At 55.1% G+C, this 130,580-nt stretch overlaps 4 protein-coding genes across 4 annotated transcripts; 3 read left to right on the forward strand and 1 right to left on the reverse strand.

Moving 5' to 3' along the window:
- The first annotated feature begins 27,386 nt into the window (after nt 1–27,386).
- Nucleotides 27,387–49,127, forward strand: TTC34 (tetratricopeptide repeat domain 34). Its single transcript, XM_052653559.1, has 8 exons — nt 27,387–28,167; nt 35,222–36,056; nt 37,425–37,650; nt 38,772–38,976; nt 39,641–39,807; nt 44,447–44,717; nt 45,499–45,713; nt 48,600–49,127. Exons 1-8 carry the CDS (start codon nt 27,387–27,389, stop codon nt 49,125–49,127), a joined length of 3,228 nt encoding a protein of 1,075 aa, XP_052509519.1.
- An 8,223-nt stretch (nt 49,128–57,350) lies between these two features.
- Nucleotides 57,351–92,726, forward strand: MMEL1 (membrane metalloendopeptidase like 1). The gene is made up of 23 exons (XM_052654072.1): nt 57,351–57,504; nt 73,622–73,699; nt 74,407–74,466; nt 75,737–75,898; nt 76,072–76,152; nt 77,973–78,068; nt 78,449–78,567; nt 79,048–79,113; nt 80,402–80,536; nt 80,610–80,699; nt 86,408–86,544; nt 86,904–86,997; nt 88,251–88,379; nt 88,822–88,920; nt 89,361–89,444; nt 89,845–89,948; nt 90,231–90,289; nt 90,503–90,622; nt 91,095–91,228; nt 91,327–91,392; nt 91,955–92,050; nt 92,478–92,554; nt 92,627–92,726. The coding sequence occupies exons 1-23, from the start codon at nt 57,351–57,353 to the stop codon at nt 92,724–92,726; spliced, it is 2,340 nt and encodes a 779-aa protein (XP_052510032.1).
- Nucleotides 92,727–94,052: 1,326 nt separating this feature from the next.
- PRXL2B (peroxiredoxin like 2B) lies at nt 94,053–97,169 on the reverse strand. The gene is made up of 7 exons (XM_052653948.1): nt 97,024–97,169; nt 96,620–96,824; nt 95,866–95,917; nt 95,259–95,322; nt 95,103–95,178; nt 94,691–94,809; nt 94,053–94,199 (listed from the first exon to the last, which is right to left on the reverse strand). The coding sequence occupies exons 1-7, from the start codon at nt 97,084–97,086 to the stop codon at nt 94,173–94,175; spliced, it is 606 nt and encodes a 201-aa protein (XP_052509908.1). The 5' UTR covers nt 97,087–97,169; the 3' UTR covers nt 94,053–94,172.
- A 30,593-nt stretch (nt 97,170–127,762) lies between these two features.
- Nucleotides 127,763–128,588, forward strand: HES5 (hes family bHLH transcription factor 5). Its single transcript, XM_052654223.1, has 3 exons — nt 127,763–127,816; nt 127,908–128,073; nt 128,311–128,588. Exons 1-3 carry the CDS (start codon nt 127,763–127,765, stop codon nt 128,586–128,588), a joined length of 498 nt encoding a protein of 165 aa, XP_052510183.1.
- The last annotated feature ends 1,992 nt before the right edge of the window (nt 128,589–130,580 follow it).

A 130,580-nucleotide genomic window follows, 5' to 3' on the forward strand; every position in this document is an offset into this window, starting at 1 on the left:
AGCCCACCACACACAATCCTGGCTCCTGGCCTGGGGCTCAGATGCAGTGGGAGCCCCTCACCCCAGGAAGTGGGTCCAAGCTTCCTCTCCCAGCATTCCTCAGGGCAGCATCCACACGGGTCTCCTGTTCCCTGGGCCCAAGGGGACCCTTTGTAGGCAGAATGAACCACGGTGACTCCAGAGGGTCCTGACTCGAGACCTGGAGGAGGCTCAGCCGGGGCTCAGGGGAAGCAGGTGCTCCTGGGGGCAGCCCTACACACAAGGCTGTCCCACCCACCGGCTCCCAGCATCTGCATCCCCCGTGGTCAGGATGCTCCACCTGCATTTAGTCCTCCCATGAGGACAGTACTTTATACTGTGCTCACCTGACGAGAAGAGCCGACTGATTGGAAGAGTCTAAAGCTGGGAAAGACTGAGGGTGGCAAGAGAAGGGGGCAACAGAGGATGAGATGGTTGGATGGCAACACTGACTTAATGGACATGAGTTTGAGCAAACTCCCGGGGATGGCGAAGGACAGGGAAGCCTGCAGCGCTGCAGTCCGTGGGGTCACAGAGTCAGACCCGACTGAGCAACTGAACAACAATTAGAACAGAAGGACCAAACACCCCAGAACATTGAAAGAAGGGGGACAGTCAGGTGCAGCCCTGGCACCCAGAGATGAGCCCAGTTCCAGCATTTTCTGGCACAATCATGATGATGGCGTCCCATGCGGTCAGCTCAACAATGGCCCCCAAAGACACGCACGTCCTCAGAACCTGCAGTGTCAGCTCACCTGGTGTATGTCAGGGTTTTCTAGGAAAACTGGGCCAAAAGGATATGCACATGAAAAGAATTTATTACAGGGAATTTGCCCACTCGATGATGACGAAAATCCCAAGGTCAGCAAGCTGGAGACCCAGGAGAGCAATGTGTTAGTGCAGTGTCTGGTCAAAGGTCATCAGGAACAGGAGCTCCCTCCCCCCAGGGGAGGGTCAGCCTTTGGTTCTCTCCAGGGCTCAGCTGACTGACCGGGGCCACCCAAGTTATGGAGGGCAACCTGCTGCACCCCATCTGCCACCTAAAATCCTAATCTCACCCAGACACATACTCACAGACACCCCAGATTCATGTTTGACCCAATGTCTGGGCACCCCGTGGCCCAGCCAGGCACATAAAATCAACCTTCACCCTGGCAACAGGATTTGACAGATGAGATGAAGTTAAGGACCTTGAGATGATGGGGGGGTGTGGTCATCCTGGATTAATTAGATGGGCTGAATGTGGTCACTGGGGTCCTTATGAGAGAGGGGCAGGAGGGTGAGAGTCGGAGGGGGTGAGGGTAAGAGTCAGAGGGGGACGCAGGAGGGTGAGAGCATTTTCTTGGGCTCCAAAATCAACTGCAGTTGGTGACTGCAGCCATGAAATTAAAAGACACTTGCTCCTTGGAAGAAAAGCTATGACAAACCTAGACAGCATATTAAAAAGCAGAGACTTTATTTTGCTAACAAAGGTCCATCTAATCAAAGCTATGGTTTTTCCAGTAGTCATGTATGGATGTGAGAGTTGAACCATGAAGAAAGCTGAGCACAGAAGAATTCATTCTTTTGAACTGTGATGTTGAAGAAGACTCTTGAGAGTCCCTTGGACTGCAAGATCAAACCAGTCCATTCTAAGGGAAATCAGTCCTGAATATTCATTGGAGGGACTGATGCTGAAGCTGAAACTCCAATACTTAGGCCACCTGATGTGAAGAACTGACTCATTGGAAAAGACCCTGATGCTGGGAAAGATTGAAGGCAGGAGGAGAAGGGGACGACAGAGGATGAGATGGTTGAATGGCATCACTGGATGGACATGAGTTTGAGTAAGCTCTGGGTGTTGGTGACGGACAGGGAAGCCTGGCGTGCTGCAGTCCGTGGGGTCACAAAGAGTCAGACACAACTGAGTAACTGAACTGAATGTGGTCACTGGGGTCCTTATGAGAGGGAGGCAGGAGGATGAGAGTTGAAAGGGAGGGGTGAGGGTGGAAGCAGAGACTGGGAGATGCTAAGCTTCCGGGTTTCAAGGTGCAGGATGGGGCCACAAGCCAAGGAGTGCAGATGCCTCTAGAAGCTGGACATGTGGGGAAGCAGACATCTCCCTGGAGTCCCAGGAGGGACCCAAGTTCATCCACACCTATAGGATCTGACCACCAATATTCTAAGATAATAAGCATGTGCTGTTTTAAAACACTGGGTTCATGGTAATTGGTTACAGCAGCTACAGGCAAGTAATACACACATCCTGATTTTTTTTCCTCTTAGTATGACTCATTTTGTTGTTGTTCAATCACTAAATTGTTTCCGACTCTTTGCAACCCCACAGACTGAAGCACACCAGTTCCCTCTGTCTTTCACTATCTCCTGGAGTTTGCTCAAATTCATGTCCATTGAGTCAGTAATTGTATCTAACCATCTCATCCTCTGCTTCCCACTTCTCCTTTTGCCTTCAATCTTTCTCGGCAACAGGGTCTTTTCCAATGAATCAGCTCTTCCCACCAGGTGGTCAAAGTATTGGAGCTTCAAATTCAGCATGTCCTTCCAATAAATATTCAGGACTGATTTCCTTTAAGATTGACTGATTTGATCTCCTTGCTGTCCAAGGAACTCTGAAGAGTCTTCTCCAACACAATTCACAAGCATCAATTATTTGGCACTTAGCCTTCTTTACGGTCCAACACTCAGATCCGTACATGACTACTGGACAAACCACAGCTTTGACTATATGGACCTTTTTCAGCCAAGTGATGTCTCTGCTTTTTAAAAAGAATTTCATGTTATGATTATGTAGCAATTCTTTAGCCATTCCTTCAGTGTTGGCCGTTTTGGGGGGCCTCACAACCCTTTGAGGGACATCCAGGTTCTCAGTGACCCCCCCCTCAAGCTTTCCCACGTTACTACCTTTGCATGCATTCCCAGCAGTGGGATCTCTGGGTCCAAATGTTTCTCTGTGATGATTTCCAAAAGTTCCAGCCCCACCCCATCAGCTCTGGACTGGGGAGGGATACTCATTTCTGCTCATTCCAGGGCGCCCCAGCCAACTTTGAAGGACAAGTTGCTCCCATCTCGGCTTACTTCGGTGGAGGCTGTTGCTGCCCCCGGCTGGAGGTAGGTCCCATGCCCGTGTCACCCAGGTCTCAGAGCCCGCCGGTCACCTGGGCTCTTCTATGCTAATGGTACCAGCCTCGCAGCAGACAGGCTGGGTGCCCTCCCCCCAGTCTGAGGGGCACCCCTAGGCTTCTGTCCACCCAGTCTCAGCCAGGACGGGTGGCTGCTCTCAGACCAGGAGGTGCAGGCCACAGTGAGTGAGCCCCCCTCCACCACACTCCAGGTATGTTGGACCAACACTGGCTCTCATGGAACTGAGACTCTGAGATCAGAACAAGATGGAGCAGAAAAGCCATCTCTGTGGATGCTAAAGGTCAGAACCCCTCTCTCATCCCTGGACCACCCCCCATGGTTAGAACCTAGAAGGGGCTGCCAACTCGGTTTTCAGTCTGAGACCCCATAAGAACTGCAGACTGTGCAGCCCTGAGCAAGCCCCTGGCCCACCTGCCTCAGTCTCCCTGCCCGCGCTGTGGAGCAGCGTGGGGTGGCCCAGACGCCTCTCTATGCACCGTCCACCAGAATTAGCTCTGCAGGGCCAAGCCTGGATGCTCGAAAGGCAGGCCAGCCGGGAGGGCATGGGGCCAGCAGCCCCTCATCCTTGCCCCTCCCACCCCATTCATGGTGACATCTCAGAGACCAGGTCCAAGGCCCCAAGCTCCCAGTCCCTGCAGAAGGCAGCACCCCACCCCACCCCCACCCCCACCTTTGCGTGTCCATGTCCAAGGCGGGCTCCCCACTCAGCCTCCCGCACACCCCAGGCGGACTCCGCTGGGAGGACCAAGCTGTGTGTGGAGCGCGGGCGCCCTCTGCTGGTACATGTGTGCAATGACCATGCGAGGGAATCCGGCCGCCGCTTTGACGCGGACAGGCCTTGTACCAAGGGGTTCAGAAGGCTGATCCCTTAGGCTGACCAGAGCTGCAGACGCAGCCCCTTTAGGCTCAACGCTGACCACAGTGGGCAGAGCCAGCATCTTCCAAGTGCTCACCATGAGCAGGGCAGCACTGAGCTGTCCCGGGGAGAGGTTCCCGGGGAGGGGTTGTGTTCTCCCTGACCCCCACCCTCACAACCTAGAGGGGGCGTCGTTAGACTATTGTATCGGTAAGGAAACCAAGTACACGGGGACACACAGCGATCCGAGATGAGGCTTGCCCAGGCGAGCAGGGGCCCTCTCTCCAGAGGCCACTGCCACCCACCCCCCAACAGCGTGGGAGAACCTCACAGGCGTCTGGGTCGTCAATCATCCTCCACCCACTACCCAGGTGGAGACACAGGCGTGAGGCCCCCAGTCACCTGCTGGCTGGATCGGTAACTCCTCTCTGCCATGTCGTGGCTGGAGGTGCTGGTCTGGGGCACTTGAGGAGGAGGAGGGGAGTGGGGACAGGGAGCAGGGGCTGGGGTGGACCCTGGCAGGTGGGCCCCAGACGCCACCCTCCCACCCCTGAGATGCCATCCCCAGCAGCTGTGGGCAGGGCCAAAAGCCCAGGTGGGGCAGGACAGGCAAGGAAGAGGCACCGGCTGCAGGCCCACGGGTCGCCTCACAGCCTCCTTTCTGCCTTTTGCTGGACCTCCCCCAGAACCCCCTCTCCAGCCCTGCAACAGCTCAGTCAACCCCCGTTCTGCATGCCTCCCCAAGCCCTCACCGATGTGGGCTCTGCGATCAAGGCCCTGACCCCACCAGCCAGTGTCCAGCACCGCCCCACCACCAGAGGCACCCGGAGGCCCAGAACCCCTTCCCGGGTGCCCCGGCCTGGTGCCAGTACTGAGCCAGGCTCAGAGGTTTCAGGTCCCAATCCCCACCACGTGCCCCAGACACCACCATCCCCCGGACACCAGGTCCAGCGGGCGGCCAGCAGGACCCGCCATCCCAGGCAAACGAAGAGCTTCTTTCATCACGTCCTGGGCGACTCCCTCAACTCTGGAGAGAGGAGCCGGTGGTCTTGGCAAAAATAAACAGCAGGCCTACTGTTTATCTGTCCTGACGGGGAAAGCTGGGCCGTTTCTGTCCGATGCACCATCGCTGCTGGCAGGGCTGCAGCAGAACACGGCCGCGGCCCCAGCCAGGCTGCACCTCCGAGGCTGACCCCACCCCACCCTCCCAGAGGCCCAGGTCCTTGGGGGTGTGAGGTCACCACACCTGCAGGCCTTCTGACACCCCGGCCCCCAGCCTCCCAGCCTTCTGACCTCCACCATAACCCTTTGTTCCCCGAACCCCACTCACCAGACCTCCAACCCCCAGACCCATAGCCCCTTGTTCCCAGGACCCACCTCCAGCCGGGCTCCCTGGTCCCGAGGCCCCAGACCCTGTCCTAGCACTCCAGCCTTGCCTACACGCATGGGTGGGGACCAGGGCAGACACCTCACTTTCACCCCAGAAACCCTCCACATGGAGATCTTCATGAGCCTCTAGGCTCTTGTGAGTTCAGGGTCATGGCTACAAGCATAGGTGTGAGCTCCTACTCAGCCTGAGGTGTCTCTGCACACACCTGTGCACTCTCACAGGTACAATGGGCACACACAATGGGCACACACTTGGGAACACACGTACTCACACACAGCACGCACACATTCACACACACTGGATACATTCACCTGTGTGCACACACATATCTAGGTCCACACCCAAATGCACACCTCTACACATGTGTGCATGCGCCCACCTGAGTGGATATACACAGGTGTACTGAATGCAGCACACACGCACACCTGCACACTTGCACATACTCACATGCACAGCCTATGCACACATACACAAATACAGCCCCACATACTCACCTGCAGACACACATATGCTGATTCACACACATGTACACACATACGTACAGAGTCTGCATTGCCGGTGCTCTGAGAAGCTCAGGGCATCCAGGTGAGGAGGAAGAAGGGCAGAGGAAGTGTAGGGAGGAGGTCCTAGGTCTCTGCAGTGCCCATTAAGGGGGTCTTGAGGACACCGCTTGCAGCAGCAAGGCCTCCAGTCAGCTCCCAAGGGCCTGTCAGAACAGAGGGCCCCACGTGCAGCCCCAGCTCTGAGTTAGGAAAGGCCTGGAGGCTTCTGCAACACTGCAGGGTGGGGACCCCCAGAAGAGATGGGTGATGCACCCCCACCTGCCCAGACAAGCTCAAGAGAGGGTTTTGTTTGAGAACAAAAAGAACTCAGACTCTGGTGCACCGCAGGGTTATGGAGTCAAGGTCAGAGCTGCCACAGCAGCCGAGAGCCTGTGGACTTAGAGGGGAGGCTGGGCCTCATCCCTGGGGACGTGGAAAGGCACTGATGGGGCTTCTCAGGGGAGCAACAGCTGCAGGCTTGGACCAGGCAAGGCACCCCTGCTCTCTAGGACCCTGTATCTTGGTATCCCATAATACCATGAGACATTTAAGACCCAAGACGCTAGAAGATGTGCCAGTATACTGCCATGATTTCAGTCTTCCTGAAAATTCCACACTTCACCTTTCACATCATGAGATCTGAGTCAATGATTCAAATGCTGGGTTTATGAAATCTGCACAGAGCTTCTCAGAAGTCTAGATGGACTTCCCATGGGAGCTACAGTTCACAGCCAAATGGCCATGGAAAGTGTGTACAAGAGGAATTCCAGCCCCAGCCCCAGCAAGGTGAAGTTTGTACCGGGTGGCAGAGGGATCAATAAGTTTATAGTCTCGTGAGGAACTCCATCCAGAACGCACAAGACCCAGGGAACAAACAGAAAACTAAATGACCATGATGGCTTGTTACCAGCACACCAAGAACAGTCCCTTAAAAACAGAAAGTGCCATATGATGCAGGGAACTCAAAGCTGGTGCTCTGTGATAAACTAGAGGGGTGGGATGAGGATGAGATGGGAAGCCAGTTTAGGAGGTAGGAGAACAATGTTATGTATACCTGTGACCGATTCATGTTGGTGTATGGCAGAAAACATCACAATATTGTAATTATCCTCTAATTAAAAATAAAATAAATTTTTTTAAAAAACAGAGAGTGTCTCAGAGTCCACAGAACTCGGCCTTTTCCTCTGCCCCCAATACCTCATTAGCAAGCCTGTGTTGCAAGCATCTCTCAAGGGTGGAGTTCCGCCTCCACCCTGTGGATCCAGGCTGAGCGACGCAGCAGTACACTAGTCCAAAGCAGCCTGGGAAAACTGTTCTTTCTCTCTGCCTCTCTCCTCACCCTGCTTCTCTCCAAAAATAGCTCAGACTGGCCTGTGGGAGAGGCTGAGGTGTCCAGTTTATAGCCAGTCAATCCCTGAGCACGGGGTCGGGGGAGCCAGCCCGGCCTGCAGGGTCCTTACCTGACCCACTGCAACGGAAGAGACATGAACGATAGCCAGCACTTGTTACTTTAAGCCCTGAGTATTGATGTGGTTTGTTATGCAGCTGCAGCTAACTGATAACAGGTGGGTTCCCTTGAAGAAGGGTCAGAAACAGATATTTGGAGAAATAGGAGCCTCTTCATCGTTTTCTAAAGTGTTGAGACACAGAAAGACCTTTTGTCCAGCTGTTCTTACATGCTGCTGCTGCTGCTGCTGCTAAGTCGCTTCAGTCGTGTCCGACTCTGTGTGACCCCATAGATGGCAACCCACCAGGCTCCCCCGTCCCTGGGATTCCCCAGGCAAGAACACTGGAGTGGGTTGCCATTTCCTTCTCCAATGCATGAAAGTGAAAAGTGAAAGTGAAGTCGCTCAGTTGCGTACGACTCTTAGCGACCCCATGGACTACAGCCCACCAAGCTCCTCCATCCATGGGATTTTCCAGGCAAGAGTTCTTACATGACATTAACTTTTTTTTATCAGATAATTTGTTTTAATCCCCACCCACCTCCACTCCACACCACAGCCATCCAGCCAAGAGGTCTCATACTTAGAAAGTTAAAATCCAGCTGTTTCTTAAGATTTGAGTCACACAGAAAGTGAAGTCTCTCAGTCGTGTCCGACTATTTGCGACCCCAGGGACTGTAGCCTACCAGGCTCCTCTGCCCATGGGATTTTCCAGGCAATAGTACTGGAGAAGATTGCCATTTCCTTCTCCAGGGGATCTTCCCAGACCAGGGATTGAACCCGGGTCTCCCACATTGTAGACAGACACTTTACCGTCTACTATTCTGTACCTTACTTTAAAATTGCAACCATAACTTTTTAAGATTTGTTTGTCACTTTTGGCCACATTGGGTCTCAAATGCTGCATGCAGGCTTCTGGCAGTTGCGGCAGGCAGGGCTGCTGTTCGTCATGGTGCTCAGGCTTCTCGTTGCGTTGGCTTCTTTGGTTCTAGGGCACAGGCTCTAGGGCACACAGACTTTGGTAGTTGTGGTGCACGGGTAAGTTGCTCCGAGCACAGGCTCTGGGGCACACAGACTTTGGTAGTTGTGGTGCACGGGTAAGTTGCTCCGAGGCTGTGAGATCTTCCCAGATCAGGAATCAGACCCATGTCCTGTGTGTTGGCAGTGGATTCTTAACCATTAGACCATCAGGGAAGAGCCCACTACCATAATTTTTAAAGGAGGGATAGTTATTAAATTTCTGTAAACATTTGAAACATTGATAAGGGAGTGCTCAGCCAGGAGATCAAACCAGATCAAACCAATCAATTTAGCCTTGAAAGGAAATCAAGCCTAAATATTCATTAGAAGGACTGATGCTGAAGCTGAAGCTTCAATACTTTGGCCACTTGATGCAAAGAGCTGACTCACTGGAAAAGACCCTGATCCTGGGAAAGACTGAGGGCAGGAGGAGAAAGGGCAACAGAGAATGAGATGTTTGGATGGCATCACTGACTCGACGAGTTTGAACAGACTCCGGGAAATAGTGATGAATAGGGAAGACTGGCATGCGGCAGTCCATGGGGGTGCAAAGAGGCAGACACAACTTAGAGACTGAACAACAAACAGTGAAGGGAGTAAATTGCATTTCTTCTTGAAATACGTCTACATTCAGATGAAACAAACCTCCTTCAATTATTTGTTAAATAACCCATATATGTTCAACCTGGATTTAGAAAAGGAAGAGAAACCAGAGATCAAATTGCCAATATCCATTGGATTATCGAAAAAGCAAGAGAATTCCAGAAAAACATCTACTTATGACTTTATTGACTATACCAAAGCCTTTGACTGTGTGGATCACAAGCTGTGACAAATTCTTCAAGAGATGGGAATACCAGACCACCTTACCTGCCTCCTGAGAAATCTGTATGCAGGTCAAGAAGCAACGGTTAGAACTGGACATGGAACAACAGACTGGTTCCAAATAGGAAAAGGAGTACGTCAAGACTGTATATTGTCACCCTGCTTATTTAATTTATATGCAGAGTGCATCATCCAAAATGCCGGGCTGGATGAAGCACAAGCTGGAATCAAGATTGCCAGGAGAAATATCAATAACCTCAGATACGCAGATGACACCACCCTTATGGGAGAAAGCAAAGAAGAAAAACCCTGATGAAAGTGAAAGAGGAGTAGAAAACGTCGGCTTAAAACTCAACATTCAGAAAACTAAGATCATGGCATCTGGTCCCATCACTCCCTGGGAAATAGATGGGGAAACAATGGAAACAGTGACAGACCTTATTTTCTTGGGCTCCAAAATCACTGCAGTTGGTGACTGCAGCCATGAAATTAAAAGACGCTTGCTCCTTGGGAGAAAAGCTATGACCAATGTGGACAGCATATTAAAAAGCAGAGACATACTTTGCCAACAAAGGTCCGTCTAGTCAGAGCTATGGTTTTTCCAGTAGTCATGTACGGATGTGAGAATTGGACTGTAAAGAAAGCTGAGTGCTGAAGAATTGATGCTTTTGACCTGTGGTATTGGAGAAGACTCTTGAGTGTCGCTTGGACTACAAGCGAATCCAACCAGTCAATCCTAAAGGAAATCAGTCCTGAATATTCATTGGAAGGACTGATGCTGAAGCAGAAACTCCAATATTTTGGCCACCTGATGGGAAGAAGTGACTCATTGGAAAAGACCCTGATGCTGGCAAAGATTGAAGGCGGGAGGAGAAGGGGACGACAGAGGATGAGATGGTTGAATGGCATCACTGACTGGATGGACATGAGTTTAAGCAAGCCCTGGGGGTTGGTGATGGACAGGGAAGCCTGGTGTGCTGCAGTCCGTGGGGTCACGAAGAGTCGGACACAACTGAGCGACTGAACTGAACTGAACTGAGCCCATATAATCCCAATAAATTAAACTGATGAATATAGAAAAATCTTCAAATTAAAATAGCCTCTTCAAATTAAAATACTGTTCACACTTAGTGAAGTTGGCCTATGTCATTTAACTTAAAATTACAAACCTGAATCAATTATTTATAGCTTTAATGTAGAAGCACAAGGCTAGTCTGTTGGGTAATTGAATATCCCAGATTCTCCTAAATATTGCAAGTATTTAGGAGTAATTATTTCTAAATTTAACGATAAACTACTGTGAGTAGTTTGTCTGTACTGTCGGCTCCTTGCTGGATTCCTGCTCTCCAAGGGATCAGGGATGGTTACTCACCAGGGAACCATGACTTGCCCACTCCCAAGTGACCTTCCTCATGATCCGAGTGGCTGAGCTTTTTATAGACGCCCCATGGCAGGCTCCAGTCCTAAAAAGGGTTGGAATCACAGACCAGGCCCACGGGTTTAAATCCAGTCATCACTCACCACCCTTGGCGAAGCCAGCCACTCCTGCTCAGCCCAGGACTGACTGTGCTCCTGGAATCCAGTAGGTCAAGACCAGCAGAGCCCAGCAGGGCTGGGGTCAACCAAGCCCTCGAGTGATACACCCGAGAAAGAAACAGCTGTTGTGAGCCACTGAGATGCTGGGCTGGGCTGCTCCTGAAGCCAGAACACCAGTGCACCTTCGCTGCCCCTCTGGGGACATAGAAGCACCTTCTGAGCTGGAGCAATGGACCCTGGACACTGTCACGTCATCCCTCACAGACCCTGGATGCCATTGTCACGCCCTTCAGCCGTGTCACAGCCTCTCACCCAGCCCTTGCCCCTGGAGCAGGACCCCAGCTCCCACGGGAAATAAAACCGTTCTGGATTCTGCCACCTCCCTTGGCTTCAGGCCCTGCTGACATAGCTACAGCCAACGTCTCCATATAATCATGTCATCGCTGGGCACAGGCACTCCTGGCTGCACTAAGCTTCGCAGGCACCGCGGGCTTTTATACAAACTGAAGGTTGGTGGCTTCCCTGTGCCAAGCAAGTCTATCAACACCCTTTTTCCAACAGCGTTAGCTCGCGTGGTGTCTCTGAGTCACATTTTGGGAATTCTTAAAACACTTCAAACTTTTTCATTATTATTATATTTGTTGTGTGATCTTTGATGTTACTATTGCAATCGCTTAGTATTTTTCAGCAATAAAATATTTTTTGGTTAAGGTACATGTTGTTTTTTTAGACATAATGCTATTGTGCATTTAATAGGTGACAGTGTGATATAAACATAAATTTTATACATACTAGGAAACCAAAACCTTCACGTGACTTGCTTTATTGCAACAGCTGCTCTATTGCCAGGTCTGGAACCACACTCACAATATCCCAAGGTGCCTATTGCCCAGTCTCTAAGTTGTGTTTGAGCCTCTGTGACCCCATGGACTATAGCACGCCCGACTTCTCCGCCTTACACCATCTCCCGGAGTTTGCTCAAACGCACATCCATTGAGTCAGTGATGCCATCCAACCATCTCATCCTCTGCCACCCCCTTTTTCTTCGGCCTTCAGTCTTTCCCAGCATCAGGGTCTTTTCCCATGAGTCGGCGCTTCTCATCAAGTATTGGAGCTTCAGCCTCAGCATCAGTCCTTCCAATGAATATTCAGAGTTGATTTCCTTTAGGATTGACGGATTTGACCTCCTTGCAGTCCAAGGGACTCTCAAGACTCTTCTCCAGTACCACATTTCAAAAGCAGCAATTCTTCTGTGCCTGAAGTCAGTTCCAAACTCACCCTTTGCAGCATCTCCCAGGTGGGCTTGGCAGCATGTCAGTAAGTCCTGTAGGTCAGGGAGATGGTTCTAATTAAAGGTACCTGTAAGAGGCTTTGTTCCAGAGTGCCTTTTGGGGACATACCAAACAGTTAGCCTATTAAAGGTTCTGAGAATTCTTGCAGTGAGAAAGCACGTCTAATTGTATTTGAGCCTGTATTCACGGTGTTCCATTGTTTTCATGTAACCCCTGTTGATGACTGCTCGTTTGTTCACAATTATCTGCTCCCCCTCCTTTCCCATGCCCTCCCATGGGCAGAGCTTGTCCATCCTCCTGACTTGGGTACTTCACTGAGGGAGGTGGAGCACACGTGCAGTCAGCCTGCAGTGCCCACAGAATGTGACCAAGAAATAAGCCGCTGTTGTGAGTGTCTGAGATGCTGGGAGTGTCCGTGCTGCAGCCTGAGCTGACAGATGCAGAAAGCGTAACCTGACTGATGGCCGTGGCAGCAGCTCAGCACTGGCTCTGGCGGAGGGAAAGCTCGTGGGAGGCTGCAGAGCTGTGACCACGCCACAGCGTAGACACGCGACGTCTAAAACATATGCCAGGGACAACCGGGGGGAGGTCTGTTCCCAGCGCGCATGGGGCCCCGGGGAAGAGGCTCAGAAGCAGATCTTTGGCACTGAGTTGTCCTTGACCAGCTACATCTGATCAAAAGCACCACAAGAAGGTCTGTTCACAGGAGGGGGAAAGGGGCATCCAGAAATTCTGGGGTCAAAGATGCAACTCCTCTCAGAGAAAAGCAAAAGATTTCAGATGAAGACCCAGCCTGGGAACAAAGACCAGGTCAGGGAACAGGGTTCCCACTGTCTGTAAAGACCAGTGATGGGATGGAGATGCTCTTAGCAGAAACCATGGTGAAGAGGACACATCTGGAGAAGACCATTGTTATTGTTCAGTCCCTGAGTCGTGTCCGACTCTTTGTGACCCCATGGACTGCAGCACGCCAGACTTCCCTGGGGAAGACTGAGCTGGGCTCAACTCTGCTCAACCTGACCTTCTCTTTCCAGGTCCCAGGCTGAGATGTAGCCTCCATCTGGGCGATGATCTTGTGTGCAGTGTGGTGTGCAAGATAATGACCTCCCAAACACACCCACCTCTTGATGCCTGGAATCTACGTAGAGTGACCTTATAGGAACTTTGCCGATGGGACGCAGGTTATCCTGGATTATACAAGTGAGTCCAGGGTCATCATGAGGGTCTCCAGGGACCAGGAGGGTCCGAGTCAAAGGGAACAAATGACAGTGGAGCAGCATCCAGGGAGGAGAAGATGCTGGGCTGCTGATGGTGAGGATAGAGGAGGGGCCACAAGTTGAGGGATGTGAGTGCCTCTAGAAGCTGGAAGAGGCAAGAAACAGATGCTGCTTGGAGATTCCAGGAGGAGCTGCCCTGCCCACACCTTGATTTTGGCCCATTTGGGACCCCTGACCTCCAGAACTATAAGAGAAGAAATTTTGATTGGGCTGTTGTGGTTTCCCTGGAGGAGGAAATGGCAACCCACTCCAGTATTCTTGCCTAGAGAATCCATGGACAGAGGAGCCTGGAGGGCTACTGTCCAAGAGTTCCCAAAGAGTCAGACACGACTGAAGCAACTTAGCACAGTCACTAAGTCATGTCCTACTCTCTGCAGCCCCACAGTCTGTAGACTGCTAGGTTCATCTGTCCATGGGATTCTCCAGGCAAGAATACTGGAGTGGGTTGCCATTTCCTTCTCCAGAGGATCTTCCCTACCCAGGGATCGAACCTGCATCTCCTGCACTGGCAGGTGGATTCTTTACCACTGAGTTGGGTTATGTGCCTGCCAATGCAATAAAAGACAAGAGTTCGATCCCTGGGTCAGGAAGAAACCCTGAAGGAGGGCACGGCAACTCACTCCAGTATTCTCATCTGGAGAGTCCCATGGACAGCGGAACCTGGCAGTCTATAGTCCACGGGTTCGTAAAGAGTCAGACACAACTGAAGTGACTTAGCATTTAACCCAGCTGAATCATGCCACCATATTTGTGACAATGTTTTTGTAGAAACCGACAGAAGGGGAAAGGGATTGATGGCTTACAGGTGAATGGTGTTGGATTCGTGGTCTCAGAAGGAGAAAATTTCACTTCAGGACCAAAGACTGCTTCAGTCACTCAGCTTCATGTTGCAAACGTTTTATTAAAGTGGAAAGGGACAGAGAAAATTTCTGACATAGACACCAGAAGGGGGCAGAGAGTGCCCCCCTCGCCGTCTTATCAAGGCCTTATATACTTTTTCAATTGGTTACTAACAATAGAAAGGTCTTACCAGACCCACTCCCCCAACATACATTTGAAGATAACAGGATTAGTCAGAAGATTCTTTAAAAAAAGAAACAGGTCCTCGAGCAAGATATATTGTTGTTATATAATCATTAGTACAGAGCTTAAGGAAAAACATACCCTTGAGCAAGATGTATTGCTTTGTTGTGCAGTTGGTTAGCTCTGGGCTCAAAGGAAGTTAGCCGTAGAAGAAATAGATTGTTGCCATAACAACTCAGAGCTTAAGAAAAAAACGTTCTTATGTGACTAAGATGAAGAATGTAGGAAAAAAAAGGTTTGTCCCTTTCTCCTCCTTGAGGACCCCTGACTCCGTATCAACCTACCTAAGAATTAACTCTCTCAGGATGAGGGGCAGAGCACATCCTGTTTCAGCGCCTCCTGATGGAGCCACAAGGTATGTGTGCTCACATGCCATTTTCCAAAGTTTGTCATGTGGCCACATGTGATGTCTCTGGGGAAGAAAGCTACTCCCTCACTGGGAAGCAGATGTGGTGGGAGGGAGCAAGCAGTAGTGGGGAAAGACCACCACCTATCACAACACCGGGTCACAAACATCTGCTTCCCTGATGCCTGCAAATGCCCCACAAGGTCCCTTCAATCCTGGCCTCCGGCTTCAAATCCCAGACCTCGTGGAGGGACTGTGTCTGGACCAGGGCTCCCCTGGCCTGAAGATCTCCCATGAAACAGATCAGTTCAGTTCAGTTCAGTCGCTCAGTCGTGTCCGACTCTTTGTGATCCCATGAATCACAGCATGCCAGGCCTCCCTGTCCATCACCAACTCCCGGAGTTCACCCAAACTCATGTCCATCGAGTCAGTGACGACATCCAGGCATCTCATCCTCTGTCGTCCCCTTCTCCTCCTGCCCCCAATCCCTCCCAGCATCAGGGTATTTTCCAATGAGTCAACTCTTCACATGAGGTAGCCAAAGTATTGGAGTTTCAGCCTCAGCATCAGTCCTTCCAATGGACACCCAGGACTGATCTCCTTTAGGATGGACTGGTTGGATCTCCTTGCAGTCCAAGGGACCCTCAAGAGTCTTCTGCGACACCACAGTTCAAAAGCATCAATTCTTCAGCACTCAGCTTTCTTCACAGTCCAACTCTTACATCCATACATGACCACTGGAAAAACCATAGCCTTGACTAGACGGACCTTTGCTGGCAAAGTAATGTCTCTGCTTTTTAATATGCTATCTAGGTTGGTCATAACTTTCCTTCCAAGGAGTAACCATCTTTTAATTTCATGGCTGCAGTCATGATTTGCAGTGATTTTGGGGCCCAAGAAAATAAGGTCTGTCACTGTTCCCATTGTTTCCCCATCTATTTCCCATGAAGTGATAGGACCAGATGCCATGATCTTAGTTTTCTGAATGTTGAGCTTTAAGCCAACTTTTTCACTCTCCTCTTTCATTTTCATCAAGAGGCTCTTTAGTTCTTCTTCACTTTCTGCCATAAGGGTGGTGTCATCTGCATATCTGAGGTTATTGATATTTCTCCTGGCAATCTTGATTCCAGCTTGTGCTTCTTTCAGCCCAGCATTTATCATGATGCACTCTGCATATAAGTTAGATAAGCAGGGTGACAATATACAGTCTTGACGTACTCCTTTTCCTATTTGGAACCAGTCTGTTGTTCCATGTCCAGTTCTAACTGTTGCTTCCTGACCTGCATATAGGTTTCTCAAGAGGCAGGTCAGGTGGTCTGTATTCCCATCTCTTTCAGAATTTTCCATAGTTTATTGTGATCCACACAGTCAAAGGCTTTGGCATAGTCAATAAAGCAGAAAGCAGTGATCTTCAAACCTGACCCAGTGCAGCTGCCAAGCCTGAGCCCCATGGTCCAGGCTCCTGCTTCCACCCCACAGAGACCCTCTTGTTTTTATTGTCTTCCCAGGTCCATCTAGTCAAAGCTATGGTTTTTCCAGTAGTCATGCATGGATATGAGAGTTGGAACATAAAGAAGGTTGAGTGCGGAAAAATTCATGCTTTTAAGCTGTGGTGTGGAGAAGACTCTTGAGATTCCCTTGGATTGCAAGGAGATCAAACCAGTCAATCCTAAAGGAAATCAGTCCTGAATATTCATTGGAAGGACGGATGCTGAAGCTGAAGCTCCAATCCTTTGGCCACCTGATGAGAAGAACTTACTCACTGGAAAAGACCTTGATGCTAGGAAAGATTGAGGGCAGGAGGAGAAGCGGCTGGCAGAGGATGAGATGGTTGGATGGCATCACCGACTCAATGGACATGAGTTTGAGCAAGCTCCAGAATATAGTGAAGGACAGAGAAGCCTGGCCGGCTGCAGTCCATAGGGTCCCAAAGAGTCTGACACAATTGAACAACAACAGATCACATCTGCAAGACCTCAGGGAAGGCCACCTCTATGGTGGCCAAAGCGCCCTCTGTATTCGTTCCCTGCCTGGAGAGCGGGGCCCCTTGACACCCTGCAGACCAAGAGGCTCATCAAGGGCAGCAAATGGAGGCCCCAAGTGCTGGGGGCAACAGTGTCCCCACACCCCACCCCACCAACTGCTGAGTGCCTTTTATGTACTAGGAGTGGTGCCGGGGGTCCCCTCTCCAGAGGACCAGCCCCTCTTTGGTGAGGCTGGGGGAGCCCACAGGGCACCAAGAGGGGAGCTGAAGCTTCTCATTCTGGGAGCCGACATGGCCCTGCTTCCCAGCTCTGGAGTTTCCACCAGCATCGAGGCCCAGAGCTAGGACAGCGGCAGCGGCAGCAGCAGAGCCCCAGCTGCACCTACAGGGATGGTCCGGAGCCTCCCCCATCACTGGTTCCCTGATGGAAGAAGCTTCTTGTCAACCCTGGCCCCCATCCCCATTCAAATCTACAGCACGTCTGTTCCCTGGTGGCTTAAACGGGACTTGACTTTCTCACAGTCTGGAGCCTGGGAGTCTAAGCGAGACCCAGGTGTTTGCACGGCTGGTTCCCGTGGAGGCTGTGAGGAAGAATCTTGCCCAAGCCTCTCCCCAGCTTCCAAGGCTTCTGGCAACCCTCAGCGTTCTGTTCTATGGCTTGGAGATGCATCACCCTGATTCTGCTCCTCCATGTTCACGCGATGCCCCCCATGTGTGTCTAGGTCCAAATTTACCCCTTTTTACAAGGACAGTCCTATGGGATTGGGGCCCACCCTAACAACCTCCTTTTCACTCAGTTACCTCCAACAAGATCTTATCTACAAATACAGTCAGATGCTGAGGTGGGGAGGAGGGTGAGTATGACGCCAGAACATTTTTTAGGAGGACGTGACTCCACCATTACACTCAGTGAACAGTTCTCCTTAACGACTCTCTCGTTCCCCCCACCCACCCCTTTGTTCTGGTTGCTGTAGAGAACAGCACTTCTTGGGGGGGTGTCCTAACATCCTCGCTGCCCAGAACCTCCCTGTCAGGACCACACGAATGAGTCCCAGCATCTTCACCTCACACGCTCCAAGGAAACGCCCAACAGCCTCTGACAGCATGGACTCTGAAGCTGCAGAACACCCACATGGGCAGCCAGCCCCATCCACATGCCCAGCCCAGCACTTGCAGGGTCCAAGCCCACATGGTCCACCATCCTGTACACTGTCCAGCCCTGCAATTCCTTCCACATCCCTCTGGGGCAGTGCTGAGCCCACCCCAGACAAGAGGGAGGAGCCCCAGGAGAGAGGGGTGTCCAGCAGGTATGGCCTCAGCTGAGATCTCTTGAGATCTCCGGTGGCAGAGGAGGGGCCTGTGCTCCTCTGCAGAGTGGGGGCCTGCTTCTGCTGCCAGGAGGACCAGGGGCCTCAGGTCAAGAGCCTCCAGCACACCCACAGCATGTCCCCAGCCCAGGTCTCTGGGCTATCTGGACCCATCTGTTCCTCTGCTATCAGGACCTTCCCTGTCAAAGGAAACCCTCGAAGGCCAAGCACCCAGCCATCTTGCAGCCCTGCTGCCCATCATTAGGCTGCTTTCAGCAGAGCCTGCCCACAGCTTCCAGGGGACTGGGCAAGAAGGCGTCCCTCCCCTCCCACAGTCCTGCCATCTGTCAGCCCCCCAAGCCCACTGTCTTCTCTCCCTGAGGCTTTCAGCACAGGACAGGGAGGCCGTCAGCCACATCCCTCACCAACACTGTTATACTCGCTCAGGTCGTGGTCACGGTTACTGCACGCCCAGCATCTTGCCTTCCACTGCACCTGGACCCCAGGTGAAAGCCTTAGCCACAGCAAGGGGCTGCAGTCTGGTGGTATCACCGCCCTACTCCCCAGCGAGCCCCAGACCAATAAAGGGTCAGTTCTAACACCCCCTCATGAGGGTCTGCAGTCCAGGACCACCTTGGTCTGGGCCCCAAAGAAAAAGCAGCCTAATAGTGAGGCTCTGCAGCTGTTACCTCACCTGGGAGCAGTGGTGAGGGCAGTGGGGTGGGCGGTCACCAGGCCAGGCCCCCGTGTACCTCACCCATGAGACCCCATGGACTGCAGCAGGCCAGGCTTTCCTGTCTTTCACCATCTCCTGAAGCTTGCTCAAACTCATGTCCATTGAGTTGGTGAGATGGCCATCTCAGCTCCCCTGACCCTGGGAGTGTCCATTTCCACAGACTCTGGGCACCACTCTGCAGGAGGACCTCCAGTACCAGGAGGGGTCAGAGCCCACACCTGTGTGGCTGGGGAAAGAGCAGGTGTGGCCAGAGGGTCTGCACAGAACATGGGAGCATCTGAAGCAGCAGGTGCAGAACCCAGAGGCTGGGGCCAGAGTGACCCCCCGATAGGGTCATCGCTGACAGGGCCACACAGAAAGCTGCATCGCCGCTAGTCAGCCCCAGACAGTGCTCAGGTGATGCCCGGGCAGGCAGCGTTAGGTGGCTTGGCAGTAAAGAATTTGCTGGCCAATATGGGAGACATGGCTTCAGTCCCTGGGTCAGGAAGATCCCCTGTAGAAGGGCATGGCAACCCACTCCAGTATTCTTGCCTGGAGAATCCCCACGGACAGAGGCGACCAGAGGGCTACAGTCTAGGGGGTCGCAAAGTACAGAACACGACTGAGCAACTAAACAAGAAGAAAAAGAAGAGGAGGGAAAGCCAGTCACTTCCAGAGTTGCAATCTGGCATGGGGAAAATCCTCTGAATCAGTGAAAGGTGGTTCTAAGCCAACAAGAAACATCAGCCACGTGACCAGAGTCAGAATTCACGCAAAGAAACTCGTGGTTTTCTTACAGGCAAACAACCACCTGAAGCTACAGTGGAAGAGAACACTGGTAAAATGCAACAGGAAAAGATTAAGTAGCTGAGGGTGATTCAGAAATACGCAAGGTCGAGATGAAATTGGCCAGGCTTTCTGAACTAATCAATACAACTAATAAAAATCCCCTAACTCAAAGAATCCGCCTGCAATGCAGGAGACCTGTGTTCAATCCCTGGGTTGGGAATATCCCCCGGAGAAAGGAAAGGCTACCCACTCCAGTATTCTAGCCTGGAGAATTCCTTGGACTGTATAGTCCATGGGGTCGCAAAGAACCAGACGCAACTGAGCAACTTTCACTCACTGTACAGCACAGGGAACTATCTTTAATATCTTGTGATAGCCTACAATGGAAAAGAATCTGGAAAAGAACAGATACATATATGTGTATAACGGAATCACTTTGCTGTACACCCGAAACTAACACAACATTGTAAATCAGCTCTACTCCAATACAAAAAAATCTCAGTCCCCCTAAAATGCCATGCAAGTTTTTACTGGAACCAATCTAAAGATTTTTTTAATGTGGACCATTTTTAAAGTCCTTACTGAATTTGTTAAATATTGCTCCTATTTTATGCTTTGATTTTTTGGCTGCAAGGCATGTGGGACCTTATCTCCCTGACCAGGAATCAAACCTGCACCCGCCCTTGCCCCTGGACCACTGGACCAATAGGGAAATCCCGGAACCAATCAGATTTTAAAGTCCACCTGGAAAGGAAAACATGGAAGAATGCCCAAATCTCGCCTACTCCGTGGTCTTTTGAACTAACGATGGTTTACATACTTTTTAATGGCTGGAAAATATTTTTAAAAATAAGTAATAATTTGTGACTCAGGGAAATAATGAGATTTGGTGTCAGTGTCCAGTTTTACCAGCACAGCCCATCCACCAGGTGTTGGCTGTCTGTGGCCACCTCTGTGCCCCAGTGGCAGGGTCAAGTTGTTGGATGGAAACTTCACCCATGAAGCATAAACTCCTTGCTATTGAGGCCATACCTGCTCAGGACTAACATTCAGTCATTTTTGACCCCAGCTCCCCAGAATTCCCTGAGTCTTGCCACGTGCCAGGCTGTACCAGGGGCTAGGAAGACAGGGGTCCAGGGGAACCTCCCTGACCTGGTGAGCTGAACTTTCAGCTAGTGAGATAGACAGCACAATGCATGACTGGCTAGGTTCTGGATAGGGCAGCGGGCAGTCTCTCTGAAGATGAGAATCTTAGCAGATTCCTAACAGAATGGCACAAGCAAGCCAACCCAGCATCTGGAGGGTGGGGACTTTGGGAGACAAGAGAGGCGGGTGCAAAGGTCCTGAGGCAGGAACCCCCCTTGGAGAGTGGCACAGTCAGAGAGGTGACCCAGGGCTCTCCGGACACCACAGCTACCCGCTCACAGGGCTATTCTGTGGGGGAGGGGGCATAAGGCACCAGAAGCAGAACAGAACAGAGCAGAGTGGGACCCACAACCGGACCTGGTGCTGGCCAAGGAGATGCAGGTCCCTGCAGGAGCTGGTGCAAACCTGGAGAATATGGACTCTCCTCTTGACCAGATCCCAGACAGGCAGCCTCCTGGAGCCCCATCCTCCACTTGGCCTCGTCCTTGGGCCCTGCCTTCACCTTGTCACACCCAGGGGGAGCTGGAAAGCTCTGCTGAGTCAGTTAGGGGAGAACCATGCCCTACCAGTCTCGGAAGCAGATCACCATCCCTACCTGATCAATCCTCTCCCCACCATCCTGATCACCCTGGTCCGCCTTCAGCAAGAGCCCCCTCCCCTTGACGGCTGCCCTAATTTCCATCCACTCACACCCTAGTCCTGCTCCTGGGCTGTAACCCCCTCGTCCTGTTACAGGAGCCTGACTCCTCTCCCCGGCTGCAGCAGCCCAGATTGAAGGTTTCCTTACTGTTTGTCAGAGGGATATTTTCTCTAATGGTGACCCCCACCCTGGTCACACCTGACCCCGCCAGATCCCTGGCTCTTCCTGTCCATCCTGAGAGCATAACCAAGAAGGAGGGAGCCGTGCCCTGGACAGGGCTGGTGGCCAGCCGGGGACTCTGGGCACCCCCCTCCAACGAGCTGCAATGCATCCAGTGTGGTACCGTGGTGCCTACTCCAAGAGGGCACCCCCTCCCCCTAGGAGGGCAGCTCAGCCCGACTCCATTAATCTAACGCTCACTCGCATGTCAAAGTGCACGGCAATTTCTTGTAAAAATGATCTGGCTGCTAATTAGGCTGTTTATAACTTGTTTCCCTGGTCGCTAATGATAATTAACATGCAAATTAGCTCGGGGAGGGGAGGCTCTGGGGCCCCTAGTTCATTACCACGTTAATTACTGTTTGCATACTTAAGCATCGCAGATATAAATGGCGGCATTTAGTGTAATGGGCAAGCTGATAATTATACCAACGACATTTTGAAAAGTCATTTCACTGTGTTATTTTTCTGTGTGATTAATGATTCCGTGCCTGGTTGATAAACTTGGTTAGTTGAAACCAATGCCGGCTCTGTGCACAAACCAGCCAACGGACTCGGCCCATCAATCTCCCCCATTCCCTGATGGCTAAAAGCTTTGGACAAAGGCAAAAGGCAAAGGATAAAGTCGGGTGGCTTTGGAGAAGAGCGAACTTCCCAAACTTCTTGCTTTTCTGGAGCTGGTTCCTCAGAATCTGCTCTCACAGCCACAGCTGGTATCTGGTTAAGGTGCCGAATTTGGGGAGCTCTGTGACATGAGGCCAGCTGCCTCTCTGGGAGCCGGGCCTGGCCTTGCTCCTTCCTTCCTTCCTCCCCTCCCACCTGTCAGGTAGGTACCTGCTGGGCTGTGGCAACCCTGCCCTCGCTGGAGCCAACATTCCAACAACAAAATCCAATAACAGACAAGTGGACAGTGCCGGGCAGTGAAGCAGGCAAGGGAACAGAGGGGAACAGGGAGTCACTTCAGATGAAGTGAGTCAGAGAAGAAAGTGAGGGGAGTGCAAAGGCCCTGGGGCAGGAACAGACTTATAGAGAGGGAGAGAGGGGAGGCGGGGCGGGGGTTGGGGGAGGGCAGGCAGGCACAACAAGGGGATCAGCATGGCTTGGCTGAATGACCAGGGTACTGGGCAGGGCAGGTCCCATGGGCAGGAGGTGTGAGTTTAGGGGAGCCCCAGAAGTCTCCCTGATAAAAAAGGGGCCCCATCCCCAAAAGCCTAGGACCTCGACATCGCACACCTGCTCCTTCCTAATAAACACAAGCTTCACCCACTCTACTGCCTGGAAGGCAGAGGTGGCCTTGGCAAGTCACAGCCACTGTAATTGAGATTAAGAGACAGGTGGGCAATGGATAAGGGGATGCGCCTCCCCCACTGCATTATTGATGAAGAATGATGCACGGGACAGGTGTGGCCCCTGTGCCGGTCTGAGGGCTGCCAGGCCTTCGGGAAGCTCAGGACGAGGCCAGTGGAGGGAGGGGTTCAGGCCGGTGGGTCTCCCCCTTCCCCAGGCTCCGGTCTCCAGACTCCAGAGGAGTGCTCTGCCTAGAGTTCCTGCCCACGGGTGGCAGGGATGAGAAGCTGAAATTTCATCTGGTGACAACCAGACTCTTACTTACCCTGGTCCCCAGGATCCTGCTGGTGTTCCCCACTGTGTTCCCCACCAGTGCACTGCTGTACTTGGCTGCTACTCCACAGGTAAGCCTCTCGGGGCTGATGGAGGGGCTATACAGAGGGGTGGTGCCCTGAACCTTGGCAGCTAGGGGGCTCTGGGTGGCTCACACACCCTGGGAGACCACCCTGGGGAGTCCAGGATGCTGGGGACCACTGAGCCCAGAGAGATAACTAGAGCTGCTTCTAGGGAGAGAGGCAGTCACCCCAAGAACCCACAGTCACTTTTGGGGGCGTGGGGAGTAGTCACAGGCTGTTGCTAAGAGCTGCACTTTCTATCTGAGGTTGGCAGAGCCCCCAGGAGCCTGCCTTCCTAGCTGGTGCCTGGGGAGGAAGGGGCAGGTGTGAGGGAGTCAGTAGGCTAGGGGTTCCCAGGGTAGCTCCCAGGGAGACAGGTGGGGGATGCCTGGCCCCTCCTCCCTAATGGCCAGGGGAGCACAAAACCAGCTTGCCTCCCGGGTTGTGTCAAGGCCCCCGCTTGGAGGCCCAGTGGTGGAGGCAGCCCACAGGCTTCAGGAGGCCCAGGCATGGAGGCCCAGTCTCCCTGACGGCAGAGGAGGAGCGGCCTCCAACCTGCTGTCCTCCGGGGGCCACAGGGGGGTCTGCAGGCAGGGCCACAGTAGGAGCAGGACATACCCGGCACCGCCTCATGATTTCTGGGCCCAGCGCTGGGATCAGGCCTGACCTTGGACAGGCAGGTGTACAGGCAGGGAATGGACCAGCACCTGCTTCAGTGGAGCTGATGGGAAACCAATGACCCCCGCCCGGCCCAGTTCCTCTTAGAGGAACCCCAGGGGAGGGACACCTGAAAATTCAGATTGAGCTCTGGTTGGGCCCAGGGAGCTGGTCCCCAGGCAAACAACCCCACTGCTCTGAGTCTTCCTACTAGAAGGGCCCAGAGCACTCATCACACCCCACCTCACACGAGGTAGAAGTCACACAAATACAAGGTCAGTTGCAAAGCCATCACCACCCAACCACTTTCACCAACTCCTTCTGTTTCCAACTTCTCTGCCGTGCCCCTGCTCACACCAAAGATGGTTCTGGAAATGAGGGCTCAGCACTCTCTCTAGCTGGTGGCCTTCATCCCAGTCAGTGGTATGACGAGGATGTACCCAGAAAAGCAACCACATGCTAACACTGGGACTGAGACGGCATCGCCCGAGTCCCTCGGGGCAGCTGTCTCATGGCCATCTTGGGGAGCACAGGGAGTTCTGTGGGGGACTGGGCAGCACCCCTAAACCCGCTCAGGTCTGACCACATCCTCTGGGGCAGCTGGTGGACAGAGCCCGAGTCCTGTGGTGGGCAGTGATGATGCTGGGGGTTGCGGGCCCAGGGTTGACACCTGCTCTGTTCCTGGCTTTGTGGGGCATCCGCCCAAGAGTGTTCAGTTGGAGCCTCAGCACTTTCATCACAATGACACCCCACGCACCCCCTAAACCTGCGGAAGAGTCATACACTCCCCACAAAGATGTGGCCTGGCCTGTCAGGGTTTTGAGGGCCACAGTGGTGCGAAGGACAAGTGCTCAGAATCACCTCCAGTTGGACACCAGTCAGAAACAGTGAGAACCCGCTGATGCAGACAAGAAATGCCTTCCTTTTGAATTCAGTGGTCACACTGGCACCTAAAGCAACACGTTTCTGCATACAGGACAACTGCTCCAGGTTCTGCATCCCAAAGGTGCCCTGAGGTTACCTGTATCCAGATGCACTGCCCCCAGGTGGGGGCCACCGTCACAGCTTCCGGCCCACCGAGATCACTGGGCTCATCTGGCCAGCGCCCAAGGGCCTGCAGGCACCACGCGCCAGGGCAGAGGCTTGGGGGACCCTTCGGGCTAATGTGATGGCGGATGTCAGGCAGCACTGCGCCTCCACGCCCCAGGCCCTTCCCACAGCCCTGCGACAGCCCCGCTCCATTACTGGCTCGCCTAATTAGGGTAGTAAAATGAAAGTAATCAAAGTCACAGGAAATCTCTCCATAAGCTGTCACTGCTGGGTCCCCACTCGCTCATTTGGGTGCCGTGCCTTTGTGAATGTCAAGGAGCTGAAGAGCAGGCCAGGAGCCGGACAGGCGGGCCACGCCATGCTGACCACAGCTGCCTGACCCTTGCAGACCTAGAGCCCAGACCCTTCCCTGGGAGACCCTTATCAGGCTGTGGGGAGGGGGGCCACTCCCCAGGGACCAGGACCCTGGGGAGGACATCCCTGCCCCACAGCACCCAGTGCCCGAGCGGTCACTCCATCTGGTCTCCTGAGCCCCACAAGGACAGGGATGAGCATGGCATCAGGGAACCTTGGCATGTTGAGTTAGGAGGGGCCCTCACCCTAAACAGGACCACCCCTCCAGGGAGGTGCAACTCATCCACCTCCCCAGGGGCCCCACCAGGGCAGGGTTCAGCATCTCAGACCCCAGGGCAACAGCCTCAGTCCAGCTCTGCCCTGCCCACCTCTGCTGCCTCCTCCCACCCGTCCCCCTCCCTACTGGGAGGGGGTCAACTCCTAAAATATCAGCCGATGCTACTGGCCTTCCTCCACCACAGTCCAGGTGATCCTGGACCAGCAGGGCATGTCACAGTCCCTTAGGGCCACCTTCCAGGCCTCATCTCAAGGAGGGGACAGGCCCTCTGCTGGGACGGGGTGTGGTGGGGAGGGGTGTGGTGGGAAGCGGGGTCTGGTCTGTTTGCTCAGCAGAGAGTGGACTATAGGGAGGGAGACCCACAGGAGCCCAGGTGAACAGGTGACCTGGGGGCCGCTTTCCTCGAAGCACCCTGCAGGAGGGGCATGGACGGTAGAAAGGGGCACTGAAGCAGCAAGGCAGAGTTCTGGGGGTGGCAGGGGCCCCCAGGCTCACCCACCTCCGCGGAGCTCCTTCCCCACCTGTGAGGGGATGGGTCTGGAGGTGCGCCCTAGACTGCGGGCAGCTCCTCCCCAGGGTCCAGAGATCCCCTACCGTAGCCCAGCCTCGTCTGGCGGGGTGGCTAGGGGCCACAGAGGGCGGGGTCCGGGACGGGGGCGCGCCGGACCGCTGGGGGCGCGGCTGAGCCGCCGGACCGCCGGGTTGTTGACGGTCTCCAGGGAAACGGACCCGCCCTCTCGACCCCGGGCGCCTCTGAGAGCCCTCTGAGAGCCCTCCGAGAGCCCAAATCCGCGGACACTCCGCCGGAGCCGCGTCCACAGCCCCTGCTCCTGGCCGCCCCCAAATCTGGGTGGCGAGCCTTTTCCTTCCCCGCGCACCCGGCACAGCCTCGGAGCACAGGCGAGTGTGAACGGGTGTGCACGTTGGGAGCCACCTGCGTGTGTGCTGTGTGTGTGCATATGCATGTGAGTGCCTGCGTGTGTGCACACGGGTGTGTGTCTGTGTCTCGGTGTGTGTCACAGAGCAAACATTAGGTAGGGGGCTTGTTTGCAGGCACTTGGGAACCAGGAGAGAAATCCCCAGCCAGAGAGCCATTCTTCGGGTGGGAAGGTCTGGTGGCAGAGAGAGGCCTTCTGCAGGACTGGTCCTGGAACTGACCTCAAGAACTGCCCCCCTCACCAGTGTGGCTCCCCACTCCACCCAAGAGCTGGCCAAGTGCCCCTCACCACCCCAGCCCTAACTGCACCACCCCCTCCCCCCACCTTGCCCAGGTGTGGGAGGTGGGCAGGGCTGTGGTCCTGAGGCTGGGAGGTCAGTGGAAACTCAGAGCCCTGAGAAGGCGTAGGGATGCCCGTGTGACCCAGATTGGCGCTGGGAGGGCCCATCTTCCTGAAAGGCTCTGTGCTAGGAGGGGCAGGAGTTGGAGTGAGGGCCAGAGGTCCCTGACCCCTCAGGTTGCCCGATTCCTCCCCATGTGGATACTCAGAAGTCAGATGTCCTTTGAGTGTTGATCACTGAGTGGGCAAACAGCGACTGGGGGCCTGGCCTGGGAGATGTGCCCCAGCCCAGCGGAGACGCCTGCGGCAGGCACCCCAGTCACCCCTTGGTGGCTGAATTCACCTTGTCTTCATTCGGGGGCTCCACCCTGACCCTGAGGTCTCAGTGGGAAGAGGCAGGGGGCAGCCCTGAAGCAGGACGGGGGTGCCGTAGGCCATGTGGGCCACCTATGCGCTAACCATACTCCCCCTCCAGGTGCTGTGAGGATGGATATGGGCCCACCGGAGGTGCGGGCGTGATGTCGGCCCAGGAGCTCGTGGCCTGCCTCTGCCGAGAGGGTGACCAGCACCTGGCCCTGGGGGAGACCCCGCTGGCCACCGCCTTCTATCTGGCTGCCTTCAGCTGCCACGCTCCCTCGGCCCTGCGGAGCATCCGAGCCTCCCTGCCCGAGACCCGGGGGTCATCTGTGGTGGCCACCCTAGAGGCCTGGTGCCGAGGTGACAGCCAGATCCCAGCCATCCACTGGGACGGCATGGCGGTGGTCTCCCTGACAGGGACCCTAGCCTGTGCCTTCCTGGCTACCCTCTGCCCCGACCACCCCATCGCGGCCCTGCACTCCCTGGCTGGCCTGTTGGCACACGGGCACCATGAGGAAGTGGTGCGGCGCTGTGGGGTCCTGCTGGACGCCCACTCCCAGCAGAGCCTGGAGTTGCGGCTGACCCGCGCCCTGGCCTGGGTCCTGTCCAGAACACAGGTGCACACCGGGGTGGCTGACTACCTCCAGGCCTTCGTGGAGAGTGCTGATCGGACCGTGGCCTTCATTCACACGCATCAGCAGCCCTACCTCCCTGCTCTGGTCAGAGCCCTCCAGGACTACATCTCAGAGCATCAGGAGGCTGGGGACAGTGCCAGCCAACAGGTGACCAACTGCCAGGGACTCCTTGTAGCCCTGGACCCTGGGGGCATCTGGAGCATCACCCTGTCGCCTGAAGCCCTGCTCCAGCATGGCAGGTATGAGGACTGCCGGGCAGCCTGCAGCCGGGCCCTGGAGGCCGCCCCAACGGGTTGCAGACTCCAAGGTAGGCATGCCCTCCACACCCACCAAGGACGAGGTCAAAAGTTGCTCCTGCTGTCGCTTCACTGCATGGTTAAGTCTTGCTTATGGTGGGGGTTGTGCTGGCGTTGGGGACACCACAATGACAAAACGGACAGGCCCCTGACCTTACAGAGCACCAAGAAAGAAAATCTGTGCTTTGAGAAAGCACTGTGCGACTGCGCACGGTGCTGTTTTAGCCTGCTGGTCAGGGAAGGCTTCTTGGAGGAGGCATCATTTGAGCTGAGACTGAAGGATTGGCAGCAGAAGCAGGATGTGAGAAAAAACTTGGGGTGTCCATGCCACTGAATGGATCCAGCATGGCTGGCAGGGAGTGGTGGGTGGGGGCAGAGGGCAACAGAAAGCTCTAAAGGCAGTAGCCATGGCTAAGCCTTCTGGCTGAGGACTTTGGATTTTCTCCTCAGAGCAGCAAGAAGTCAGGGAGATGTTAAACTGGAGTGAGGTGCTCTGAGTTGCATTTTTCAAGTCTCTGTCTGCTGTGCACAGAACATGCCCTGGGGGCCAGACTGAGAAGAGAAACTGCCAGAGGCTGGATGCGGTCCAGGTCTGAGTCATCACTGAGACAGAAATGATAAGACTGGCCGGATGTAGTGATGGGGTGGGGGGGGGGGGTGGGAGGCGGTGCACAGGGAAGGATCTTTAAGAGTTCACCTTCAGCAGCTGGATGGCAGAGGACAGAGAAGAGCGGACAGGAAAGGGGGCCTCAAGGGATGGAGACACCCCCAGTTTGAGATGCTACTCCTGCCCGGAAGTAGTGAGGCCATGGTTGGGAGCACCCGGGAGCCACACACCAGCCTGCCACCCCACTCCCAACTCCCTGCCACCCGCTGGCCTCCCTGTGCACATGTGGGGGTGGTGGTCATACCCACTTCTAAAGGTTACTGGGCAGATTCAGTGAAACTGTGTATCAAACCCTGAAAATGGTGTCACCACTAAGTGCTCTCCAATCACCCACTAAGTTCTTCCAAAATGTTCCTTGAGTCCATCAATTGGATGTGTAGTTAGGCAGCTGGACACATGAGCCTTGAGATCCCGAGGTCATGGTCTCAAGGTGTTTGGGGATCATCCACACTAGGAAGAGATTGATGGTCATGGTCCAGATCGGGAGAGCCCCCAGGACAGAGTGGGGCAGCTGGACACCTAGAGGCAGGGGCCAGGAGCTGCCGCTCAGTGAGCGGACCCATTGTGCAGGTGTGAGAAGCATTTGTGCATGGCACTGCACAGCACCACTGGAAGCTGGCTGCAGGCATAGCCACTCTGCCGATGGGGCCAGCAAGGGCACACGGAGCGTTCAAAGAGGCTGGAATGTGGCCCTCCCGTGCTCCTAACTAGCCACCACACTGCTCCCCACAAAAGAGGACCCAGCAAACGGGACAGGAGGACAAGAAGAAGGAGGGAACTCAGGAGCCCGCAGGGTGATGACATAAGATGAGATAAAGAGCTGCCTCTGCCAAATCCATGCACAGGGGGCGGGGCATGTCTGTCCAGTGTGCCTTCGAGGCTCCTGGTGATGCCAAGGTGAGACGGGAACCAGACAGAACTGAAAAGTGAGCAGATTTCTTTCTAGGAATATGCCAGAGCAGACACCCTGCAGTCCTCCTACTATCAACAGTCACAACAGAATCCTGAGTAGGAGGCCCTTGGCGCCCAAAGCACAAACACACAGTGGCCTGTGAGCTGGGGTGGGTCAGCAGTTCCTGGGATGAGGGGCAAGTCTTTCACTTTAATGGCCAGTAGAGCCCCTGCAGGTGCCTCAGTGGGCACCTGAGGCATTGCCTCTTCTGCAATGCAGAAGATTCAGGTTCAATCCCTGGGTCAGGAAGATCCCCTGGAAGAGTGCATGGCAACCCACTCCAGTATTCTTGACTGGAGCATTCCATGGACCGAGGAGCCTGGCAGGCTATAGTCCATGGAGTCACAAAGAGTTGAACAGAGTGAGCGACTAAACAAAGAGGGGTTCAGAGGAACCTCTAATTTATAGCCAGTTGGTCAGAAGAACCAGTGACAACCTGGATGTATTGGTGTTCCCTGGTGGCTCAATCAGTAAAGAATCCGCCTGCAGTGCAGAGATCTGGGTTCAATCCCTGAGTTGGGAAGACCCCCTGAAGAAGGAAATGACAACCCACTGCAGTATTCTTGCCTGGAAAATCCGATGGACAGAGGAGCCTGGCAGGCTACAGTCTACTGGGTTGCAAACATTTGGACATGACTAAAGCAACTGAGCACAAAAAAACAGAGCCCCTACAGAAATCCACAACCTCCAATGGAGGCCGCAGCCTCAAAGAACATGTTCTAGAAAAACTCTGCTCCCCACCCCCTAGAGATGGCAGGAAGCTGTCTGTCCTGCCTGGTCTCTGACATGGACAGGAGAACCTTCCCTAAATCACCACCTTAATTAGCCCAAAATCACTTCTGTCACTGGGAGCCACCTTATCACACCCGCACAACCACGGCTTACTATGTAAATGAATACATTTTGCTATAACAGACTTTTTACAAATGTAGATTCCTATAACAAATGCATTCTATTCTCAAGGCTACTTATCCAAAGTCCCTGGAAACATTGAACAAAGTCTTCCATATTTGGGAATATCTTCAGTCCTTTTTAGTGGGTGGAGTTACAGGGAATAGTAGTGCTGGAGAAGACTCTTGAGAGTCCCTTGGACTGCAAGGAGATCAAACCAGTCAATCCTAAAGGAAATCAATCCGGAGTATTCATTGGAAGGACTGATACTGAAGCTGAAGCTCCAATACTATGGCCACCTGATATGAAGAGCCAACTCATTGGAAAAGACCCTAATGCTGGGAAAGATTGAGGGCAGGAGGAGACAGGGGCAACAGAGGATGAGATGGCTGGATGGCATCACCAATTCAATGGACATGAATCTGAGCAAACTCTGGGAGAGAGTGAAGGACAGGAGAGCCTGGCGTGCTACAGTCCATGGGGGTCACAAAGAGTTGGACAAGGCTTAGCAACTGAACAACAGCAACAATACAGACACTCAATGCATGAGGACAAGACACAGAGCAAGAGTCACGTCTCCCAGGGGTCGCAGTTCCCTGGCTGCTTATCTTTGGAAAGTCCCCGGCAGCCGTCTCCTGTTTGTTCAAGATTCCTCATTAAGAACTACTGGGGTAGGTGAGAGACATAGCCATGGTTCACCCAGCATGGAAACAGAGCTGGCTTGGCCTTGAGATTAGCTGGGACCAGCAGAAAACAGTGGAAGTGATGCTGTGTCATTCTGGAAGCGAGGCTCCATCTCCATCCTCCTGGAACCTCCCCAGTGCCATGCATGGAAGGTAACTAGCGAATCACGAAGGCACACACCAGGAGGGAGGCTCAGCCCATGGCCAACACCAAAACCCCAGACATGTGAGTGAGGCCACCTTACACCTGCCTGCCCAGTCAAGCCACCAGATGGCTTCAGCTGCAGAAGTGACCCCCAACAAGACCAACAGAACTGCCAGTTCAGCCCAAATTGAAGAAGAATCATGGCAAATAGAAAACAGTTGTTGCTTTAAGTCACTAGGTTTTGTGGCAATTTGTTACACAGCAACAGTAACAACTGCATACTGAGTCTTAGCATTGGTTTTTGATGCATCCTTTAACCAAAACTGACTTAAATAATACAGGACTTACAGGGTTATGTTTCCATAATAATATAATTTACAACATTCATTAATGGAAGAAAAAAGAAATTAGGGAATAAATTAGGGGAAAGTATTGTATAATATTTAACATCTCCAAAATTTAAACAACCAGGAATAGAAGAAAACTTACTTAATTGGAAAAGATAAAATCTATCAAAGCCTACCAAAATATCATACTTAATGGTGATATTTTGGAACCAAGAATGTGGTGCCTGCCCACTTCCCCATTTATATATCACTGCACTAGAGATGCTAACCAATCCAATAAGGGGAAATAATAAGTCTAGAAAGAAGGAGATAAAGCAACCATTATTTCAGACAATATGATTAGCTATGTAGAAAACCCAATAGAAACAACAAAAATGTATTAGATATAGGAGTAGAATTTAACAGGAGATACAAAAAGTATTTATATTTACAGACACCAACAATGAATAGGAGCTTAATGGTTTTAAAGTACACCTTTTACTGTAGCATAAGAAAATAATTTATTTCAATGAGTCATATGACTTTATGGAGAACACTGTAAAAATTTATTAAAAGAGAATAAATAATGCCTCTGTAAGTAGAGAGATAGCCAATGTCTACTGATAGAAATATTTGATAAGATAGAAGAAGAGCAAAGGGCCAATAATAGACAAGACAAAGAAGAAGGAGTAAGAGCAGAAAGAGAAGGGGAACGGGGAGGGGAGAAGATGGAGAAGAAGACAGTGGTATAGGATTTTCTCTACCAGTTAATACAAAGCTATACGGCTGCAGTCCTGGGGTTGCGAAGAGTCGGACATGACTGAGTGACTTCACTTTCACTTTTCACTTTCATGCATTGGAGAAGGAAATGGCAACCCACTCCAGTGGTCTTGCTTGGAGAATCCCAGGGACAGGGGAGCCTGGTGGGCTGCCGTCTATGGGGTCGCACAGAGTTGGACACAACTGAAGTGACTTAGCAGCAGCATACTAATCAATACAGAAAGATATTGGCTTAAGAAATAGATGAACTAATAAAACAAATTAGAGAGGCCAGAAACAGACCTATAATTATCTGGAACTTACTCTATGAGAGTGAGCGTTGCAAAGCTACAGGGGAAAAAAAGAGGACCATGATTCAATGCATAGTACTGATTCTCTACCTCAAATCATGCAAAAAAAAAGTAAATTCCAGGTGAATTATGTTAACAGCTAAGCTTTACATTTTCTAAAAGAAAATATGAGAGACTATCTTAAGGTTCTGTGTACAGCTAGGCTTCTTAAGATGCAAAAGTAATGGAAACAATAAAGGAAAATTTGATACATTTGATTGAATTGAAATTTTTAAATTTCTATTTTGCCCATAATTGTAGAAAATGAGAGGACAATCCACAACAGAGAGAAAATATTTGCAAAATATTCAGTGGATAAAAGATGAGTACCCAGAGTATTTGCAGAATTCCTACATATCCATAAGAAAGAAAAAATCCAGTACAAGAACTGGCAAATGCATTTCCCAAAAGAGAAAACACAGATGGCTAATAAACATGTGGAAAATATTCAACATCATAGTAATGATACAAATGCAAATTAAAACAATGAGATACCACTTTCTCTACCCACCAGATTGGCAGGAAAGTATTTTTAAATAAATGAGCCTCACCAGCAATCAGGAAAATGAAAATTAAAAAAACAGTGGTAACATTATAGCATGTTATATCCCCTCACCACCAGATTGTCAAAATTTTTTAATCTAACAATAAAAGATTCTGGATTTCAATAATGCTGAACTGGCTGGACTAAACTGTGTGTCCCACAGATAATTATAAAATTGGGGCAAAATATAAAATGAAAATATTTGGCAGTTCAACAGTGACCAAATGCAGGCAGAAACCAGAGACTGACCCTAAAATATGAAGACTAGAGAGGGTGAGATTTGTAGTCTTGCAGCTTTTCAACTCCTCAATCCACGTAGGACAGAAAGTTGCCATTTTACTCATTTGAGATGTCATATAACAGAAACTAGGGATGAAAAAAGCAGTTGCAAAGTTAGAGGGGAAATCCTAAAAAGGAGAGAGCCACATTCAGGAAGGAAAAGAGATAAGACCCCCAAATCCATGTATTGCTGTTTCTCATTGTTCAGCCACTAAGTCATGACCCCATGGACTACAGCACACCAGGCTTCCCTGTCCATCACCAACTCCAAGAACCTGCTCAAACTCATGTCCATCCAGTCAGTGATGCCATCCAACCACCTCATCCTCTGTCATCCCCTTCTCTTGCCTTCAATCTTTCCCAGCATTAGGGTCTTTTCCAACGAGTCAGCTCTTCCCATCAGGTGGTCAAAGTATTGGAGTTTCAGCTTCAGCATTAGTCCTTCCAATGAATATTTAGGGTTGATTTCCTTTAAGAATGACTGGTTTGGTCTTTTTGCAAGGAGATTAAATCTGTATATTAAATCCACTTAAATCCTTGGCTGTCCACTGACCTGCACACACAAGAGAGACTGGGTGGCCTGAAAAAGTAACAGCTGGAAGCTGCAAGAACTAAATGGGATTTTCAGCTGCTGCCCACTTGAGAAGACAGAATTTGGAGTTTGATCCTAGCCAGTTTCAGTTCACTTACTCAGTCATGTCTGACTCTTCATGACCCCGTGGACCACAGCATGCCAGTCCTCCCTGTTCATCACCAACTCCCAGAATCTACTCAAACTCATCTCCCATTGAGTCAGTGATGCCATCCAACTGTCTCATCCTCTGTCATCCCCTTCTCCTCCTGCCTTCAATCTTTCCCAGCATCAGGGTCTTTTCAAATGAGTCAGCTCTTCGCATCAGGTAGCCAAAGTATTGGAGTTTCAGCTTCAACATCAGTCCTTCCAATGAACACTCATTGCCTGCTAAAACAAAATTCAATTCTCTTCAAAGAAACATAACTGAACCCAGAGTCTCTACAAAAGATCAACCAGATGTCTAGGGTACAATTTTTAAAATTACTAAACATGCAAAGAAACAAAAATAAAAGGTGAGCCACAGTCAGGAGATAAAGAAGTCAACAGAAATTGACCCCGGGGTTCCCTGGTGGCTCAGTGGTAAAGAACCCACCTGCCAATGCAGGAGACACAGGTTCAGTCCCTGAACCAGGAAGATCCCACATGCCTCAGAGCAACTAAGCCTGTGTGCCACAACTATTGAGGCTGTGTTCTAGAGGCCAGGAACCGTCTGAGGGGCTCCCAGCCTCCTGACAGCCCTCATCCTCTTCATGAGGTGTCCTTGGCCACTGAGAGACTCCAGGGACTTGGCATGAGATGCTTCAGAGGGTCCTCCACTGGAGGGTTGGAGTCTACAGGCGGCTCCCCTGGAGGACATGGCCCAGCAGACAGACCAATGCCTCTATTCTCTCCCCAGGTGAGCGTCTGGCCACCCTGTTGGTCACTCGCGCTGCAGCGACCTTTTTCCTAGACAGCGGGGCCCAAGACCTGCTTCGGGACCTGCACCGGGCCTTCCGCGAGAGCCCCTCGGGCGCTCGGAGGCAGTTCGAGGCCGTGCTCTCCGCCGGGGACCGGGAGCGCTTGCATGCCCAAGTGCAGGAGGCTGCGGACCTGGGCTTCTCCCACTTTCAGGAGACCGTGCGGAGTCGCCCCGAGCTCCGCGAGGACTCTGGCCGTGAGCTGCTGGTCCCGGTGACCCGCGCGCTCCGGGTCCTGTGTCGAGTCGCCCCGCCCGGGGCGCGCCCGGCGCTGGGCGCCCGACTGGCTGAGTGCCTGCTGCTGGCAGGGGACACGGCGGGCGCCCGCGCGCTGTGCGAGCGCTTGCTGCGGCCCTCGCGCACCGGGGACCGTGCCGGGGACCGCGCGCCCCTGATGGCGCTGCGCGGCTTCTGCGCGCTACACTCTGGCGACTCAGGGAGCGCCCAGGAGGACTTCCAGGCAGTGGTGGAGCTGGGACCGCCGCACCTGAGCGGCTGCGTGCGCGCCCTGTGCGGCCGCGGACTGCTGCGAGTGCTGGCGGGCAACGCCTTCCTGGGGGCACTGGACTACGTTACCGCCTGCCGCCTAGGCCCCGAGGAAACTCTGCTTGTCACCAAGACCTACGTGCCCTGGAACCAACGAGGGCTGCTGCTGACCGTGCTGCGCGAAGAGGGCCGCAAGATGCTGCAGGGGAGGCCAGAGCCAGGACCCAAGAGCTGGCGGGGCCGCCGGACTAAGGCCGCGGAGACAGACAGCCGCGCTGTGCAGGAAGGGTAAACACTAGTCCCGCACACACACCTGGGGCTGCTGCTTCATTCCGGTCTGCTCCAAGGTAGTCAGGGTGTGTGCAGTACTAATTTGGCAGGGAGTTGCTGGGTGATTTCCCTAAGGCACTGGTGGGGGTTTAGTCCTGGGGCACAGATCTTGGACCCTTGGTCCCAAAGTGCAGATATATTATGCACTTAGAAAATTAGAAACTCAAAAATGGAAATGAAAAAGAACAGAACTTAGCCAGCATCCCACTGTTTGCATTCCCTTGTTTCTCTTTGTCCATATAAAATAGACTTCACAAAACTGAATTTGTGCTCAATATGCAAATATAATCCACGTTTTTACTCATTACTGAGCCTGTGGATCATGAACATTTCTTCTGCTGCTACTTACCTTTCTCAGACAGCCTGGTAGCTCATCCTGTGAACATCCCATCAGGGCTTCGGGTATTCCCAGCTCCTCTGCTCTTAGTTATAATGCTACCCAGGTAACATCCAGTCTTGGACTAGTCTGCCCTAAAGATTCAACAGAAGCTGAGCTCTGGGGTCAGAGGGCACAGCTCCCTGTGAGGCCGTTGACCTTGGAGCTGTCCACCTGCCAATCAGGCCACAACTCCAGCCCTGACACTCCTTCTGCAAATTTTTTCGGCAGCCCAGTAGGTAAACCTGCAGATGTTTTGATTGGCATTTCTCTGGTTGCTGGGAGGTGGTGAAAAGGTGTTTTAGCAAAACTAACAACACTGAGCTGGGGGCCCTGGTATGTTTGATGTCAGCATCCTCATCCCTACACCACACACACACACAAACACACACACACACACACACACTGGCTTCCTCAGCCCCAGTTCCTTCATTTGCATCTCTTTGATTTGCTGGTGAGGAGGAATTTTCTTGTAGGAGATTTGGAGCCCATTATATCTGTCTCTTGGGAACTGTCAATTCCAGGCTCCAGCTGTGCCCCAGTAGGAGCTCAAGCTCATTCCCAAGAGGGCCCCGGGGTCATTCCAAGTGCAGCCTGTGTGTTATCTAGCTCTGTGGACCACACACCTGAGCCCTGCAAGGCCAACACTGTTAACCTGTTTTTGCAGAAAAGAAAACTAGGGCAAAGTGGGCTGGGGGTCAGCATACAGCCTGACTTCCTCATCTGTGAAATGCCTGCCCCATAGGCCGGGAGAGGGTCAGAAAGGGCAGCTCCAGGCTCTGCAGCCAGTGAGCAGGCACCCTCCAACAGAAACCTGGTCTCTGAGATGCAGCAGGAAGGGAGCTGCCTGGACAAGGTGCAGGAAGTAGGATTTGCCTGCAGCCCACCTCCTGGGCAGATGAACAGGGTGTAGGGAAGGGTCAGCTCTCCCCCAGCTGCTCTCTTCACAGGGATGCGCGCGGCGTGCACCAGCTGGCCACACTCCTGATGGAACTGGACACAGAGGATGAGGTTTCGCGCCTCCTGGCAGCTGACGCCCTGTATCGCCTGGGCCGCCTGGATGACGCCCACAAGGCCCTCCTGGCAGCCCTCTCCCGGAGGCCTCAGGCGGCCCCTGTGCTGGTGCGGCTGGCCCTGCTGCAGCTCCGGAGGGGATTCTCCTACGATGCCAACCAGGCGAGAGGGCCCCAGCAGGCCACAGTAGGGCAGCTCGACACAGGGCACAGTGCTGTGGAGGGCAGCAGGCCCCCACTGACCCCTCGTTCAACATCCTGCACCTAGACTTGTCCCAGCCCCACCTGGTCCCAGGCACAGCTTGTCTCAGCCCCAGTTCTGCCACCTCCAGCAGGTCCTCACCTCTCTGACCCCTCAGTCTCCCCAGCTGTACCCTGGCCTTTCAGGTTCTCACGAGAATTAGCTGCAGCAGGCACCCCAGGGCCCAGCCGACCTCCAGCATCCAGTAGTGCTCTGCATTTGCTTTTGTTGTTACGAAGAAAAAGCCACAAGCTGAGTGTCAGCGGAGCTTAGTCCCAAATCTCCCAAGTGAACTAGGCTTGCTGGTGACCCTGTCCCAGGGTGGAGGAGCCCCCAGACTCTCCAGCCCTGCTCTCCTCCCTCAGAGACCACTCTGCTCCCAGGAGCAGTGTGACTTCGCCTCCCTCAGGTCCTGTGAGGGCAGAAGATCATGTATGCAGGGAAGAGATGTCAGACTTTGGGGCAGGGCTGTGGAACCTGTCAGCCTCCTTCTTCCACTCTGGCCTGTTTTGGGCTCTGGTCGCCCTGAGTTGGGCCGTAAGGGTGGGAGGGAAGGATGCTCTGGGTCCTGCCTGTCCTGCTCTGGGACCGGCGTCCACACATGTGCAGGGGGCAGGGGCAGCATCCGGTGGGTCTCTGTGAAGTTATGTCCCGCCCCCTCCCTACTCACTCCGCACAGAGCAGGGACAGGTCCCAGGGTCCCTCCTGGTGCCTTCTGAAGGACTCCCTGGGCCTCTGTCACTTTATTAGCTTGAAAGCCCTCTTTTCCTGAACTTCTCAGACCTGCCTCGCGCAGGTCCGTAAGACCAGATCTCTGCCTACCGGTAATGGAGGAGGAGATGCGGCTCAAGAAGGCTAAGACCACCACCACCACCCCAGCCCAAAGTCCCTCCCCCAAGAGCCACGCCCCCATGAGCCACGCCTTCGCCTGCCACGCCTCTGCAGGCCGCTTCCCTGAGCCACTCTCCTGCGCGGAGGATGGGGATGGAGCTGTCTGGGCGGGCCTCAGACAGGACCCAATGGTGACACCCCTTCCCTTGCAGCTGGTGAAGAAGGTGGTCCAGTCCGGGGACACGGCCTGCCTCCAGTCCACCCTGGCCGTCTTCTGTCACGAGGACCGGCAGCTGCTCTGGGGCCACTGCCATGCGAGGGCCCTGGCCATCCTGCGGGCACGACCGGGAGGGGCCGAGGGCGTGGCCCACACCAGGGAGGCCATTGCCTACCTCTCTCTGGCCATCTTTGCCTCAGGTAAGAGCCTGCCCCCCTCCTCCCACCTCCATTCTGCCAGATACCTGGGGATAAGGGGAGCCTGTGCCATGTGGAGAAGGGGTGTTGTCAGGCACCAGCGGTCTGAGCACATTCTTGGTTCACAGGTGTTTCATGACCCCTGGTCACCTTCATGCTAAGGCCTAGAAGAGGGCCCAGCCAGCTGGGGCCTGAGCTGGGACCCTCCCCTGTATCCTGGGCTCCATACCACACATTCAGGCCCTGAGGGTAGGGGGACCAGGCTGGCACTTTCACGCCTGCAGCCATTCCATGACCAGCTGCTCGGATCCTTCCCCTCTTGTACCTCCCCTCATCTCATCTCAGATGCAGCTGCAGTGCCCCCTCTTCTAGGAAGCCCCCTCTGACTGTCCACCAACTCTCCCAGACACCACTCATCTGGGTTGGGCTCCCAGAGCCAGGCTGTGTTCCACAGCCAGGGCCCCCAGCCCAATCCAGACTGCTCCCCAGAGTGTCTTGGTGCCCAGCAGTCTGTGAGCTCCCCAGGTGACCCCAGAGCTGGTGCACCCCTTCCCCCAACCCTTTGGGCACCAGGGTGGGTGCAGAAACTGCTGGGTGAGGGCAGACATGCTGAACCTGGCTGTGCCCGGCAGAGGTCACATCCTGATGCCATGCCCCCTTCCTTCAGGAAATCAGGCCACTGAGTCCCTGCTTGCCCGAGCCCGCTGTTACGGCTTCCTGGGCCAGAAGAAGACGGCCATGTTCGACTTCACTTCCGTGCTGAGGACTGAGCCGGGGAACGCACAGGCACTGTGTGGCCGGGCACTCCTGCACCTGGCCTTGGATGAGCAGAAGGTACCAGCCCCATGCTCCCCACTTGGGGCAGGGCAGATGGTGGTGCTCAGGAGAGGTACTGCGCTCCTTCTCAGCCCCCCAGGAGAGAGGACGCAGGGCCAGGCATCGAGTGCGACACATGCATCCAAACCCCGCCCACTCTGGGGCTCACGGAGCCTCACCATCACATCCCTGGTTTCAGGTAGCCTTTCGCTCTCATCTGAAGAGTCCCTGTGCTCCCAGTATCCATCAGTGTGGATAGATATGCAAAGCCTCGGGCTTACTGGGGGACCCCACCTTAGAGTAAAGAGACCTTGGCTGCCTCTTGGGTGCCACCCTAAGCTGTCTATACAGGACCTGTGGTTTTGGGTGGTGGGCATGCAGGGGCAGAGGTGGGAGGTAGTCCACTGCCAGGCCCAGGATAGGTACTTTCCACAAAGAAGATGTGTTCAGAGGCAGCCACAGCCAAACAGCCCTGGATAAGGGCGCTTTGCAGCCAAGTGCGATGTCATGGGTGAGAAACGGAAACCAACTGTCTGCTCTGATGCTTCTCTGGGTCAAAGTACAGCCCAGAGGTAACCAGCCTGCCAGGTTTCTGAATTCCTTAAGGACTGGGGTCCCAGAAGACAAGGAAAAGTGATCCATCCAAGATACCACTGGAATGAAAGCATCTGCAGACGGTGCTTCTGCCTGCCAGGGTATCGCGTTTCCCCTGAGGCCACTGGCACCTGGTGTCTGTTCCAGCCTGGGCACGCACATGTGGTTGGGAACCCAGCCCTCTGCAGGCCCCTTCCTGTGCTGGGAAAGCACCTGGGTTCTCAGAGACGGGATTCAGCCAGGAGGAACCCCACCCCTGGGTGCTCCCGACATGCCAGCAGTTCCTCTGAGAGGTGCCTCAGAAACAGTTCTAAGCAGAGGCTACCCCACCTTGTGCCCCCCGAACTTCCTCCTCCTGGAGATGGGCTGAGGCCAAATGCCCACAAGCCCTCCAGCCTTTCACTAAGAGAGAAGCTCTGAGTCATCCTGCGAGGGTCCAGAATCCAGAACCCTTCTCCCCCACCTCTAACTTTCTGAGCAAATCCTGAAACATCTCTGAGCTTTGTTTCAACATCAGTAAAATGGGGGCGGGGGGGTGCTTGTTCAAGGTCATCAGATCCTCAGCCTTGAGGTGGAAGTGCTTATTCAAGGCTGTCAGATACTCAGCCTGGTGCATGTGAGTGTGCTCAGCCATGTCCGACTCTTTGAGACCCTATGGACTGTAGTCTGCCATGTTCCTCTGTTCATGGAATTTTCCAAGCAAGAATACTGGAGTGAGTTGCCATATCCTACTCTAGGGGACTTTCGTGACCCAGGGGTCAAATCCACATCTCTTGTCTCTCCTGCATTGGCAGGTAGATTCCTTACAACTGTGCCCCCTGGGAAGCCCCATTCAGCCTGGTGCCTGGTCCTCAGTGAGGGCTCCATGGGTGGTAGCCGGAATTCCCATGAGCCAGCACAGAATTGGACTTTTTCCTTGCAAAGGTAACCAGCCAGTAGGTTTACCACTGGCCATCACCAGGGTCAGGTAGGATCCAGGTCACGGTCTAGGGAGGGTTAGAGAGGACCATACTTTCATCCAGCCATCTAAGGACTCTGTCTCTCTAAGACCTTGTCCCCCACACACTTGCTCCAGGAGAACCCTGTTCCTGAACTTTAAAAGCGTGTGTCTAGAAGAGGTAATAGATACTGGGCTTTTGAAAACAAAACACCTAGATAAAATACATGACAACTGTCTTCAGGCCCTGGACAACAGACAGTGAAGACCTGCCATCCCTGAGAGAAGGAAAACCATAAAAGGGGAACCCAGGGGAGCCCCACAATAACCTGACTTTCTGCCTGGGGAGCCTTTCCTGTTACTCGCCAGGAGGTGGGGCAGTCGGCTTGCTGAGCTGAGGAGGCAGAGCCTGGGATTCCTGGCTGGTGCAGTAGCTGAAATTTGCAACGAAGGGCAATGGAGAAACAGGGGCTATGCAGAGGGGAGAAGTCTTCATGGGATTTCAGGTGGGTTCTTGTCTGAGCTGATCTGCACATGCAGGGGCCCCACAGAGCTCACAGGTGGCAGGAGATGTTGGAATCCTGACCCCACCAGAGGAGAGACTTTTCTGAATACCTTAGGCACTCAGCTGAGACCATGTCCTAAGTAAAGATCATGTTTTTAGTCACTTCAGTCATGGCCGACTCTTGTGACCCAATGAACTATGGCCCGCCAGGCTCCTCTGTCCATGGGATTTCCCAGGTGAGAATACTGGAGTGTGTAGCCATTTCCTTCTTCATGGTAGCTTCCCAACCCAGGGATCGAATCAATGTCTCCTGCTTGACAGGCAGATTTTTTTTACCACTGAGCCACAAGGGAGGCCAAGTCAAGGTGATATTTTAGGACTAAGTTCAAAACTGAAATGGATCTGCCCTCACAAGGAACAAAACCAAATCTAACAGAACCAAAATGAGCCACCAGAATAAAACACAACCTCCTTTATGAGACGGTGACATAGTCCAGACTCTACTATGTATATCCACAACTTCCAGCCCAAAATCAAAAAGCTGCTGAACACACAGAGAACCAGGAAATGTGACCAATAATCAGAAAACTAAGTACTCAATAGAAACAGAACTTGAGATAGTGCAAATGTTGAAATTAATAGCTGCTGCTGCTGCTAAGTCGCTTCAGTCGTGTCCGACTCTGTGTGACCCCATAGACGGCAGCCCAGCAGGCTCCCCCATCCCTGGGATTCTCCAGGCATGAACACTGGAGTGGGTTGCCATTGCCTTCTCCTGAAATTAATAGATAAGGGTGTTAAAACAGGGATTATAAACATGTGAAGAACATCAAGGAAAACTTTTCATAATGAGTAAACAGATGAAAAATCATAGCAGAGAAACAGAAACTATAAAGAACAATCAAGTGGAAATTCTGGAGCTGAAATGTGTATCCAAAATTTTTAATTTACCAGATGGGCTTAACAGCTGGTTGGAAACTGCCAAAGAAAAGGTTAGTAAAATTAAGGATGGACCAGTAGAAATTATCCAGTCTGAAGAACAGAGTGGGGGAAACTATTTTCTTCTTAATGAAGGGAGCTTCAGTGACCTCTGGGATGATACCAAGCTGTCCAACATATGTATAACTATAGTCCCAGAGGAGAAACAATGGGACAAATATATGTACATGTATTTATATTAATACATGTATATGTTGTTGTAAAAGTATTTGAAGAAATAATGCCCAAAAATTTTACAAGAAGCTTAACAAATTCCAAGATGATAAACACAAAGAGAACCACACTTGGGCACACCTTGATCAAATTTCTGAAAATAAAAGATAAACAGAACATATTCAAGGCAGCCAGAGAGAAAAAGAAATATTACATATAGTAGAACAACGGTAACAGTCCAACTCAATAGACATGACCTTGAGCAAACTCCAGGATGTAGTGAAGGACAGGGAAGTCTGGTGTGCTGCAGTCCATGGGGTTGCAGAGTCGGAGATAACTGAGCAACAGAGGAGCAGTATGAGCAATGACTGACTTTTCATAGAAACGATGGAAGCCAGAAGACAATGGGATGGCATTTCTAGAGACACATTTTGTACCTATGGGCTTCCCAGGTGGCTCAGTGGCCAATGCAGGAAATGCAGGAAACGCGGGTTCAGACCCTGGGTGGAGAAGATCCCCTGGAGGAAGAAATGGCAGGCCACTCCAGTATTCTTGCCTGAAAAACCCCATGGACAGAGCAGCCTGGCTGGTGACACAGTCCATAGGGTCAAAAGAATCGGACATGACTGAGCAACTGAGCGAGCGACTTTGTAACCTATAGGACAACAGCTAGAAAACGTTAGAGAGAGGCAGGGTTTCTTGTTTTGTTGTGTTGTGTTTTTGTTTTGGCCACAGCGCAGCTTGCAGGATCGTAGTTCCTGACCAGAGATCAAACCTGTGCCCCCTGAAGTAGAATGTAGAGTCCTAACCACAGGGCAGTCAGGGAATTCCCAAGAAGGGGCAGAGTTGAAGTGGTTAAAGGAGAAACTAACATAAAATAATAAACCTTTTCCATTAACCTAAAAGGTAGAAAAGGAGGCGAAAAGACAGCAAAGTACAAAGGAGAGGACAAGTAGAAAGCCAACAGGAGGATGGACCGGAGGAGGGTGGTTTCATGGCTCCTGACTCTTGGCCAGGTCAGAGGTCAGATGCAATGACTCACCAGGGTCAAGGCTCTCCTAGAGGCCCCAGCCTCCCTGGACCTCATGTGCTTCCACAGCACCATCAGGGCCTCCAGACTCCTCTTCCCCTCCTCACCTCTGAGCTACAGTCTCAGCCCCTGGTCTCTGGCCCTTCTGCTGCCAGCCCAAGCCCCACTCTGTGCCATAGTGGGTTCTTGATCAGCATGGCCCTTCTGGGGCTCCAGACCATCACCCCTGTCCAGAACTCTGATACCATTGCTATAACTTCGCCACACGCTGCCTTGACAGCTCACCCTACAGGCCCTCCTGTTGACTGACCCCCACCCCATGGTGAAAGGGCAGGGACCAGGCCATCTGCCCGTTCTGGTGTCCCCAACACTAGGGCACTGAGAGGAACACAACAAATATAGGATGACTTCTGCCACCCACCCTGCCCTCCTCCCCTTGCAGGAGGCTGTGGACGACATCCTCTCCGCTCTGAGGCTCAGCCCAAGAACTGCAGTTCCCGAGATCCGCTCTCTGAAGCCAGAGGCCCAGGCCCTCATCACCCAGAGCCTCTCCTCCCGCTGCCGGACCCTTCTGAGTCAGCTTCCGGACACAGGGGCCCGCCTCAGTGACAAGGACGCCCAGAACCTCCTGGCTGCGGGGAAGGCACTGATTCAAATTGATGCCAGGCAGCCCCTCTGGCACATGCTCCTGGCAGATGCGCTCGCTGCAGTGGGTATGTGTCTGCCCAGACACGGGACGTGAGCATCGTCCCTACTTCTCCCATCCTGGACTCTTTTCTGTAAAATGGGAGAAAGAGACCCCTTGGCGGACTCAGTAGCATCTAAGGTACCTCCCACCCCGAGTCTCAGAACCTGTGACCTGTTCCCATGTGGGGCCCCTGTGCAACTTTGTCTACCGGGAGATGCGATGAAGCCGTGATGTGGGGTTTTGTGAAAGGCTCAGATGCTTAGGCCTCCTCTTTAACTCATGCATTTATTCAGATGTTTACAGACTGCCCTGTTCTGGGTGAGACTGTCTTAGGCCCACATGTACCAAAACATCAGTCTTTACTGCAAAATCCTGCACTAAATTGAACAGGAAGCTCTCTCTGAAACCTGCATTTCCCGGGCATGTCATCACTTCCAAGCCTGTGAGGTACCCCCACCAAGGCCTTTGGGGACCCCAGAGGCTGCTCTGATCCCATGCAGCCCTACTCAGGAGAGAAAGCAGTCCTTGCAGTGACCATGGTGAGGGAACTCCAAGTCCTGCTGCTCCACCTGGAGGTCATAGAGTTTAATGACACCCCCTTGGTGGGGGGCTCAGTCATCAGGTGAAAGGTGTCACTTTGCCCCTCTGTTCCCTGCTCCTTCCTTCTGGGACTAAGGCCTTCCATTTACCAGCCACTCCCAGAGCCAACGTTGAACAAGAAATGCTATAGTGAGCTTCCAAGTGTCCCCCCGCCCCCCACCACCACCCCAGCCCCACCGTGACTGTCCTTCCCCAATCCCTGGCAGGCAGCTTTGAGGAGGCCGGTGCCCATCTGCAAAAAGTCCTGCACCTCACCCCTCCATCAGAGGCAGCTCGCGCCCGGCGTGGGCTGCTCTGGCTCAAGAAGGGGGATGTGGTGGCCGCTGCACAGGACCTGCAGTGCCTTGCAGAGACGGATGCCCAGGACCTCGGCTTCCTGCTGTGTCTCCTGGAGGCTTCAGAGCGGCAGAGCCTCACCCAGGTGGGCAACAGCACCCCTCGGAGTCCCCAGCCCAGCCCCTCTCCAGCACCTGAGGTGTGAGACCCCCAGGCCCAGGGCCCTGGGCAGCACTGCAAGCCCCCTGTACTTGATCAGGAGAAGGCACCTAGGTCTGGCCAGCTCAAGCCCTGACACCCCCAGTGTGTCTCCTTTGTGTGAAACATATAAGCTGACTCGGGGTTGAGAAGAGGGAGGGGACGGCATCTTCAGAGCCAGATTGAGGCAGGTAGGAACACTTGGCCCTCATTGGAACACTGCCTCAACCCCCTGGTCAGGCCAGGTGAGGGATGTCCGTCCAGAGAGCAAGCAGGTGAACCTTTAGTGAACCAAAAGGGGCCCTGAAGGGATGTTGGGCTGGGGCTGTTTGGGTAGGGGATTTTTCCTTCAGCTGCTCATTTGACGAGAAGGTAAGAGCACATTCCATCAGGCCCTGGGTGGAGCCACTGCCAGCACCATGGCCCTCGCATCCCAGGGATGTACCACTGTGTTGGGGGTTGGCGGGGGGGTGGGGGGTGGGGTGGGGGTTCACTTCAGAGGGTGAAAGTGTAGGAAGACCATGAGACAGGGCAGTGGGGTTACGAGGCAGCTCTGGAGGTGAGATTGCCATGGCAATACAGAGGCCAAGGCAAAAGACTGGAGGCAGGAAAGAATTGGGAGTGTTCAAGAATCAGGTGATCAAAATGCAGCTAGTGCAGAGTGCAGGGGAAGGGGCATGAGGAGAGGCTCAGGGTGGGGACAGAGGGAAAGGCCCCTCCCGTCACCTGCAGAGGCAGAAGCAGCCAGGCAGGTACAGGAGGCGGACTAGGGGAATGCAGACAGCAGAATGGATTTCCCTGCAGTGGCTGGATTTAACCTTATTTTTATTTTTTTGAGGAAGCAGGGGACGGGGTGGGCACTGAAGAGACCAGTAGGCGGTAGAAGCCAAGAGCATCAGCAGACCAGTCAAGAGCCCCTGCACGATCCGGGGCAAGAATTTCACCTCTTTATGCTTCCACAGGCTCTGTCACTCCAGGTCCATCAGTAAAACAGAACCACACAAGGGGTTTCAACGAGCGGTTAGTATGGAAGTTGGCTGGATGGGCATTAGGAACAGAAAGAGCTAAGGGAGCCATGGGCAATGTAGGGGGGTGGCCCTTGTAGGGCTGAGCAGACCAAAACTGATACTGAAAGTCATTCAGTCGTGTCTTTGCTCTCTTTGCGACCCCATGGACTGAATTCTCCAGGCCAGAATACTAGAGTGGGTAGCCTTTCCCTTCTCCAGAGGATCTTACCAATCCAGGGATCGAACCCAGGTCTCTCGCATTGCAGGCAGATTCTTTACCAGTTGAGCTACAAGGGAAGTCAAAGAATATATCAAGGAAGCCCTGAGCCGACCAAGGAGAGTGTTATCAGGACCGAGAACCGGAGTGGCGGCTGCGAAGCCCAGAGATCTCAGAGGCGGGTCCTGGGCTAGAGTCTCAGAGCCCAGAGGAAGAGGAGGAGGGCTGTGAGCTAGGAGAAGGGAGCTAGGTTGAGGTCTCGGAGTTCACAAGGCAGGGCTGAGCAAAGGTGTGTCTTTGAGTTCTTAGAAGGGCTGGGCAGGGAGATGAACGCTGGGCCTGGCCGCCTGGAGACGGGTTTCGCCGCTGCGAGAATTCGTGAAACGCTGGGCCGTTGCTGGGCGACGCGGGCCAATCCGGAAGTAAGACGGAAGTAGTGGCGCCCCGTTTCCGGCGGTACTACGCCTGCGCGGTTGGTGGCGCCTTGTCACTTTCCACCCTTATTTCGCAGACCCGTAGGTGAAGCAAGAAGAGGTGGAATACTTGCCCTAGGCCTCGCGAGGGTTTGACTCTTGCTGATGCTCTTGACCTCCCCGGTAGAGAGGGCGCTGCACTAAGTCGCAGATCCTCTGTGGCACGGCTGGGAAGACAAGACCACGCGCTCACCTGCTGGGTGCACTGTGCTTTCCTGGGGACAGGCGGGGGTCGGGGGTTGTTGGTATCACCTGGCTGCATGGGAGAGGGAGGGACAGCGGGAGAGGCAGTGTCTGGTTTGTTCCCCATCAGGCCTTGGGGAGCCACTGGGGGTTATTGAGAGCAGGAGGAGCCAAAGGAGGCAAGCAGATTTATCCGGGGCAATTGGCGAGGGGAGATAAGGCATTTTGGCAGGTTTGAAGAGTGGGCTTCTGCCACACTCAGAAAAGGAAAGTGAGCCTGGGGGGTAGAGGGGTGGCATTGGCCCTTGGAGCTGCTCCACCCAGACGGGGGCGGCCGGGGCCTCCGTCCAGCAGTCCCCAGGGAAAGAGTGCTAGGATGGACAGCGCCCTCTGACCTCTGGCCCTGCCCTGCTGCATCCATGAGGCAGAGGGTGAGTCCACCACAACCTTCCTGGACACACCAGGGGCACCTGGAGAGTGTCTCCCTGGCCTTGACTCTGGCTCTCTAGGCCTGCGGAAGCGGCTAGTTGGTTAGTGAAGTGAGAAGAGCTCTAGCACAGAGCAGACCCTGCCTTTCTGATCTGGGGTCCAGGAGGGGGCTCCAGGAACAGGCTGGGCAGAAGGGCATTCGCTGTTGTCCTGGGGCTGGGCAGCCATGTAGAGCAGGGGGGAGGCTGGCCGAGGCCCCATCAGAGGGGGAGGAGCAGAGGGAAGAGAGGAGGTCACCCAGGTAAGAGGAGCTGGGACCGCAGGTGGGACAGTAGGGCTGTGAGAAGCAGGAGGACACCCAAGCAGGGTGAAGGGATTGCAAGGGGGTGGTCACTGCCCTGTGCCTCCATACACTACCCCCCAGAAGAAGCAGACAGCATCTTCACGGGGGAGCGAGCAGCAGCTGGCTGTGCAGGGCTCAGAGGGGATGGCCTGACCTCCCTCCCTCCATCCCCTCTGTGCAGGCCGCAGTCCAGGAAGCTGACACCCTCCTGAACTTGGGACAGCCCCGCCAGGCGCTGGGCTACTGCTCACTGGCCATCCTGGCGGGCGGCAGCAGCACCTGTCACCTGCGCCGTCGGGCCACTTGTCTGGCCGAGCTGCGGGAGTTTAGCCGGGCACTTGGGGACCTAGACCACGTGCTCCAAGAGGGCTCGAGGGACAGCGACCTCCAGACACAAGTGGAGGACTTTTGCTCCCGGGGCCGCCTGCTGCTGGGTCTAGGGGATGAGGCTGCGGCTGCGGGGGCCTTCGCCCAGGCCCTCCATCTGGCACCCACCCAGGCCCAGAGCAGCCTGGGGGAGCGGCCAGGCCGGGCTCCAGCCACCCACATACTCTTGTGCCAGGCTCGGTGTTGCCTGGTTGAGCAACGCTACAGCGAGGCCTGGACGGCGGCTGAGGCCGGCCTCCTGTTGGACCCAGAGCACAGCGGCCTGAAGAGGCTGAAGGCGAGAATCCGGAGGGAGGCGTCCTCTGGCTGCCGGCTCCACTGACCAGCACTCCCCAGACCCAGCTGTGGGGCCACCCTGTCATCATCATTCTTCGTCCAGCCCCTGGGGAGGTTGCTTGAGGAGGTACTCCCCAACCTTCTCCCTCTTCCTAGTCCTGGGTGGGTTGCCAGATGGCCAGCCTTGGGAAGCAGAGGAGAGAGCTTGCCACCTGCCTGGAGCAACCATCTTAGGAAGTTCAGAGCCTCTTTCCTGAATAGCGACCTGGTCCTCAAAGCTGGGGCCCTCTTGGCCCACACCTAGGGCTTGGGCCTCAGAGAGAAGTCCTGTTCCTTATCCCTGGCTTGGGACCTGCAGGTCAAGTGGGGTTCAGGCTGGCCCCTCATAGACCTGGGGAGATGGTGCCAGCCCAGGAAACCCTTCTCCATATGTGGAGCAGCCCTTGACCCTGGCTTGACCTCTGGCCAGGCATCCTGCAGGGCCTGGAGCCCCTCAAGAGCAAAATCTCTCAAACTGGGCCCAAAACCTATGCTTTCATCAAGGTTGTTCTCCAGGGAAGCCAGCACCTTGGGAGGATGATATGGCCTCCCTTCCCTGCCAAGCAGAGACACCTGCCCCAAGGGGCCCCCGATGAGCAGAGCAGCCAAGTGTCTACTTGGCATCTGATCTCCTGTCAGATGTAAAGGTGCTTCCTACATAATTAAACTTACCCATCCCCACCACCGTTGGCTTGGAAAACTTCTGGAGGGAGTGGAGAAGTCCAGCCCTGGTCCCATTGCTGTAGGTTTCAAAGAAGCCAGGTCCGAGTCGTGCAGTTTTTCTCTCCTGTTCATGAACACAACTGCTGGACAGGCCATCGAGTAAAGCAAGGGACAGAAGGTGCATTTGCTCTCCTCCCCCCAAGACGTCCTGCCCTCATCTGTCCACTCAAGGCCAGAGGTCATCACAGTGAGCTTCCAGATGCCTGACTCACCACAGCTTTCCAGGAGCTGATGATCTTTGAAGAGCCCCCAACCAGTCTCCCACCCCCAGCTCCTCACTGCTGAGCTGGCAGAGAACCCTCTGCAAGTCCTCCCCACCCACTTCCACATGGCCTGGGGGTCGTTACCACATCTGCAGGTCCATGTGAGGCCATATCCCAGCCTCCTGCCATGGCACCCAAGTGGACAAGAACTCACAGGCCCTAGATGGCCTCCATTATAGCAGAATGATCAGGTGGTTTCAATATAAATCAGATTGTCCCCCTGAGAACACAGGCTGCACCTTGTTTTCTCAAAATCTGAGATTACCAAGAAATATTTATGATGTGGTACAGAGACCATTACTTACTCTAAAGACAATAAAGCTGTAAATTGATGTTTTAAAATTCCCTGCAGGTGAAACACCTCTTGGATCCAAAAAGAAATCAAAACTGGAATTGCAGAATATTGGAAAAATAGTAAAAAAAAAAAAAAAAAATCCAGGGAAGCCCTTATGGGTTGCAGTGCCCAGAGGAAAGTTCACGCCCTGAGTGCATAACTAGCCAATCAAAATGAAGTGCATCCTAAACGTGAGAAGTTTAAAAAGGACAGTGAAATAGAGGAAATTAACAGGCAGGGATGAATAACAGGAAACAGAAGTTAATGAATTAGGAATAGAAAAGGGAAAGAACTCAAAAATCCAAAATACAGTTCTTCGAAAATCAAACAGATGAACCAGTAGCTGACTTAATCTGGAAAGACAGGAAAGGCACAAAGCCATAAAACTTTTAGAAGTAAAAACAACACACAGGAAACTTAAAGAATCATAAGACATCACTTTTCTCAACTTTGTGCAAATAAATTTGAAGACCTGGATAAAAGGTGTTAGTTCCTAGGAAAATATTATTTAACTGAACTGACTCCAGAGTAGATGTAACAATTGCACAGGACAATTATCGTGGAGGGAAAAAGAAGGTGGTTAGGGAGCTTCCCCCAAAACAGCTCCAGTTCCAGATGGTGTCGGGGAGATCTGCCAGCCTTTAAAGAACAGTCAGCTCGTAATTGCTTTAAACTCCTTCGCAGCCAAGAAAAAGAAGAAAAGCTTCCAAGTTATTTTTTTCTGTTGAAGGATAGTTGATTTACAATACTGTGTTAGTTTCTGGGGCTCAGCAAAGAGATTCCGTTACACGTATATATGTATATATCTATATTCTTTTTTTTCTATCCTTTTCCATTATAGTTTATTACAAAATACCAAATATAGTTCCCTTCCAAGTTTTTTTTTTTAGAAAGCATAGTCTCAACCAAATGAAAGCCACAAACCCATTTCATGTACAAATTATCAGTTCAGAAACACTAAATGAAGTGCCAACAAACCTGAATTCAACAAAATGTTTGACAGCAAGGTACATGGAAATGCAAGGGTTTTTCAAAATCAGGAAATGTGTCTGTATAGTTAACCACAGAAATACTTAAAGTAAGTTCTGTGGCCCTACTGGAGGCTGTATCAGAGGCATGGGTCACGAATGATAAGTCCTCTCCAACGTGTCACCTCCCTGTGCCCTTGGGTTCCTTCCTCTACATTACACAGGAGAGTTCTGGCATCTCAGCTTCATCAGCCCACCAGGCTCCTCTGTCCCGTGGATGTCCCAGGCAAGAATCCTGGAATTATTGCCATGTCCTTGCCATTTCCTCCTCCAGGCAATCATCCCAACCCATGCCTCCTGCATCTCCTGCTTTGGCGGCGGATTCTCCACCGCTGAACCCCCGGGGAGCACATGGCCAACACACAAATTTAGAGTCTCTGCCTGGTGCACCTATGTGAATGGTGCCAACCCAGCTTGAGCTGTGCTCCCTTCACTGTGGTCTGACACCCCTGACCCATCCCCGCATAATCCCCAGGATTCTTGGCATCGATTAATTATGTCTTGAAATTGTTCGGATCTATTACTGTAAGTTGTTTTATTCTGGGTTGGACCCTGTACTCTCCCCTACCCTGAGCATGCAGAGATTGGACCAGTGGGTCTGGGGGCTAACTATGGACATCTAGTAGAATGAGCAGCCTCTTTCTAAGTATCTGGTCCACAGGAGGTTCTCGCAGGGTTTCTAGTGAAAGGGGCTTGTCTCCTTGGACATGGGAGGGGCTCAGAGGCCCCAGGGGTTCGAGGTTCTCAGCCCCATCTAAGGCCAACCAGACATCCCATTCCTAGTTTCGGGGTCCCAGTCCTTCCCAATCAGTGCTTGAACTTTCTCCTAAGAAACTCGGGGAGGCTGTGAAAATCCCAGCACTGACTGTACTACTCACAGGAGCAGATGTTGTGTCTGTCTTTCAGCCTTGTCAGCCCCGTGCTTGTGAGACAGAAGGGCCTCTCAGGGCTGTGGTGGAGCTGAGCCCAGACCTGAGCTCCTGTCGTCTCCATGTGTGTGTGCAGGACACCAGGGGCCTTGGGGCCGCTCATCCATAGTAGCACGCAGCCCTTGCTCCCTGGGCCCAGATTCAGCCATCACTTCACAGCCGAGCACGGTGGTAGCTTGGTCACTCCTAAAGCTGCTGCCACGAGTCACATCTCCCAGGCGCTCAGTCCCACGGTCAGGCCCAAGGATACAAGCAGGCTGGTTCCCAAACTCCATGTTTGGGGGTGCCTCCTGGGGCCATTCCTAGTGGCCAATTCATGAGTTATTAGGGTCCACTTAGGAGACAGAAACCACACGAGTGATTTAAATAGCGAGAATTTAAAGAACAGCTAGTTATGAGGGTCTTAATTGTTAATTTGGTCGCTAACTTGAGTCTGGCACACCAGGCTTCCCTGTCCTCCACTATTCCCAGAGTTTGCTCAAACTCATGTCCATTGAGTCAGTAATGCTGTCTAATCATCTCATCCTCTGCCTCCCCTTTCTCCTTTAGCCTTCAGTTTCCTAGCATCAGGGATACAGGAGTAAAATAACTAGGGATCACAAAAGTAGCAGCCTGAATTCCAAGACAGATGACTGGCCGCTCCGCATGGGCCGTCAGCCACCACACGCGCCCTTCAGCTCCTCTGCACCTGCCCCTCACCCCCACCCCCGCCAGGTGTTTCCCAACGACACAGTTGTGCCAGGCACCACACATCTGTCCTCTTGTCTGACTCCAAGACAAATCATATAAAGAAGGGGTCTGATGTTCCAGCTGTTGGGGCTGGGGGCGGGGCTTGGTGATAGGAGACCTGGGGCAGAGTCAGACCGCCCCGTCCCTTCCTCCTGTCTAGGATGCCTGGCACTTGACTCCAGGAGGCAGGGAGCAGGACAGTGTGCAGGGCTCTCCCAGAGGCCCAGCTCTCAGCTCAGCTCTCCAACTGCCTCGAAATACTTAACCTCTTCCAGCCAGCCTGTCTTCTCCAAGCAGGGCACCTCCTGCCTGCCTGGAGCATGGGTGGGCAGACCCAAGGAAGGTCTGTTTCCCGTTGGGCTGAGGCTCAGAGACATGCCTGCTTCGGGGAGGATAGGATCTGCCCCAAACCACCTGGCCCAAGGGCATGGGCAGGGAAGGACTGGACCCAGCCGTAAAGGGCAGGTGTCTGCAGGGTCTGAGGGCAGCCCCAGAGTGAGGCTACTCCCTGTAGACCTGCCCTGGTCCCAGGACTGGGGAAGGGAGGGGTGCCCCACTCCCTGCCCTCATGAGGGCGCTGGCTCCTTGGACCCCAGAGCTGAGGTTGGGCTCAGACCTCCACCTCCCACATCCACTGCCCAAGAGATGGGGAGGGGTGGACAGGGAGCCCACACTGGCCCTGGAGCTCATCTAGGAGAAAGGACTAAAGTCCACTTTGGGGGGGCTGTGTTCAAGGCAGCTAGGTCACAGCCCATCCAGGGACTTGGCTGGGGGTCTGCAGGTCCTTGGCCTGTGGGCCCCCGTTTTTCCAGATTCTCTTGGAGGGCACCCAGTACCACTATGCTGGATTCCCCCAGAACCTGCTGGCCTCAGTGCAGTGCCCACCAGGAGGCAAGGCCAGGCCCCAGGCCCCTTGCTCATGTAGTTTTTTTCTTTGATAGAGCTACAGACAGGGAGGACCCTGAACGGGACAGTGTGAGTGGGAAAGTGCAGCTGAGCTCAGAGACCAGACAGTCCCTGCATCCAGGTGGCCTTGTGTCAGGGAGGGGGAACCTCTGGCTGGACAACACAGAGCCTGGGTCCCCAGAGCCAGCACACTCTGGGAAGGAATCTGTAGCCAGTAGGCTGGACCCTGACCCAGCCCTGGCTCCCGGGAAGGGCAGCTCCAGTTTCTCAGTCCCCTGACCTTGGCCTTGTCCCCATTCAGACCAGCAGCCTGGGTAGCTCCTTGCTCAGGCTGGGTCTCTAGGCCTTTGGTTGGGGGTCTGCCAGGACAACCAGGGGGCTGAGGCGAGCCCTGCTTGGGGGCTAGGACAGGTTTCTGGAATCTGAGCCCCTAAAGCATGGCCCTCCCCGCAGTGCAGGGGCCAACCTAAGAGACCACTGGAACGTGGACTGGAACGTTCCAGCAGGACCCAGGGTGGGTCTTCTGGTGAGGGGATGGAGTGAGCAGTTGTTTACCCCAGATCCCTGGCTCTGTGGCCTGGCCCCAGCCTTGGACTCTTACAGAGTCCCAGGAGCCCAAGGGGATCCTTCCATCTGTGAGATTCTGAAATGGAAGCAGAACCATGCTGGTGACCAAGTCAGGCCTGGAGAAGGGACATCTGGGTTCTGACTGGGGCCTCCTTTACCCAGAGGCCCCGACTCTGGCCCCATCATGGGCCAGGGGTGCCTAACCAACACTGAAGCACTGGGGTGCCCCTGCCAACCCCAGAGGCCCTCTCCTGTTCCCCCAGTCAGGGCCACCTGCCTTCTGGGGGCCAGTGTCTCTGAGTGGGGACCCTCCCTGGTGGCCCCACCCCCACCCCATCATGATGAGCAGGGATGCCTGCTCCCCTCACAGCCCGGCAAGACCCCCAGAACCCAGCACCCTCACTAGACCCTTCCTGGAGACAAAAGAGAAAGGAACCCCGTGACCAGGGTGGTTCTTGGTTCCAACCTCTCCACCAAGGTGAGTAGGGTAAGGAGAAGAGCCTGGCCTTCCTTCCCAGGAGCCCTGTGGCCCCTTTGAACCCAGGGGACAGCAAGGATGGATGAAAGGCAGGAGGTGGGACCCTCAGCCTCAAGGGACTTCGCTCACTCAGCAGGAAGCCTAGAGCCCCCAGAGCAGCTCTTGGCCCCTCCCCCACACCAAACCCAGATGGAACTTGCCCACTGTGAGCAGGAGGGGGTCCACCTCCAGAGAATCCATGCTCGCATCACAAAGGAGGCCAGAAGCCTGGAGCCACTGTCTCCCACCCCTGGGCGCCCTCCTGACTCAGCCTTCTGAGACATGTCTGTGGTGGCCGCTCTGAGTGACCCAAAGGTGAGCTGAGCGAGGGGCCTACCTGCCAGGCCAGCTTTCCTGGGCAGTGCAGCCAGGAGAGCACCCTCCAAGCACCACCCCATTGCCCAGGCCCCAGACAAGCAGCCCAGCACAGCCCCTCAACTCCTGTAAGGACCCCTGTCTGCCCAGCTGGCCACAGAGGCCTGAAGATGCCATGACCGTGTCTCCAGGGAGGTGGGGTCCCCAGCTTCTCCCCCTGTCGGTACCTGGCTTTGTCCTCAGTCCTCAGTGAGAGTTTTTACTGTATGCCTACCTTTGTTATGCGGAGTCCCCTGGAGTCAGCAGGACACAGTGAAGTGGACTAACTGAGTGATGAGGAAATTCATTAGATCTGATCAGAGAAGATGCTGGCAAAACCAGGGCCACAGGGGCTAAGTTGGGCTCAGATCAGTCAGCCTGACTCATCCTTTCGTTCATTTTTTCAAGTCAGTGGATGCCTCCACAGTCATGGGCACCCACCTAGGTCCTGAGGACCAGGTAGAAGGAGCCCTGTGACCCCCACACTGACACCGCCAATGGGGAGGTGGACAATGGGAATAGAAATAAGGACTGTAGAGGCTGAACCACAGATGAGGTGGTGAAGCAGTTCAGGTCTGGGCGTGGGCCAGACCGGTGGAAGCCTGGCTAAGGGGACCGCAAACAAGGACTTCCAGAAGGGGAGGGGCGCAGAGAGAAGTGATGGAAGCCTGGCTGCTCCTCCCTGGTTGGGTTGTATGGCAGTGATGTCAGAGGGCTGAGAGACCCACCCCCCACCCCTCACCCCTCAGTGAGTCTGGATACGTGTCGGCATTGAGAACAGCCAACCCAGTCATGGGCAACCTCGGGCCACGCTTACCTGCCAGCAGGCGGGACTGGGTCTGTCCTCTATGCTGGTGTAGACTGGGCCCCAGCCCCGACATCAGGAGTATGAGCTTATGTGAGGACTGAAGCTGGGAGGGCAGCCCACTCTCCCCAGGGACCCAGGCACCTTTCTCGGTCAGGGCCCTGAGTGCCAGCAACAGAGGCGTGCACATGAGCACACACACACATACACCCAGGAGCATGCGCACATGTGTACATGCACATGTGCATGTTCACACGCTCATCCCATGCAGTCACACACACGTGTGTGCATCCACACGTACGCTCACATGCACAGGGGACTCATGCAGCCCTCTGTGAACTGTCCTCACTGACCCGGGCAGTGCACCCTCTCGTGCCCACAGCTGCAGCCCCGGGTGTCCTCCATGCTGCTCAGAGCCTGGCCGTCACCACCTGGCCGGCTGGAGAAGGCGTCCCCTCTGTAGTGACAGGGTGGGGGGACAACTGAAGCTGCCCTGCCGTGTCCTGTCTTGGCTTGCCTGGCCACCACAGTCACCCTCGCCTCCCCCTAGACCCCTTGGGCTCCAGGCAGGAACAGTGAGCAGGGAGCCCAGTGGCCCAAGCCACCTCCCAGAGGGTGTCCCTGATGCAGGGGGCGCACAGCTCCAGGACATCCCCGCAAATCGGGACAAGAGCCCCAGGCAGGATCCGCTGCAGGAGACCCTTGACATCTTGGGAGCTGGGTCTCCTGGGTCCTGCGTGCCCACCCCAAGCTGTGAGCTGAGCGACCCCAGACCAATCTCTGCCCTAAAGCAGACTTTGAGAGGCCAACCTCAAAAAGGGACTGCCAACGGGCCAGGGCCGGGCCTGCCCCACCCCCGGAGTCCGGCACTCACACTTGCTGGGAAAGGGAGGAGAGCCCTCAGGCACAGGACCTGGGATGGAGAAAAGGGCCGAGCACCCTCCAGCCTCGGGCAGGGCCTCCCTAGCGCCACACCCAGCCCCCGCTGCCCTGACGCCCCACCCCGGGTGGACGCCGCCCCTGCCTTGGCCTTGGGGCTCCTCCGCTGTGCGGTTTCCCCGTCTAGAGACTTGCGATGGGCAAGCCCGAGAGCCCAGTGGGGATGGTGGAGATCGCCGGCCGCTCGGGGCAGAAGCACCGAGGCTTCCTGGAGGCGGGGCTGCTGCTGCTGCTGCTCCTGGTGACCGGCGCCCTGGTCACCCTGGGCCTCCTCTACGCCGACAGCAGAGGTGAGTGGGGGCGCCCCCTTCCCCCGGACGGGCCACCGGCACCCTGCTCACCGCGCTTATCCGCACCCGACCTCCGGAAGGTCTGCGCGCCCGCCCACTCGGAGGAGCCCGGCTGGCGAGCAGGGCAGGCGGGGTCTGCGCGGGGCACCGGGGGCGGCCCGGCTGTGCTATAGCCTGGTGATGAGGGGCACTGACCTGTGGGGACCAGGGACCCTTCTGGAAGGCTCTGCCCAGGCGCGGGCTGGCACCAGGCTGGTTCTGACTCGGTGGGCCTCTGCCGGACTCCAGAGAAGCTGTAGACCCTGTCCCCAGCCCTATCTGGGGGCCCCCTCCCCTCGGCTGCCGCACAGAGCGCTGCAGTTCCCGGCCGGCCCAGCAGCAGGAGCCCGCGCTCCAGCACTCGCGGCGCAGCATCCTCCGGCCGCCGCGCTCACCTGCCGCCTCCCTGGCTGCCGCCCGCAGGGACCTCGCTGGGATCCTCCTCCCCGGCCGCTGACGGCCCGGGTTCCCCGGACTCATGGCATCTCAGGCTCTGCTTTTCAAACCTTGGTGGGGAGGGTGGGAGCAGGCTGGGGTCCTAGGGAAGTGGGGGAGCGAGAGCGCCCTGCTGGAACACCCCCACTGACAGAGCCCAAACTGTCCCCTCCTGGGGTCACGAGGCATGGGAAACAAGGGGAGGCGCTCACGTGTCTACACCTGGGCACCAGGTAGCCCAGGTCAAACCCTGGGGTGTGAACTGTCCTCACTGGAGCACCTTGCTGCCCCAAGGGGCATGTGCAATGGGTGGACACCAACTGGGAGGTGCTCTAGGTTCCTCCTGCAGGCGGGTGGGTGGGCAGCAGGCTCAGGACTCGGGAGGATCTGCAGGAAAAGACACCCTCTCCACCCACACCCCAGCACCCTCAACAATAGGCCAGTGGCAGTCTTTGTACTAGAATGTTCCTTCACCGACTGGAGCCACCTGCACTGCTATGGGACCACCCAGACATTGCTGGCCAGCACTGTTTCTCTGAACCAGGAGTGGGCGCCACCCCCAGATGTAGTGGGCATTCCCCCTCCCCCCAGGGCTGCTCCTGCCTGACCAGGTGCCCGGCTGCACCCTGCCAGCCACTTCGGTCTCTGGCCACCCTGGGTCTTCTCTCAGGGTAGATGGGCACTACATGACAGAGCTCTCAGTTCACAGCTCTCAGCTCTCTGTTCACAGCTACTGGGCTGCAGAAACCCAGCTGAGGGGCTTCCTGGGGACTGGGCTGACCCCACCCCATCCCAGTCCTCATCTAGGCAGTACTGAGAAGTGTGAGCCCACCCTGACTGCAACAGCCTTCCCTTCTCCTCCTGGTTCCCTAAATACAGGTGGGGTCTCTGCCAGGGCTCCTGTGTCCTCCCCTACCCCCACAAATGACCCATAGCCAGTCTCTGCCTCAGGTCCTGATAGAGCCTGTGGAAGGGTTTATATGCTGTGTTATTGCTTATTCTTAAGTACTTTCTCATCCACTTTTTTTTTTTCTTTTCATTGATTCATGAATTACTTGGAAATCTCTCTTTTAAATTTCTAGATGGATGGAGATTTTTTTCTTAGTTGCCTTTTGTAATTGGACTCTAACTTAATTGAATTGTCATCAGAAACCATGGTTTACGTGATACTGGTTCATTGGTATTTGCTGAGACTTGCTTTACGGCCAATACAAGGTCAGTTTTATAAATAATCCACGTGTGATTCGGAATACATCCAATCACAGTTAGGTGAAAGTGGAGACACAGATGAGGCTTAGTACATCTATTAGGTCAATCAAATCTATATATTTGTTTCTTTCCATTTTCTTGATCTTTTAATTATTGAAAGATGTGTGTACTAAAACTTAGCCCTAGAGAACTTTCCACTCTCCTTGTAGTTATGTCAAGTATTAAATTGCCTGTTTTAAGACCCTCTGTGCTGTGTGCTATGTAACATCAGCCATGTCCAACTCTGTGCAACCCCATGGACTTTAGCCCACCAGGCTCCTCTGTCCATGGGATTCTCCAGGCAAGAACACCAGAGTGGATTGCCATTCCCTTCTTCAGGGGATCTTCCCAACCCAGGGATTGAACGCAAGTCTCTTCCATCTCCTGCACTGGCAGACTACATTAAGGAAATTCCCTGACAGTCCTGTGGTTAGGACTCCATGCTTTCAGCACCAAGGGCATGGCCAAACAAAAGCTACATTATTATATGGATGCAAATTTAGAATCAGTGTATCTTCACTCAGTGTAATGGTGTGAGTGAAAGTCACTCAGTCGTGTCAGACTCTTTGCCACCCCATGGACTATACAGTCCATGGAATTCTCTAGGCCAGAATACTGGAGTGGGAAGCCTTTGCCTTCTCCAGGAGATCTTCCCAACCCAGGGATCGAACCCAGGTCTCCCACATTGCAGGCAGATTCTTTAACAGCTGAGCCACAAGCGAAGTCTGTATAATGGTGTAGTGCCCCTTTATGTCTTAATGTGCCTTTTGCCTTAATATGTTTTGTTTTCAATTCTGTCTCATCTGATCTGAGTTAGCATTTGCTCTCTATTTCCTCCATTCTTTTTCTTTGAAATTTTCTCTCTTTAGCTCTACATGTGTGTCTTTTGGAACCGTGTATTTTGTGTGGATTTTGGTCTCTGTCTTCTGCCTGGAGGATTTTGTCTCCGTCTATTCACACAAAAACATGTTTTTTTCTGTTGTGTTCTTCTGTGCTTTGATGCCTTTTTTCTCTTTTCTCACCTTTTGGATTGGGCTATTATTTTTCACTCCATTTTACCTCAACTAGCTTGCAAGTTTTATATTTCTAATCCTTTTAAAGGTTATCTCAGATTTTTTCATTTTAATATGTTTTTCAAAAGTTATAGATAAGGCTCTTTCATAAAAGCAACTTTTTAAAATAAAATTTGCAGTAGCAAATACAGTCCCAGGCCTATACTCCTGCCCATCCTGGAATTATGCTCCTCAGAAGTTGTCATATTCATTGTCTAGTGCAGAGGTTAGATACCTCTGGCCCATTGCTTGTTTTCCTAAATAAAGTTTTATTGGAACACAGCTGTGTCCATTCACTTGGATATTGCCTGTGGATGTTTTCATGCTACAAGAGCTAAATCGAGTAGGTGAGACAGAGTCTGTATGTGACTCACAAAGGCTAAAATATTTATCCGGCCTTTTACAGAAAAATACTGCCAACCCCTGGACTGGAACGTCTAAACTTCATCTCTGGACTCTTCTCTCTTTATTGTCATTGCTAGATCACAGAGAGGCACTATAAGGTTGTGGTTAATACCCAGGCTCCAAAGTCTGACAGGCTTGTGGGCTTGCCAGCCTCCCCAAATCCCAGCTATGTGACCTTGGAGGGTTTTCATCACACCTTTGTGCTTCAGTTTCTTTATCTGTAAAATGGAACATAACATAGTTAGAGGCTTACTTGAGGGTTCAATGATTTAATACTTCAAAAACACTTGGAAAAATGTCTATCATGATATTATGATCAAATTTTGTAACAGAATGTTAGATTTGTCATTGATCCTCTATCAGTATTGTTATTGACATCCCAAATGGGAGGCAGATTTGGCTCCTTAAGCCACCCAAGCTTCTGCTGTCCCAGTATAGCTACATCATTGCCTTTGATAAATCCATACTCATCACTACATAGTTCTACTGAGTGAGTATTTTTCATAGCTGAGCTATGAAGACTAGCTGGATTATATTTCCTTTCCTTGTTATTTTTGGTTTTCTTATTAATAGCAATCTTTGTTTAAGAACTCTCATTTTTCTCTTGCTTCTTCCACCCTCCTCAGACTGCATACATGTCTGTAGGATGGTGTGATATTATCCCACAGTATTTGGATGCCCAGTTCAGATTTTGTTCATTCTTTTACTCTCTGTGATACAGTTTGAAGAGTTTGACCCTAATTAATCTCCAGGTTCACTGGCTCTTTCCTCAGCTGTATCTAGACTGATCAGCCAGTTAAAGAAATTCTAAGTTCATCTCTAATAACATGCTTTTTATTTCTGATGTTTCCCATTTTCCACTTTTTTATAGCTTCCATCCCTTTGCTGAAATGTCTTATCTGTTCATGAATATTATCCACCTATTCCATTAGATCCTTCAACATATTAATCATAATTATTCTGAAGTCTTCTTCTGATCATGCCAGTATCTGAGCTATCTCTGAGTCTAGTTTTATTGATTAATTTATCTCATGGCAGTGGATTGCTTTTTCTTCCCTGTGTGTATGTGTGTGTCTCTGTGTGTCACACATTTTTACTGAATGCTGAACATCTAAAGAAAGAGCAGAGACTGGAGTAAACAGTACTTGTACCCAGCAATAAGCACACCTGTTCTGCCAGTCTGTGTGAGTGGTTGAATCCATCTAGTCAGGAGTCAGCTGATTTGGGGTTTTGTTTTCACTCTGTCACCCTCGGTGCCCTGCAGACTTCACCTTTCTCCAGCTGTGAGTGATGACTACCTGTGCTTAGAGAAGGAACCTCCGGGCCCACTTCGCTCCTGCTCCAGCCTCAGCAATCAGCAGTCCCTAGATGTGTGTGACGCAGAGGGGTTCTCTCCATGCCTCTGTCCCTCCACAGGTGGGAGGTTGCCCTTGCTCTTTAGTGCTTGGCTTATGCTGGCAGGGGGTGGGGGGAGCTCTGGTGTCCTGGCCCAGGCTCAGTCTTGGAGTGGAGCTGTCACAGCATCCCTGCCCTAACCCCCATGTCCATCAGGCTTTGCCGTATCCCTGAGTCCCCTCCCCCTTACCTAGTAGCAGCAGACCTCAGCTAAGATCCTGGGCCCACAGGGCTCTCCTTTGCCTCTTCCATGAGCAGAGGATTTTTACATCAGACTCTCCTCCAGACCAGTAGATTTTCACCTGGTCCCTGGGGGGTGAAAATGTTTACTGCCCTTCCCCCAAGTGGCGTAAAGTTCTTGCTTCCCACAAGAGGAGAATCCAGGCAAGCATGAGACACCAAGTGCAGGCCCCACGGCAGAAGCAGATAATCTCCTACATGCCTGTGCCGCTGAGGGGAACTCTCTCTGGCCTTCTGAGAACTGCCCCAATCTTTCTCATCAACACCTAGTAAGGGTCCATGGAAATAGCTGGTGAACGAGTGCAAAATCCTCATGTGTGGAAGCTTGGCTAACTCACACTTGGCCTTCAAGAATTCACTAAGGGGCTTCCTTGGTGGATCGGTGGTAGAGAATCTGCCTGCCAATGCAAGAGATACGGGTTTAATCCCTGATCCAGGAAGATCCCACATGCCACAGAGCAACTAAGTTCGTGTGCCACAACTATTGAGCCCGTACTCTAGAGCCTGGGAAACGCAACTACCGAGCCCACGTGCCACAGCTACCGAAGCCTAGAGCCAGTGCTCGGCAACAAGAGAAGCCACTGCAATGAGAAGGTAGTGCACCTCAACAAAGACTAGCTCCCACTCCCTACAAGTAGAGAAAGCCCATGCGCAGCAACAAAGACCCAGCACAGCCAAAAATAAATAGTTTTAAAAAGAACATTTCAGACCTTTAAAAAAAAAAAGAATTCATTAAAACATTAGCTGACTTCTTCTTACTTTGTCACTTGTATGGTGACCACCTCTTACTCCTCCTGGGGACTGTCAAAGCAATAACAGCCCCATCTCTGCCGGGTGGGGCTTGTCACTCTGTTTTCTGGGTCCTCTTCTAACCTCAGGTCCTAGAGGGTCTCCAGAAAAGTATTGATTTCTGTAGACTATCTGGATTTTTCCTGTTGTTGCAAAGGGAATGATGTTCTACTGTGGCATTTGATGTCATAAGCAGAAAGCTAAACTAATATACCTTAACTCTTATGTGCATATTTGACTTACTCAGTTAGTCAATATCTTCACGTTTCTCCCAAACAACACAAGCATTTAGAATAGCTTTACTCTTCTTGTCCTCCACCCTGATTACATATTGTTGTGGATAAGTCCGTGGTTTCCACCTCATTTTTTATTTACTGCACACAGGCAACATTCTCTAATACTGTCAGTTTAGTTTAGATTTTCCATGTCCTTACCAGTTTCTTTGCTCATCACTCTTCCTACTTCCCCAGCAGCCCTTATGAAGTAGTTTTCCTTCTTTCTGAAGTACATGCTTCAGAGCATGTGGAGCCTCCTGCTCACAGTGTGTCCACAGACAGTGTGTCACCTGGGGAGTTGTTAGAAATTCAGAAACTCAGGGTCCACCCTAGGCCTACTCAATGAGGACCTGCACCTAATCCCCAGGGGATCCTCTGCACTTAAATTTGGGGAGTGCTGATTAGGATGTCGTTTGTTGAACTTGCTTGATAATCAGAGGAACCTGGGGCAGTTGTCTGCCCAGGAACCTCTGGCCCCATCTCAATCTGCTTGTTGTTGTTCAGTCACTAAGTTATGTCCAACTCTTTGTGACGCCATGGGCTGCAGCACACCAGGCCTCCCTGTCCTTCACCATCTTCCAGAGCTTGCTCAAACCCATGTCCATTGAGTCAGGGATGCCATCCAACCATCTTGTCCTCTTGCCTTCTCGTCATCCCTGTTTCCTCTTGCCTTCACTCTTTCCCAGCATCAGGGTTTTTTTTCCAACGAGTGGGCTTTTCAGATCAGGTGGCCGGAGTATTGGAGCTTCAGCTTTAGCATCAGTCCTTCCAATGAATAGTTGGGACTGATTTCCTTTAAGATTGACTGGTTTTATCTCCTTGCAGTCCAATGGACTCTCGAGAGTCTTCTACAACACCATAATTCAAAAGCATCAATTCTTTGGCACTCAGCCTTCTTTATGGTCCAACTCTCATGTCCATACCTAACTATTCGAAAAACCATAGCTTTGACTAGATAGACTGTCGGCAAAACAATGTCTCTGTTTTTAATACACTGTCTAGTTTTCTTATAGCTTTCCTTCTAAAGAGCAAGCATCTTTTAATTTCATGGCTGTACTCACTGTCCACAATGATTTTGGAGCCCAAGAAGATAAAATCTGCCACGGTTTCCACTTTTTCCCCTTCTATTTGCCATGAAGTAATGGGATGGGTTGCCATTATCTTAGTTTTTTTAATGCTGAGTTTTAAGCCAGCTTTTTCACTTCCTCTTTCACCTTCATCAAGAGGCTCTTTAGTTCTTCTTCATGTTCTACCATTAGGGTGGTGTCCTCTGCATATGTAAGGTTGTTGATATTTCTCCCAACAATCTTGATTCCAGCTTGTGACTCATCCAGCCCTGCATTTTGTATGATGTACTCTGCATTGAAGATAAATAAGTAGGGTGACAATATACTGCCTTGTCGTACTCTTTTCTCAATTTTGAACCACTCACTTGTTCCATGTCTAGTCCTAACTGTTACTGCTTGGGCCACCATAACAAAATACCATAGTTGGGGTGACTTCAACAACAGAAATCTGTTTCCCCAAGTTCTGGAGTCTAAGAGTCCAAGGTTGGGGTACTGGCCAATTTAATTCCTGGTGAGGACACTTCGTGGCTTGTGGACAGACACCTTCTCACTATGCCCTCATGTGGCAGAGAGGGTCAGTTCTGGGGTGTCTTCCTCTTCTTATAAGATACCAGCCCCGCTGGATCAGGACCCCACCATATGCCTCATTTAACCTTCATGACCTCCTGACTGCCATCACCAGAGCAGTCACACTGGGGGTTAAGGCTTCAACACATTAATAGGGAGTGGGGAGGGGGAGACAAACATTTAGTCCGTAACAGGCCTCCATCTGGGCAAAACCAAGAAATGTTATAAGGTAAGACCTCTGAAACTGTACTATGTATAACCAGCATGTTAGGCCTTTCTTGTGATCAAGCGGATTTGGGAAGCACAGCTTTGAAATACTCTTTTCAATTGCAAACCTTGGTTTTATTTATTTGAAAATCACTTTATTTGGTACTCATCCTTCAGTAATGATTTAACTGGTTTAAAAATCTGGACTTAGTTATAGACTCACTATTCTGAATGTTTACCTTTACTGTCTCTGACTTCCACTGCCACTGTTATGAGTTGTCCTTCTTGTCAGATGAACTTTTTCCCCACTGAACTGTTTTCCCCCTGGTATCCTGCATTTTTACCACGAGGCGCCTAACTATGGGCCCTCTTTATTTATTCTGTTTTGGGTCTGTTGTGATTCTTGAATCTGAACATTAATAACATTTATTAATGTTGGAAACTTGTTGCTACTGTCTTTTTAATATTGTGGCTTCGCAGGTGGCACTAGAGGTAAACAACCCGCCTGCCAATGCAAGAGACATACGAGACATGTTCGATTCCTGAGTAGGGAGGATCCCCTGGAGAAGGCCATGGCAACCCACTCCAGTATTCTTGCCTGGAGAATTCCATGGACAGAGGAGCCTGGTGGGCCACAGTCCATGGGCTTACAAAGAGTCAGATGTGACTGAAATGACTTGGCACAAGTGCACACACATGCTCCCATGTAATCGTTTTTCTCCTTCTTAAATTCTGATTATGTATGCACTCAATTTTTCTCACTCTACCTTCCATATATCTTTTAGAGGAAAAATTTCCATCTCTTTGATTTTGCCCCACATTGTGGGGAAACCCTTTAGAACTACATTCAAATTCACTAAATCTCTCTTCAGTTCTGTTGTATCTTCCACTTGACCCATCCATTTTGGATTTTTTAAAATTCAGTTTCAACAATTACATTTTTTATTTCTATAATTTCCAAGGGGGATTTTTTTCCAAATTGATTTTTTTCCTTTTTTAAAAAAATATTTCAAACATACTTGAGTTATTTCTACATCAGCTAGCTACTGCTGCCTAACAAATTGCCCCCCTACTCAGGGGCTTAAGACAACAATTATTTATCACAACACACATTCATCAGTGGGCTGGGGGCAGCTCACCTAATGTGGGTCAGGCTCAGCTGGGGCAGCTCTGTACAATGAACTTCATCCTCCTATAAGGACAAGCACATCCTTCTCCATGGAGAAATTCATGGAGACAAGTAGGAGCACACTTAGGGCCTAGCCTCACAACTGGAACGCATCGTTACCAAAGCTACAGAGGCAAACCAGCACTGAAGAGAGGGAGGACATGTTTTCTGCCTCCTCAGGAGTAGCAACTACTAAGGCATAGCGGCAGAGAGATGTCAAGGTCTGGGGCCCGTGATGCCAGCCTCCACACGTTCTAGATCAGATAATGCCAAAATATGAATCCTTGGGGTTCTAGTCCTGCTGTTAGCTGTTTCTCACTCATAGAAGCTGGTCTTTTCATAAACCTAAGCGCATGTTCAAATTGGCTTTGTCTATGAGAATCCTTTGTTACTTGAGCTAAGTTTTCCTCCAGAGAATATTGTGTGTTTATCTCCATCAGGCACCTGGAGACACTACCAGCCTAAAATTAATTTCTCAGCTTGAGGTTTCCTTGACCACAGGATCATGTAGACTCATGCTCCATACCTGCATGACAATCAGCCTGGGATTATACATTCTCCAGCGAGGACAGTTGTTTTCCACCCAGTAAAGTTCTTCTTTGCCCTCTTTTGTTAGATATAGAGACAGAAACAGGAAGGGCAGAGAGACAGAAAGAGGTAACAAACTATTCACATCAAGGCCAACCTTTAGGAGAACAGATCATTCAAAGGAAAAGTTAGTTATTTTCTAATGTAGAGAGTCTGTATGAAAATAATTATTCAAGCATATATAAAAAAGAACAAAGAATGGACACATGTCAATCTGGTATAAGGAAGGGTACTTCTTTCTGGAATCATCGGGGAAATATCCCTTTTGAGGGTCTGTTTGCTTGTGTCCATTGATCCTATTTTAGATTTAGAGGAAGACTTCATCCCTCTTCAGCTTTTGTGTCAAACCCTTGCTGATTTGCTTTTTCTCTTGCTCAGAAGAACAAATTTTGAATGAGAATATGGAGTCTGGATGGCCAAACTTGCCCACTCACTAGTGACTGGCCATAGGTGCATGACTTCGCAAGCCGGCTGGTTTTCTCATCAGAAAAGTGGAGGTGGTGACACAAATGAGGCCATGTAAGCACTGCAGATGGTGACTGCAGCCATGAAATTAAAAGAGGCTTACTCCTTGGAAGAAAAGTTATGACCAACCTAGATAGCATATTCAAAGCAGAGACATTACTTTGCTGACTAACGTCTGTCTAGCCAAGGCTATGGTTTTTCCTGTGGTCATGTATGGATGTGAGAGTTGGACTGTGAAGAAGGCTGAGCACCGAAGAATTGATGCTTTTGAACTGTGGTGTTGGAGAAGACTCTTGAGAGTCCTTTAGACTGCAAGGAGATCCAACCAGTCCATCCTGAAGGAGATCAGCCCTGGGATTTCTTTGGAAGGAATGATGCTAAAGCTGAAACTCCAGTACTTTGGCCACCTCATGTGAAGAGTTGACTCATGGGAAAAGACTCTGATGCTAGGAGGGATTGGGGTCAGGAGGAAAAGGGGACGACAGAGGATAAGATGGCTGGATGGCATCACGGACTCGATGGACGTGAGTCTGAGTGAACTCCGGGAGTTGGTGATGGACAGGGAGGCCTGGCGTGCTGCGATTCATGGGGTCGCAAAGAGTCGGACACGACTGAGCGACTGAACTGAACTGAACTGAAGTTAAACGTGATGTGCACAAACACAGTGGTCTTGCCTTATTCCATTTCAAAAATGTTCCTCAATATCCCACTGCATCCTCAGGCAATTCTTGAGCTGTAGCATCAAATGAACTTGCCCAAGGAATGTTCCCCACTCAGAAAGTTACAGCAGCCTGTGCTGGGAACGCAGTGGAGGAAGTGAGAGGGGGACGCAGCATGGAGAAGAAGTGAACTTACCTCCACAGTGCTCGTCATAGGTTCTGGTTTTGTCTGACTAGACAGGCAGCAGGTCAGACAGATGCACTGTTTGGGTCCCCATGATGCTTCATTCACCCCATTTACACTATGCTTTCCTTTCTGGTCATGGTCATTCCTTCCCACATTCCCATTCCTTCCTGTGGTTACCTGTTCTTCCTGTGGGAATCCTTTCTTTAGTATTGGGTAGGCCAAAAAGTTCATTTGTGAGATGCTACAGAATGCCCAAATGAACTTTTTGGCCAACCCAATGTTTGTTGTAGTGAGTGCATCTGTAATGGAGACAAATCCTCTCCATTTTTACCTGTGATATCTTCATTTCATTTTCACTTGTTAACTAAATTTTTGCTGAATATAGAATTCTAAGTTGATAGTTTGTTTTCTTCATGCATCCATTCAAGGGTTCATTCCATCATCTCCTGACCAACATTATTTGTGATGAGAAGCCAGCCATTAATCTTATTGTCACTGTCATTTAGTTGCTAAGTTGTGTCCAACTCTTTGGGACCCTAGGGACTATAGCCCGCCAGGCTCTTCCGATCATGGGATTTCCCAGACAAGAATACTGGAGCAGGTTGCCATTTCCTTCTCCCGGGAATCTACCCAACCCAGGGACTGAACCCATATCTCCTGCATTGGCAGGCAGAGTCTTTACCAGTGAGCCACCAGGGAAGTCCCACTCTATTTGTAGCTCCCCTGAATTGAAGTCTTTTTCTCCTCTGGCTGCTTTTACAAATGTCTCTCTCTCTCCCTCTCTGTAGTTCTTAGTAATTTGATGTTAATACTGCTACATGCAGTTTCTTTGTATTTGTCCTACTTGAGATATATTGCAGTTTTGGGATCTGTAGGCTAATGTCTTTCATTTTATCTATAAACATTTGTATATGTATCTGTCTGTGTATGTAAGCTAAACATAAATTTATTTTGATGTCCCTACCTCTAATCCATGACCACATGGATCGTTCTGCCCCCTCTCCTTGTTTATCTGTAACTCCTCTTGCAGCATTGATGCACCTGGCCTTCTGTTATTTACTTGCCTACTTATTCAATTCCAACATACTCATATCACGGTTTCAGAATTGCTAGTGTGTATTCCCATGAGGGAGAACTTTATCAACTAGAGGGCAGTGCTACACACAGCTCTTTTGCCTTCAGTCTTGTGGAATCTACTCATTTCGAAGGTGAGTGAGCTCAGCATGTTGTGCGTCCACCCCTTTCAGTGAGGTTACTGCATGCACTGTGATATATTTAAATTCTCATGCTGCACTTCATCCTGGGGTCTCCTGACCTTCTAAATGGTCTTTTTAAAATTTATATGCATCAGTGTTTATGCTCTCTGGTATAAAGTTCTGTGGTTTTTTGCAAGTGTTTAATATGTCATATCCACCATTACAGTATTAGAAAGAATAGTTTCACTGCCCTAAATTTCCCTGTGCTTCACCTCTCCTGAATCCACCAGCACCACCTCTACTTCATACCTTCCACCAAATCCCTGGCAATCATTGTTTACTTTAGCTATAGCTTTGTTTTCCTGGAATATCATATAATTGGAATCAATGTATGTAGCTTTTTCAATCTGGCTTCTTTCACTTAGCAATATACAACTTAAGATTCATTCACATCTTTTTGTGACTTGATCGCTTTTTCCTTTTTATTGCTGAATGATAATTCCATTCAATAAATGTAATGCAGTTTATTCATTATCCTATTGAAGGACATCAGGGTTGCTTCTAGTTTTTTTGAAGTTATAGATAAAGCTGCTGTAGATATTCACATTTAGGTTTTTGCATAGACATAAGTTTTGAAGTCAGTTGTGTAGCCACCTAGGAGTGGAGTTGCTGGTCATGTTGTAAGACTGGTTTTGCAAGAAACTGGCAAACTGTCTTCTAAGACAACAGTTCCAACTGTAGCATTTTTCATCCCTACCAGCAATGAGTGAGAGTTCCCAGTGCTCTCTAGCCTTACTAGCAGTTGATATCATCAGTTGCTTATTTTGCCCATTCAAATAGGTCTGTTATGCTACCTCACTGTTGTTTCAATGTACATTCCCTAATGAAAAATGATGCTAAGCATCTTTCCATATGTTTACTTTTCAACTGCATATTTTCTTTGGTTAGGTGTCTTCATATCTTTTATGTTCTCTTACTTTTGAGTTTTAAAAGTTCTTTGTAACTTTTGGATACCAGTGTTTCATCAAATACGTGTTTGCAAATATTTTCTCTCAGTTTGTGGCTCATATTTTCATTCTTAGCAAGACTTTCACAGAGCAAAATTTTTCACTTTAATTCTCAAGTCTCAGTTTAACTCTTTTTTAAGTCTCACTTGTCAAGTATTTTCTTTCCTGGATCATGCTATTTGTGTCCTATTTTAAAGGTCACCAAACCAAGGTCTTGTAGATTTTCTCCTGTCTACTTCAAGAAATGTTAAAACTGTGTGTATTATATTTATCTCTATAGTTCATTTTGAGTTAATTTTTGTGTAAGATATAAGGCCTGTGTCTAATTTTTTGGTTTGTTTTTGTATTTGAATGTCCAGTTGTTCATTTTGAAACATTTATTGAATGGCTATACTTTCTCCATTGAATTGCCTTTGTGCCTCTGTCAAATATCAGTAGACTATATTTGTGTGGGTTCATTTCTGGATCCTCTATTTTGTTGCATTGATCTTTATACCAGAGAGTGTATACTATGCAGGGTTTTTTCCAGTGATTTGGCTCTTCACATCAGGTCGCCAAAGTATTGGAGCTTCAGCTTCAGCATCAGTCCTTCCAATGAACATTCAGGTTGGATTTCCTTTAGGATTGACTGGTTTGATCTCCTTGCAGTCCAAGGGACTCCCAAGAGTCTTCTCCAACACCACAGTTCAAAAGCATCAATTCTTCAGTGCTCAGCTTTCTTTATAGTCCAAATCTCACATCCATGCATGACTACTGGAAAAACCATAGCTTTGATTATATGAACCTTTGTCAGCAAAGAAATGTCTCTGCTTTCTAATATGCTGTCTAGGTTTGTCATAGCTTTTCTTCCAAGGAGCAAGCATCTTTTAATTTCATGGCTGCAGTCACCATCTGCAGTGATTTTGGAGCCCAAGAAAATAAAATGTGTCAGTGTTTCCAGTTTTTCCCTATCTATTTGCCATGAAGTGATGGGACTGGATGCCATGATCTTCGATTTTTGAATGCTGAGTTTTAAGCCAGCTTTTCACTCTCCTCTTTCACCCTCATCAAGAGGCTCTTTATTCCTCTTCACTTTCTGCCATTAGAGTGATATCATCTGCATATCTGAGGTTGTTGATATTTCTCCCAGCAATGTTTATTCCAGCTTGTGATTCATCCAGCCTGGCATTTTGCATGATGTACTCTGCATAGAAGTTAAATAAGTTAAATAACTTTTATCTGTTATATAACTGATATGTGTTCACCAACAAATCCACTTTGGGCTTTTGTTTATTTTCTTGGTTATGGGTCACATTTGCCTGCTTTCTCATGGGGGAGGATTTCTCCCAGCTTTCCTACCCTGGCCCTGCCTTCATCTGCATCACTGCAGTGCATCAGGGGAGGCCCCAGAGAAAGAAAGAGAGCCTTGTATGACGGGGGCTCCTTGGAATCCAGTATCCCTCCCACCAGCCCAAGGGCAGGTGCAGTGCAGGCGTGCATGTTTAGCCACTCAGTCATGTCCAGCTCTCTGGGACCCCATGGGCTGTAGCCCACCAGGCTCCTCTCTCCATGAGATTTTTCAGGCAAGAATACTGGAGTGGGTTGCCATTTCCTTCTCCCGAAGATCTTCCTGACCCAGGGATCAAAACTGCATCTCTTGTGTTTCCTGCTTTGCAGGCGGATTCTTTACCCAGCAGGTGCAAAGGGCTTGTTACAAATCCTTCCACTCTGTAGGAGGCATGCTCCTCCTCCTGCCCCTCCCCTTCCCCCTCCTCCTGCCCCAGGCACAGGTGAAACAGCCACAGGTCCCTCTGGTCCTGGGAGGCAGGCCTTGGCTGTTTGTGGAATTCATTTGGGTTTCTTTATGTCTTCAGCTCTCTGCTGCTTTCTAAAATTCTCATGTCACTTCTCCAGCTTGCTGTCCTTATTCATGTGGGAGCCACAATCTGTGCCCTAATCAGAAGCAAAGGCCTCTTCCTCCCTGTCCTCCCTGCCACCCCAAACTCACCGCTGTCTCTTTGGCCAGAGCGCAGATAGCTAGTCCACTCTTCCACAAAGGCATGGCCATTGTCTGGAAGCCCTGTGGGTTTTTGTAACTGGCACATACCCATGGGGCAGACAGATGTCGCACCCACTCAGCACTGCATTTCTATTTCCGATCTGTGCGACTGTCCTCCTCATCTCCAAAGCTCAGATTTGCTTTTACAGTTTACCTCAGTCTACGTATCACTTTTCTCCTGTTTCTACTGAACCGGGGGTCCCTAAGGGCAGGGCCTGTGTGGGCCTTAAATCTGATTCTCCAGGGTCCAGCACCAGGGCTGGTTGATAATATTAACACAAGTTGGACTCACGGACGAAGAAACAGATGGCGGGGAAACTCCTCTCCCCAGCCCTATCCCAGACCACAGCCCCCAGGGGACACCAGCATGTCCAGGGCCTCCTGCACCCCCCCCCCCCCAGTTGTAGTGCTCACAGCCTTAACCTGGACAAGGCCCTCCGTGTGTCTGCCTGGTGGCGAAGGTGGCCAGGGCTGGTGGGCACTCTCCCTGGACCTGATCAACCCCCTCCTGCCACTGACCCGTCCTCACAACCCCTTCAGGCCGATGCTGACCAAGCAGTGGCCCCTCCCACGCAGTAGACAAATGATGGAGGGCAGCTTTGTGCTCTCAGCTGCCAGGAAAAGTGGCGGGGCTGGAGCTGAGGGTGTGGAGAATGGGTCGGGAGGTTACCCCCACCAGAGGACATCCTTTCACCTTCAAGGAGTGCATTGTCCCTGCCTTAGCAGACCCCAGAAGCTGGCTACCCTGACCTGGGTGAGGCCCATGATCCCCCGGTCAAGGAGGATGTCAGAAGGTACTTCGTTAGGGGAAGAGGTCCTGCCTCAGGACCCCTGTGGGTCCAGCAGTGGGAGGGGGGCCAGGCAGGCAGGCCCGGAGAGAGACTGGCAAGCCAGGGAAGCCCCGCCCCCTCCACTCAGAGTTGAGTTCTGCTGGGGCCCCTGTCTTGGTTGACTGGTGACCTGCCCCCATTACAGGGGGCAGGGGCCACCACCCCATGCACGATTCGGCCCCCCACTGCCGCAAGAGAATGTCTGTGCTGCCCCAGACAGGCCTTACCACCCCAGAGCTGAGTGCTGTGTTTCTCCCCAGGGAAGCGGCTGCCACTCTTTTCTAGCCGGCTTTGCTTCTCCAAGGAAGAGAAGAACACTGTAAAACGAGCACCCCGAGGTAGCCCCGCCTCCCCTCTCAACACGGGGAGGGGGCTAGGAATCTGCACCCCCATGGGCCAGGCCACCAGCAAGGGCCGGGGAGCCTATAGCCAGGCCGGGTTCCACTGCAAGCTGGAGTGTGCAGCAGGAGGGTGGTCCTGCCCAGGACACAGTGTCCGGGAGGTGGGGGGAGGCAGTGGCAGGGATGCAGTCGTGAGGACCTACTAGATGCAGGATGTTTCCCCAAGCCTGGGGACCGGCAGGAGTCATACTGCAGCCCTGCTGGGAGCTGCTCCACGGACATGGCCGGATGGTGGGGGTTGAGAGTAGGGAGAGAGTAGGGGCGTACAGTGACAGGGCAGCACAAGCAGGCTGCCTGGAGGAGGTGACAGCTCATGGGTGAGAGACGGCTGGGCCCACGGGGTGGAAGGCACCACGGCTGGCTTCAGCCCTCAGAGGTGGCTCAGAGGGTGTAAAGGGGCTCCAGCGTCACTACAGGGGTCAAGCCAGAGTAAGCTTACCCTCACTTAAGGCCCAGGCCTGGGCAACCCGGGGAGGATGCCCTCAGGGCCCAGGCTGGGCCACATGGGGGTGGGATGACTTTGAAGCTTGACCCTGCGCACTGCAGCCGTCCCCACCCCATGGGTGCCCCACCCACCCCTGCCTGCCCTACTGGCACCTGACCATCCTTGGCCTGCACTCACACTCGTCGCTCCTTACCTGCAGAGATCAAAACCTCCAAGGACAAGGCCGAGACCTGCACCACCCCTGGCTGTGTGATGGCAGGTAAGCCCGCCTCCCTGCCAAGCGTTGCCCCAGGTAGGAGGGTAGCAGTGATGGTGGTGCAGGCACTGCCCAAGGCCAGGAGGAGCCACACACACATTTATACACATACACACCCATACATAAACACATATACATATATGCACATACCTACACATATACACATACACCCATATACACACACACACACACACACACACACACACACGGCACTGGGCTGGTGGGCAGACCCGGCTGTGAACACAGGCAGGGACTCCTCTGCAGGTGTCTCACCCCTTGTGCCGCCCAGGAAGCCGCTCCCTGCCCGCTGAGGCCCTTGTGACCACAGCAAAGCTAGCACAGGGACCCCACATGCTCTTTTTCGCATTTACAGAAAGAAGAACACACAAACACACACTCTCAAGTTTTCTCCCAGGAATTCATCTTAAAATTGTGTGCCATGTGCAGCTATTTGCAGATCAAACACAGTGAAAATGGTGCAAAGAAACACTAGTGTAAAACCTCAGCAATGTGATTCTTCCGCCCACATTGGGGCCATGAGGAGACCCCTGTAGTGCTGCCTCCTGTGAGGTCCCAGACACGTAAATTAGAAGGTGAGGGAGGGTCCTGGGTGGGGTTCCAGCCTGGCCAGCCCGGCTGAAAGCATCCGACCACTGTCCCTGCCACTTGGGGTTCTGGGGACAAAAACAGCCCTCCAGCAGGAAATGAAGCCCCGTGGTGGATGACAGCGACCATCCCCCACGGACACAGTGACCCATTTCAGGGCTCTGGGGCAGGGCCAGCGTCGAGCACTTGCTGCAAGCCAGGTGGGCTCAGACAACCAGCATCGCAGATTTGCAGATGTGGAAGGGGAGGATCAGAGCAGTCACAGGGGTCCAAGGTTGTGTGGCTGATAACTGGAGTCCCTAGAGCTGGGGGCTTCCCTGGTGGCTCAGACGGTAAAGAATCCACCTGCAATGCAGGAGACTTGGGTTCAATTCCTGGGTTGGGAAGGTCCCCTGGAGAAGGAAATAGCAACCCACTCCAGTGTTCTTGTCTGGAGAATCCCATGGACAGAGGAGCCTGGGGGCTACAGTCCATGGGATCGCAAAGAGTCAGACATGACTGAGCAACTAACACACACTAGAGCTGGAGCCCCTGCTTACAACAGCCCTGAGGTCCCAGGGTGACTGACGCTGCCGAGGGCCCTTGGCTGTGACTGAATATCTAACTGCCCATCGGGCCATCCACACTGGGTCTCCCCTTTCCATCCACACCCCCTGGGGACGAACAGCTGCCAGGATCCTCCAGAACATGGACCCGTCCATGGAGCCGTGTGACGACTTCTACCAGTACGCATGCGGGGGCTGGCTGCGGCGCCACGTGATCCCTGAGACCAACTCGCGCTATAGCGTCTTTGACATCCTTCGGGACGAGCTGGAGATCATCCTCAAAGGTGAGCACAGCTTCCACCACGGGGAGCAGAGGGATGGCCAGCAGAGCCCTCCTCACCCAGCGGGCTGGGGAGAGGGAGTCCCTTGAGATGAAGCCTCACCCTGGGCTGGGACTTGGACCCTTCCCTGCCACCAGCAGTCACCTGAGGCCTCTGTTCGGCTTCTCTGCCCGCAGCGGTGCTGGAGAACTCCACCACCAAAGACCGGCCAGCCGTGCAGAAGGCCAAGGTGCTCTACCGCTCCTGCATGAATGAAAGTGAGTGGCCAATGGGGCCGCCCTGCCAGGACCCTGTTCTAGGACCCCATGGCCCTCAGCAGAGCAAGGGACAGGGCACCACTTCAAACTCACCTAGGGGGACCGTGTGCCCACCACCCCCCCACCCCACCTGACCATAGGGTCCAAGCTTCCTGTGAGCATGGGCTGACTGCCAGCTACCCAGAACCAGCTCACACCCTGTCCCTTATGGGCGACATGTTCAGGCTGGAGGGAGATAGTGAAGGATGCATGTATGCATAGATGCGAATGTATGTCTATTGTGTGTGTGCTTGTGTATATATGCGTGTGTAGGAATGTGTGTGTATACGTTTGAATGTGTATTGGTGTATGTATGTCTGTATTTATGCATTTGTGTGTATGTGTGTATACATATACATGTGGATATGCGTATTAAGTTTTTGTGTGTGTCTGTGTATATGTATGCGTGTGTCTATACATATGCATATGTATGTCTTTGTGTGTATAGGCATATGTGTTTGTGTGTATGTCTTTGTATGCTTGTGTGTATACGTGTATGTGTCTTTGTGTGTGTGTGTATGTATATGTATATGTGTCTGTGTGTCTGTGTGATTTGTGTGAGTATGTGTATGCCTGTGTGTATGTTGGGGGTATGTTGGGGGATTTCTCGGGGAGCTGGTCCCTATTAAGAGGATTCAAACACTTGGGCCCCTCCAGCCATCTTCCCTTGGCCACCTGCCTTGGGGCTTTCAAGCCTAGCCCATGCTTTTGGCTGCTCTGGGGACAGTTCTTCGGTGCCAAGGTTCAAAGCTGGCTGTTTCCCCAGGTTCTCTGGAAGGAAAGGCTTGTTCCTGGTGTACTTGAGAGCAGGACTTGTGGGGACCCCAGCATCATCTGGGTGTCTCTGTGGAGTCTCTGGCTGGTGCACTCTCCCCTCCCCATGGAAACAAGAGGTCACCTGATCTGGTCTGGCCGGCACCTGCCAGGTGAAGGCGGTGTCCTCGGTTCCCACATGTATAGAGTTTCTGACCTGAGAGACCAAATATTCAAAAGGACAATGCCAGACTGAGTATAAAAGTACAGGTGTGACCCATGGCCTGCAGCCTGGTGGCCAGTCCCTCACCTATGGGAACCAGCCCAGGAAGCCAGTGACTCTTGTCACAACCGACCCGAGACTGCCAGGACTCCCTCAGTTTTGAACCTGCCTCAGCTTGGGACCCAAGAAAGCAAGCCCAGTGTGCCCTCACCAGCCATGTGGGATACCATACTTCTCACTCCCCCAGGCCCTGGCCCCCCTCCCCCTGGACCGCTCCCCCACCAGCCGGCTCTCGAGCCGATCCAGATCAAGTGGCTGGCCAGTCCCTCCCCACCCGGAGCCTCTGCCTACTCCACAGGCCTCTCTGTTCCCACCCACACTGATTCTGGACCCAGGTTCTCCCAAGCTTCCTGAACCACCACACTGGGAGGTTGTGTGTCAAGCTCTGCCAGCAGTTCAGCCACCCGATGCTGGGATTGGAGGGTTCGAGGGCTTCCCCACCATCGAGTTGGTCCCCCACCCTTGCCCAGAGTGCTGCCTGGGCCTCCTGAATCCCGCCTGCTGCAGGTCACAGCCCCCAATACCCTCGTCCTGGTGGCACCTGGGCTTTCATCAACCCTGGGCCCCTCCCCGCCTGTGTCCCGTCTCTGCTCTTTCCAGGGCCCCACATGTCCCACTCTGCAGAATCTGTGTAGGGAGGGTCGGACATAGCGCTGGGCGTCAGCATACCTGGGTGTGCAGCAGGTGTCACACACATACACACACCCCTCGGGCATCGGGTGAGTGACCATTCCTCCCCTTTCAGGTGAGATAGAGAAGCGAGACTCACAGCCCCTGCTGAATATCCTGGAGGTGGTGGGAGGCTGGCCAGTGGCCATGGACAAGTGGAACAAGAGCGTAGGTAAGGCAGGGCAGGTGGCCCTGGGCCTGGGGCTCCTTGGAGCCGAGGCCTTCTAGGCCCGAGCTGGAGAGTGTGCAGCAGCTGCTAGTGGGCTCTGGGTAGCCGGTCCCCTCCAGCTCGACAGAGCGGCATCCCTCCCAGAGCCCTAAGGAGAGACCCAGGGCTCCGGCTCTCAGGGCAGGCTCTGCTTCCCGCACTGTTGTTCCCTGTGGACAATGTGGGGAAGGGCGACCCCAAGCCCCCCTCCAAGGCCCACTGGTGTGCTTGCTGCCATAAGCCAGGGTCCCCTACACCCCCAAGTTCTGGGATTCCCCATCAGATGAGGGGCTGGGCTAGACCCCAAGGCCGGCAGGTCTCCAGCATGAGGCGCTGACCCTCAGGCCCCCAGTGGGAGCTGGAACAGCAGCTGGCCGTGATGAACGCACAGTTCAACCGGCGGGTGCTCATCGACCTCTTCATCTGGAACGACGACCAGAACTCCAGCCGGCACATCATCTACGTACGAGCCAGGGGGCCGGGGAGGCGGGGCTCCACAGGGCCGGGTGGGCCTGGTGTGCTCCGGGGCCCTGCTCTCATCCACACCTGCAGTACAGGGGACCAGTGCTGACCATCTGGGTTTCTGGGACCCAGGTCCTGACCAGGAGTAAGCCCATGTGCTGAGCTGGTCTTTGGGACACTCTGTCCAGGCCTTTGGCACCAGCTCAGAAAGTCTGACTTCAGAGAGCTACCATTGGTCACAGCTAGAAGGCCACAGAGGACCCGTGTGGAATGTGCCCTCACTTTGGGGGGCGGGAGAGGGTGCCCAAGGCCCTGCAGGTGGGCCTCCCCTCAGCCCACCCGCAGTCCAGCCCAGGGCAGGAGTTGGGGCTGGTGCCTGCATGCACTCCACATGGAGCTCAGGTTCTGCCGGGCACAGTCTAGGGGAGGGGCGAAGCTGGGGACCTAGCTCCGTGCCCAGGTTCCCACGCTCTGTCTGCAGATAGACCAACCCACCCTGGGCATGCCATCCCGAGAGTACTACTTCAAGGAGGGCAACAACCAGAAGGTGAGTCAAGGACTGCCTGATGCTGGATCAGCCCCATACCCCCGGCACTTTCCTGCCTGCCCCCTCTGCTCCACGTGCCCCCTGCATGTCACTTGAGGGCCCCCTGAGGCCCAGCTCCCTGTGTGTCTGCCCCACCCTTGTCCCACAGCTAGCCTTTGTGGGCACCTGTGTGGCTCAGTCCCAGTGCTGAGGGCTGGACATGCAGACGTGGACCCCTGCCTTTGTCGCTGTTGCAGGGGTGCCCCTGGGCCCCTGGAGCCAGGCTTGGCAATCAGCTTAGCCCTGCAGCCCCGAGGGGCACACCCTGTCCGCCCCCTTGCCAGGGCAGAACTAGAGTCCATGCGGCCAGCTCAGGACCTGTAGAGATCTGAACACAGCCACCAGCTAGGCCCTAAGTCTGCTCCCTGAGCTGTCCTGCTTGTGCATGCAGGAGAGAAATGGGGAACCAAATAGTGGTAAGGCAGAGCCAGCGAGGGGAAGAGGGGGAAGCTGGAGAGGAAAGACTGGGAGTGGGCTGGGAAGGCAGGAGGTGACATGACCCACAACCCAGAAGCAATATGGTGGGCCTCCCGAAAGAAGCAGACTGTGAGCTAGGCTGTGAAGGATGGGACCAGCCAAGAGAAAGGACAAGGGTGACCAAAAGCAGGACCTGTGGAGGGGCCGTGGGGTGGGAGATCAGACCAAGGAACAGAGCAGCAGGGGCTGGAGCATGTGGATGGGCTCACACCTGGCAGCCAGGGAGCAGAGCCCACCAACACTAGTCTGTGGGCACTAGCCCAGCCTGACACCAAGCAACGGGGAGGAGGAGGCCTCTGTGGTTCCCGCCCACAAATGATGGGCCACAAAGAAGGTGGGTCCAAGACGGGCACACATCCTCAGGACTGATTCCCAGTGCCCAGCTGAGGCCAGCCCCCTGAGCCCTGGGCCATTTCCAGCACCTACTGTGTGCCCTGCACTTCACATGTGGCCGTGCGGTCCTCTGGATTAGGTCTCAGGCCCTGGTCACGCACAGGAGGGATGGAGCGGGAAGCCCAGCCCTGAGTGCCTGGTGCGGGTCACACAGGCGCCATCCACACAGAGCTCGCAGCCACCCACCCAGGCTTGGTGGGGAGCATGAGCCCCAGCGCTGAGGGCCCTGTTCTGGGAGGCATAAGCTGTCTGGAACGCCTGTCCGGGTGAGTACCTGAGGGCTGCTCTCTGTCATATGCCCACCGCACCCCCACAGAGAGCACCGTGGGGGCCAAGGCGGCCGAGGCCACCAGACTTTGTCCTGCGTCCTTTGGCCCAGGTACGGGAAGCCTACCTGCAGTTCATGGTGTCAGTGGCCACGATGCTGCGGGAGGACCTGAACCTCCCCGAGAATAGCGGCCTGGTTCAGGAAGACATGGCCCAGGTGCTGGAGCTGGAGACGCAGCTGGCCAACGTGAGGCCGCGCCCCAGGTGGGCGGTGCAGGGGGGGGCCACACCGGCCCCCGTGACCACCTGCCCTGCCGCAGGCCACGGTACCCCAGGAGGAGCGCCACGACGTCACCGCCCTGTACCACAGGATGGACCTGGAGCAGCTCCAGAACAGCTTCGGTCTGAAGGTGAGCCCCGCCCCCGCCCACCCGCCTCTCCTCTTAGCCTCGATACACCCCCCGAGAGGGGCCAAGGGACCCCCCACATACACCCCCCAAGAAGGGCCATACATCCCCACGAGAGGAGCTGTGGGACCCCTAGATACACCCAACACAGATACTTCCACACCAGGACAGTCTAAACCTCAAGACACCCCCCGAGAGGGGCCATGGGACCCCCACATACACCCCCTTGAGAGGGGCCGTGGGACCCCAAGATACACCCCCTCGAGAGGGGCTGTGGGACCCCTAGATACACCCAACAGGGATACTTCCACACCAGGACAGTCTAAACCTCAAGACACCCCCGAGAGGGGCCATGGGACCCCCCACATACACCCCCCTCGAGAGGGGCCATGGGACCCCTAGATACACCCCTGCCGAGAGGGGCCGTGGGACCGGTCACTCAACAGGGACACCTTCACACCAGGACAACAGACATCAGCAGGTGTCTGTCTGCGGATGGGGGTGCTACCCTCCCATGAGGTGGCTGCTACAACGTCCCCAGTTTTCTGAGTGGGAAACAGCCTGATAGGGGTTATGGACTCACCTGGCTGAGTCGGGCAGACCCCCACCTGGGGCTTTCTGTCCCCAGGCCCAGCTCGGGACCCCCACTGTGGCCAGACCCTCCAATCCTACCCTCCCCACTGGCCAAGCTTCATGCTCAGCGCCAGAGGCTGGGGAGAGGCAGCCCAGCCTAGGAAGAGAGGAGATTGGCTTTGGGCCCTTCCCCACCCTCCACCCACCCACAGCCTGCTCTGACCACCCTGAGCAGTCAGAGGGGCCTCCCCCAGTGGGAGGAGGGACAAGAAGGCCGTTCTAGCCATTGCCAACTAAAGGCGGCAACCGAGGCCCAAGTCAGAGGGAGGAGGGTACAGCTGGGGACAGAACCAAGTCAGCAAGAGGAAGGCAGAGGCAGAAAGCTCCTTCCTCTGACCAGAAACCTGAGTGTCTGGGGCCACAGAACATGAGGGGACTCAGGGAACAAGAGAGGAGGTCTTGGGGAACAAGACAGGACTCAGGAGAGGCCCCACCCGGGGCTCTGAACCTGGTGCTCCGGAAGGCCCCATGGCGCCTAATCCTACTCTTCCTTCCCAGCTCTCACCCATGGCCCACTGTGACACCCCTCACCCGCAACCCACTCCCCAGCGGGCACTTTCAGGGCACTAGCTCCATCCATGAACGAAGAAGGCAGCCCCTGCCTGGAGCTCAGGTCAGGAAAAAGACAGGTGGCCTGCAGAGTATGTCAGAGGGCCAGCAAGGGGGGGACAGAGGTACAGTGTGTGCTGAGGTCCTGAGGCCAGGGCTGCGGGATGTCTGGGGGCAAGTGGAGGCCAAGGGGGAAGGGTGGACCGTGTCAGGCCTCTGGGGCTGCTCTGAAGGCTCCAGCTGTGATGGGACAGGACTTGGCTCACAGAGAAGAGGACCTGGCTGCTGAGGGCACAGGGAGGGGAGCCGAGGGCCAGAAGCAGAGACGGGTCAGGACGCTGATGCACAACCCAGAGAGGCGGCAGCCTGGGACCAGCGGCAGCGGAAGTGCCAAGAGACCTGGCTTGTGGGTTAATTTGGAAGCGAGATGGGCAGGACTTACAAATGGACTCAACATGGGAAGTGAGAGGAACAGAACTCAAGATGGCCAGAAGCTGCCCAGGAGACGGCCCCAGAAGAGCAGGGGGCATGTCCAGGAACCCAGAGCTCAGAATGTCTGGATGATAATGGGTTTCTAAAGCTTAGAACTGTCACGTGTGAGCACATCCACACAGCCCCCGTCCTGCCCTTCCCCTGAAGCAGCGCCACCCTCCTCGCACCACACACTCGCCCTGGCTGCCTTGTTCCACATTCCCTGGGCGAGTCAACCTCTCACCTCACCGGGGCAGCAGTGACCTCCCATTCATCCTGATTGCTGTACAATCGACCCTAAGAACACACAACAGTTTGTGCATCTTCTCTACTCTTGCTGCACCTCTGGGTCAGTTCCAGTTCTGGACTTTTCTGAGCGATGTTGCTGCACTCGTTCTCTTGCCCGTTTTTTAGCACACACACGCAAGCATCTCTGTCAGGCAACCACCCAGGGGTGCAGTAGCCAGGTTGTAGGACACAGGTCTTTCCAAAGCCATCATACCCATTTACACTCCCCAACAAGAGTGAAACGCTCCCTCTGGTGCTTGGGTGTGCCCATTCCTTCCGTCTTAGCCCGTCCAGGGATGTGCTGCGGAATTCTGTCTGAGTTGGATTTGATGTTCCCTGAACTACTCTACAACATCTGGCCAGCGATGACCCCCTTTTCCTAAGTGTCTGTTCAAGTCTCTTCCCACCTCTGCCTTCTTCTTGCTGGTTTTTAGTTCTTTATAGACACTGGATGTGATCCCCGGGTCAGTTTCTGTGTATCAAATGTCCTCTCCAATGGACAGCCTGATACGTTACTCTCATACTGGTTCTTTTTTATTAAGGAGGTTTAAAACAGTCCAGTTTATCAGTTTATCAAAGTTGGATAGATACTGTCTCTATGTCTCACGTTCTTTGCATTCTGCTTAAGAAATCTTTGCCTGTCCAGGTCCTTTAGGTCAAAGTCTACCTTGAGGTGATTTAATTTACTTATTTATTTCTTTTTGGTTATTCTGGGTCTTTGTTGCTTTGAGCAGGCTTTCTCCAGTTGCAGGGAGTGGGGGCTGCTCTTCATTGCATTGCATGGGCTTCTCATTGCAGTGGCTTCTCCTGCTGCAAAGCACAGGCTCTAGGCTCACAGGCTTCAGTAGTTGCAGCACAGGAGTTTAGTAGTTGCAGTGCATGGGCTTAGTTGCTCCACATTGTGTGAATCTTAGACCAGGGATCGAACCCATGTCCCCTGCACTGGCAGGATTCTTATCCACCGCACCACCAAGGAAGTCCTGATTTTTTATATAGAGTGAGAAGGAATTGTTTCATTTCCTCCCTGTGGCCATCCAGACGATCTAGCACGGTTTACTGAAAAGACTCCACCATCAGCCACTGCGCTGTGTGCCGCCTTTGTTAAAGACTGAGTGTCCTTGTGTGCCTCTGCGTGCATGTCTGTGTCTGTGTGTTTGTGCCTGCATGTGTTATCTCTGAACTCTCTTCTGTTCCATTGGTCTCTGTTTATTCACACGCCAGCACCCATTGCCTTTGTTGCGACAGCTTTGTGATAAGTTCTGATGTCTACCAACTCTGTTCTTCCAGATCAAATTGATTATTCTAGAACTTTTACATTTCTTACAAAATTCAGAGTCAGCTAGCCAATTAGACACACACACACACAAAGCTGTGGAGATTTTGATAGGGATTGCTTCCAATCTAAGTGTCAATTTGGGAGAAGATCAACATCTTTACAATCTTCTGATCCATGAGCCTTCCATATATATTTATTTCTATATACTTATGTTTTTTCTTGTTTCCCTCAGTAAGTTTTACAGTTTTCTATGTCAAAGCCTTGCATATCTTAAAATAGATTTATTCCTAGGTTTTTTAAATATCATTGCCAATGGTACCATTCTGTAATATATCTTGCTTGTTCCTGGTATATATTAATAAAAATACTTTGTATATAGCAAATTTTACTCAAAGCATGTAGTAGTTCCAACAGTTTATCCTTTCATATTTTATATACACAGAGTCATGTCCTTTATGAAAAATGTGTTTTTTCCTTTTCAAACCTTACTGATTTTATTTTTTTCTTATCTTATTGAACTGACTAGGACTTCTAGCATAATGCTAAAATCATGACAGTAGATATCTTGTTTCCTTCCTGATCTCAGAAGAAAAGCTTGCAACGTTTTGCAAGCTTTCTTAAGCTTTCACTTAATTTTGTTTGCTGTAGAGTGGGGTTTTATTTGTTGTCACTGTTCCTGTTGTATTCGTTGTTCAGTCACTCAGTCATGTCCAACTCTTTGCAACACCATTGACTGAAGCACGCCAGACTTCCTGTCCTTCACCGTCTTCCAGAGCTTGCTCAAACTCATGTCCATTGAGTCAGTGATGCCATTCAACCATCTCATCCTCTGTCATCCCCTTCTCCTCCTGCCTTTAACCTTTCCCAGGATCAGGCTCTTTTCTAATGAGTTAGTTCTTCGAATTAGATGGCCAAAGTATTGGAGCTTCAGCTTCAGCATCAGTCCTTCCAATGAATATTCAGAATTTATTTCCTTTAGGATTGACTGCTTTGAGCTCCTTGCACTCTAAGGGACTCTCAAGAGTCTTCTCCAACACCACGGTTCAAAAGCATTAATTCTTTGGCACTCAGCATTCTTTAGCGTGTTGTATAGATCATTTCATTAGATTATGGAACTTATCTCCTATTCCTAATTTTCTCAGAGTGTTTATCATGAATAGATAGTCCATTTTTAAACAACTTTTCTGCCTCTACTGAAATTACCATGTGATCTTTCTTCTGTATTCAGTTATCATAGAAATTAACATTGATTTGATTTTTAAATGTTACACCACACTTGTATTCCTTGAGTAAATCTAATTTGGCTGTGTTGCATTATAATTTTATACTGGTATGGATGAATTCTAATTGCATTTTTACGATTTTTTTTGATGTTTTGATGTGAACCATTTTTTAAAGTCTTTATTGAACACGCTACAATATTGCTTCTGTTATATGCTTTGATTCCTTGGCCGGGAAGCATGTGGGATCTTCGCTCCCCAACCAGGGTTTGAATCCACACCCCCTGCTTCCGAAGGCAAAGTCTCAACCACTGGACTGCCTGGCAGGTCCCTGGCCTATTGCTTTCTTTTCTTGTAATATCTTTATTTGATATTAAGATTATTCTTCATCTCATAAATCAAGTTGAAACAGCTTTTTCTTTTTCCCTTCTCTGAAAAGTTTGTGTAAAATTGACAGTATGTCTTCCATAAATGTCAGTATCCACCAGAAAAGCCAGATAAGTCTGGAAAATTCTATGTGAAAATATTTTAATTAAATATCCAGTTTACTACCTTTGTATGTCTTTGGGCTTCCTAGGTGACTCAATGGTAAAGAATCCGTCTGCCAATGTAGGAGACGCCAGAGACATGGGTTCAATCCCTGGTTTGGGAATATCCCCTGGGATAGGAAATGGCAACCCACTCCAGTATTCTTGTCTGGAAAATTTCATCGACAGAGGAGCCTGGCAGACTATAGTCCATGGGCTACAAATAGTCAGGCGCAACTGAGCACACACACATCCAGATTATTACACATAAAACTTTTTCTATTTCTCCTTTTGTCTTTGCTAAGCGCGTTTTTCCAGGAATTCTTCCGTTGTACTTGAGTTTTCAAATATATGGCATAATCTCTTCTCACCACGTTTAGGCTTGCAATAATGTCATCCACCTTTTTCCTGATTCTGATTAATTGCACCTTCTCCCTGAAAACATGAACATGTTAGTCAGTTGTGTCTGACTCTTTGCAACCCCAAGGACTGTAGCTCTTCTGTCCATGGAATTCTCCAGGCAAGAATACTGGAATGGGTTGCCATTCCCTTCTTCAGGGAATCTTCCTGACCCAGGGATCAAACCCAGGTCTCCCTCATTGCAGGCAGATTCTTTACCATCTGAACCACCAGGAAACCCACCTTCTCCACCAGAATATTCTCTGGTAGGGGTGGGTTTCTTGGATGCCTAAGAAATGTGTCTACCTTTCCACCTCCCCTTCTTTCTCCCCATCCCTCTGTCCCCAGGGATTTAACTGGACTCTCTTCATACAATCCGTGCTATCCTCTGTCAAAATCGATCTGCTGCCTAACGAAGAAGTGGTGGTCTATGGCATCCCCTACCTCCAGAATCTTGAAGGCATCATCGATGTCTACTCACCCAGGTAGGGCCAAGGAAGGCCCCAAGAGGCCTCAGCGTCTTCCCCCCTCCCCACTCTCTCCTCCTCCCTAACAGCTCCTCCTCTCAGGAAGGGACCCAATAAAGCATCACTCTGAGGCATGAGCGACATGATGGGGGTAAATGCTCGTGGCCAGTGGAACTTTACCTTAGAGATGCAAACCCCTCCTTGAGGCATCCAGGGGCAGGCAGGATGTATGTGGGGGTCGTCTTGGATGTTTCCTCAGCCACCCTGAACTCTCTGCTTGGTGTGGAGCCTGCTGTCCAAGGGCCGGAAACCTCATCCTCTTCCTGGGCAAGCACCACCCACCTGTTCCATCTGCTTCCCTGTGCCTCCTACCCTAGGACCATGCAGAACTACCTGATTTGGCGCCTGGTGCTGGACCGCATCAGCAGCCTGAGCCAGCGGTTTAAGGAAGCGCGTGCAAGCTACCGCAAGGTGAGTGACACCCCACCCCCGTGGCTCTCCCCGTATGCCAAACCTGGCCTGCCACTTGTCCCTTTATGACACTGACCACCTGCCATGGGCCAAGCACCAAGGTCCATCCTGGGGTCAGAGCCACGATTGAGGCTGACGAGGCACTGGTCCTCTTGGGCCAGCTGAACAAACCTTGATCTGCTCTTTAAAACCAGCAAGTAAGATGCAAAGGGAGGGGATAAAGGCAGGGAGGGCCCCTCCATTAGACAGTAGAGACCTTCAGGCAAGATGACCCAGGCATGAAAAGACCACAGCCAGATTCCCCAGGAGCAGAAACCGCCAGGGCAGAGGTCTTGGGGCAGCAACCCCAGGCTCACACGGGGGAAGGAGGGAGATGAGGTGGGGGACCGGCAATTGTGGGCCAGAGTAGCTCTCAGGTTCCACAGGCACTGAGAGCCCCGGGGGTGTTAAGAGTGGTAGCCAGGTTGGGGCAGCCAAGCTGGAGACACTAGCAGCCAAGCTGGGGAAGAGAGTGGAGCCTGAAGCTCAGTGGAGAAAGGCTGAGTCAGAGTGCTTTGGGGTCAGGAGACCCCACAGCCCTGAAGTGTGGGGCCAGATGCGGGGCCAGAGCTCCAGGCTTGCTGGGACTCGGGTTCGGAAATCTGACGGGGGAAACATTTCCATCTTGTGCTCTGTGTCCCCAAGGACAGCAAACATTCTCACCGCCACTTTGGAGATTGGAAAAGTATAGTCAGGCAGTTCCCTGGTGGCTTAGATGGTAAAGAATTTGCCTGCAATGCAGGATACCCAGGTTCTGTCCCTGGATCAGGAAGATTCCTCTGGAGAATAGCAACCCACTCCAGTATTCTTGCCAGGAGAATCTCATGGACAGAGGAGCCTGGTGGGCTATGCCCTGTGTCCCCAAGGACCACAAGCATTCTCATCATCACTTTGGAGATGGGAAAACAGAGCCCCAGGCAGCTGGCGGCTAGACAAGACCCCCAAGGTCAACGCCACCCTGTGCTTTGGGTGGGGCTGGACTCCTGGAGAGCAAATAGTCAGGCCAGGGACAGGGGACAAGGAGGGCCCCCGGCCTCCATAGGCCGGCCTGTGCCGGGAGCCCCACCCTCCAAGCCACACACCCTGTCTTCCCACCCCTGGGGGTCAGGATTCAAAGGGAGTGTCTGAGTTTCCCCATCGGTCCCTGGGCACCCTGGGGCCGAGGCCAGGGGAGTAGGTGTTGGTAAAGATGATTATGACGTGAATCATGCCAGGCACTCTATGGCACGACGGTGGAGGAGGTTCGCTGGCGGGAGTGTGTCAGCTATGTCAACAGCAACATGGAGAGCGCCGTGGGCTCACTCTATGTCAAGGAGGCCTTCCCCGGTGACAGCAAGCACGTGGTGGGTGCTCCACGACCCGCCCTGAGCCTGGTGCAGCCTCCCTGCAGGGACCTCCTGGCCCCTGGTCAGGGGGTCCTGCTTGTCCAGCAGCACCTATGCATACTGGAGAGCACGTGTTTGCCCCAGTGCCCTGTCACACATAGGGATTAGGGGAAGTTATGCCCCCCATAGGACCATCAGCCCCACCCCCAGCCCTGCTGGCCTGCCTGGGAGTGGGGACAAGTTGTACAAGGCATGAGTCCAGGGCCCGGCAAGCCATAGGCCCACCCCAGACAAAGTGCAGCCATGGGGACCCTGCCCAGGAGGTCGGAAGGTCCACCCTGGACCAAGTACCCAGGGGGTTGGATCCCACCCCAAAACCCCTCCACATTCGGAGGTACCAGCCCCCTGCAGAGACCCAGTGCTGGCCCCCCCCAGGCACCAGGGCCATGCACTCCTGCAGGTCAAAGAGCTCATTGACAAGGTGCGGGCAGTGTTCGTGGACACTCTGGATGAGCTGAGTTGGATGGACGAGTCATCCAAGAAGAAGGCCCAGGAGAAGGTGGGAAGGAGGCCAGGGAAGGGCGGCCCCAGTGTGAGGGCCATGGGGTGACCATCACCACACCCACTTCACAGAGAGGGCAATGAGTGGGGGGGCAGGGCTCGCTCAGGAGGGGGCTTTGGACAGAGATGAGGAACCCCCAGCAAGGGTGGGGCGGGGGGGCAGCCACAGCTGCAAGGAGCAGGGGTTCCTCTGGGCCTGTGTGACAGAAGGCAGTGTGGCAGCTCGGCCCTACCCCCACCCCAGACCTCGGCTGGCAGCTGGATGAAGGTCAGTGGTGAAGGTCGGTCTCCAGTCAAGCCCTTCCACGTTCTGTCCCCATTAGCCTCCCCCCAGCCTGCAAGGAAAGCCAAGTCCCTTAGCCCCTGACCCAAATGGTGGGGACAGAACCAGGATGCCCACAGCAGGGTGGGCACGGATTGGCCCCCTCTCCTCCCCAGGCCATGAACATCCGGGAGCAGATTGGGTACCCTGACTACATCCTGGAGGAGGGGAACAAACATCTGGATGAGGAGTATTCCAATGTGCGTATTTCAGTGGGGCCCCCCGGTCCACCCCCAGGCCAGGGGCCCTCGAGAGCCCCACCTGTCCCCTCACCCAGCCCAACCTGCCCCTGAACGAGCCCAGGGGACCTTCGGCCCTCAACTCCCAGGGGTGGACCCCTCATCTGGCCATGTGCCAGGACTCCAGCATCACCTTCCGTTACCAGTGGGGAAACTGAGGCCAGGAGAGTCTCGGATCTTGCCCAGTAAACACAGAGCCAAGGTTGGCCCTTAGTCCACCTGCACCCAGAGCCTGTGAGCCACATGCAGGACTGCCTGGCGAGTCCTGAGGCCAGTCTGCAGCCGTCCTTGACCTCCCTTCCCCGCCAGCCTCTCAAGGACCCCGCACACATGTCCAGAAATGACCACCTCTCTCCTATAGCTGAACTTCTCAGAGCACCTGTACTTTGAGAATGGACTGCAGAATCTGAAGGCTGGAGCCCAGCGGAGCCTCAAGAAGCTTAGGGAGAAGGTGGACCAGAACCTGTGAGTAGGGATGGTGTGGGGTGGGGGATGGGCCAGGCACCAGGCCAGCTAGGGAGGGCAGTGGTCTGACTCCAAGCCCCTTGTGCCTGCCCTGTTTGTGGGGCTCCAGGAAGAAACCAGGTGTTCATACTGGCCCAGACCCAGCCCTGGCCGTTGGCAGTGCTGGACCCATGACGTGACCACTGTGCACGCGTCAGAGTGGGCTTTGGTCAGCCAAGCAGAGGGGCCTGGAGTTAAGGCCCAGGAGAACTGGGCTCTGAACGATGCACCTGTCTTCCACAGCTGGATCATCGGGGCTGCCGTGGTGAATGCCTTCTACTCTCCAAACCGAAACCAGATTGGTACGTTCCCTCTCCACCTTGCTCCTCTAGTCCTGCCCTCCCACCTTCTAAGCCTTGGTTTTTCACCTCTGTAAAATGGGGGGGGGGGGGGGGTCATAACCTCTACCTCCCCAGCTGTGGGGTTTAATGGCAAGACCCCTCAACGTGCCCGCCCAGGCTCTGTGTGCTCACCTAAAGCTTACTCTATCTCCCCCCAACCCCCACCCCCCCCAGTGTTCCCCGCCGGAATCCTCCAGCCCCCTTTTTTCAGCAAGGAGCAGCCTCAAGCCTTGAACTTCGGGGGCATCGGGATGGTGATCGGGCACGAGATCACCCACGGCTTTGACGACAATGGTGGGGGGCTGCCCGGGGTGCCGAGCTGCACCTCCAGTCACACACACTCCTCCCACCACTGCCTGGGGGACCCCCCCACTTGCTTCCAGGGGCCTCAAGCTGCTACCCAGGGAGGCTGGCCTTCCCCTAGGGCTGGCCCACCCAGATCTTCTGAGGGCAGCCCCGGGCCCCCAGGATCCATGCGCTCCCTCCCCTGGGGTTTGGAAAGTTTGGACATCACAGCAAGGGTCACTAGTCCCAGGGTCACTAGTCACTAGTCTCCTGAGAGAGACCCCAGGCCCTGACCTTGGGGGTGGCGTGGACGCCACTGAAGCCTTCTGTCCCCCAGGGCCTGAGCAGCCCTGACCCGGGACCCATTCTCTGCTCACGTGAGCTCCAGACACAGGGATTCCAGGAGGGCGCGGGGGCGAGGCTGGTGCTGGGCAGGCTGGGGATCACGGGTAGCCTACCCCTCCCCTAACCTCCCTGTCAGGCCGGAACTTTGACAAGAACGGGAACATGCTGGACTGGTGGAGCAACTTCTCCGCCCAGCACTTCAGGGAGCAGTCAGAGTGCATGGTCTACCAGTATGGCAACTACTCCTGGGACCTGGCTGATGACCAGAACGTGAGCGGCCACCCCTGGACCGTGCCGCAGCCCTGGCCTGGGGGAGGGCGGAGGTGGACAGCCCAGGCGCTCCCCCCGATCCTGTCTCCCGCCTGTAGGTGAATGGCTTCAGTACACTCGGGGAAAACATTGCCGACAATGGAGGGGTGCGGCAGGCATACAAGGTGGGTCCAAGTAGGGCCCCCCGGAGGAAGTGGGAGAAGGCAGTGGTCAGGCCCAGGCAGATACAGGCCTCTCAGTGTGGCAGGGATTGTCCCCTGTCCAAGCCCAAGTGTATCCTGGGACCCTTCTTCATCTGATGGGGAGGCAGTAGAGCCCTGGGGGAGCCTGCTGGCCACAGGTGGGCAAGTACCGTAGCCACTTGGCCCTCACTTCACTCCACTCTTAGCTGAGGCCTCTGCACTCTGGGGAGACCACCGTCCATTGCCAAATCAGTGACAGTCCCTGCACACCTTCCAGCCTCAGCAACACCCCTGCACTGACAGCGTTGGGCACTGGGTGTCAGGAGCTCGTTTGTGGGGCAGGCTGCCTGGGCAGTGAGCCCCCACAGAACCCAGCCAGGCTCTGTGCTCAGAAGCTCCACACTGCAGAGGCAGGACCCCCACAAGGGGAGGCCTGGGAGCCAGACCTCCATCCTGCCCCAAGCCAAGGAGCAGGAGTCCTGACCAGGCTGGTGCTGCCCCGGGGAGGGCAGGCCCTGGCCCAGCACTCGTTTGGTGCCTGCAGGCTTACCTGAAGTGGGTGGCAGAAGGCGGCAAGGACCAGCAGCTGCCAGGCCTGGAACTGACCTACCAGCAACTATTCTTCATCAACTATGCGCAGGTGGGAGTCAGTTCCCCACCCCCACCCTCCCCACTTGCCCCCACACCCACTGCTGGGAACTGGCTCCCACCTCCTATCCTTGGTGAGCCCTCACTACAGGGTGCCTCCAGGGACACTGTGGGCTGGCAAGCTGGGCAGAACCGGAACTAATGGGCCAAGAGGGCTTCCTGGAGGGAAAGGATGTCAGAGGAGGTGGGTCTGGGGAAGATTCAGATGTAGCTGTGGAGGGAAGGGGCAACCAGCTGCCTTCCCTCTCCCCACCCAAGGAGCAGGGGTCCTGGCAGAAGGAGACCACACTCCCTCACTGCCACAGCCCTAAGGGAGCCCCGCCTCCCCCGGCCCTTGTTGGGACGTGGCAGGGGTGACCCCTGCATCCCACCCCCGCCCCTTTCCCAGTTCTGCAGCCACGCCCCTCATGCGCCCACAGGTGTGGTGCGGATCCTACCGGCCAGAGTTCGCCATCCAGTCCATCAAGACTGACGTCCACAGTCCCCTGAAGTACAGGCAAGTGGCCCTGTCGTCCCCGCGCCCCGCGCCCGGGCCGGCGCTGTCTCAGGCCCCTCCGTCCACCCGCAGGGTGCTGGGCTCGTTGCAGAACCTGGGCGCCTTCGCAGACGCGTTCCACTGCGCGAATGGCTCCCCCATGCACCCAAAGGTGCGATGCCGCGTCTGGTAGCCAAGGCCGAGCCGCGCTGCGCGGCCCACGCCCACCCGCCGCCCCGAGGCGTCCCATCCGCGCGGAGACAGTGCCGCCGGCGGGGACCCCGCAGCCAGCAGCCGACCCACCCGCGCCGAGCCCAGCCTCCGCACCGGGCCTGGACAGCAGCTGGCGCCTCAGATAACCGGAGGTGAGCGCCTTCCTGCCCGGAGCCGCCTCTGCGCCCGCCGCCCACCGCAGCCCTGTAGACGCGGTTATCCGTCTTCCGCCCGCTCTCCAAAGCGCGTCCTCCTCAGATGTCCACGAGCTTCAGACTTCAGCTAAGTAAACGCTTTAAAGAAGCGGCTGCCTTGTCTGTGTAGCAGGGCCCAGGGCGAGCCGTCAGGGTGACAGTACCCGAGAAAGTGCCCCCTCTCCCGCAGCACCTGCCACTGACTGCTGGAGCCGAGTGGGAACATGGCAGGGCACTCCTGACAGACCCCCAGGGTCCTTGTGCAGGACGCACAGCAGTGACCACGATGCCCCCAAATGCCCACCCATGCTGACAGTTCAGACAAGGCGGTGGGCTCCTGACTCAGGAAGGAACTAAGGTGGGGGATGGGGCAGAGGGGATGCAAGCTGCACCCCACTATCTGGATGTGGGGTTTTGTGTAACTGGAAGCCGGTGAGGGGTTAAAGCTTGTCACGTGCCCTGAGTTTTAAATGACTACAGAGAGGCTAGGTGAGGGGGTTGGGTGGACAGGGAGAACAGCTAGAAGGCCCCTGTGGTTGCCCAGGCCCAGACCAGGGGACACGGGGGAGGGGGGGCTGCTGAGAAACTCATCTGGACTCAGATGAGAGCCCCTGAAGGCGGGCAGGACAGGAGTTCTGCTCTGTACCTGTTAACTTTGAGGTGCTTGTCACCCCCATGTGACGGCGCCTCAGGGAGCTAGACCTTCTCTAGGCAAGCCCCTTCCCCAGGAGGGCTTCCCTACAAGTCCCCGCTGCCCAGCAGTGCTCCCTAGAACCCAACTAGCTCCCACCAGATGTGAACTCTGACCCTGAGCCTTCCAAGCTGGGCTCCCACCTGGGGTGTTTCCTATCAGATGGAGCCCACCCCACCCTCGTCGGATCCCACACCCTGGGCCTATTTGCAGACCTCTGACATGCAGGCAACAAAGGCCCAGGGTCTCCAGAGAAACTGCCAGGGGCATGTCCACCACCACCAACCCACCAGGGAAAGTGACTCCCCTAGCGGGGAAAGTGAAGCCTCAGGACGCACGACCACCCGCCGGCCCGGATGAAACCATCAGTGATCAAGGCCCCGGCTGCTGAGCGCAAGATTCAGAGGCAATGAAGAAACGCTGCCCAGAAACCGCAGTTTAATGCTCATCGCTGCTCACAGACCAGGGCGCCCAGATATTCTGGCGTCTGCTCACATCCAGCTCCCAATGTGCCCGGGGCAGGCGACACCTCCTGGGACCTTCACCTCGAGCATGCCTCTTCATCGCACTGTGAAGGCAGCAGGGGCCCCATCAGGCCAGCCATGCCCCTGGGGTCAAGAGCCACTCATCCCACCCTCCAGGGCCATCGACCCTCCAGGGGGGCCTAAGGCCCAAGGAGGAGGAAAACCATGCTGGACAGTCCCCTCCATGTGGGGCACAGAAGGTCGGCCACCAGAACCATGCTAATATGGGCTACAGTCACCTGGGACAACCCCAGCCCTCCTAGGCTGAGAGGACAGGCCACTCCTCTTCTCTGCAGCCCGAGTGACCCCCTGTCCTCCGGAGAGGCCCTGCTATGCCTGCCCATACAGCCACTCTGCCCCTGGCCTGTCACCACAAAGTGGGGCAGGCGACAGTGACATCCTGGGGCTGCCATGGGCACTGAATCACCTAAAGCCATCCAGGTCCAGCTCAAAGTCTGGCCACATTAAACGTGCAACCCTGGGGAGTTTGAGGGGGAGGCATTTAGTGAAGTGCCCACCCCAGGCCTGGGCTCACCTGGGGCGGCTCGCTGGGGCCAACCTCTGCAGAGATGCCCAAGGCCTGCAGGATGCTCTCGGGCGGGGCGTAGTCACCCGGGGACTTCTGGACAAAGTGCAGCAGCACTTTATCACCACCTGCAGCAGGTGGGGGTGGGGGTGGAGTGGTCAGGGTGCCCCTGTGCAGCCACCACCCCACCTGGTTACGGAAATGCGTGAGCTGCTCTGGCCACACCCTGCCCAGCTAAGAGGACACTGAGAGCTGGGCCACACTGCAAAGAGGGAAATTGTGATTAACAAGCCAGAGGGAGGGAGAGAGGAAGGGTCAGGGCAGAGTCAAGTTCAGCAAGACGTTCCCACCTAAGCATGTGGCCCTGCGATCCCCACCCCGTGACCACACATTAACTCCTGACGCCCGTGCCCTAGCCCACCTTTGGCAACCACCAGCAGCCCTCCGCTCTGCAGCAGATCCCCGGACAAATTCCCCTGGATGCCGACAGCCTTGGCCTGGAGGAAGGGAGCAGCCCAGGTAAGTCCTAGACAGAAGCCCTGCACCCCAGCCCCATACAACCCTGGCCCTCACAAACCTTGGCGGCCACATCACGAACAGGCTTTCCCAGGGCAGCCGGCAGGATGCTCAAGCTGTTGTACCTGCCAAGACACAGCTGGCTCGTGCAGGCTCCAACTCTGCACCAAAGACTGGGCCCCAGAGCCTGCCCCCCACCCTGACTCCACAAGATGCACCCACCAGTTCCCACAAGCAAGCCCCACCCCAACTCGCCAGGGGCTCAGGGGACATGGGGCAGCTACGCCCACAGCTGGCCCAGCCCCAGGAGCAGCAGCTGCCAGATCCACGGGGCCCCACAGAGGGTGTGGGGAGTGTGGACAGGGTGAGTTCAGGGATCTGGCTCAGCTGGCACCGCCAATCAGACAAGGCAGCCAGCCTGTAGCAAGGCACCCAAGGTGGTTGAGGGGCCCCTGACTGGTGCCCTAGGCCCAGGCCTCCGCTGCAGCCAGCTAGGGAGAAGTCCTGGGTGAGAAGCCTAACCTATAGCCCATAACAGACACAGGCACCCAAGAGAGAGCCTGGTAGGGCTGACTGGAGCAGTGGATGCCCCCAGAGTCCACTTGGCCAAGGAGAGGGTGGCAGGCAGAAGAAGAGGGGAGCAGTGAAGTCTGGAGCTCTCAGCTCACCGCTTGAAGCCCAGTTCCTTGTAAAACTGCTTGCTCTCATCCAGGTAGAGCTCTGGAAAGCAGAGACCACAGTTGTGTGCCCCTGGATTGTCTTCCCTCCCCCACAACCCCCCACCCCGGGGAGCTCACTCTCCTCCATCTGGCCCTCTGTCCACCCTTGGTGCCCAGCTCAGCCACCCATGACCAGGAGAGGCAGAACAGGGCTGAGTGTCCCCACTGTTAAGAGGAAGGGAGGAGGCCCAGAGGGGACAGGGGGAAAAGGAAGGAGCAGGATGCTGTGAGGGCACATCACAGGTTGGAGAGAGAGGTGGGCCAGAGACGGGGGTGGGAGCCGGTGCAGTCTGGGCTCTAGGCCCAGCCGCTCCTATTGGGCTTGTGGGGAAATATCCGAGGAAGTTCAGGATCAGGCTCCTGGGGAGGTGGGAGGCTGGCAGAGGACACAGTAAAGACTTTTGGTCTTGATTCCAGGCTAGAGTCACCACTGAGCCCTCCACAGTGGGAGGAACATCATGGCTGGGCAGGCAGGTAGGGGCCACAGCTGGAGGAGACAGGGGAAGGGAAAGAGAGGAAGTACGAGGGGAGGGCAGGGGAGAGGATACAGGAGCATGGCAAAGCCGCTCCTGCGGAGAGAAGGGTCAGGGCTGGACGAGGAGCAGGCAGGCGAATGCCCTGAGTCTGAGGAGGAGAGGGGTCTCAGGGAGGTTGGGCAGTTGAGGGGCCGGTGCTGGGGGAGGAGGGTGGGGAGCGCAGGCACCTCCTGCGAAGTAGCCACCATCCAGGAACTCCTGTAGGCCCAGGGCCTCTGGCCCCACGCCCACCAGGCGCACGCCGTGCTGGTCCAGGAGCCCCTTGAGGTTGCTGAGGTCCCGGGCGATCCAGCGACACACCATGCAGCCGAAGCGCCGCAAGCCGGCCACCACGCACGCCTGCTCCTGCCACAGGCTCCGCAGCTCTACGGCCTGCGTGTGGGCGGGTAAGGAGCGCCGCCAGACCACGGCCTGCGAGCACGTCCACACCCCAAGCCCCGCGCCAGGGCCGCTCACGTCCAGCCAGAGCGCCTAGCTCCCCACCCCCACCGCCCCCCGCCCAGACTCGGGACTCGGATGCCGCTGCTAGGTGCCGGGGCGCACCCACCTCCCTGAGCCCGCCCGGCCTCACCTCCCCGGTGACCGCGTGCTTCAGGACACACGCGCCAACGCGGGCAAGGTCCACCGTACTCATGGCGCCGGCCGCCCCAGATCTCAGCCGCGAGCCCGGATCCCCACCAGCCCTCTCCGCCTACGGTCCAGCGTACAAATCGCCTCCGCCGCGGGCACGCCCCAGACGTCGCCCCGCCCCACTTTGCGCGTGCACTGGCCCCGCTCTGCCCTGGGCACGCCCCCAGGCGTCGCCCCGCCCAACTTTGGGAGAGCACCGGCCCGGCTCCGCCCTGCCCACCCCCCACCCCCAACCCCGCTCAGCCCTGGCCCCGCCTACTGCAGCGGCTCGTATGCAAAATAGCCCCTGTATTTTGTGTCTACCGCCATACCACCCTGAACGCGCCAGATCTCTTCTGATCTCGGATGCTAAGCAGGGTCGGGCCTGGTTAGTACTTGTTAGTGCTTAGATTTTGTAAATGCGTGAGCCCGCCAGCCAAAGGTGCTGCTGGTAGCCCGGGCGGAGCTTGGCAACCGGGCCGCAGGCACGCGGCGCGCCGGGACAGAGTGCAGCGCCCTGCCCCGAGCAGCGGGCTCGACCCTGGTGTGCGGGAAGATAAGGGGAGGAGCGGCCAGGGTCCTGGGATCCCCGTGGGGTCCCATCTGGTGGAGGACCCCGAGGGTAGCCCGAAGGCCTAGCTTTTTCGTGGTCTAACAAGACCAAGATAAAACGTATCTTGAAAGTCCATGACAGTGCAGCGTTTTCTGAGTTTCACGTCCGTGTTGGCTTTCATCATAAAGTACTGTCCATTATCACGCCAGCTAAGCATCTGCTTTAACTCCCAAACTTTGGGTAAAATAGACCTAAAAGAAACAGCAGCAGTTTGCTAGGCGCCTTGTGAATCTGTCATTCCTCGCGACAGCCTTGCGACGCCTTCCAGTATCGCTCAGTTTTAGCAGCGAGGGCCCTGAGCACGGAGGGTGAGAGGTGGAGCCAAGGCAAGCTGGACAGCGGAGTCTCACCTGGGTGTCCCCTGACCCCCGCGGAGAGTCTGGGGTTTCTGGCGGCTCCAGGCCCCAGACTCGGCTGGAGAAGGAAGCAACAGCCAGCAGCCCACCTGGGGTTTGGGAAGAGGGACGCCCCCTCTTGCTACCTCACTGTATTCCGCAGGGCTCCCAATAGGGGGAACACGAAGGCCCAACATGGCTGCTGTTGCCTCCAACCTGCCGCTGGGCCTGGAAGGATGAGGGTGCTGGAGTGGCTGGAAGTCCAAAATTGAGTTACTGTGTCAAAAAGAGAAGGATTTCATTTCCTGGGTATTGAAGGCAGGAAAAAAAGGCATGCAGAGACTAACAGCGGCAGGGAGCCCCTTGTCCACCAGGGAAGGAGAAACAATAGGAAATGTCACAGTTCCCGAATCCAGGTGTGCAACCCCGTAGGCTATGGTACCTCAGGGGTCTCTGGGCATCGGGCACCCAGGTGCCATGGGTGTTGCTCCACACCCCACCTCTCGTCTCTCCAGGGTGCAGCAGCCCTTCTGAGACGGAAGCAAGCCCTGGGACCAACAGCACAACGGCATAGGACACGTTCCTCCTGGAGCGTTTATTGTCTGGGACTTGGCATGATACACTGGCCAGGCCTGAAAACCAGAAAGCCACCCAGTGAGCAAAGCTGTGGGCCATCCGGGCTCAGGTCCCCAGGAGTTACAGCCCAGAGACCCTCCAAGTTCCATCCCTCAGACCCAGAGGGGGCAGACCCCAAGAGTCCCCCCCCAGACCCCAAGAGTCCCCCCCCCCAGACCCCAAGAGTCCCCCCCCAGCATTCCTTGCCCCTTGGGAATGCGGACACAGAGCCACTGTGTCATGGGGTCTCTCAATGGCAAGGGGGACAGGATGCGGGAAGCCTCTGCCCAGGGAGCTTTCTGCCTCCCTGATGCCCACTCACTGCCATGGACTTCGAGCTCCTGTCCACCCTCAAGGGGCAGTGTGGGCACAGGGCAGGCTGTAAGCAGCTGGGAGAGGCACTGGGATAAAGATGAAGCAATCCTGTGAGCAGGGCTGTGTCCCCACCAAGAGCCCAGGTGTGCTTCACTCCTTTATCGGTTTGTTCATTTATTCCCTTCTCCTCTTTCCTGTCCTGTCCTGGGTTCCTCGTCTGCACCAGATCCCAGCTGGACACCAGGATCTGGGCTGCGTAGACCCAGCTCTGGCTTTAAGAAGCCCCATGCACACCCAAAGAGGAGCAGATTCTCAGCATTGATAGCCAAATTAGGGAGGTCAGCAGTCATCTTAGGGTGTGTCAGCATATCCTTGCTATGTCCTCACCGTGAGTTGCCCGGGTTCCAGGCTCCAAGTAGGCCAGCCAGGCAGCACCCAATGTCCTCCTTGAAAGGTGGGGGGACCCTCCTCGCTGAAGTGCTAACCCGCTACTCTGTGTCTGATGGTCAGATTGGGGCAAGCTAGGCTCCAGGGTTTGGCAGTGAGGAAGTGGGCAGGGTTGCCCTTGTATCTCTTCATGTGCCCTGGGCCATTGGGGGTCAGGCTGGCAAGCAGCCCTGTCCCCCTGGCCTCACCTGTCTCTGAAAGGGTCAGTTTCTTGGGGAGAGGCCCCCATCTTTGCTTGGCCCCTCCTGACAGGTGTATCTGTTTCACAGGAGACCCATGAGAGAGAGAGTCTCTCTCCAGGTGATAATGCCTGTCCTCCCAACTCAGGTGATGCTACTAGGATGGGCAGAAGCTCCCAGGCCTCTAGTGCTCTTGGGCCCTTTGTCTACAACCCTGCCTGCAAACCTTGAAAAGAGAGACCCGGTGGGAGGGGGGTTCACGTTTGGGATCGCATGTACACCCATGGTGGATTCATGCCAATGTATGGCAAAACCAATACAGTATTGTAAAGTAAAATAAAGTAAAAATAAAAATTTTTTTAAAAAAAAAAAAGAGAGACCCAACTCCTCCCTTGGAAACAGGGGCCCTGGGAGCTGGAGCTGGGCCGAGCCTAATGAATGTATCCCGCAGGATAAAAAGTGGACACGGCTCCCCAGGAGCTGCAAGCCCTGCTGGATGTCACTGCAGGGGCTGTGGAGGACACAGCAACCGAGGTCACTGGGAGGGACCGACCTGCTGACAAAGGGGCCAGGATGCAGATGCCTGAGGTATCTCTGATCGTGCCTGCTGGAGGCTTCAGGTCACCCAGGCCCAAGTGTAGGGGCAAGAGGAGCTGGTGGGACCCCTCCTGAGCTTGCTTCAGACTCCACCCTTCAGAGAAAGGAGCTACTACTCAAAGGGTTTGCCCCTACCACCACCCACCTCCCCATCAGCCACAGGCAGCCTGAGCCCTCCCCTCACCCCTGAGCAGCGCAAACACTGAGCCAGCCCTGTGAGGCAGCAGCCACCAGCCCCTTGTGGCACCACATCCCCCTGTTCCCCCGCCCCCTGAGCCCCAGTTCATCCGGAGGACAGGCCTGTGGGCCCCTCCCTCCTGGGGCTGGACTGGACGGGATGGGCATGAATGCAGCCTCATAGGGATATCACATTTGGAAGGGATTTCTAAACTAGAGTCATGTTCAGCTCCATTTCCTCTTTTGTTATGTTTTGTTTCTTTGTTTTGTTGGTTGGTTGGGTTTTGGCCACAAAGTTTGCAGGGTCTTAGTTCCCAAGAAAAGGTGAAAGCTTTAGTCACTCAGTCATGTCCAACTCTTTAGGACCCCATGGACGGTAGCCCACCAGGCTCCTCTGGTGATTTAGTTGCTAAGTCGTGTCCGACTCTTGCGACCCCACGGACTGTAGCCTGCCAGGCTCCTCTGTCCATGGGATTTCTCAGGCAAGAATACTAGAGTGGGTTGCCATTTCCTCCTCCAGGAGATCTTCCCAACCCAAGGATCGAACCCAGGTCTCCTGCATTGCAGGCAGATTCTTTACTGTTGAAGCCAACCGGGAAGCCCCCTTAGGTCTCTAACCAGGGCCTACAGCAGTGAAAGCCCTGAGTTCTAACCACTGGACCACCAGGGAATTCCCCTCTGTTATTGAAAGATATATCTGGGGCTTCCTTAGGGGCTCAATGGTAAAGAATCTGCCTGCCAATGCAGGAGACGCAGGTTCGATCCCTGGTCCAGGAAGATTCCACATGCCGTGGAGCAGCTAAGCCTGTGTGCCACTGCTACTGAGCCCGCCCTCTAGAGCCTGGGAGCCACAGCCACGAAAGCCCTTGGGCCTGGAGCCCACGCTCCACCACTGCAATGAGAAGTCTGGGCTCTGCAACAAAGACTAGCCCCCCGCTCACCACAACCCAAGAAAGCCTGCGAGGCAACAAAGACCCAGCATGACCAAAACTTAATTAATTTTTAAGAAGATATATTTGGGGGGAGATGATTTGAGATTCTATAAATCTGTTTCTCCTCAGACTTTCTGGGAAGTCATGAGAAGCAAGGACTTCTCATGACTCATTCCCAGCAATGAGCCTGCTCCAGGAGACATGTTGAGACTGTGTAAATATCCTATTTCACATCAAGCTCTTTATCCATTGATTCTCTTCCCTGAATAAGGCAGCTGGATGGCCTGCAGCTCATGTGCCCACAAGGGTCCCCACCCCACAGCTGGGCTCAGAGAGGCGGAGGCAGTGGCCTGGACATGGTTAGTGGGCAACTCTGGGTGTGAATGCAGGTCTACCTGACTTCCCGCTCCCCATGCTGGGGTGGGGGAGGCAGGTGGGGGTGGGGATGAGAGGAGGGGGCTGGAGGAGGGAGAACAGGATGTAGTGAGGAAGGAGAGATGGGAAAGGGGAGGGCAAGGAAGAGAGGAGAGTGAGGCCTCAAGACCCAGAGTGGGAGAGAGACAGACCCAGAGGAGGAGTATGGAGAGAACCGTGTCAGGGATGGAAACTGTTGGAGCTGACGCCACAGACAGAGGGACAGACCTGGGAAGAGGAAGGCGGTGCACAGTGGGGAGAGAGGACCCTCAGACTCCCTTACTGTGGCAGCCCGCCCCCCCTGCCCGGTGACCCCAGGCTCCCTCCAGAGTCTCTGAGCACCCAGGTCCACTCGGGGGCCAGGGGATCAGCGTGTGGGGGTTCCGCTGCAGGAGAAGGGTCCTCACTTCCAGAACCTCCCTTATAGGACCCCTGGAGCCCTCCCCCAGCCCTGACCTCAGAACCACAGGAGGGGCAGCAGCACCCCCTCTGCATCCGCTCCACAGAAGGGCCATCATCCACCTGCAGGTAACCGGTACCTGCTGGCTCTGGCTCTCTCTGCTGGGGTGATGTGTGTGTGAGCCCAGGGTGCAGGCGATGTCTTCTAGATGCTGGCATACAACGGGGAGCAGCCAGGGTGAGGCCTGTGGGCTTTCTGCTGGGGGAGGGCCCTTACCTCCCAGGAACAGGGGGCTAAGACCATGAGGACCACCTACTGGGTCTGGGGCTGGCGCTCCTCCAGGGTTCTGTCAGGAGAGAAGATCCCAGGAGGGCAGCTTTCACAGCCTGTCCTACCACTCAGTGCCTGAGCAGCAAGAGGGGCCCAAGGACCCAGGTCAGGAGGGGGCGCTGGGCTTGCCCCCTCTGGCTTGGGTCTACGGTCTGTGTCTCCAGAGGGTTTCAGGGAACTAGGCTGCTCTTGCGCTGCCCAGAGACCTGGGGACCGGAGTGCCTAGCCCCTCTGGCTCACCTCTCTCCTGAGGCCTCTGGCCTCCTCTGCAGATGGCGCGGGGCGAGCCCCAAGACAGTCATCCCCATTCCTGCTATCACAGAAGTCGTCTTGGTGGCGGCCACATGTGGTACCCTCTGTGCTGAGGCACGTCTGCCTGGAATAAGGGCGTGCGTCAGTTGGCAGCAGGATTTCAGGGTTAGGGTCAGCTTCCTACCTGGGTCACAGACGGCACTGCAGACCCTCAATCAGGCATTGAGGGGAATGGTGGACTTCCCCAGGGTGCAGGGAGCACACAGCATACCAGGAAACTCCCCCCAGGGCTGCTTCACCTGGTACCCTGCTGCCCAGGGGTCCAGGGCACTCAGGGCTGACAGGGCAGAAGGGAGCCTACCCACCATGGCCACCTAGATACTTCTGGCAGGTACAACCCACCCATAGGGACCTAAAGACACCTGAGCTCTTCCTAGCCCCACAGTGAGCCTGCTGGGGTATGTCAGATCATTCTGTGAGAATGTCAGGCCCTCTTGGGGCCTGGTTCTCTCACAGGGGCCACTCTGAGCCCCAGGTTCTGGCCAAAAATGAAATGGCAGGTACCCAGGCCAGGTCCCCTGTGCAGTGTGGCTGTGAGAATCTCAGGGGAAAGAATGGGAGCCACAGGGGGTGCCCCTATCTGTGCCCCTGTCAGGAGCTTCATGCCACTGCTGGTGGGCGCTGTGAATGGAGGTGCTCCTGGACTGGGAGGGGTGGGGTGTCTGCCCTCAGCCCATAGTGCTGACCCCCAGAAACAGCCCCTCAGAGGAGGTCCCCCCAGGGCTGCTCTCAGGCAGCACTCAGGCCCCATCTCCTCCTCTTTGCCCAGGATCATCGCCAGGGCAGAGCGATGCAGGAGGAGGTACAGCGCCTAAGGGAGATAGTACTGGCCTCAGTCTCTATCTCTGTGAAATGGGGCATTTCTCTGTAGAAATGCCACAGTGGACCCAGGACCAACTCCAGGAATGGCTGAGTATGACTACCCTGCTCAGGCTGCAGCCTCCCTGTGGCAAAGTGGGAACCCCACCCCCAGGGATCCCAAGGCCATCCAGGCTGGACAGCCCATCAGCCTCCCTGCAGGCATGCGCTGGGCCTGGGGCTCAGCAGGCCCAGCAGGCAGGAGAGACAGACTGCTCTGGGCCAGAGGCTGGGAGAAGCCCTGCCGGGGGTCCTAGTTCCAGAGCGGGTTCTGCCTGGCCGTCAGGGGCCTCCCTGAGGAGTGATGACTGGACTCGCAGGGGAGCCACACTGGCCAGAAGAAGGTGGTCTCCACCCAGCTGCAGGAGTATCTGGGCTTATCACGCAGGACTGGCTGCCAGCTGGGGGTGGAGATGGGTGCCAGCCACAGGGCCCCACCCCAAAGCACATTTCAGCTAAGTGCCGCCAGGCCAGGGAGCGCCCTTACCTGCAGTGGGGTCACCTGAGACCCCTGAGTGGAGCTGTTGGGGAGGGGCCCACAGAGGGGTCTTCTGCTGAGGGTGGGTGTGGCTCTCCTGAGGTCAGGGGGACTGGGCACCAGCAACATGGGTCAGTCCAGGAGATCAGATACTGGGGGACAGAGGCCAAGTGAGGTCAGGACAGGGACATGGCCCAGGCAGGGACTGGGGAGGGAGGGGGTCACTGGGGTGCACCCAAGGGGCAGAAGTGGGGACAGGGCTGGCTGGTGGGACAGGCAGAGGCTCAGGGGTCTCGCCATGCTCCCACTGTCAGCCTTGGGCCCCGGGCACCAGAGTGGTAGACCCCCAACTCGCAGAGGCTCCATGCCCCCCCTCAGGACCCTTCAGACCCTGGCTGCAGTGCCCTGGAAAGCCACACAGGGGTCACCTGAGGCAGGAAGGGTTTGCTCCCCAGTCCCCAGTGTCCCCTGGGCCCACAGCTGCCAGGGGAGCAGGCCCCTCGGTGACAGCTCAGAGTCAGGTGCAGGCTATGCTCAGGGGAGAGGTGGGGAGACCAGTGTCAGGCTGGGAGGGTTACAGCCTGTGTGGGTGGCAGGAGCTGACCAGGCCAAAGGAGGGAAAGTGAAAGTGTTAGTCACTCAGTCTGACTCTCTGCGACCCCATGGACTGTATCCTGCCAGGCTCCTCTGTCCCTGGGATTCTCCAGGCAAGGGTACTGAGTGGGTTGCCATGCCTTTCTCCAGGGGATCTTCCCGACCCAGGGATTGAACCCAGGTCTCCTGCATTGCAGAAGTTCTCTTTACTGATTGAGCCACATGGGGAGGGGCATGTAAGTGGAGAGGTGAGGCCCCCCACAATCACAGATCCTCTCTCTGCCTCACCCAGGGAACCAGCTTCCTGGCCGCTCCCTCATGCATTAGAGTTCCTATAGAAGCAGGTGACCCCCAAAGGTCATCTGCGCCTCCCCTTGCTCTGACCCCCAAGAGCCCACCTGTCCCTCCCCACAACACTGAGCCCACCAAAGGAGCTCAGCTTGGCTTCCCCCTTACCTGTCTCAGACTCTGCAGAAACAGTAACCAGTCCTCCAGAGAAGCACCGGCAGCCCCCATGCAGTGTGCCCAGTACGTGTCTCCACCTCTGCCAGGCTGTGGTTCTGGCTGTTTACCCCATTTCCCTCAGCTCTGCAGAGGGTGGCTCCTTCCCGACCACCAGAGGACCCGTGAGTTGCAGCAGCGTGTACTGAGCCATCTCTGATGACTACAGGGGCTCCCCACTGTGTCCACCCCCACCATCTCTGGAAAAGGGCTAGACTGGACAGTTTTGCTCCACTTCGCTGAAGTGGAGATGGGGCTTAGAAAGGGACAGGCCTTGCCCAGAGTCTCCCCTGCAACCCCAGCCAACTGTGCTCAGACCCGAACCTCAATCTTCCCGTCCAGTGGGTCTTGGGGCTGTCCCCACCCAGACTTCTCAGCTCCTCGGCAGTCCTCAGATGGACAAGGAGTAGGCCTGGGGGCAGGGACCTCTGGGCTACAGAAGGAGGGTGTGAGGAGCCCTGCCTTCCACAGAGCAGGACGCTGAGAGGGCAGAACTCCACGGGAAGGTCACATCCCCAGGCTGCAGGCACATGGGTCAGCCAGTTTTGCCCAGATCTCCCCAGCCAGGAGTTCTGCTGGTAGAACTGGATAGCACCCACCACGTGCTCATGGTCACCACCTACTTCCATTTCCAGGGGAGCCTGAGGAGGAGAGCCTGGGATATGGCAGGGGTTCAGTCATGGGGGTGGGGCAGGGATTGACCACTTCCTGTTCCGCAAAGCTTCCCAGAGCTCAGAGGCAGAGCTGGCCCCCAGCCCGACCTCCAGCCCCATGGACTCCAGGAGTTGGAGGCAGCATGGAGGGCATTCAACCCAGTGGCTTGGGAGCCCCTGTGAGATGCCCACCAGCACAGCTCTCGTCCTCCTGGGAGGGTACATCAGATTGGGCTCCTGCCCCAATTTTCAGACACTGTCTCCCCACTGCCTGCAGGCACCTGGGGGTTTCCAGTGAAGGCTGCACCCCCCCTGCAGCCTTGGCTTGCCCATGATGGACTGTGAGTAGTGCTTTAGAATATTCTGGAACCCCAGTAGTATGGCAGGGGCCTAGAGCCTGGTCTGGGGCACTAGCACCACCTCTGCTCCCTCCCATGGCTTCACTGTCCTCCCACCTCCTGGGGTGCTCCTCCAGGTAGGGGTACCCCAACATCTTGAATCACCCCCACATCTGATACATCCTCAGAGATCATTTCATTCACCCTGCCCATGCTGGGCAGGTAGGGAAACTGAGGCACAGCAAGGAGCCGGACTTACCTGTTGAAGCCTCCCCCCAAGGACACAGAAGCAGAGCCCAGAACCAAGGTCACCTCTGAAACTGACTGAGCCCCTTTGTAACTGTTGCCAAAAGCCCCTGATGATCACTAAGGAGCTTCCTGACTCCCCATTAGGCAAAGATGCCCACTTCAGTAGGCACCCTATAGCTCCCCAGCCAATTACCTAATGCCAACCGTCCAGTAGGAATTTTGCTATAACAATTGGCTATTAACCCACAAAAACTGTCCACTTTTCCTGGTTTGTCAAGAGGTCAGCCCGCTGTACGCGCAGCGCCCACATTATCTCTGCTCTTTGTTCTTAATAAACTCACTCCCTTCTGCAATGCTCTGTGTCTGGAAATTCTTTCCCAACTCGCGCTTTGACTGCTCCAACATTACCCACATGCACCCGCGAGTTGAAGCCTGAATAGGGAGCCGCACTGCTGGCTGGACCATCCTCCCCCTGCCCCGCCCCTCCCCACCACACCCCAGCATTGGGTTGCAAGCCCTTGGATGGCCTCCTGGGCCCATGGTCTAGTGAGGAGATGAAGTCTAAAAGTCAAAGTAAGGCTTCTGTGGTGATCTGGTGATTAAAAGTCTGCTGTCAGTGCAGGGGACACAGGTTCAATCCCTGGTCAGGAAAGATCCCACGTGCCGTGAAGCAACTAAGCCCACGAGCTACAACTACTGAGCCTGAGCTCCTAGAGCCCATGCTCCAAAACAAGAGAAACCACTTCAATGGAAAGCTCTCGCACAGCAAGTAGAATAGCCCCCACTCGCTGCAACTAGACAAACCCAGTGCACAGCAACAAAGACCCAGAACAGCCAAAAATATAAGTAAATCTTTTTTGAAAAAAATAAATTTTTTTAAAAAGCTGAAGTAGCTTCATGTGGTGAAGGCTCACTTCTGGGCAGCAGACGTCAGGCAGGGCTCTGAAGGATGAATAGGAGCCCTGGGAGTCCAGGAGACAAGGCGAGAAAGGTGTACAGTGAGGAAGAATGTGCACTAAGCAGTGTGGCCGGGTCCACTCTTGGTGAGATCTGGAGGGGGTGGCAATGCTGCTGGTCATGGCCCAACCTGTAGAGGGGCTGGAGCAAAGGCAAACCACCTGCAGGGAAAAAATACTCACATCACATACATTAATATCCTGGAGCCAAAAGATATAACTGTTACAGGGTCTGCACTTAGTCGTTCAGTCATGTCTGACTCTTTGCAACCTCATTGACTGTAGCCCTTCAGGCTTCTCTGTCCATGGGGATTCTCCAGGTAAGAATACTGGAGTGGGTTGTCATGCCCTCCTCCAGGGGATCTTCCCAACCCAGAGACCAAACCCAGGTCTCCCGAATTGCAGGTGGATTCTTTACCATCTGAGCCACCAGGGAACTGTTACAGGAAGACAATCCAATTCGCAGAGATTCGAACAAATCTTTCCAACCCAAGATGCATAGAGAGCACCGGCAAAACATTATGAGTCAACAGGGAAACCCAAACTGAAACCAACGGAACAGCCAAGATTAACGTCTGACCAAATGCTGACGAGCACACAGAGCCATTGGGAATCTCAACACTCCCAGGGATGAATGGAACATGGAACGGCCACTTTGGGCCACGGATTGGCAAGTTGTTACAAACTTACAGACACACCTAACACAGGACCGGGCAATTCCCCTCCTGGGTAAGTAAGGAAGAGAAATGAGAAGACATGTCCACACCAGAGGGCTTGCCAGGTGGTCCTAGTGGTAAAGAACCCGTCGGCCGATGCAGGAGACCTGAGACACTTGTTTGATCCCTGGTGGGGGAAGATCCCCTGGAGGAGGGCATGGCAACCCACTCCAGTATTCTTGCCTGGAGGATCCCATGGACAGACGAGGTGGAGGGTGACACACAGTCCATAGGGTGGCAGAGTCAGACACGATTGAAGCGACCTAGCCCGCATGCACGTCCACATCAGAACTTGTTTACAGAAGTTCAGAGCAGTTTTCCCAGTAATCACCAAGAGCCGGAAACCACCCAGACAGGTGAGTAGACACATAAAGCGTGGCATATTCGTACAATGGGACCCTACTCAGCAATAAGACAATGAATCTTGGTGCACACAGCATCAAAGGAACCCTGCAGTCACTATGCTGAGTGAAGAGCCAGGCTGCATGACTGCACTGCTGTGAAATCTGGGAGCAGGCAGACATCACCACAAGTGAAAGAGATCAGGGATGCTTGGATGGGGCTGGGGCCTGCCTGGAAAGGGGGCGGGGCTAGTGGTGAGGGCTGCCATGGCAATGTACCTGAGTCTGGAGGGTTTCAACAAGAAAAAATCATTTCTCACAGGTCTGGAGGCTGGAGGTCTGAGATCAAGGTGTCCAGGGTCGGCCTGAGGCCTCCCTCCTTGGCTCGCAGATGGCTGCCTTCTTGCCACATCCTCACCCACATCCCCCATGTCTCTCTTCTTAGGAGCACACCAGTCCCCTGGGACCAGCGAGCGCCCTTCCCTTCTACCCACCTCCTGAGAGCCTGTCTCCAGATGCAGCCACGCTGGAGGTCAGCACTTCAACACATGAATCCAGAGTAGATGGGACACAGGGCAAACAGACACAGAGCAGAATGCAATCCCCGAGGGCCACGAACTTTCTCCCTCGTTCAGTGCTGTCTGTGTCCCCAGCACCTGGCACCGAACAGAGACTCAGAACAAACACTGGGTAACAGTGAGGCCGAGGATAGCTGCTTGCCCGCCTGGCTGCTCTCCCAGTGAACAGAACAACAGCACAGCACAGCCAATGCCCGCAAAGACACGTCGACTAGGTCTGACTGCAGACGGAACACAATCGCAGTCGGGCCACAGAAGTGACCCTGCTGGTGCAGCGACTGCTGCTGCTTCCTGCCTCCGCCTCAGCTCCAGCCTCGCTCCACCCGCTCAGCGGGATGTACTGAGATGCTCCATCATCGACTTGCCTTGTCCCTGACAGTGAAATCTATCAGAGCCTCTGGGGCTCCCAGGCACAGAAGCCTTTCTGTGTGCACCATTTCTTGTTTGTAAGGAATAGACTCCAGCCTCTATGACCTTCCCTGAGTTTCAAAGAGCAGATTCAGACAGTTGCTAATCAGGGAAGGAAGGAGAAAATGGAGGACAGTAACTGAGGCCCTGCCCACACCCTGATCCTTATTAGCAATCCCACCCCTGAACCACTGCTGTAAAACTCCTCATCAAATCCCCCTGGGTGGGGACACCGTTTTTCAGGGAAGGCACCCACCATGGGCCCCTTTGCCTGATAAAGCTTCTGGATCTGGGGATGGGGGATGGAGGGATGGGAGTATGGGGGAGGGGGAAGGGCTGACACAGACAACCTCCACTTTCTTCTCTATCCTCTTCTGCAGGCTGTGAGTTTGGGGAACTGCATGTTTCACTTTTACAAGAAAAAGGCTGATGAGGACACGGATTAACATTCACTGCTGGTCAAGGCCAGGTGACCAGGACAGCCCTGGGAGCCCCATACTGTCCCCAGAAGGAAGCCTTGTCAGGTATTCCTCGCCTGCTGCACCCCCGACTCCCCACCCTCCACAATGGGCCCCCACTCCTCAGCCCTGGACTGTGGGATTCAGAAATGAATCAGGTCTAGTCCTGCCTCCAGGGGCCTGTCCAGCACTCTGTACACTCACGTGGCACAGCAGAGTTAGTCACCAAAAGGTGGAAAACACTGGGAGTCCAGCCACAGAGGAATGGCACCCCCATACAAGGGAGAGTTATTCATCCAGAAGAAGGGTTAGAGCTCTGGCACCTGCCACAGTGTGGATGAACCTTGAGGACATGATGCTACGTGACAAGCTGACGTCAAGGGACAAGCACTGAATGACTCCAGTCACGTGAGTGTCTAGAGCAGCCAAGTCTACAGAGATAGCAGGTGAAGAGGGGGAAGGGGAGTGAGTGCTCAATGGGGACAGAGTTTCTATGGAGATGATGAAAAAGTTCTGGAGACAGATAGTGCTGATGGCTGCACAACCATATTTATATCCTTAAGGTAGCAGAATTACACACTTAGAAATGGCTAAGGTGGTAACTTAAAGTATGTATGTATGTTTTATCACAATCTGAAATTAATGATTCAATAACGTTTTGTTTGCAAAGAAAGCAGGGGTGATCCTCGCGGTTTTGGAATGTTCTGCATCTGGGCCCAATCAGCACCCCTAATCTGATCCCTGTACTATAGTTGGTCCCCCCACCCCCAACCATGCCATGCAACATGCGAGACCAGGGGTCAAACCCACACCCCCTCACCCCTGCAATGAAAGCATGGATTCTTATCCACTGGCCGGCCAGGGAAGTCCCTCTGCACTATCGTTTTGTGAGGTGTTACTGATGGTGAAGGGTGCATGAGCTCCTTCTGTGTTGTTTCGCACAATTCCCTGTGAATTATCTCCAAACAAAACATCAACTAAAAGAATATAAATAAAAGGGAAGCATGTGAACTAAAGGTCTGCACACTACGTGCAGGAAGAGATGGCCAGTTGTCCAGGCTCCTGGGCCGTGGACCCTACACCTTTGAGGTGCCACCCCGGGGTGTTGCTCCAGCTTCCTTCCTTGGCCAGAAAAAGGAACCACTGCCTCCTGGAGGGTGGGGCCCCGGGGCCTGGGAGCTGGTGTTGTCCACCTTCAAGAGCTATGGTTTCCTTTTTAAATGTGAACCATGATCATGTCCTTCCCCCAAACTGTTATCAGGACATTTAAAAGATGCTCACCCCGGCCTGTCTCCTTTGTTTCAATGTGGTCACGGGCTTCATTTCACAAAGAAAACCTGGGACATGAGGGTAATGTTGTGTGGCCACAGCTTGGTGAGAGGCTCCCCACACCCAACTCATATGTTCCTGCCCTTTTGAACAGCACTTGTGAGGCAGCCCTGAGTCTCCACCACCTGTGACATGGACGTGGTCAACCTATCCCCCACATTCTGCTGCTGAGATATCTGACACACGACAAATTGGCTCCCTGGATTCGCCAGCCGGCCACGATAACCAACTGCCCAATTGACCCAGAAGCAGAGGACCGTGTCCACGGCCCCAGCCCCGCCCCAGGACCAAGGTCCCCAGATAAGCTGGGGGGGAGGGGGGCCCTCCGGGCCCAGGGACCAGGCGGTCACCCCCTCCACAGCTGAGGGTCTCTGCCCGCCTGTGATAAGAAAATTGGAGGGCTCTGAGCCAGTGGGCCTTACCCTGAGTCCAGGCTCCTCAGGCCTCCAGGAAGCCAAGCTCTGTGTAACCCACATTTATTAAACACCTACTGGATGCTGGGGAATGGGGCAGAGGGGTGGCCCATTGGTGGCTGCCCCTCCCCCACAGGAGTGAACTGCTGGTAAGGGGAGTAACTGGAGCCTGAGCATGGAGCAGGGGCTCAGAGGTGGGAACCTCCATTGGAGCAGGAGATGGCACACAACCCCATCATCTGGAGCCACTCCAGGCACAGAGGCAGCCGCGCCATCCACGAGGCTGCTGCCCGCTGCTGTGGCCACCACCTCTGCCCGCTGACCACCTTCTCTAACTTCCGCTTGCTCTCCACATAGCTCACCCCTTTTCCAGAGCTTGACTGAAGCCCCGCCCAGGCGGGGGCAGCCCCTGGCTCTGTCTGCACCCGGCCTGGGGCGGACTTGGGCCCAGGGATCCTCCACCTCCACTTCTGCTGAGAAGCGAGGGAACTCAGAGTCCCTTCCCTTCTGGGAGCCGCCAGGCGGCAGGACCAGGCCAGGAGACGCCAGGGGGCAGCAAACCCCGGATCTATGCCCTGCTCTCTCCTGGATGGGCTTTAGTCAAGGAGCAGGGGAGGGGCGGATCGGGGGAAGGAGCCTGGGGCCACACTCCCTTTAAGATTGTGACCCCGCGTCCCCTCCCATACCAGTTCAGTGAGGGACACGGGCTGGGCCCAGGACCCGTGACTTCTCAGCCTTGCCGCCAAGGGAGGAGGGGGCTCTAATCATGGGGAACAGATGGGGGCAAGATTGAGGGGTCCACGAAGACGTACCTGGGGGAGCCCCAGTCCTTGCTCTGCTCAGTAATGTTGGGCGGCCACCACAGGGGCAGAAAGGGAGCGAGAGAGGTTAGGGCCAGCCTCCACTGCTGAGAGGCGCCAGCCCACCCCCACCCAATTCCCGGTGTGTCCTTTGCAGGGTCAGCAGGGTCACACTAGGAACGATCTGCCGTGAACTGGGGACAATGTCGCTCTGGCTCAGAACCCACATCGAGGGCACCATAGGGAGCTCCCAGAGACAGGAGGCTCCCCCTAGGAGGCCTGGCTCAGGGCGGCCCCAGAAGACAGACTCTGTCCTTAGAGGCTGAGGGAGTAGACTGGGCAATGACCACAGTTCCAGGGAAGAGGTCAGCAGGGCAGGGATCTAGCCCAGGACACCCTGGCACAATGCCCCACCCCTGGAGGCCCAGACCTGTCCCCATGCCCTGGGCAGGGACCCCAAATCTCAGGGGTGGTGGTCCGCTTGAGGGTGGGGCAGAGACCCAGGTGGAGTCTGCAGACCAGGACCTTTATTCAAGCTCCACGTGGTCCAGTTCTGAGACACACATGGTATGAACCCTGCACCTCTGCAATGCATACCCCTGTATCCCACGGGGATGGCACACGCCCCTTAGCCCACTGATGTCCAGCAGGTGGGCACACCCTTCAAGGGCACAGCATGCCACCACCTCACTCCCGCTCTAACATAAAGCATCTAGTCCTCTCCCAGCCTGAAAGAAGGAGAGGTGGAGCTGCAGGGCCCGGCTGGGATGACCAGGCACGCCCGCCCCGACCCCACCCCACTCCCTGTCATGGACAAACTTGATCATTTACCGCCTTTGTAATATACAAAACCCTTGTCCCTAGGACTCCTCTTCAAGGCCTGGGCACAGCCCACAGCGGACAGTGGCAGGCCGGGCTGCTCAGCCTTGGCGGGAAAAGGAGGGGAACCACATTGCCTTCTTAGGGAGGAGCAGTGCCGCTGGCCATCACGGCTAAGCCCCGACCTGGGACCCTAGTGGGAGGGGACCCTAGTGGGAGGGGACCCTAGTGGGAGGGGACCCTAGTGGGAGGGGACCCTAGTGGGAGGGGAGTGCGTGCGCCTGTGGCTCTGGGGCGGCGGGGGCAGGGGTTCTTCCGCAAGGCAAGGCGCTCTTCCGCTCCACCTAGGTCTCCATCCACAGTTGGTGCAGAGAGAAGTCCGGAAGGCTTCTCGGAGGCCGCAGGCCACGCTTTCCCTGGATCCATCCGCAGTGTGAACAGTGTCAGGGAGAGTGAGCCCAGCTGGGGACTGCGTGGGGGGGAGCGAGGGCTGTCTGGGGCCCGACCTCCGGGTTTGGGTGACACCCCTTCGCGACCGTCGCCAGGACGGACGCAAAGCGCACCAGGCATGGTACCACCGCCATCTCCAGCTCGTCCCTTTCCCGGCTCCGACCTGACCGAGCGCCGCGCAAACTGCTCGAACAAGAGGAAGAGCAGAGCGGTAGCGAGGTGTCCGCTGGACCCTGCAGGGACCCCCGGGGACGCCCTGCGCTGCAGTCTCACCAGACTCGGATCAGGGGTCACTCTGGGGGTACTCACGGGGTCACGCCAAGGGTTGGGGCGCCTGGTGCAGGAGGGCGGCAGGAAGGCGGTAGTGGCGGTGCTTTTATGGGACCGGGCTGGGACTAGGGTAGGGGGCCCAAGGGCAGGCACGCTTCCCCACCTCCCCGCGCTCACTCAGCAGCCAATCGGAGGCCAGAGCTGGATGAAGCTCGGACGCCGCTGGCTGGGATAAGGAAGTGCCTCCGCCCCCAGCAGGTGGGGGTGTGGGCGGGACGCTGGGGGACACGTGGGCGCAAGCTGAATATCTCTGCTCCTGATACCAGTCCTCAAAGCCCCATGGCCCGGCCCGCAGCGGCCAGCAGCCTTGCAGGACTCAGGACCAGGGAAAGTGTCCCTCCCCGGGGTCTTGGCGTACGGATCAGTTCCTTCCCGGACACTGAGGACAGGCGTCCCCACTGGCCACGTTCTGGTCGCTGTCTGTCCACCGGTGACACATTTGGTCCCTCCTATGAACCTCTCCAGTGGCTCACACCTGACCCGGAGCTCTCCTAGACAGGGGACCTTCTGGAGAAGGCCATCCTCACTGGGCGACAATTGGTGCAGGGTCCCCAGAATGTGGAGCCCCATGGAGACACGGCCTGAATCAGAAAAGGGTCCTACCAGCTGGGATGCACGGAGAGGCCATTGCCTCTGCCCCGGAGAGTTCCCACACTCCCCCCTGCTCTTGAGAAGCCAGCCTCCAGCTGCCACCTCCTCTGGGAAGCTCCCCTGGCCTCCCCAGGCTGGTCCTTGTCTGATGTGCACTGGGCAGTTAATTCCTGAGGCCAGGTACCCTGCCTCCCCTCCTCCCTTACCCCACACCCTGCTTCCTCCAGGACTTGGTATTTTGAAACATCTGAATTTAGGGGGCTCTTACAGCAGCCCAGGGAAGTGGCAGTGCTGTCCCACATCTCAGATGAGGAAGCTGAGGTCAAGATGGAGGCTGCGCCCAGCCTTCTGCCTTCGCCATGTCTCCCTCTTGTCACCTGCGTGGTGTGGCAGAATGGGGTTGGGGCAGGTGGGGATGTCTAAGTAAAAAGCAGGTGAGAGCAGCAAGGCTGTGTGCCAGCGGGTGATGGTGATCTGAGGCCAGTGGGGGAGTGGGAGAGGGCAGGCTGGTGGCGAGGCAGGCATAGCAGCGGGAGTGTGCCGGTCCAAGGGAGAAGGCCAAGGATGAGTGACAGGTCTGAGAACCATGCCAGCTTCCAACAGAGGGAGGGGAGGGGTGGGTGGCTGGCCTGGGTGGCCCCATAGGGCTCTCCCAAGTGCCCAGCCCCAGGGACCTCCCAGCCCCCAGTGGTCAGTGGGCAGGCGCCGCCTCCATGGTTGCGAGCTCTGCCTGGGGGTGGCCAGGTAGGCTGCACTGCGCCTCTGCTCACCCCACCCGCCGCCAGGCCCTGAAAGGCTGGGAGCCTTTTGTGGGAGAGCAGCTGGCGGCCGGCCTTTATGTGGGGCTGTGGGAAAGTCCGCGGCCAGCCTCTCACAGCCTCTCAAAGGCAGGGATTATCTCGGGGCCTGCAGGACACCCTCTCAAGGACATCCCTCCTGGCGGGGGTGGGGGCAGGGCGCCTCTGCAGAGGTCCTGTCCGCCAAGCCCTGGCCCCACAGCCCCTTGGACAGGAAGGATCCCTGAGCGGGGGAAACCCTGACGCCCCGCTCCCTGCCCCCAGCCGTCCAGCTGCCAGGCTCAGAATTGCCTGCCACATGAGATGGGGTTTTCAGGGAGCCCCCCACCCTGCCCCTCAGGGCTCTCCCCTCGGACTGTCCAGGTCCCTGGCCCTTCAGGGGCTGGTCAGCAGAAGGGTATGCTTGGGGCTGTGCCCACCCTGGGCTGACTCAGGGCAGGCCCAGGGTGGAGGTCAGGGGGCCTGAATGGGGAGAGTGGGGCACACTTACTTAGCGCCTACAGCATGCAGACTAAGCAGGACATGCGGCCTCTCCCTGGAATTGCTTGGAATCCTGAGAGGGAGGCAGGCCCACCTGTGCTCACTGGACAGAGGATAGACCAGCCCCGCCACTGCTGAGGTCACATCGTCCTGGGTGCTCCTTGGCCCCACCCAGCCTTTTCCTGTTCCATCAGGTGGCTTTTACGCAGCCCACATGTGGGCAGGGATCACCAACCCAAGAAATGGAACCAAGTGGGGTGGGTAGAAACAAAAGCATTAGTGCCAGCCGCGCCTTCATGGCCACCTGAATACTCTGCCTTTATCCCCTCCCTTCGTCCTCAGCATGGTCTTGCGATGGACTGTTGTTAGCCCCATTTTACAGATGAAGAAACTGAGGTCTACTACTAAGTGGTAGTAGTAGTCACAGTGCCCGGGTTTGAGTCCTGAGCCCACAGCCCTGTCCTGAGGCCATGCTGCCCCCAGAGGCTCTCTGATGGGTGCATCCAAGAGGTAGCAATCCTAAGGGCTGGGGAGGGGAGAGAGGCATCCCCCTTGTCCCCTCGTCATCCTAGCAGTGCCAGGCTGGGGCATGCATGGGACACCCTGGGGGCTGTGAGACAGGAAGGTGATGCCAGGCCAGATGTGTGGCCTTCCAGCTACTGCTGCTTCCTCAACCTTCAAAGGCAGCCCGGGGCCCCGCCCTGCTGGGACGACTGCTCCCCAGATGGCCTCTGGGTCCGCAGCCCCGCACACAAAGCCCGGCGGCCCATGTGAATGAGTTTGTCGCCGGGCACGCGCCTTTTGTGCTGGATGAATGTCCCCAGCAGGGGGCGGGGTGTGGGAAGCCACCCGGAGCGGGCCTCCCGCCCAAATTCCCGCGGACTGGGGGTGGGCAGGGCTGCGGGGCTGCTGCTCAGAAAAAGCCCCAGAGCCAAGAGCCGGCATCAGCCTCGGGCAGCACAGGCTCCCTGTCCACAGGCCCCCCAGCTTTCTCAAGTAGCATCCGACGAAGGGGGTCCACAGGGCTGGTGAGACCACTGGGGTTCCCCTGTCTTGTTCCACACACAGGGAAACCAAGGAGCTCCAGAGTAGGTGGCAGCTGCCCCATGGGGCCCAGAGCTACTGGGTGAACCCAGGGGGTCGCCTGCTGGACATCTGTGGTTGAGACCAGGAGCCGTCTGAATCCCAGAGGCTAGAAGTGGGACACCGAAGGTGGGGTCACTGCCAGACCTGGGCAAACCAGAGAAGGGAGCCCTCACCTCTACCTTAGTGGAGACCCCATGGCCAGGCTCTGGGCACTCTGCCTGGCATTTAGCCACCACTTTAAGTAGCTGGGGGTGGGCAGGCTTGATCTTGCCCCCTCCCCTAAGCTTTTGGCTGGCCGGGAGCCCAAGACTGGTTTGGCTACACTTGCCTTCACCTGTGAACCAGGCATCATGTCACCTGCCCCACTGAGTGGGTCCAAGGAGACTCCCCAGCCCAGTGGCTCAGGGAGCACCAAGTGTGCCCTGGGCCACTGCTGAGCCTCACTGAGGGGTCCCCTCAATGGGCTGGAAGCCTGGAGCCCCTGGCATTGGGCTCTGACTGCCAGTTATAACATGGGGTCTGCAGGAGGTGGGAGCCAGCAGGTATCCACAGGGAATGCTGATGAAGTAGTTTGGCATCAGGGCAGGGATCCTGTGGGGGGATTGGGAAGGAACTGAGGGTCCAGGGATCAGGGAGGAATGACCAAGAAGGATGTGGAGCCTCACATCTGTGATCCCCATAATACCTGAGAGCAGAGGGTCCCAGCTGGGACAGTACCTGCAGAGCTGGATTCTTTTCTCCTTTCAGCCATCATAGGATAGGGGGATGGGGCTGAGTGAGGCAAAGAGAAAGGATTTCGAAACTCAGTGCCCCAGAACTGCAGGTCTCCTTGGCATTCCTCCATAATTGATCCAACAGCAGGCAGGCCCCAGAGGGCCTGCCTAAAGCCCCCTTCCTCTGAGCTGTTGCCCCCTATATTTCCCATCCCTCAAGCCCCCAGTGACCTAAGCACAAGGCAGGGGAGCACCTTACAGATCAGCAAGACCAATCCAACCATCAGTGGGGACACCAAGGCCCAGAGCTGGACTGCTGGTGCATGGAGGAAGGGGTTGGACAAGGCAGCCTAGGGCCCCCAATGAGCCCTTGGGGGCAGCCATGTGAGAATTAACTTTAGCCAGGGAAGGCGGGGGTGGGCAGAGCTGGGTGCTTTTAGCACAAAACGGATCTTCTCTGTGGTACACAACAGCACCTGTGCTTGGGCATGGACTCCTCCCAATGAATGTGAAGGGGAAGATTCCCCCCTCCCCCACCGGGCAGTGAAAGACATGCAAGTGGGGTCTAGGAGCTGAGTGACTGCCGTGGTGCTTTCTGCTGCCCCATCTGCCGTAACCCAGTGTCCAGTCTGGTCTCAGCCACAAACTGGGCCTGTTTGCTTACCCGTACAATGGGCATGAGGGCTTCCCAGGTAGCACTAGTGGTAAAGAATCCGCCTGCCAATGCAGAAGATTTAAGAGACTGGAATTTGATCCCTGGGGTGATCCCTGAATCAAGATCCCCTGGAGGAGGGCATGGCAACCCATTCTAGTATTCTTGCCTGGAGAATCCATGAACAGAGGAACCTGGCACACACAGTGGCCATGAAAACCCTCACCCTCAGCAAGGTGCCCCTCTGAGTGCGGCTCCCACACCAGCCCCAGAAGCAAGAGGGATGCAGTGGGGGGCAAGACCTATTCCTGAGCTGGGGGTGGGAGGCTGGTAAGGATAGCAGTTAACACAGCGACGATGTGGTGGGTGCCGTTCCTGACTGCAGGTGACCGAACCTGCCCTACAGTAAATATGTCAGGGTTTAGAGGCCTGCGGTTCACCCACTCTGGTCTGCCTCCATCCAGGAGAACAGCATTCCTTATAGTAATAGCAGAGGGATCGTCTGGCTGTGGTCCAGTAATATTTTATTTCTGGATGCTGAAATTTGAATTCCATCTCATTTTCACGTGTCTCAAAATATTTTTCTTCTTTGGATGTTTCTTTCAAGGATTTAAACATGTAACAGCGCTTTTCTCGGAAGGCATGAAAATGGCGGAGGGCCGCGGCCCGCCCCTATCCAGCACTCCAAAACCTAGTAGGTGGGCGCAGGCATCCTTCCTGCTTTACAGATGAGGAGACCGAGGCACGGTAGGGTTCAGGCTACCCGGTGAGGGCCGCCAGGAGTCCTCCCGCTCCGCCCGGCCCGCGAGCTCTCCACGGACGCGGGCAGCCCCGCGGGAGCTCCGTGCGTGCCCATCAGTGCCCCTCCCCGCGGGCGGGCTGTGGGTTCCCACTGCCCGGCGGTTCCCACACTGCGCGGCGGCAGCGGAAGCGTGCCTGCTCCCCCGCCCCCAGCCTCCCGGCGGCATTAGCGCCGGGGTCTGCCCCTGAATGAATGAGGGCGGCCGCGGGGGGCGAGGGGGGGCAACTCCCAAAAGACCATCTGGCTCAGCGTTATAATAGAGCAATAAAGGGCTTGTCTGCCTTTCAGAGGTTGGGAACGAGCTGCTCTCTGACACCGCGGGGTTTTTAACCAGCTGGGGACAGCGACCTGGCCCTGCCCTGGCCTCGCGGGGCGGGGGCGGGGCGCGGCCACGTGGGCCCGCGCGGCCCCTAATCCCGAGGCGCCGTGAGACGCAACGCTCCCGCGCTTTCCCACCGCCCACCTCCGCGCGTCCCTGTGGCCACCCCCCTGCGCCCACCTCCCCACCACCACCTTACACCTGGAAAACTGAAGCCCAGGAAGTAGGGGCTGATGGAGCCCGGGATCTGTGCCCCTGTCTGCTAAGTCTGCCGCACAGCTCTTTTGGGAACCTGGGGCCTGTTTGGTCCGCAAAATCCGGGGGTGGTCCCCAAGTCTACAGTTCCTGGCTGACCCCCCACCCCCTCATGAAATGCAGGGGTCCCTCAGATCTATGGACACCTTGCTTCAACCCCAGGATTGAGCATAACCTTGATGAGATGAAAGAAAGGGGTAAGGGGTGGGGGAGGCCAGGCAGCCATCCAAGGGCAACTTTTGGGGAGGGTCCAAGTTCCGGGATCCCAGAATATGATCCAGTTATCAGGTTTATGACCTGACCCAGCCCTTTTGGCCACCCTCAGTTAGCTCCAGCAACCTGGAGCCAGTCCCCTGCTTCAGGTGGTCTTGGCAGAGAAAGCCCATCCTACGCAGGTAAATCAAGGCACAGAAGGCAAGAGCAGAGCCCAGCCTCGGCCTGGACACACCCTGTGCCCATCCCGCCCAATCCCTCCTGCCCCAAAACCAGCTCCCCCTAGTGTATTACTGAAATGCCAAAGGAAAGGAGACCATCTTCTGGGTGGGGGGTACACAGGCAGGGGCAGTACAGACCCCAGAAACTGGGAGCTGGCTGCAGAGTTGCCCCCCCACAGGATGGGCAACTTGGTCCCACCCAGCACCCGGGGTGAGGGCCGAGAATGGCCTTGTCTGTGCCCCCAGCAGTGCCCCTAGAAACCACCCCACTTTGGATAGGGGTTTCAGTGGGTCTCTGGGCACCCAGCCTAGAGAACTTTGAGCCTGGGGAGAAACTGCAAGGCACTGGCTGAGAGCCTGACCCCCAGAAGCAGGCTTGGGCAGGGGCTCTGTGGCCTTGGGGCGTGGGAGCAAAGGGTGGGTAGAGAGGGGTGCAGAAGACAAAGCCGCCAGCCCCTGCTTCAGCCCCTGGAGCTGCCACCTCCTCTGACCTGCGGGCAGAAGGAGCTGCAGGGCCCCGGCTGTCTGGCTCGGTCTGCGGCCTTGGGCCAGACCCCTCCTCTTTCGAAGCCTCAGTTTCCTCATCTGTGCAATGGACATGATAATAATCATCCTTGGATCCCAGAGTCAGACACCAAGCCTTTCCTCTGGGGCTTGGCATGGGGTGGGCACTCAGGAAGTGCTGGCTTTACTTTAGTGCCCTGTGAGCTGGAGTGGCCCGGCCTCCAGGTTGACTGGAGGAGGAGGTGTGGAGAGAGTATGGCAGACCACCCCCCTTCCTGGATCACCCCCTGCGGCCTGCTTTCTGTCCTGGAGCAGAAGGGGGTAACCCCTGGTATCCCCACCCAGCAGCACCCAGAATTGGCCAAGAAGCTGTCTGTGGAACCCCAATTGCTCTGGGGAGAGGGCTGGGGACCCCCTTTCTGCAACCTGGCCTCTATTATGGGGGCTCCAGGCTGAGGGACAAGAGGAGGCATCTGTGCGCCCCCTCCACCCCGGGCCTCGGGTTTCCTGCTGTTTGAAAGCATCCCCTCACCCGCCATCCCAGACTTCTGGTCCACCTCCCGGGTCCAGCATAACCCAGGAGCGCTGGTCCTGAGCTCTGAGTGTCGTGTTTGGGGAGAGGCCCCTCTCCAGACACACTGAACCCTCAGCCCCTTCTGAGCTCGGGGGGCTGACTGACCCGCCATGTGGCCCGGTACCACGGCCCAGTCCCAGGTAGGATGGTGGTGGACCATGGCACTCTCAACACCTCAGTTTCCCCTGTGAGATGGGGATAATCTTTCCTGCCTCTAAATGTTGCTGGAGGCCTGGCTGAGCTGTGGTCCCGCCCTGGGGAGGGCACTGACCCCCAGACAGTGAGGAAGGGGGCTGCTAAGAGACAAGGTCTTCCCACACCCACCCGGGGACCCGAGTTCACCTACTTCAGGAAGGGGTGCCCAGAGTAGCATCCAGCCCAATTCAGGTCCTCCTCCAGTTGGGGCCCCTAATGCCAGGCTGCAGGAGGGAGGAGAGGATGCCTGAGGTGCGTACACACGCTGACCTACCAAGGGAAGCAAGCCAAGCTGAGAGGCTGGGGGCAGTGCCAGGCCCTTTACCTCCAGAGCCCAGGCATGGGTGCACATCCATGGGTGTACATGCCAGGGCACACATGCATGGCACACACATGGGAAAGCCTGCTCCAGCCAGACCTGGAGACTTCCCATCCCTGCCTTGCTCACCCCCAAGTCCGTATCCCCCCAATCTCTTTACCTGGATAAAGCTTCTCAGAATTCCTTACCAGGTACACAGCTAGTCTCCCTTCAAGGACCTCCTTGGGCACTGCCTCCTCCAGGAAGTCCTGCCTTGGTATCCCCACCTTTCTCTTCAGCCCCCTAAATCCAGGGCTCTTCTGAAAAATGTCAGTGTCTCAAGCTTTCCCCAAGACTCCCCATGCTCCCTGGGGCCCTGAGTGAGCCTAAATGTGCCCATTTAGAAATTATACAAGCAGCTGATGCTCCTTCCAGAAAATCTGAAGAAAGCAGACAGAAGAAAAACTAAGTTTCTGGCCCCAAACTGTCAGCATTTGGGAAGTTTCCCCCGCCTCTCTGCTAATGTCAGGTGGACATTCTTTCTTCCCTGTAACTCCACGGTAGGCTAACTACTCCCTCAAAGTGACCTCCTACGTGTAAGGTCTCCCAGCCCTAATTTTAGCCCCACTCCAGCCCCAGGACAGGGGCCAGGCCTCAGTCCCCTCGCAGGCCAGGTGCATCATCCAGGTGTCTCCTCCCAGGGAAGGAAAGGGAAGCATCCACAGTGGGAAGAGGGGAGAAGAGCCCCCTCTCACATCCAGTTCTCTGGTCTGGTTCTGGGAGTGCGGGGAGCTAGGGTGGAAGAGAGCAGACAGTGGAGGAGCGGGTGCTCCCGCGCCCCAGAGCACTCCTCCCCCAGAGCGCCTCCACCGCAGTGCGGCCACGCAGCCAGAGGTTCCCACACTCCGGACCCTCCGCCTTCAAGCCACAAAGGCAGCCCGCGTGCCTCGCAGCCTGCCTGGGAGCTGCGCCTGCCCTTTGTCCAGAGTCCTGGCCACCCGCCATCTGGAGTGTGGCTCCAGCCAGGGGATCCAGGGAGCAATCATGTGCCCCTTCGCACACACCCGGGGGTAATGGAGGGGGAAGTATGTTGCCTCTCCCCAGTCCCATCTCCACAGCAGGCTCCACTCACGTCTGTGCCCCAGGCCCCCAGCCTTGACTCTGTACTCCACCTCCGCAGGTCCAAGTCTCAGCTCTCACCCTCACCCTCTGTGTGGCCTCAGCAAACTCTCGATGTGCCTATGGGCTCTCCCCGCCTTGTACCTAGTAATAAACGCTCAGAAACGTGGACTCACCACTGTCACCATCATGTCAGCTGTCCCTGAGTTCATGGGACCACGGGCAAAATTTAACCTCTATGACCCCCTGGCTGCTGCCTGTCAAACAGGGAAGGGACAGTCCCCTCCCTGGGCAGTCCTAAGAAGGCAAATTCTTGTTCCTTATGTGGTGCTTAGTAGATGCTGAAAAACTGAAACTGTTATCCCCATCGAGCACTGCTTGGATCCCCACAGAGAGACCCCAGTGCCCTCCCCCACCCTAGACAGACTCAGCAGCTTGCAGACCCTGGCCATCCACGGCCCCCAGGGGCCTGCCTGGCTGGGGGTGACTCTGAGTGGCAGCCTTGTCCCTTCACACCTGGGGAGATGAGCCGGGCACCTCCCTGCTGTCCTGGGTGCTCCCTCAGGGATCACAGCAGGTGGTCCAGGTGGTGATGGAGGGCTGGCCGGGGACTCTCTGGAAGCCACTGGACAGTAGGAGGCAGCACAGCACTTGCTGTGTTTGGATGGGCCCAGGGCGAGGGCCATGGCACAGAACAACCCCGGTGGCACCCATCTCTGCCCTGTGCACAGCCTGGGGTCCTTGTGGTGGCCCTGGATGTGGGGGCACCACTGTGGATGGTGGAATCCCTGCTTTCCCAGAAGGCCAGCCTTGCTCCTCACCTGCCCCAGCCTGCCCACTCCCCACATGCCAAGGAGGAAACCCTCCAGTACCTGAGACACTGGGGCTTCATACAGCCCTGTGGACGGCACAACCTGTTAGGGAATCTGGCCCCAGGCAGGGTAGAGGGGCAGTCTGGAGCTGGGCAGAGGCCAGTGGGTATGGCAGTGTCTCCTCCAGACCAGTCCTGCCTGCAGGGCACTGGGAGGTCCGGGGCAGAGTCGCCTGGGACCAAATACAAGGCTGGGCCAGAGTGAATGTGTGGCTCTTCTTCAAGGAGTCCTCCTTGTTCATATATATTTTTAAACTGTGATAAAATACATATAACACTAGAGTACCGTCTCAACCATTTTTAAGTGCACAGCTCAGCAGCACTGAGCACACTCCCGTTGTTGTGCAGCCGTCCCCATGTCTCCAGAATGGTCTCACCTTCCCAAATCAAAGCTCCGTCCTCATCAAACTCTCACTCCCCACACCTTCCCCCTCCCCCGGCCCCCACACTCCTACTTTGTGTCTCTGTGTCTTTGACTCCTCCAAGGACCTCAGAGACGCGGAGTCACATAGGATGTGTCCTCCTGTGTCTGGTTTATTTCACTCAGCTTCATGTCCTAAGGTCCAGCCACACTGGAACAGGTGTCAGGACCTCCTCCCTGTTTAAGGCTGGACCATATTCTGTCATGTAGCTGAACCATATTTTGCTTATCCATTCATCCACCGATGGACACAGGTCGTTTCTACCTCTTGGTAATTGTGAATATGCTGCTGTGAACGTGTTTCAAAGGGCTTCCTTGAGACCCTGCTTTCTACTATTTTGGGTACAGAGCACGAGTGGAATTGCGGGGTCACGTGGTGATTCTGTGTAACTTTGGAGGAACTGCCACACTATTTTCCACACCGCTTGCACCATTTGCCTTCCCAACGAGAAGACCTCCCTTGACACGGGGAGCAAATGCCCCTGGAGCACACCCCCCCACCCCATGGTGCCCTTGGCTTTGCAGTCAGCCTGGGAGGGGTGGACTTGGGGTGTGGGTTACTTAGAAATGGGCTGTGGTCCTAGATTACTGCATTCTAACATAATCACACCCAGCTAGTGTGTTTGGCCTGAGCCCCCACATCCACAGCAAGGTGCCTCAGTGGTTGTTCCAGACATCCCACCCCAGACTTAGTGAGCTCTCCAGGATGGCGGCAAGACAAGCTCCCCTCTCTCCTCCTCAGCTGCTGGGGGCCACCGAGGTGAAGGATCTGACCCCCTCCACACCCTGGGCTGCCTTTGAGGTAAGACTGCCAGCCAGGAGCAGCCCTGGGTTCTCCCCCTGCCCCCAAACCCTCCCTCCTCGGCAGCCCCCCCAGGCTTCTGGGCCACTCACCTCGGACGGACGTGTGAGCCGGGAGCCCAGCGACTTTCCCACACTTTGGCCCCATTCACAGTGTTAAGCGGCCCACAAAGGCCAGGCGTGTGCCTTGGAGGCCGCACTGCCATCTGGCCCACACGCGGGGAGGGAGCCAGCGAGCCTTTCATCCGGCCGGGCTGAGATTTAACACCATTCATTTCATATTTCCCACAACTCAAAATTGGATCAAAGCTACTCCTGTCAGGGGGAGGGGGTGGAGGGAGGGAGGAGGCAGCTCCCCCACAGACCACCCGCTACCCTCACCTCTACCCCGGCCCACTGCAGGTGGGCATACAGTCGGGGTGGTGGGGGCTGGACCACTTCTGCTGGCACGTGTCTCCTCTGGGCCGAAAGCTGGCTTGGGGGAGGCAGCCAGGGCAGGGCACACCCCCCCCAGACAACTGCCCCTCCGAAGCCAGGAGGCAGGGGACGGGTCCCAGCTTGGGTGCTGCTCTCAGCTCTGGGCAGGACTCTGGGGCGCCACTGCCAGCAGCCGGACAGTCAGGCATACGTGGGCTCAGGTGGGGGCTGCAGCCAGGGCCCACCCCTTACTCCTGCGTTCCCTTTTCCTGGCCAAGCTCCTCCTTGGCACAGGGTGCTGGGCTGGCAGGGTGTGGGAATGGGGACATGGGAGACTCAGCCACTCTGCTCTCCATCCACAGCCTGGCCCCCAGGGAGTCCATAAGCAGGCCAGCCGCCCAGCACAAGCCCTATTTTGGCTGAGCATCACCAGGTCCCCCATGAAGCCTGTGGGAGCTGCCAGATGGGCTGTGGAGCAAAGTACAGAGCACGTGTCCTCCACACACCCACCCTCATTTTGCCCAGGTACCCTCTGCCCTTTGGCATCAACCAGATATGGCCAGATATCTGTGGCAGGGGTCCCCCTGCTTAAAGAGGAGCCCAGGCCCAAGGCGGGAACCTCAGGGTCACCTGCCTCCTACAGCTAACCTGGGCCTGTGTCCCCTTTAGGAGAGGTGCTTCAGGGGAGAAGCAGGTGCCAAAGGGTGAAGCTGGGCTGCCTTCTATCTCGATCCAAAGTCACCTGACATTTCCACCCCCAGAGCCCCTCACCTAATCCATCCCAGGGGTGACCAGGGGCTCTCAGGGCTGTCTTGGGCTGACTCCAAGCCAAGCTTGCCCACTATCTTCCTGCTTCCTGGATAGGCCCCTCTCTGGGTCACCAAAGGCTTCCTGTGCTATGGACTTCTTGAGCAGGTCCACCAAGCAGGCCACTCCAAGCTGCGAGTCCCTGCCAAGACCTTTGTTAGGGCCCTGCGATTCCCAGCCGCACTCAGAGGTGGCTGCTGTCCAGGGAACTGTGCTCCTGGACTTGAACTCTAGCTAATGCGCCCTGATGCCAACTGCTGGCTCCCAGGGCTGAAGCCCTGCTCCCCCTTGGACCTTCCTGAATCCTGCCCTGCCCCTAGAAGGCAGCCCCAGCCCCACTCCCTCGCTCAGTCCCTACAGAACGGGATTCCTGGCTGCAGAGAATCAGAGGACAGTGACTGTTTTGGGTGGAGGGATGCTCCAAGCAGCCACTCCCCTAGGGACCCAGGGTGGGGCTGGCCCCCAAGTCATCACTGGCCCTCAGCTGGGCTGACCAGGATCAGCGGTTCCGCTAGTGGGGCTGAGCTGGTACAGCATTCGTGTGTGCTCCAGGCAGGGGCCTCATGTCTGCCTCCTGGCACCCCTTCCCCACCACTGGGAAAATGCTTAAGGACAGCAGACCTTACAGGTGCCCATAGGGCTGAAATAGGACAGCAGGTGGCTGAGGCTTTCCCCCCTGTCCCATGGGAGCAGTGACCACACACCTGTAAGGAGCATGCCTGGAGCCACTGTGACGGCCAGCCAGATGGGGGTGGGATGGGGCCATGGCGGCCACCTGTTGGTTCAGAGCACCCCAGATGCTACAGCCTGATAAGCTTTAGCTCCCCAGAGGAAGGGGCGCAGAAGCTCTTGGAAGGCATCTCAGGGACTCTGGCTCCCTGAAGCTACCCAAAGCCCAGCCTAGGAGACGCAGCAGCCCATTTTCCAGCTCTTGAGTCATATGTCCCAGGTGACAACCTGGGGACTTGCCATATACGCCAGTAGGTCTGATAATGAGAGCCCCTCTTCCACCTGAGCAGAGGGAGGTGGCTGTGTCTGCTTCCTCCGTTCCCCCTCCCCTGAGTGCAGCGAGTCCCTGCTTGGGAGGGTGTCCAGCCCTCTGGAAGCTGCCGCACTTGTACATTCTAGAGCTCTCTCCCTATCCACGCTCCTGTCCTCTGCAAGCCAGCAGCGCAGAGTCGCTGGGGAGGGGGCAGTAGGGAGAGAAGGGGGCTGTGGAGGCGAGGGGCGGGGAGGGCGCCGCTCCTTCCTGCCCCCCGCCCTCGTCCCTGCGGCCTGGGAAAAGGCAGCATATTGAGGCGCGGGGCTCCCAGCATCAGGCCCCGGGATGCTAATGAGGGCGAGCGCGTTCCCACAGCCCGGACATTGTGCCGCGCGGCCCACCTGCTCCTCGGGGAGCGCCCATTGTGCCCGCGCCAATTCACAGGCAATTTAGCGTGCGCTAATGGGCCGGCGCCTTTGTGCGGCCCGCGCCGTCATTGGCCGCGGAGTGTGGGAACGGCCGCGGCACCCGGGCCCCAGGCGCCAGCCCGCCGCCCGTGCCTATATAGGGGCCGGGGTCCGCGCCAGCCCGGGACGCGCCAGCTCCGCTCCCTGCCGCCTTGCCTCCTCGCCTCTCCCAGCGCCAGGCATGGCTCCCAGCACCGTGGCCGTGGAGCTGCTCAGCCCCAAAGAGAAAAACCGAGTAAGTGCGCGGCCGGTCTGGCGCGCGGTCCCCGCGGGCCCTGCGCCGGCGTGGCCCGAGCCCGGCTGACGCCCCCTCCTCCCGCCTGCAGCTGCGGAAACCGGTGGTGGAGAAGATGCGCCGCGACCGCATCAACAGCAGCATCGAGCAGTTGAAGCTGCTGCTGGAGCAGGAGTTCGCGCGCCACCAGCCCAACTCCAAGCTGGAGAAGGCCGACATCCTGGAGATGGCCGTCAGTTACCTGAAACACAGCAAAGGTGAGCCGCCCTGCGTCCAGGAGTCGGGCCGCGCGACCGGCTCACCGCCGCCCCGCGCTCCCTGACCCTGTTCACCGGCGCCCCGCTCACGGCTGCCCCCTCCCTGCGCCCCCTGCCCCGTTGCCCGCTACCCCCGCTCCCCGCGCCCCGGCTCACCGCGGTCCCTGCTCACGGCTGTCCCCGGGCCCCGGGCCCCGGCCCCCGCTCACCGCGGTCCCCGCTCCCCGCTCCCCGCAGCCTTCGCCGCCGCCGCCGCCGGCCCCAAGAGCTTGCACCAGGACTACAGCGAAGGCTACTCGTGGTGCCTGCAGGAGGCCGTGCAGTTCCTGACGCTGCACGCGGCCAGCGACACGCAGATGAAGCTGCTGTACCATTTCCAGCGACCCCCGGCCGCAACCGCCGCGCCCGCCAAGGAGCCCAAGGCGCCCAGCCCCGCGCCCGCGCCCGTCCCGGCCAAGGCCGCCGCTGCTGCCGTTGCGCGACAGCCCGCCTGTGGCCTCTGGCGGCCTTGGTGACCGGCGAGACCCGCAGGCGGCCGCCCAGCCCCGAGGACAAGAGGGCCGGGGCGTTCCTCTGGCGGGGGAAGAGCCTTCCCATCGGCTGTGCGGCCTCAGGCTTGGATGCACCCCTTCTCCGGAAGGCTCTCTCTCTCCAGGCTGGCCGGCCAGCAGGAGAGTCATTCTCAGAGAATGTGTGCAGAGTCCTTGTCATTTAGGACAATCGGGCCCGTCTTCTGCCAAATGTCTGACCCTATGGGGTTGTTCTATGTTTGCATTTCAGCAAGTGACTTCTGGGAAGTCCCCACTGCCGGGGTTCTATGATATTTGTAGATGGCGGGGCTCGGCCAGCCGGCGCCCGAGCTGTGCGTAGAGGGCTTTCTCAGATCCGGTGCTGCCGGGCCGCATTTGCCTTTTGTGAAGGCAGAACTCAAGGTGTATCCTCATAGGAAGGAGAGCGTCAGCCAGGATGGGCGTGGGGCTGGGCAGAGCCAGGCCAAAAGGCCCTACATCTGCTTGGTTGTCTGGTCGGGGCTCACAGTGGGCTGCGTGGGGCGGGTGGGGGTCTCCGCCATGATCCTTAAAGGATTTCCATGTGGGTGGGTGCACATGGGCACGACTTTGTACTCAGAATTTGAACTCTTGGTCATGTGGGAACCACAGGACTGCTCTGAAAACTGATAATAAAATCTGACTGTTCAGCCCCCTCGCGATCTGTCTCTGTGCCTCACACATGTCCTTGGCGGCCACCAGGCAGGCGGGTTGGCAGGGATGAAGGGGAGCAGGCACTATTGTGATATATGCAGCCCCAGGTGGGCTCTGTCCTTGCTAATGACCCCCTGGACATCTGAAGAAGGGCTGAGCTCCAGCTGAGGAGGGAGGAGGGGAAGCAGAGGAGAAGCAGGGGTGCTAGGAAGCAGGGTTGATCAGCAGGGAGGGAAGAGAAGCTGGGAATGAGGAGTGAGGGGACAAGTAGGTGGGGCAGGAAGTGACTGAGAGGCAGGGAAGCAAGGGAAAGGCAGGCCGGAGGGGAGAAGGTCTCTGAACACCTTGGGTCCCCTTGTGCAGTAAGGGGGGCGTGGGGTGGCACCTGGGTTCCTGCCTTAGACCTCTCACTAGTTCCCTGCAGGTGGGGGTGGGAGTGGTGTGCTAAGAGGGACCCCCCCCCAGCCTGCAGCACTCTCGCTGCAGTCAAAGGGGTTTAGTTGTGCCAAAAACGAGAGACATTCCCCTCCACGATTCTCCCCGCACACCTGGAGCCCCTTTCCCTGGACCAGCCCCTGGGGCACCTTCCTGGCCAGCCCAGAGGTGACCGGCGTTGACCGCTCACCAGGGCTGAGACAGGCAGTGCTGGCAACAGGAGGGCCAGCCCTCGCCTCAGAAAGGGCAGCCGTCTATTTTTAGGCAGGCACGGGGTATTGGTTGAGTCTGCAGAGACCCAGAAGCACGGAAGCCAGCCGGGCCTCCTTTCTCCTCAGCACGTCTCTTGGCCCCGCCTTCCAGGCCTTTCTGTCCACTCTGGAGGGGAGGTCCACAGCACCCCTTCCAGACGAGCACAGTGCTGCTCTGCCCTTGGGTCCCTGCTGAGCCCTGGGAGCAGCCCCTCCCACACTCACACGTTTATTGTGTGCCAGACACATGGTTGAACCGTCCCCGTGGTTGTGCTTCCAGGCCAGCCTGGTGGCCAGGCCAGCCTGCAAGGCGGCCTCCCTCTCCTGAAGCCCTGCCTGAATCACCCTGGAGCTCTGAGTCTGTGCTGCTCACAGGTCTGTGTTCCAATGGGCCTTGCCAGGCAGTCAGTGGTATGCTCAGACAGAGGCTGAGGTCGAAATCCAAAGTAACTGGCCCAGGAGTTTGGCACCTAGGAGGCAGGTGCCAAAGGGACCTGGCACACTGTCTGCTTCCAACACTGGGCTCTTTCACAAAGCTCCCACTGCCTTTACAGGTACACTTCCCTTAAGAGTCTCCAAGCCTTCCAGAGTTTCCAGAGATGGGCCCTGAAGTCTGTCC

The sequence above is a fragment of the Budorcas taxicolor genome, chromosome 16 (genome assembly GCF_023091745.1).
Source record: "Budorcas taxicolor isolate Tak-1 chromosome 16, Takin1.1, whole genome shotgun sequence".
Classification (NCBI taxonomy): domain Eukaryota; kingdom Metazoa; phylum Chordata; class Mammalia; order Artiodactyla; family Bovidae; genus Budorcas; species Budorcas taxicolor.

Coding starts and splice junctions, on each gene's coding strand:
- HES5 (XM_052654223.1), top strand. CDS start 127,763: ATGGCTCCCAGCACCGTGGCCGTGGAGCTGCTCAGCCCCAAAGAGAAA. Junction 127,817..127,907: donor GCCCCAAAGAGAAAAACCGA/GTAAGTGCGCGG, acceptor TCCCGCCTGCAG/CTGCGGAAACCGGTGGTGGA. Junction 128,074..128,310: donor TTACCTGAAACACAGCAAAG/GTGAGCCGCCCT, acceptor CGCTCCCCGCAG/CCTTCGCCGCCGCCGCCGCC.
- TTC34 (XM_052653559.1), top strand. CDS start 27,387: ATGTCGGCCCAGGAGCTCGTGGCCTGCCTCTGCCGAGAGGGTGACCAG. Junction 39,808..44,446: donor TGGCCTTGGATGAGCAGAAG/GTACCAGCCCCA, acceptor CTCCCCTTGCAG/GAGGCTGTGGACGACATCCT. Junction 45,714..48,599: donor AGCGGCAGAGCCTCACCCAG/GTGGGCAACAGC, acceptor CCCTCTGTGCAG/GCCGCAGTCCAGGAAGCTGA.
- MMEL1 (XM_052654072.1), top strand. CDS start 57,351: ATGGGCAAGCCCGAGAGCCCAGTGGGGATGGTGGAGATCGCCGGCCGC. Junction 86,998..88,250: donor CGCGTGCAAGCTACCGCAAG/GTGAGTGACACC, acceptor GAATCATGCCAG/GCACTCTATGGCACGACGGT. Junction 88,921..89,360: donor AGAAGAAGGCCCAGGAGAAG/GTGGGAAGGAGG, acceptor TCTCCTCCCCAG/GCCATGAACATCCGGGAGCA.
- PRXL2B (XM_052653948.1), bottom strand. CDS start 97,086: ATGAGTACGGTGGACCTTGCCCGCGTTGGCGCGTGTGTCCTGAAGCAC. Junction 95,918..96,619: donor TGGTGGCTACTTCGCAGGAG/GTGCCTGCGCTC, acceptor TCTGCTTTCCAG/AGCTCTACCTGGATGAGAGC. Junction 95,323..95,865: donor AAGGAACTGGGCTTCAAGCG/GTGAGCTGAGAG, acceptor GTGTCTTGGCAG/GTACAACAGCTTGAGCATCC.